The sequence below is a fragment of the Oryzias latipes genome, chromosome 22 (assembly GCF_002234675.1).
Source record: "Oryzias latipes chromosome 22, ASM223467v1".
In the NCBI taxonomy this organism is placed as follows: Eukaryota; Metazoa; Chordata; class Actinopteri; order Beloniformes; family Adrianichthyidae; genus Oryzias; species Oryzias latipes.
In genome coordinates, this window is record NC_019880.2 from 8,875,915 (window position 1) to 9,017,349 (window position 141,435).

The 141,435-nt window shown below is 39.2% G+C and overlaps 4 protein-coding genes across 8 annotated transcripts; 3 read left to right on the forward strand and 1 right to left on the reverse strand.

The window, feature by feature from the left end:
* The first annotated feature begins 48,696 nt into the window (after window positions 1-48,696).
* On the forward strand, window positions 48,697-121,233 carry LOC101167664. 4 transcript variants are annotated; one of them, XM_023951840.1, is made up of 5 exons: window positions 112,123-112,356; window positions 116,200-116,814; window positions 116,897-117,227; window positions 117,304-117,479; window positions 120,782-121,233. In XM_023951840.1, exons 2-5 carry the CDS (start codon window positions 116,207-116,209, stop codon window positions 121,011-121,013), a joined length of 1,347 nt encoding a protein of 448 aa, XP_023807608.1. In that variant the 5' UTR covers window positions 112,123-112,356; window positions 116,200-116,206; the 3' UTR covers window positions 121,014-121,233. The 4 variants fall into 4 exon arrangements, with proteins under 4 accessions (XP_020569522.1, XP_023807609.1, XP_023807607.1 ...); XM_020713863.2 differs by lacking the exons at window positions 112,123-112,356; window positions 116,200-116,814; window positions 116,897-117,227; window positions 117,304-117,479; window positions 120,782-121,233 and adding exons at window positions 48,697-49,397; window positions 53,469-53,799; window positions 53,876-54,048; window positions 65,979-67,769; XM_023951841.1 differs by lacking the exons at window positions 112,123-112,356; window positions 116,200-116,814; window positions 116,897-117,227; window positions 117,304-117,479; window positions 120,782-121,233 and adding exons at window positions 48,697-49,397; window positions 53,469-53,799; window positions 53,876-54,048; window positions 59,136-60,776.
* On the forward strand, window positions 88,328-90,799 carry LOC111946857. The gene is made up of 4 exons (XM_023951843.1): window positions 88,328-88,884; window positions 88,970-89,300; window positions 89,385-89,560; window positions 90,515-90,799. The coding sequence occupies exons 1-4, from the start codon at window positions 88,343-88,345 to the stop codon at window positions 90,735-90,737; spliced, it is 1,272 nt and encodes a 423-aa protein (XP_023807611.1). The 5' UTR covers window positions 88,328-88,342; the 3' UTR covers window positions 90,738-90,799.
* On the forward strand, window positions 94,152-106,782 carry LOC111946856. The gene is made up of 5 exons (XM_023951842.1): window positions 94,152-94,401; window positions 104,261-104,875; window positions 104,961-105,291; window positions 105,376-105,551; window positions 106,122-106,782. Exons 2-5 carry the CDS (start codon window positions 104,283-104,285, stop codon window positions 106,342-106,344), a joined length of 1,323 nt encoding a protein of 440 aa, XP_023807610.1. The 5' UTR covers window positions 94,152-94,401; window positions 104,261-104,282; the 3' UTR covers window positions 106,345-106,782.
* A 4,556-nt stretch (window positions 121,234-125,789) lies between the features above and the next one.
* pdcd10 (programmed cell death 10) lies at window positions 125,790-138,087 on the reverse strand. Of its 2 annotated transcripts, none has more exons than XM_023951780.1 (8): window positions 137,958-138,087; window positions 135,913-136,179; window positions 135,551-135,604; window positions 134,535-134,652; window positions 130,649-130,775; window positions 129,620-129,698; window positions 129,464-129,546; window positions 125,790-126,608 (listed from the first exon to the last, which is right to left on the reverse strand). In XM_023951780.1, the coding sequence occupies exons 2-8, from the start codon at window positions 136,000-136,002 to the stop codon at window positions 126,527-126,529; spliced, it is 633 nt and encodes a 210-aa protein (XP_023807548.1). In that variant the 5' UTR covers window positions 136,003-136,179; window positions 137,958-138,087; the 3' UTR covers window positions 125,790-126,526. The 2 variants fall into 2 exon arrangements, with proteins under 2 accessions (XP_023807548.1, XP_023807549.1); XM_023951781.1 differs by having other exon boundaries at window positions 137,734-138,071.
* Between the last annotated feature and the right edge of the window lie 3,348 nt (window positions 138,088-141,435).

A 141,435-nucleotide genomic window follows, 5' to 3' on the forward strand; every position in this document is an offset into this window, starting at 1 on the left:
AAAAGAGCCAACAAAGTTTTTCTGTAGTTTCCACAAAGCTATACTTTTGTAGGTGAAATAAAGCTGTCAGTCACGAACAAACCAAATGACTTCAAAATAGATGAAAGCAACAAATGTGGTTATTCCCACAATCCCTCTACAATCAAAGAAACAATTCAACAAGAAACAGACACTTTCCCTTTTTTGTGCAACTGATGGACTGTTTGCATAGTTTATTAGAGGTTACTATTCACCTGAAGTTTTACTCAGACAAAGTCAAACTGCTTACTTTGGCAGCAGAGGATCAGATGTAAAAAGGTTTGATAGCTCAATGGGCACAGAACCCTATGCCTCCAGTGGCTTACACAAAGCCTCATTCTCACACTGATGGGGGAATGGGTAGAAGAAAAGCAGTGTTCGTGGAGCACCAAGCTAAATAATCGCAGATCATTTACTATTTAAAAGACAGCCACCATAAGGTGATCCAACCAAGCAATGACATTGAACTACCTAAAATAGTTTAAAACATATTTTTTAATTGATTCACAGGTAATTGTCAAGTGGCTAAGAAAATTTACAAACTGAACACATTCTCTTGAAATTGGTCAGGGAATTTTTTTCTACTGATATAGGTGAAAAAAGAAAAGAAAAGCAACCAGACCTTCAGAAACAACCTTGACAACCAGTAGTTAAGACCACTCCATAGGATTACAAAAGACTCTTTCATCTTGGAGTCAAAGCATCAAGAAACGAGCATCCGTTCGAAACCTCCTCACAATTTTTCAAATAAAATCAAGCAAAGTTGAGAAGAAAGTGTTTGCTTTAGGGCTTTTATTTCTGTAGGTTGAAAGAAAAGCCAAAGTCTATGCAGACGTCAGAAATATTATTATTATTATTATTATGTTTTTCCACCAGCCATGCTTTGCATATTTTTGCAACCAATCTAGACACAAAAATTACACTGTTGTTTTTACTGTATTTTTTTTTACTAGTTTTCCCTTAATGAAAAGCATCTGGGAATTTAAGGACAAAAAGAAAAAAAATTGCTTGTGGGCAAATAATTTCCGTTAGTTAAACCAATAAAAATCAGGTTTTAGGTGTTTTTAACTTGTGATTCTTGGCATTTTGGGCATGCTGGAGGACACATAAAAATTAAGCTCACAACAGAGCTTCTTTATTCACATCGTTGTGAATCAGGAGCAAATGAAAAAATAATGTCTCAAAAAGCTTGTAGTTGTTGCACAAAATCTACAATCTGCAGAAAACTGCAGTTTTGCGCAGCTGTTTTGGCTAAAAACAACACAATCAGAATCAACAGACCACTGGGAACGCTTTTAAAATAGATCAAAAGATGATTGGAGTTGGACTTTATTTTGGCTCGTTTGATTAATGTCTGCAGTTCAATTTCCTCATTTGCCTCTGTGGCTCCATCTTTGTTTAATGTATGTATTTTTCTGGACAGAAGATAAAGAATTGTGTTGTAAACTTATACAAATTTAAATGTAATCAAGTTATCTTAAGAAACAACTATCTAAATGTGCCTGCACTAAACACATGTTTGCAAAAGCAGGCTGTCTCTCTGCAGACAATCCTTTGTTTTTTCTGGGCTGATAGGATTAGTCACACCTCTTTTCTCATAAATTACGAATCAGTTTTATTCCCCGAGGTGCTCTCTCGTGTTCACAGGCCGGGTGACAATGCATCGAAATGTTTGCAACAGTTCACTGATTGCCAAAGAGCCTGCCAGGTCAGTGGCAGCAGCACAGCCAGAAAGATCCATTTTGCTCCTCTGTTAGTGGTCAGTGCGCTGCAGGACTGATTGTCAGAAAACGGCAAGACATTTCTCAGCCTCAATAGCTGCCAACTTACAAATTGCTCCCTGTAGTCCAAAACGGATGCAAGGTCAATTTGGAGGATCAAAAAGGCTTTGTGGCACCGTGCCCCTGTAATTTTGCGGTTGTGGATCTGTTTCCAGATCTGTGCAGAGTGTTATCCTACACACCTCAGCTGCATGTCCTCACATCTGCACTGGCTCCATCTGTGACACGTCCACATGCAAGCAATGGTTTTTATCCAAAAGTTTAAAACAAAGGAAAGAAAAAATCTGCTCATTTACTTCACTCAGGATGGAATTATGGGAAAACATGATTTGACATGGCTTCGTTTTCTCTTTGGCTTTTCCTTTGCTGCTCCTCAAATAGGATTTAGCCTATTTGTCGATTATAAATGATGCAGCTAGAAGGGAGCATTATTTTGAAGAGTGTGGGAAGGCAGGTGTCAAAACTAACAGAAGCTGAAATGCCTTTAGAAGTCCCATTTTTGGCTCAGATGTAAAGTCTGTAATTCTTCTTGTAGCTCACTGCTGTACAATCAAACATGGGGGAGGAGCTGTATATTGATATTATATTCTGAAAGCAGATTTTGTGTCTCACTTTGCTGATAATGATACAGTAGGGTTCAGCTTATTTTGGATATAAAGTGTATATGTTATAAAATGAACCAGGTCTAGCCTATAAGTGCCTGGTGTGCACTGAGACAGGTTGATGGAAACCAGATTTTATGTAAAAAGCTGGAAAAAAATACTACACTAGACTCCGCCATTACTAAGTTAAACAAGCTCAAAGTCAAACGCCTTAGTGGGCATAAGAAAAATGTCTGGATCTGGCAAAGACAAACTAAAACAAGATTAAATCTACTGATATTTAAATCTGTGAATCAGGAAAAGCTAATAAAAAGTTTAAAAAAACAGAGGAAGGAAACAAAGAAACATAATCAGATGTGCTCAAAGCCAGTTTAACAACAGTTGCTGCTAATGTTTTTGTAGTCTTTTTGTAAGATTTCAACCAGTCAGGTTCGACGATCACATATGAGGCGTGAGGGGTATGTTTTCTTTTTTAAAGTCCCACAGGTAAAAATTGTTTTTTTGTTGTTTTCAACATGTTCTTGTGGCATTTTTTCTGATGGTGGAGGGCATGTCTTAAGAAAATTCAGCTCAAAATTGCATTTTTGAGTTGCAATTGTTCTGAATCAGGAACAGACTAAAAACTGCGCGTTTGTGACATAAAAGATACGCCGGGCAGGCCACAAGGCCACATTCTGATGTATCTACTTGCAGACAAATAGACCCATGTCCATCTTTGTTCTCCTTGTTCGAGCTGCTATTTGGATCAAAACTGCATGTCTGGACTGCTCCAATGTTGCTCCTCAGTTTTGTCGCACCGCGACGGTAGAGCGTGTAAACATAGAGCTCTCAGCAATTGGGAGGATTGGGGGGTGTTGCTCTGAACCAATGGCCTCACCCACAACTCAGAGGTGAATTACTAATAAACTCTTGCCGCTCTGCAAAAAGGTATGTCCAAGAAAATGACAGGTTTTTAGATTCTGGCTAAAAACAGCAGAAATATAATTAAAAGATTGTTGGGAACGCTTTCAAAATGGATCACAGGATGATCAAAGTGGGTCTTTAAATAGCATTTTTGTGGTTTACACTGAAAATTTTTCAATATAATTTGCTGTTAATGTAACAGATTGAATTGAAGTTCTGATAATGTGGCCTTTTCGTACTTATTTTCTGGGCTCGTGACATTCTTTTTCGGGGTCACAGGGTTGCCGGAGCCTACCCCAGTTGCTGTTGAACAAAGGTTGGGTCCACTCTGGACAGATCACCACTCTGTCGCAGGGCACACAATCACTCTAGGGACACTTGAGAGTAACTAAATAACCTTCAAAACATGTTTTTGTTTTGGTAGGAAGCATGAGTCCCCAGAGAAAACCAATGTATGCATAGGGAAAACATGCAAACTCCACACAGAAATTTCCTAGCTGGGATTCGAACCCCTTCTCGCTTTGAGGCGAGAACGCTAAATACGGCGCCACCATGCAACCCTGCATTTTTACTTGAAGCAGATAATTATTTTATTAGTATGAAAATAAACTGATTTTCAAGTAAACATTCATAAAAAATATTCCACGCACATTTCAGAATTATGTTTGTGTACATTTATTTTGCATTCTGGACTGCATCCCCCCAGAGTCCCTCAAGAGGAATCCGAGCAGCCCCTCTGATAGTCTAAGTCAGGTCGTAAGGTCAAATCTACAGCTGAGGCAAACAAAACACTAAACATTGGACTCGCTTTTGATGATAACCAATGGCCATATTAACAAAATGTTGGTCTTATGGTTTGAATTAAAACATGACTTCTGACATACTCCCCATTTCTTGAGGAGGTGGGTCAAACACCAAAATAGAAAATTTTGTCTCAGGTGTGACGACTAATTTTAATGTGTGATGCCTCCTTTGAGTCTATAAGATTTCCCATCTGAAAAATATTGTCTGTTAAAAAAGCTGCTTTTCGTTTTTCTTGTATCAACAAAAAAATTTTATGCCCAAATCCGCTCAGTTCACACCTACTAAATGTAACCAAGCATCTCTTTGAAGTGGATTTAAATTCAGGAGGCGAGCCGATCTCCCGCTTGACAGTCAAAAAACTTCTGTGACCTTCTAATGCAGATTTTTCTTTCATGTTTAATACGATAATAATTGCTTTCATTGTGGTTTCATTAAATTTATGGTGATTATTCCTTTATGTGTTTATTTTGTGTGTCCTGGAGCATAAAACAAACAAATTACAAAAATCCCCAAAATGCAAAAATCTCTTCTAAACATTTGATAAAATATGGGGCTGCACTGATTCCCCTCGCTTGATTTAAAATCCAATTAACTATGCACAAAAACCTTACACTCACCCTTTAGACAAAGCTGTGTGTCTCCGTGACAGACACACAAAGGCCCTTTCCTGTTCCATCATGACAAGGCACCCACTGACAAAGTAAAAGTCCATTAGAAAGAGAAGGGCCCTCCCAGTTTGCAGGGAGAAAAAAAGCAGACATCCCTGCAGAGCTCTGACCTCAACCCCATCAAACACCTTTAAGATAAATTGGAGGAAAAACGGGCTGCAATGGCTGATCGTGCAACATCAGTGACCAGCCTCACTAATGAGGAAAAGCAGAAAGCAAATCCTCGCAGCCGGCATTCAAGATCTTAGACAGCCACTCAGAAAAGGAAAAATATTGTTAAATCCTCCAAGTGCTCAGAATTTATTATTATTATTTTTTTTTAGAAAACAGTAATTATTTTGCTCAATTAAATTTTCTCAAGCCCACAAGCTTGATGTTCCATAATGATATAAATCTGGATTTTAGATTTGATGTTCTTGAATGTTGCAGTGGAAATCAAGCAGCAATTATTCTATTCTAAAGGGGTCAGCAGTCCTGCCAGTCACCTACAATTACAGCGACTAATTATAACCACCGAGCTGGAGCAGAACAATTTATGCAAGTGTGCAGACCTGAAAGAGCTTTTTCTGTTGCAGGTCTGGGAAAATAAAACTATACAATCTGAATATATCGAACAAAGAAAAACAGCCTCAGAACCACGAAGGTACAACAACTTGTTTTGTTTTATGCAGACATTTGTATAATGACGCAAAATCAATTTCCCGTCACAACTGTGATGAATTTTGCAAAAGTGAACCAACAAACCAAGAAAGAAATCACCTATTAATTTGTAGCATGTGGAAGTGCAGACAAATGAATATCCACAACCCAATGTAAACACATGCAGTTTGCTGTTTTCCTTCCTCCCTGCGATCAATAGTATAAATGATGATCACATCTGAACCAGCAATGATTAAGACTGTATTTAAAAACAACAGGGCAGCATTGGCATGAACAGATTTGAAGCAATTCTGCTTTAACACACAGAGCTATACAATTTTCCCTCAGCTTAAATAATACAACAACTCTTTATTTGAGTCACTCGGGGTCAGAGGAAACAGGTTGTTATATGGCTTTCCATTAACTTTGTTTTCTGCCACAACAAACTCCAGAGGGAAATATTTGGCTCTTTAGCCTCTAAATGCACCACAGTTTGGACCAGCCAGCTGCTAACTGTGTCTTGCTGCCGTTTGGTGCTGAGCAAGTAATGAGCGGAGGTTTCTGAAGTTTTAGCAAGGAAAACAGCAGACTTTTCTGTTTGATCTGTAAATTTAGCAGCGTACGCAGCGAGTGATGTCAATCAGCTCATTTGTTCACCGGCTGCCAAGCCACCACCACAAATGTCATGTCTTTCTGCTCCACTTACTGTTCAGCCCCCTGACCGAATCTAACCCGCTCTGATCAGAGCTAAATGAAGTTAATAAACTTATTTTATGCCAATACTGAAAATAAGTGCAGCTCCTCGGTTCTTCCTCGTGTGCGGGAAAGCAGGATGTACCTCTCACCCCTGGGTCTTCTCTTGTTAGACTCAAGAAAATTACATCAGTGCCATGGGTGAGCTTCCTCTGGAACTCCATCCCCACCAAAGTAACCTGGTTTTTTTCTCCAACAGCAAGGTGTGAGGAGTCACATCTTCACCTGTGCGAAAAAAAAAATATATATATATAAAAAAACAACAACAAGGAAACACAGAGGATAGAATTTGTAAACGTTTAAGAAGTTTAAATAGGGCTTCAGGTGAAGCTGGAGCACTTTAACTCCTGCGATCTTACTCTCAAAAGAACCGATTTTCATTTCTATGATTCAGAACAGGTTCAGCATCCACTCCTTTTCAAACTGAACTGTGTTCAGTTAAAGGATCACTTGGCATCAGGTTTTTGCCCTACAAGTAATTTACATCAAAGCAACAAAGCTTCTCTTTGGGGATCAGTAAAAGGAGTTCACTTCAGTTGATCCCATGAATAAAAGAGCACTTGAAAGCAAACAAGTCCTCAATACTGAAAGCAATAACGCAGCTCCATAGGTCTACTAACAATTCCTATAAAAAAGACTGTAAAGGAATGATGGCAGATGTGGCCATGTAGTTTGTGACTGGCCAACCTAAAGCCAGTACTTCTCTTTCACGGCCATCTCTTTATACTCTGGATATGACCTTAAAAAACAGAAACGGTTCTAGAAATGAGAACGGGGCAGAACAGACAAGCCTGGCAGATGTTGGAGGATGCCCGTTGAGGCTGTGGAGGCTAAAATTGTTATGTTTACATGTTATTTAAAGACCCACTCTAACAAAAAATTGTGTTTTTAGTGCTTTTAACATGTGTAAAATAGCATTTCTGAATATTTCTTTATACAAATCGTTGTGAATCGGGAACAGATGTAAAAATGCTGTTTGAAAAAGCTTGCAGCAATGATGGGTCGCACAGTAGGTGGGTCACAAGCTCCTTGCTTCGCTCCATTCTGATGCACGCTGAAATGGCAATGCAACAAGTCCTCAAGTGGTTACTTGGCTCCGAAAAACTTTCCCTCATAAAGTGGCTTTAATCAGGAAGTGTCGCCTTCTGTTTGTTAATAGTAGAATTCTCTTTTACAGCTTTTTTTTTGTACATACTAAAAAGTAAACTACAAAAAAAACTGAAAACTGGATAGCACTTAAGGACCCACTCCAATCATCTTTTGATCAAGTTTAAAAGCATTCCCTGTGATCTGTTACTATAATTATGCAGTTTTTGGGGAATATTCAGAAAACCTGTTTGGTTTTTTAGGACAGCTTCTACAGAGCGGCAGTAGTTTATTAGAAATGATCCTCAGAGTTGTGAGCGAAACAGCTGACATGAGTAACGCCGCTTCCCTTCACCTCCCCTTAGTTGTACACTCAGAGCAGGGACCACTCTTTGTATTTTCTATGTCACAAATGAGCTCTTTTTCCGACTGCTTTTTTGAAAAAAAATGCAATTTTAAACTTAATCCATTATCAGAAAAATGCCACAAAAACATATTATAAAACACCAAAAACACAAGTTTCATCAGAGTGGCTCTTTAAGTATAACTAAAGATGTTTTAAATCTTATAACACCAGCATAAATGTATTCCTATGAAATGTTTGTGGATATATAAAAGCTCCCAGCGTTGTTCCTTTACCAGCTATTTCCGTTTTTATCTGGAGTATTTTGTCTCCAGTATTTTGTGTCAGGCTAAATATAGTGTTGCAATACTTCTCCCTTTGTTTCAGCTGAAGGGGACAAACTGCTGCGTCTCAATAAACCCACAAAAAACTGTCACTGTGTCGAGTGGACTGCAAAGTGGAGCTCTGCCGTACTTTCTCCCACCTTCTGTTTATTCCTGTTTGACTGTGCACACACTAAAGAAAAAGTGGTGGGCACAGTGTTGTCACACGAACCTTAACCTACAACTGAGAGAGTGTTTAAGGATAAGGATCTGCTTCTCTCTATAGTCACCTTTTCTGGTCAAAGTCATACAAGAAAAATGAAATTCGCTAAAATATCTGCCGACTGAGGGGGCGATGCTGTTATCTGAGGCTGCAGATTTGGCCTGAAGGTTTGAAGGTGGATGCCTGAGATGCTGTGGTCTCCCGTGGGTCAGCTCATGGTCTGTGTGGGCTGGTTATCTGATGACACCATATAATCCCTCACAAGTGCCCCAATACGGTGTCTTGTTCAATGTTCAACTCTGAGGCTTCATGGTGGATTACACTAAGAAATAGGGTCAGTAACCTTTTAGCCGTTAAGCTCTGCAGTATGAGCTTTCAAGAAACATCTATTTTTTTTTTTTGCTTTTAGAGGACTTGCTTTTCAAAACATTGCACATCCATTGAGAAACGCTGCTCTTCTTTGTGTCCACAAATGATAGACTATTAGTTAATAATTCCAAAACCCTCTTAAACACTTTCCCTTATTTATTTCATTTTGAGTGTGACTTAAATTTGAATATAATGGCTCTGTTCTCTTGCAGGAAATGATTTTTCTTCAAGTAAGTGCCAGTTGCATCCATTTGCATATTTTAGCTCTGCTCAAGGGGTCATGAAAGAAAAACTTAGACTTACAGCACTTTATAGCTTTTCCTGCACAGTCTGACAATTGCATGTTGACTATATATAGCTCATACCGCTGCTCAGGTACAGAATTTATCACTTTCTGCAACTGAAAAAAGTGACTGTTGTCAAAGATAAATTGAAAGATTTTGAAAAAAAAAAATCAAATCTGTCTGTGGAGACTAAAAAAGGTCAATTTGACAAGAGATAGTTAATAAAGTCCACTAGTGATTCAGTGCTTATGTCTTCCTCTGTGCAAAAGTCATGAAAGAAAACTCTAGAAGATTGGAAAAAGAGTTTTCTTAAAAGCAGTAAAAGCAACCCGAGCCCAGGAAATAGCAGGCTCAAAGATAGTTCATTATGACATTTTTCTTTTAGAAAAAAAGCCAGTTGTAATGGCGGTAAATGGACCTGGTCTTTAAATGCCCTCTCAGAAACCAAATGCAACTTACAACAAACCAGAAGGACAACAAAGTGTAATTCTTTTTACTCTAGGGTTGAAGTACATTTGCAAATGATATAAACTGGAGCCATATGAGTTCATCAAGTTCCCACTGGGGCTTTCTTCCATAACCAATGCAATCGCTAGTCACTTCTTTAATACTGTCATTTTTTTTATAACAATTGCATTGTGGGTAGATCTGATTCATTTTTATAAACACTTTTTAAAACTAAATTTAAGATCAAATTTGCAAAAAGATGTGTTTTTAATCCATAAGAACCCCTGGTGAAATGAGTGCAACAGAAAAACATCAGAAATGTGTTCCGTGGTCCACTCGATATGCTCCATGTAATTTTATTTCTAAGGAAAAATTGGTCTGGGCTCTTATAGGGTAAAAAACATTTGAACTTTGAACCCTTAGCTTCAGAAGAACACAACAGAGCAACTGTCAGACTATAACTACGTCCAGGTTTACTGACTGTAATGCTATGTACACACTGAGCATGTAACGCGCGTTCAAGAACAATCTGAACGCAAGGTCTTTATACGCAATTAGCATATGGTGTCAACGCTGGATTGTCACTACCCAATACTAGCACTTGAATACACAGTCACATTCACCCATTCACACACTGGTGGTGGCTCTGCTGCCAAACACTGACGCCAACCTTCCACCAGAGGCAAGGTGGGGTTCAGTGTCTTGCCCAAGGACACTTCGACACACGGGCGTGCAAGCCGGGAATCGAACCTGCAATTTTTACAATCAGGGGTCGACTGCACCACAGGCACCGTAACTAGACGTGTGAACGTAGCCTCACCCAACAGACCATCTAGTGCAGTACTATGTTTTGCTATGTTTTGTTTTTGTTGTTTTGCCAAATATGACATCACACATTGGCCAAAATATGAACACTTTGCAAGACTTTTTATGAATCCAATGTTTTCTGACAAATAAGAGCTTAGATGATTCATAAAAAATGTTTTTGAATTTTTTTTAAATGACAAATCATTCAAATTAAATGCATTGTGGTCTATATTTGCTAATCTAGCAAGCATTACCCTGTGCAGCAGACAGTGGTTAGTGAATTTAGACATAGCCCAAGATTTGACTCCATGACAGCCACCAACAAGCGCCACTACAACTGTGTAAAACACTGGCTTGAAATTATCCCTAAAGACACTGATATTTATGGGATCTCATACAATGTTTTCCCATGCCAAAAATATTAGGATGAACCTGAAGCATTTGCTGCAGTTCCAGATGAACACCTCACCCTGAGGATACCACCCGCCAAGAGTTTTTCTGCCCACCACCAGCATACCAGCTTTACTTCAAAAGCAACCTGAAACACATGGTGCAGCTACTGCTTAAATTCAAAAAGCTGAACTTGCAGAGGCCTCCTACTCCGCTGCCTCTACATCCAGCATGAATAGCATTAAATTCTGATGAAGTGGAAAAAAATGACCAACTCTCCTGCAGAAGCCGACCCCCAGCACCTTTACAGACCACGCTGGACTCAACTTGACATGACAATGAGAACTTAAATTTCGCCTACAGACAAAACCATCAAAAACGTCCTCAACAATCTGCATTTCAAAGAGATCTGACAATTTCTCATCTTTGGAAAATACACAAGTCACAGCCAGATATGAAATTTTTTGGTTCTGGCCTTTCCAACATGGTGTATCGAAGGGAAACTTGAAAGACATCTTGCAGTTTAGAGCTTAGAGTCCACTGCTGATCAAATGCGCATCAATTGTTTTTGCTGTTTAAAGACCCGCTCCAGTGGAAACACTCTGTGTTTTTGTTTTTTTTAACATGTTTAACAAAGCAAATCAGTCTTAAATTTGCATTACTGAGTGTTTCTTTATTCAAGTTGGTGTGAAAACGCATGTAGATGTGACTCGGAAGCTTCTACAGTAAGCCGCCAGGTTCCTGCTCTGCTCCATTCTGATGCATCCACTTGTAGCCAAATAGATTCACGCACGTCGTTTTCCCTCGCCTGAGCTGGTTTCTGGCTCAAAACTGTACGACTCTATAGCTCCAATATCAGTTTTATGGCCCCGATAATGGTGGGAGAGCATGTAAACAGATGGATTTTGAGAATCAGGGGCAGGCTCACTTCGCCCCAACATCCCTGCCCACAACTAGGTGACAAATTTCTAATAAACTCCTGCCACTCTGCAAAAACTATGTCCTTGAAAACGACACAGGTTTTTTATCCTTACATTTTGTCCAAAAATGCATAATCATAAAAGACCACTGGTTTTGCTTTTACAATAGATCGAAAGATGATTGGAGTGAGACTTGAAAAAAAAAAAAGAAAGAATAGGGTTCATAAACTAAATTTACCTCAACTATCTAACATATTTCATTATCTAACATTGATGTCAAATTAAAATTGTGTTTGTTTTTCTATTTTAAATATGGATCCTTTACTATAACAGGGAGAGAGTACTAATTTATTAAACATGCCCTCTCGTCGTCATGGCTGTCATTAGTATCTGAAATTAAATTAGTCGAAATCCTGCCACTTTTGTTTTAAAATAAGCTTCAGTCTGGAACTCAAAGGTTTCCCCTTGGCCTGTTTTTTTTCATCAAAATTTTTCCTTACTCCTAAAAGACTTACAGTATATTTTATTGATTTCAACAACACATTTTTTGTTAATTTGCTTTGTTTTTTTTTTACAAACTTACTTATGGTAGACAATTCAGTATCAGTCCAATTAGTCCCTATAACTATTTAGCTAAATGGATCCTCCTAATACAACATTTGACATTCAACATCCTTTTGAAACACATCTGTATGCTGTTAACAGGCATCTGGACAAACTTTGCACTTCTGCTAATCATTAATTCATCAATTACTGATCATTAGAACCGCCTGGATAAAATTGACCTTTTAAAACCACCCCAAATCCATAGAACTTCTTTTCATTCATAGTTTTTTGGTCAAATAGACGAAACCACATTTTCTCTGAGGTAAAATTTGCATAATTTTCACACCCTTGTAATTGGATGATGTTTAACATGTTTTAAATTACACGGAAAGAGGATTAAAAAGGAGAAATAACTTTTAAACATGCCTGACTAATTACTCACTGTGCTGCATTTTGTAACAGAGATGTGGTTTTCCCTTTATGTTATGTCTATATTGAGTTCAAGGCAAGAAGAAACTCAGCTAAAGCGGTGGAGGTTAGAGACGCTTCCTTCGACTGGCAGTATTTTAGGCTGCCTGCTCTGTGTTCCTCTGGAGGTGTGTGTTTTTTTAAAGGAAGGCACAAGAAGCACTGCGAGCGTGAACAATCCTTTCAAAGGTGGCATTTTAGCTGTGTTGACTGCAGTGGGATACTTCTAAAAGAAACCACTTTCGGTCTGTGATAGGACTTCACACAGATGCATCCTGAGATGATGAAAGAGGCAATATGTATGAAAATGAGCAGAACAAAGTAGAGCTCAGATAGAGAGCTGCATTGCTACAGTATTTTACAGTATGGGTTGCTTCTCACTGAGTCTTATGGCGTCTTTTCTGCAGCAGGAGGAACAATTCAGATAGAAACATGGACAAGACACACATGTATGGATCTGTGTTCAGTCGAGAAAAACAAAACCCAACATTAATGGAATCACCAAATATCCCTTTTTTTTCATGCATTAGTGTTTCCCACCATCTGTCATCCCTATGTGGATGTTCTGTTTTACCATGTGAACCTTTTTGTTCTTGTTAGAATGTAATTTTCAGTTTTTTGCTTTGCTCCACGTTCATAAGCATTCTCCGGCAGTCATTCCTTGCATTTGCTGCTCATTTAGTGCCACTTCACGGTCTGCTTGTCTTGACATTGTTTCTCTTCAGTCAGTATCTTGTTCTCATTTGTCGTGTCTTTCAGGATTTCTGAGGTCAGTTTGCATCTGTCTATGCAAGCTTTGAGGCTATTTCTCATCATTTTTCAGGAATTGTTTAGCGTCCCACTGTGATCTCTTGCAGCAAACATAGGACATCCTTATGTTTGACTGTGATCTTTGAGGAAAAATCTTTTCTTTCTTAGAGCATTTTCTGGCATTGTTGTTGCTGCTGCAGTTCTTCGTCTCTTACTGGTTTCTTTGAACTAGTTTATTTCTCTTTTGATTATTTCGTTGTCCTTTCCTTGTGACCTTTTCTTGAGTCAGTGAAGTATCACATTCATTAAGTTTCTCCAAATCCAAACCAGCTCTTCTGTCAGCACAGAAGTGATCTGCTCTCAGCCTTTTTAAGATTCCTTTCTGTGCTTTGTTGATATCTCATTGGTTTGGGAATTATTGATTTTCTTCAGTTTTTTTTTAATTAATCCCAGGCTTTCTTCAGTTTGTGTTAGCTTGCATTTAAAGTTCTTTGCTTTTTATGTGACTGGTGTTTCCTGAAACCTCCAAAATGTTGCTTTACTCAATAAGTCATTCTCTTTCTCTCTTATTGTTATTTTTAAAAGTACTTTTTTTTTCTATGTGCATCCCAAAAAGACAGAGGCACATTTTTATTTTTCTCTTTTGCCATTTAGAAAATTCAAAAACATTTTTTTTATTATTTAAAATGTTTCCATGCTGTACTTTTCTGTTATAAGAAAAAAGCTGTGCTCAAAAGCGTTGTGTGACTTCACAGGTTATGTTAAAATAGTCAACAACAAAAGAAGAAAAGAAAGAAAAACGCTTTCCCAGCAGCTTTTTCTCTTTTTTTTGTATTCTTTTCTTTTCAATGCAAGACAAAAACACAGCAAAGGTAAAACAAGGTCATTGTAAAATAACACTCTTCAGGAAAGAGTTACAGGATCAAAAAAAGGGTAAAAGTAAAAAAACTTAAAGTATGCATTAAATAATTACTTTTTTATACAATTAAAGTTGCTTCAAAGACCCACTCCTATAATTTTTGATCCATTTTAAAAGCATTCCTTTTGTTCTTTGATTTATAATTATGCTGTATTTAGCCAAAACCAAAAAATCTGTTGTTTTCTAAATCAGTGTTTTTCAACCTATTTTGAGCCAAGGTACTATTTTTCCTTGACAAAAATCCTGCAGCACATCAGCAACCAAAAGTAAAAAAAAGGCACACTCTAGTCTGTATTGATACAGTTCATCTACGATCTTGCTTGGATTGTTTTTGTTGCAATAATTGAGACAAAGACAATTTGAAGTTGCACCTGTTTTTCCTAAAAGTTGAGATCGTTTTCAATAATCATTTTCAAATAATTTAGCCTAAAATTTGCCCAGTTTTTTCCCCTCCAGGTTATTTAAATGCAATTTCATGTAAACCTCACAAAAACCAAATAAAATGACATCCTTTCTAAAAGGTAATTTGTTTTAAAATCCTTTTTTTTTGTTTTTTGCAAGAGCAACTCTAATTTTTGAGCAAATATTTAATCACAGCATGTTTGACATATGTTACACCAACTGCCAATTTAGCGGTCATCGCCCAACCCTACTCCAAATGCTCTTTAGCAAACTTCAGACTGGCCTGCACATGTACTGGCTTTAGCAGGGAGACACGTCTAGCACTGCAAGATTTGAGTCCCTGGCGGTGTAGTGTGTTCCTGATGGTAGCCTTGGTCACTTTGGCCGCAGCTCTCTGCAGGTCATTCACTAGGTCCAGGTCATTCACTAGGTCCCCCGTGTGGCTCTGGGATTTTACCCTCACCGTTCTGTTGATCATTTTGACCCCACAGGGTTAGATCAGCGGTCTTTTATGTCTTCCATTTCCCAGTAATTGCTAGCACCGTTGATTTCTTCACACCAAGATGCTCACCTATTGCAGATTAAGTTTTCTCAGCCTGGTGCAGGTCAACAATTTGGTTTCTGGTGTCCTTAGACAGCTCTTTGGTCTTGGCCATTGTGGAGTTTGGAGTGTGACTGTTTGAGGTTGTGGACAGGTGTCTTTTATATAGATAACAAATTCAAACAGGTGCAATTAATACAGGTAACGAGTGAAGGCCAGAGGATCCTCTTACAGAAGAAATTACATGCCTGTGAGAGCCAGAATTCTTGCTTGTTTGTAGGTGACCAAATACTTCTTTCCACCATAATTTGCAAATTCATTCTTTAAAAATCAGACAATGTGATGTTCTGTTTTTTTTATTTCTCATTTTGTCTTTCACAGTTGATGTCTATAATGAAAATTGCAGACGTCTCTTGTATTTTTAAGTGGGAAACCTTGCACAATTGGTGGTTGACTATTAAAATAATATGAATGTAAATTATATGGTTTAAAAAGGGGGAAAATATGTGGATATCACCAACAAACTTGTAAAACACTTTACAAACTCTAAAATGAAACTTTAATGGATAAAATGACAGAGAGCTCATTCTTTCTCATTTTGAGACAGCTGGACTTCTAAAGAAAATGGTTGGTGATGAAGTTAAAAATGGCAGAGAGCAAGAACAAAAAGCAGGTGTGGGAACAATGGTGGAGGCGGAGCTCGGTCCAGTCAGATGGTGGAACGCTTGAAAAACAAGAACCAGCCGTTTGTCCCTCTCCCACCCGTCTGCATTGCTTCCCATCTTTCTCTACCGTCTTTCTGCCAGGATGCCGACAATAGCTTCAATAAAGACACATTAAAATTGGCTTTGGTTGCATTTGGATTTCCAAGATGCACAATAAAGGAGCAGCTCTGTAATTATTGCTCAGCATTCCATCACTTCACTGTAAACGTGTTTTCCTTGTGTTCTTTCCCAATTTTATCCCTCTGTGATTCTGTCTGTCTGTTTCACCTGAGTCCCCCCCTTCCCTGTTTGTACCTGTCTCCCTGCACGTCTCTCCATCTTCCCTCACTCCCTTTCACTCCCTCCATCTGACTCTGCTCAACTGAGTGCAGTCGATTATTGTTGTTTGCTAAAGTAGAACTATAATTTCACAGCTGAGGAGCCAGATCAGCTCTTGAGTAGTGATTAATAATCTGAAGGTGAATAATGATTCCATCCTCCGTATTCAGCTGTGAGTAATTATTCGCTGTGTAATTGTGGAATAGATTTGCTCATGAAAAACAGACTTATTCAAATGGGAGATGGAAACTGGAACGTCTTGGGTGTGTCGAGGCATGCGTGAAGCTAAATTTACATCCTCCAAATATAGGGCCGGGGAATAAGATTAGAACACTTGTGTGGGCGTCACTTCAAGCTTCTGTGGGCTCGGGGTCTTTACCTGCCTTGATGTGTGTTGTTCGCTGGAGTGAGGCGCACCGCCTCCCTGTTCCTCATCATCAAAACTTCGACGAAGGTTTAAAAAGAGGCGATGCGAGGCATATTGTTTCTTTGTCCTTGTGCTCGGGTTTCTCTGTGATGGCAAAGCGTTGCATTGGTTTTCTCATTGTGTTAGTTTGTCACCAATTTACCTGCATGTTTTTTTCTTCTTCAATTTGGTAACCTATAATTTCCATTTCTTTATTTTTGTGTATTTGCTCAGCTTTGGTTGCTCTGGATTATGTGGATGATGCTGGAGGAGAACAAAGCAGAGTTTGATTTAGTTTTTCTTCACAGCGCTGCTTCGTTGCGGGAGGCTGGAGGAGTAACCGTGCAGGTGGGTGGGTTTGCTCAGGTTTGCTTATTTTAGGTGTCGTCAGCAAGATGCAGAAATCATTTCAGGAGTAAGGGTAAGTTTCCCTCTGGTTGCTAAGCAACCGGAGGCCTTCACTTGGACAAAAGGCACATGAAGACACACTCCCAGGTGTCACTCCGGTATACACTGTGCTCTGTTGGCTGATAAACAAGAGCTAGCAGCTGACAGGTTAGAGTGCATGTGTGTGTGCATGTGTGCACATGCGCAGTAGGGGATTTAGAAAGTCCCATTGCTTCAAGGGTTTAGATAGTTCAGCCAAGCAAGGTATGAACAACCCTCTTGTGATGGCGACAAACATGTGTGAATGATCCACATGTGTTCAAGTGCACATAGATGCTCATCCTCATTCGGATGCAGAAGACTGACACCTTTTTTTTCCCCTTTACGATAGGTGTGGTAATGGGCCGTCGCATTAACACGAAACAGGAGGAGGGTTCAAACGAAACGTGGAGCTTTGAGATGGAAACCAGTCGCTCCTCTCCCACTGATTTAGGATTTTCTGCAGTGTGCCTCACACGCTTTGCTCAAAACAGGGTCAATGATGATAGAATGAGGCAATCTCTGCTCTTTACGGCGTGTGTGTGTGTGTGTCAGAGCAGAAAGAAAGGCACAAACATGAGAAAAGGAATTGAGACAGAGGGGATGCGCATGTGGGGGTGTGTGAAAGTCAGCATGTGCTCATTAAAAGAGAAAAAGAGGAGAGAAGGAGCTTGGAAGGGAGAATCCTGCACACCCGTCAGCAAGGATTTACTGACGAAGTAGTAATGGGTCTCTCATCTCTACTTAAGACATTTCCACCTCAGCTTCCTGCTCTTCCTTGATGTCACTTATTCATTGCCAAAGTCCTTCAGTTTGCACATGCTGAGTAAGAATAGAGGGCATTGCACGCCGCTTTGACAGTCTTGTTGTCCAGCCGCTGGGAAAACTTTCTGCACCAACTCTTTTCAAAGTAACGCAAAAGCAACAGGTCCTTCTGCTCCGGAGGAAACCAGCATGAAGTCAAAACGACTCGTCAGAGCATCTTTCAAAAGATAAACAACACCTTGGTGGGGAATTATGAAAAGAAAAAGACAGTAAGAACATCAAGAATACATTCTGATAATGGCAGACCATAAAATGAGAAGATTTTATCATTTTTCAAAATAGCCAAAAAGAACAGCCTCAAGGAATACAATACAACTCCATCATGTGCAGTGGAAGGCTTAGTGATTTTTTTATGAGCACCAAAAAAGCAAAAAAAAATATATAAATATTTTTTTTTATATATAAAATATTTTTTTTCATGAAGGCTATAACAGGCTCCAGTCACGACCAGGACTAATGCAAACAGACAAGAATAGCCGTCATGTGAACACCACAGAGAAACCAGAGTTAAAAATAAATGAATAAAACCAATAAAAAAAGAAGATAATACTCAATACTCCAAATACAAACCTGTTCCATTATCTTCAAACTTTGTGGAATGAGTTTAAAGATTTGATTGAAAGCATTCTCAGAAGATGACACACATTCATTTGTAGTTTCTTTCTTTGAGCCAACAAAGAGTTTTTTGCTCAAATGCTTGAACAAAACAAACACTTGATCATTTAAACGGAACCAGCAAGGAGTCAAACTATCAACTGTCTGATTGGTAAATGAATGCACCAGCTCTTGTTTTACATTTAAAATGAACAGCAGGCGTGAGGTGAACCAAAAAAAAAACATTTCATTTATTCATTTTATCAACAAGGAATTTAGCAGCCATCTATCAGAAAAAGTGTTTGTTTTTTTGTCATTTCAGTTTGACACTGAAATTTACAGTAAAAAAAAAAAAAAAAAGGAGGCAAAAATGGCAAAAATTAACTACTGCCAGACATGGTATATCAAGAAACCCCTCAACACAAACTGTATGGATTATCTTTTTTTTTCATTTTGTTATTTTTTAAATTTAAACAAATCCACTTTTTAGAGTGCAGAATAAAGCAAACTTTTGGATCTTAAATTATTCAAGTAAAACATTACTGTCACGGTGCCTGTCAGTTCACCTCCCCCTCACACAGCTCTCCTGCTCTACTGATTGGAACCAGCTGACCTTCATCTCCTCATCACCCTGCCAGCCTTCATAAGGGAGATCCTCACAAGTATCCAGCGCCAGTCCGTTATACTCTCTCCGGTGCTTACGTCTGGCCTCTAGTCAAGTAACCTTGTTCTAGTAAATCCAAGCCTTGTACTTACTCTTTGTCTCATGCCTTCAGGTCAGCTCTCCACTGGTCACGCTGGTTCCTCGCCTCGTTCCTGTCACGCCGTCCTCGGCTCCACCACTCCCCCAAGCTGTGCCCGCCGTCCTCGGCGCTCCTCTTCATCCACGACTCTCATCTCCCCTCTCAGATTAAAACTTCTGACTCTGCCTCGTCTCCTGAGTTTCTTCCGGGTTCCAGCATCTGGGTCTCCATAGAGTTCGACCATGACAGAACGGACTGGCCATTATCCAGACCCAGCTGGCCCGGAAGGACTCCGCTTGGCCGTCACTCACCAAGGCATCGCTCTAGGACGGCAAGCTGAATCCCTCAACCAGATGGCCGCCGCCCAGCAGGACCTTTTCCGTCGTTTGGACGGTATTTCTCAGACTCTGATGGATTTGTCCTGCCGAGGACCTACTAACGCCACAGCCACCAACACGGTTTCCACCACCGGAAGCCCGGGCCCCGCTACAGACAACACAGCTAACGAAAACATCCGGCTCCTTCCTGTGCCTTTCCTGGGTGACGTAGGAGCCTGCGGGGGTTTCCTCCTGCAATGTCGTTTGATCTTCCAGCAGGCACCTCGGCACTATCATGCAGACCACAGCAAAATCACCCTTATAGTGAACTCTCTCCGGGGTAAAGCGCTTCAATGGGCACAGGCTTACTTAACTGCTAATCCCATCTCTCAAATCCCCTTTGAACGCTTTTTAGGAGAGTTCCGGCTGGTTTTCGATCAACCCCGCAAGGAAGAGGAGGCCACCCGCCGACTGCTAGCCCTCAAACATCGCCACAGATCCGTGAGTGACCATCTAATAGATTTTCGGATTCTAGCCGTGGAGGCGGGTTGGCCGGATATAGCCCTTAAAGGGGTGTTCTACCAATCCCTTAATGATTCGATCAAAGATCATTTATGTTCCCAGCCTGAAGCCAGATCCTTTGAGGAGTTGGTCACAGCGGCCCTTCGTTCTGACGTTCGCCTCCGTGAACGTCAGGCCGAGCGCCCCCGCCAAGACAAGAGACCCTTTACCAGTGTTTCTCCTCCTTCCCCTGTTGCTAATTATGTTCATGTTATGTCTCATGATTCTGTTGGACGCTCCACAGAGGAACCGATGCAGATCGGACATTCTAAGCTCACTCCGGAGGAACGCCGAAAACGCAAGGAAGAAGGTACTTGCTTCTATTGTGGACAATCAGGTCATCATGTGCAACAATGCAACCTGCGTTTAAACCCCAGAAGCCCCCTGCTAGAGGACAGGCCGCGGGAGGGTCTTCCTCCTACTATCCAGGAAAAGAGTTTCCTTTATGTTCCTGTCAAACTATGTCACCAGTCTGTAACTCATTCATGTCAAGCCCTTATTGACTCCGGAGCCGAACAGAGCTTTATTGACAGTTTTTTGGTTGCAAAACTCAGTCTCCCCACAGAACCGCTGGACCATCCTGTTAAAGCTGCTGGCCTGGGTGGTCAATTACTCACCCGCATCACCCATTGTACCAAGCCTCTACAACTGATCACTTCCGGTAACCACCACGAAATCATTCAATTTTACATTACACAGACTCTTCAGTCCCCTGTCATCCTAGGTTTCCCTTGGCTCCACAATCACAATCCCCAGTTCGATTGGGCTAATCACCACATAATCAACTGGAGCACTCACTGCCTAGCTAACTGTCTTCGCTCCGCCATTCCATCGCTTCCACCTGATCTCGATCCTGTTCCTGAAGAAATTGACCTTTCCAAGGTACCCCCCTGTTATCATGATCTCAAGACCGTTTTCAGCAAAAATAGGGCTGGTGCCTTGCCTCCCCACAGGCCTTATGATTGCTCAATTGAGTTACTTAAGGGCGCTGCTCTCCCCAAGGGACGTTTATTTAATTTGTCCGGTCCTGAAAGGACCTCTGGAAAAATACATTCATGAGTCCCTCGCGTCAGGTCACATTCGCCCCTCCTCCTCTCCCGTTGCTGCGGGTTTTTTCTTCGTTCAGAAGAAAGATAAGACCCTACGTCCTTGTATCGACTATAGAGAACTTAACCAGATCACGGTTAAAAACAAATACGCTCTGCCACTCATCAATTCTGCTTTAGACTCCGTTCAAGAGGCGCGTGTATTTTCTAAATTAGATCTCCGGAACGCGTACCATCTCGTTCGTATGCGAGAGGGGGACGAATGGAAGACTGCCTTCAACACCCCCTTAGGACATTTTGAATATCTGGTGATGCCTTTTGGGCTCACCAATGCCCCTGCAGTTTTTCAGAATTTGGTTAATGACGTCCTCCGAGATTTCCTCAATAGGTTTGTTTTTGTTTACTTAGACGACATCCTCATTTACTCTCCTAATCAAGAGATCCACACTCTCCACGTTCGTCAGGTCCTCGAACGCCTTCTCGAGAACCAACTTTTTGTTAAAGCCGAGAAGTGCGAGTTTCATCTATCCTCTGTCTCCTTCCTTGGTTTTATTATAGAGGCTGGCAACATCCGCCCCGACCCAGCCAAGGTTTCCGCTGTGTCCAACTGGGAACCTCCCAACTCACGCAAACAGCTTCAACGTTTTTTAGGGTTCGCAAATTTTTACCGGCGATTCATTCGCAATTACAGTACTCTCGCTGCCCCTCTCACTCAGCTTACGTCCATCAACAAACCCTTTCATTGGGGTCCTGAGGCTCAAGCCGCGTTCGACCAACTGAAACGTATGTTCATCTCCGCTCCCATCCTCATACAACCGGACCCGCAACGCCAATTCATTGTTGAGGTCGACGCTTCCGACACTGGGGTCGGAGCCGTTTTGTCCCAGCGCGAGGAGTTTTCGGGGAAACTCAAGCCGTGCGCCTACTTTTCCCGCAAACTGTCCACTGCGGAACAGAATTATGACGTGGGCAACCGTGAGCTTCTTGCAATCAAACTCGCTTTAGAGGAGTGGCGCCACTGGCTTGAGGGAGCTGATCAACCTTTTGTAGTGTTGACGGACCATAAAAATCTCGCGTATCTCCGTTCCGCCAAGCGTCTTAACTCTCGTCAGGCACGTTGGTGTCTCTTTTTTGATCGGTTTACTTTTACTATCACGTACAGACCCGGTAGCAGGAACGTTAAGCCCGACGCTCTTTCCCGCCTTTATAGTCCCCATGACCAGCAGGAGGTCTCTCACATAATTCCTCCCTCCTATATAATTGGTAACCTCACTTGGGATGTCGAGACGCGGGTCTTACAAGCCCAAAATGAGGAGCCAGATCATCCTCCTCCTCCGGCAGGCACACTCTACGTGCCCACCTCCCTCCGCTCTGAAGTCCTAGTGTGGGGGCACACTTCCCGAATATCATGCCATGGGGGCGCCCATAGAACTTTTAATCTCATCAAACGCAGGTTTTTCTGGCCCAATATGGAACAGGACGTCCGGGATTTTGTTGCCGCCTGTGCTATCTGTGCTAGGTCCAAGTCCTCCAATTCACCTCCAGCCGGGCTCCTCCATCCTCTGCCCATCGCTGAACGCCCCTGGTCCCACGTATCCATGGACTTTGTTACTGGGTTACCCCCATCCGAAGGTAACACAGTTATATTGACTATTGTTGACCGTTTTTCCAAGGCAGCGCAATTCATCCCCCTGGCCAAGCTCCCCACGGCCACTGAAATGGCCGACGTCCTGGTCCACCAAGTCTTCCGACATCATGGGATACCTAAAGACATCGTCTCCGACAGGGGCCCGCAGTTTGTATCCCAGGTCTGGAGGTCCTTTTGCTCCGCCCTGGGTGCGACCGTCAGTCTCACCTCAGGTTATCACCCCCAGTCGAACGGCCAAGCCGAACGTGCCAACCAGGAGCTGGAAGCCGCCCTCCGTTGTCTGGCCGCTCAGAATCCCTCCAGCTGGTCTAAATTTCTTGTTTGGATCGAGTACGCTCATAATAACCATCCCTCCTCTGCAACCGGTATGTCACCTTTTGAGGCTTCGCTCGGCTATTCACCTCCTCTGTTCCCCTCTGATGACATAGATCTGGCTGTCCCCTCGGTGCAACATCACCTCCGACGCATCCAACGCGTTTGGCGCCAGACCACAGCCGCTCTCCTTCGCACCCGGGAGGGTAACTGCCGGGTGGCCAACCGACGCAGGAGAGCGGGGCCGGACTACCAGCCTGGGCAAAAGGTTTGGTTGTCTTCCAAGAATGTTCCCCTCCAGGTCACCTCTCGTAAGCTAGCACCCCGTTTCATAGGCCCTTACATCATTGAGAGGGTCATCAACCCGACCTGTGTTAGGCTACGGCTCCCGGCTGCGTTGAAAATACATCCCTCCTTCCACGTTTCCCAAATCAAGCCCTTCCGGGAAAGCCCCTTATGCCCGCCGTCCGCTTCCCCACCGCCCGCCCGGCTCATCGACGGCGCCCCTGCGTTTACTGTCAGTCGGGTTCTGGACATTCGCCGCCGGGGCCGCGGTCACCAGTACCTGGTGGACTGGGAGGGTTACGGCCCGGAGGAGCGCTCTTGGATCTCCCGCTCCATGATTCTGGACCGTTCCCTCCTGGACGATTTCTTCAGGGCTCACCCAGATCGCCGTCCTGGACCGCCTGGAGGCGGTCGTTGAGGGGGGGGGTACTGTCACGGTGCCTGTCAGTTCACCTCCCCCTCACACAGCTCTCCTGCTCTACTGATTGGAACCAGCTGACCTTCATCTCCTCATCACCCTGCCAGCCTTCATAAGGGAGATCCTCACAAGTATCCAGCGCCAGTCCGTTATACTCTCTCCGGTGCTTACGTCTGGCCTCTAGTCAAGTAACCTTGTTCTAGTAAATCCAAGCCTTGTACTTACTCTTTGTCTCATGCCTTCAGGTCAGCTCTCCACTGGTCACGCTGGTTCCTCGCCTCGTTCCTGTCACGCCGTCCTCGGCTCCACCACTCCCCCAAGCTGTGCTCGCCGTCCTCGGCGCTCCTCTTCATCCATGACTCTCATCTCCCCTCTCAGATTAAAACTTCTGACTCTGCCTCGTCTCCTGAGTTTCTTCCGGGTTCCAGCATCTGGGTCTCCATAGAGTTCGACCATGACAATTACCTTCTTAGTAGGATGAGTCATAGGTTTACTTTGAAGATGCAAAAGTTGCACGTTTTATCCTGGACATGTTTGCAGGTATTGCGGCTAGAAGAATGTTAATGTTTAGTGTTTATGAGCACATTTTAAAAAATGCACCATCATTGGCTGATGACATCTTGCCGCAATTTTTTTATTTATACCAGCAACGACTCTCATCATGGTCACGGCTATTTGAAAAAGTTTGAAGACAGTAAAAAAAATAAAAAAATAATATATAAATATATATATATATATATATATATATATATATATTTATATATATATATATATATATATATATATCTATCCTGGAGAAACAATTAAATAACACACACTCCTTTACATACTATAACACCACAATAATTCACATTTCCACCAGCCTTCACTATTGTAAAGTGTTGCATATCAATGTATTGCTGATTTTCTCCACTTCAGAATCCGCTGGAATTACATGAATTGCATAAACGGTTAAAGAGTAGTCAAAAGAATATAAACATTGGAGCTAAATCTTTGGTTGTTAAAGGGTTAAAGGAAGCCTGAAATAATGTCGCAGGGTTACTGGAGCATAAAGCCTCTGTTGGGGAAAGATAGGTAGCAATTCACCAATCTGTATGCTTGGCCACAAAGAGACAATCACACACAGTCCATCTCATCTCAGTCCATCTTATGATGACCAGGCATTTGACAAACGTGTAAAATTGTCGTCAATTAAACTAATTCTTGTGCAGTCATTCATAGGTTGATGCTTAAAAGTCAAATATTTGTGTACAATAAAGGCACAATACGAATATTTGTTAAAATCATTTTTGTTGCATAGAACATTTACAAGAAAATTCGTTACATCTTTGTTTTTTTTTCATTCAATTAATGACTAATTACTCCCTGTTGAAAATTACTGTGATTTGTGGGACAAAACTATTCATAAATTACATGAATGGGCAAAAATATTTGACACCACAAAAAGTGCTTAAAAAGATCCTGTTGACATACGACAAAAGGCAAAATGTTGACCTGAGTTAGATTAGAAAGTCTTATCTATAAGATTTTTTTAAAAAAAAGCTTAAAATCAAAAATTCTTTCTGCTGCAACCTAGAAGATCCCCTCCAATCATCGTTTGATCGCTTGTAAAAGTGTTCCCAGATTTCTTTTGATCACGATTATGCCTTTTTTAGCCACAATCTATAAACCTGTGTCATTTTTTAGGACATAGTTTCTGCAGAGCAGCAAAAGTTCATTAGAAATTTTCCTCTGAGTTGTGGAAATGACTGATGGCACAGAACAACCCCACCATTGTTTCCTGTCACCCAAAACTGAGCTATGAATTTAAACTAGCTTACAGTGTACGAACCCTGACCTAACAGTGGTGCAACAAAACTTGCGAGAAATTCAGGAGCTATCCAGCTATACAATTTGGAGCCCGATGCCAGCTCAGATGAGGAAAACAGAGACGTACATGGATCTATTAGTCTACAAGTGGATGCATCGGGAGCAGGGAGCTTATAGCCCGCCCAGCGTATTTTCTACAAAACAATTTTTCCCTGTCACGGTGCCCCAGGCTGACTCCTCCCCCTCATCAGCTACACCTGATGCCTCCAGCTGCACCTCCTCATTCTCGTCTGGCCGCAGATTCTTAAGGAGACCACGGACCTGTTATCAACGCTAGTTCGTTGTACTTCCACGGTGCATCTCCTGGCCTCGTATTATTCTCGTTCATGTTTACCACGTTCTCGACTAACCTAGCCTGTCTTTACCTCGTCTCAGGATTACATCTCCGTTTGGACCCTTCTGGTGGCTGCTCACCTCTCGCTGGTCACATTCCCGACGCTTCTCTGGATATCCTCCTTGGATTCAACGGTTGTCGCCGCCAAGACCCTCCAACCACCTCCGTGCCTACCACAGGAAACCTGGGACTCAGTTTCATCCCCGCTGCCACATTAAAACCTGTTACACTTTCCTCTCTGCTTGCCTTGTGTCCTTCCGGGTTCCAGCACTTGAGTCTGCCTTAGCCTGCTAGCCATGACATTCCCCATGCCACTTTTTTGGTCTGCTCCTGAATCACAACGATTTAAATAAAGAAATACTCAGAAATGCAATTTTAAGCTTACATTTTCTGAAACATGTGCGCTATCAAAAAAAAATGCTACAAAAACATGTTAAGAACATCAAAAACACTGTTGGAGTGCTTCTTTAAAAAAACCTACTGATTCAATACTAAAACTGTGATTTTTATTTGTCACCCTTTAAACTTAGATTGAAATGGAAGTTGCCCAAATAATTCTGATCCATCAGCTGCAGGCCTGGAAATAAACTGAACATGCTCTACAACAAAATGGCTACCTGACAGGACAGCTAATGTGGTTAATGTGCCGTGGTGAATCACATAATTGCCTTAAGATTGAGTAGGGCGGGCAGTGCTAATGACTCCACTCTCATCTTAAATGAAAAAATAGTTTAGCAGAAAAACAATTTATAAATTCCACATCAAAAGATCTTCAAGAACAAAAGATTAAAAACCATTTGACACCTAAATAAATGTTTTACTTTACTTTTTAACTTTTTGGTTGAATTACAGATTGCATGTCCTTCAAATAAAAATCATGTCACAGTGTAACAGGCACCCCTTAAAATTACAGCCCCTCCTCACAACAACAATGACCGTGATACAATATATATAATCCTTAGCATTTTCTGCAGCCCATCTCTTGCTCAGGGTGAAAACCTTTTATCTTTACTACGTCAAATTTAACACACTGAAAAAAGCTGGTTTATGTTTTATTCTGTGACAATTTATCTCTGGAAAAAGCAGTGAAATGTTTGACAGGCCATCAAAACTGAGCTTTTTCACCCAAAAAAAGCCTTTTAGTGCACAGGTAATGGAGGCAGGCACTCCAATAACACACAAATAAGATAACAACTCATTCGAGTTAGTGCTCGAAGGTAAAACAGAGAGTCTTTACAAACCAGATGGAGGGAGAAATAATCTCAGGGCTGGATTTGTGTGCTCGCTGCTCAACATCAGCAGCAGATCGACATGAATGAGTTTTAGCTGGCTAGTCAAGGCCGTGCTAAAGAATCCATATCAGGAGGGAATGAGAGCAGTGAAAGGCAGATCAATGTGCATACAACCAGGCTTTGCAAGAGCAAAGAAAACCCAAGAAAATTGCTCTGGCTATACACATTTTTTTTCTATTTTACCATCCTCCATTAAGTCAGAGTGAAAAAATGCAGCTTTTGCCAGTGAAAAATGTGTTTTCTATTGGTGAGGGTCTTGAAAAATAAAAGTGGCAGTCCCTGAAAAGTAGAATCCGTGTCTGTGCTGCCTCATTTCTCTGGTGTCATGCACTTTAGTCTGGTGTGAACACTCGTCTTTGATTACAGAGATAAGTCTCCTTGGATTTTACGTAGAGCCTCTGGAACTTGCCTGTTTGCATGCCGTGGAGGATGAGAGCGGAGCGGCAGCTACTGAAGTTCCTGTTGGATTTTCTGAATCCAACAGGAAATGAAGTTTTTATTCAAAAGGATCAGATTTAATCATCTAACAAGTAAGTAAAGCAGAGAAAGTTAAGAATAAAGGTAACTTCTACAGACAATTGTTAAGTGCAAAGGGAGCACAAGTCAATATTTGTGTAATTACACCGTTTCTTTCTATTGGTCTTCTTTCCAATCTGTTTCTTCACATCTTTTGTCAGCTTCAGAAGCCATTTTAGCCTCCATCTCTCCACTCTTGGTCACAATAGCGAATGATGTGCTTTATGGCAGGCAGGGAGACAGCAACAGAAATACTTGGAGCCTGCTCAGACAGACGGATCAGGAGTGTTTGAATTATCAATGCAGCGAATCACAGCAGCACAACTTGTGATCACAGGGGGGATGAGAGACAGGGAAACGAGGAGAAAATGACAGACGTGAGGGGCGAGGAAGAGTTGGAGGAAAAACAGGTGAGGTGAGGGAAGGAGGAGGAAGAGGAGGAGGAGGTGTAGTTGAAAGTAGGAGTAAAACATAGCGGTAGAGGGAATCAATGTTCCCCATGCGATCTATAGAGCTCTCAATTATCCTACTGCAGTTTGAGGACAGCAGCTCTTGAGGAGATGAAGAGGGAAAGAGGAGGCGGTGCAGGAAATGTCAGTGACAGAGGGTTGGGGTGGGTGGGGGGGGGGCAGTCTGTTTGAGCGCTGTCTACTTGCAGTGCAAGATGTGATGGCGAAGAGTGTGTTGCAATGCAAATTTACTGTCCTGTTTGTGTTTGCCGTCCTCCAGAGGACGAAAACACAAGAGTCAAGACGTGGAAAAACGGAGAGACGAGAGGGACGAAGGGGGAATGGAAATGAGAAGGAAAGACAAAAGGAAGTGAGACCAATAGAGGAGGAAAGATGAGAAGCAAAGAAGGATAAGGGGAAAAAAATAGCACGGACGCTCTAAATGAGATAGGAGAGAAAAGACAAGAAAATAAGAGAGATATGGATAAACAGGAAACAAAAAAAGGCAGAGAAAAAAAATCCAATGGAAACCTTCCACTTACAGTAGCTGACTTCCTCTAAGAAAATCAATGTAGACTGAAGCCAGAATCCCCACTGGTCTAAGAGAAAAATCTACAATGCATGAGTATTTTCAGCTTACACTAGCGCACATGTTGGTTGTTCCACCTGCGAGTATTTCGTGATGGCTCACAATTTATTTGCTCCAGGCTTACCAAACTCTGAAAGCCTCATTGTCTTAAACCTCGCTTGATCAAAGTCCAGCGCTTTTTCAGATCTTTCTGCCAAATTTTTTGTGCTGTTTTTTTTGACAGGGGGCTTCATGAAAGTTAAATGGGAAAAAAGCCGTCTTCTTTTTTCCCCTTAAACTTTTAACTCTGTAATGATGAAAGAAGATGCAAAAGAGACTTCAACTGCTTAATAGGAACAAGTGATTGTGACGTCGTATTAACAACTGTTGGAAAAGCAAAATGACTTGCAGCCCTTTGAACTCAATCGACCACACACTGCAGGCGAGACATTAAAAATTTAAAACACACAGAGGATAAAAAGAGCAAAATATTCAGTGCAGCAGCTGTTAATTTCATACTTATGGTATATAGTTAGCTACCATTTCGTTTTGTTGCAAACTTGCAACTGAAAATAGCTTAATTTAGGACAGTTTCAATGTACTTTTCATTGAAAATGAAGCATGTGGAGTCTGCTGTCAGGCAGCAGAAGACATCATATCAGTCATTTATGAAGGAGTCACATGAATTCTTAGAGTACACATTGAAAAAGCGGCAACATTGCCAGCCTCTTGCATAATAAATCCAATTTGCATTGACGTTTTAAGAAGCTTCTGCATTGCGCTGCATTGATCTTTACTGAGCATTAGCCTTCCTGGAAAGTTATTATTTTCACACACATTCTAAAAAAACTGTCAGTAGCTAAACAATTAGACAAGCACCAACAGACATAGTTTCAATGATAAAAGTACACAACCAGATTGTGTGAGGAGAAACAAATGTTGCTGGTGATTAGACATTTTTATTCCCCAGCAGAAATTTTTCATCAATCGATGTAAAAATACTTTAAGATGGAGAGGAAGATGTCAAAAAGTGTTGGAATATTAAAGTAATTTTCCATTAGTTCTGACATTGTCTCATGAGTACCACATTTGCTTAATCTTTCAAAATAAGGGCCTAGTTTCTGTCTGCTGTTCTGATAGACAAATGAATTATACGTCTTGGTGTTCAACACGAGGAAACACGTTTCATTATGGAGGAACTGAAACACAGCAAAAGCTAATGTTGGCTGTCTCTCAACCTCCTGTTTTGAAAATGTGCACCGAGCACTATAGTTACAGCAAAATTAATTAAAGATGCATACAGCGTTGAAAGGCCATCATTCCCCTGCTGCCCGTCTGCAGTGAAAGTCTCTTCAGACGTCTGTTGGTGTTCAATAGAGTTTCTATTGCACACAATAAAAGAATTGTTGAAAGTCATGTTTTGATCCAATTCTTGTTAGTTAATAGGCCCAAAAAAAACCTCTGATTAACGGAGTCAAAGTCTTTTACCGACTAAAATTAAAGCCAGTAACTTGAAAGTCCATAAATCCTCTTTCTGATAAAGCAGGTTGACAATTCTTAGGATGCGCCCTTTAAAGCCTGGTTTCCACTGAGCAGTACGGTATTTTGAGCGATTACATTAAATTGACCCATTAAACCATACCATTGTTGGGCCCTCGTTAGTTTTAGGTCTATAGAAAACTGGAATGGAGCAATTAGGGTGGAGCTACTATCGTCACACAAAACACGTTGATTGGTGGAAGGTCATCACAACAAAAGAAGGCTCCAAACCAGCGCCAACCTTTCCAAATATTCAATTATTTTGTCTTCAGTTGATGTGTATCTGGAAAAGTTGCTTGTAACAAACGGCAAGGTCTGGTTGGCACTGGAACTACAAACATTTTTTGCCATCCTTGGTGATAGCTTGATAGAGAGTGAGGTGCTGGAGGACCTCTATTGTTGTCATTGATAGCTTCACCTCACATGCGCCGGGACCAACTTTGAGTGGAAACGCTCACCTGAATTGCCTGGACAATTCTAAACCGTACCATATTGTACCGTGCCGCTCAGTGGAAATGAGGCTCAAGTTTCCCATAAAACTGATGATGGAAGGTGTCATTCTAAACCTTTGATTTAAGCAAAGAAATAATAATAATAAAATGATACTCATAAAGCTGCATTCACACCAGAGGTCCTGTGGCATGATTTGAGCTTCATGCATGGTGGTCTGGCAGTAGTGTGTATATTTTTGACAAGCAGCAAATTTGATGCGAATTTGATGCTCGAATCGCATTTGGTGGGAACACAGCTTAAGAATACCCTGGGGGGAAACTTTGAAAAAATACTTAATATGTCCATTGCTGATGTTATCAGTTTGTAAAATGTTAATATATAAGGGACTTTCTGGTGTTACCCCTTCAAGTGGTTACTTGGTGAACTGCACTGCAATTTATTTAGTTTTAAACGCGCGTCACTCCAAAAGTTCCTAAGGAGCAACTTGTGTTATTCACAGCCATCTTTTCTAAAATGTGAGAAACACTGAAAGCTTAGCTTGTCTCTGTGTTTGGGATTGTCGAGTCCACATTACTTACAACATTAAGAGAGATATGCAGCTCGAAGCAATTACTGACCATTTATGATGCTGATTGAACATTTATGGACATGTTAAAATGACAGCTTTTCTAACTCTACAAATGTCATCTTTGTGAGGTAAGTGCTCTGAATAATTACAAAGGTTTTGATATCTATTTGACAGAAAAATATTAGATTGTTATTTTGGAATCAAGCTAGGATCCTCATGAAGGTCTAGGTCATGTCATGATGTGTTATTTTTCCTTGATAAGGATGTGTTGTTGCTTTTAAAGCCCTAATTAAAACAAAACGTTTGTCTTTAACTATCTAAATAAAAAATAAGATTTTTTAACTTCCTGTTTAAAAGTATTTTTTAAAGTTTAAATTCCATATCATAGAAATTAAAAGAAAATTTTATTTTAACCTTTTGCAAACACTGTATTGACTTATGGGACAGTAAGACTGACAATACTCTGTCTTGAATTATTTTACATTATGACTGCCCAAAACCGCAAAGATAGAATTTAAGTATCTAAAAATATTCCAACTGCATCTAAGAGAAACCATTTCTCTTCAAAGGAGTGCGATCATTATGTAGTTATGCTCAGTGTGTGTGAACATTTGCAGGATTTGTGTGTGTGTGTGTGTGTGTAGGTGTGATAATCAGGTGTAGACAACAGCGAGACGGTAATTAGGGATATGCCATTTCCCATCTCTTTGAAGCTGCATTGTCTTTAAAGGTGCTTATGATTATGATTGATGAGCCTTTTTTTACGTGCGTGTGTTTGAGGGAGAGTGTGTGTTAGATTAAGATAAAGGCCTATTGTGTTCGGACTCAAGCTGCTCTGCATTGAAAGGAGGCTGTACCAAGTCATTATGGTCAGTGAGATGTCCATTGATCAAACTGTCAAGCATCTATGCGTGTGCATTTCGTCTCAAGAGTGTTTGTGTGCTCGCCTGATAAGCTAATTGCCCCTTGGCCAATGGATACACACAGCCTAATGGCTCAGAAACATTAAGTCAATTAGCTCACATAACAACAGGCAACCATACAGTCATTCACTTACATGTATTCTCTCTTAAAACACTATATTCAGCTTCCTCTGTCTGTCGTTTCTCTTATTTTTTTTTTTGCTTTGGGTAGGAACGCGCACATACACATGCCTGAGCTGTTACACATGTACAACTTCCACTCATGCCGAGTCATACTAATATGCACTTGTCTTTGCAGAGTAGCTAGACTAAGCCACCCATGAAGGGAGGATAGATCACAATATTTCCAGTTCTTACAAAAGCACAAATAGACAAATGTAAAGCGTGTCTCATATAACCAATAAGGTGTGCAGCAAACACAATCAATTTTAATCACAACTTATTCCTTCATCATCCACTGGATTTAAAATTAAAGCTCAGTTCTGTCAATTCCCACCTTCTCAGGCAAAACGGATGAAAACTTCACTCCATGGAGAGAATCTAGAAAGGTGTTGTATTAGTATCATTGTCTTATCTCGACATCCATCAGGCCGCAGATTGAGCTCTGCAACTCGTCAGAGGGACTGACAGATTCTGGTTCAGCAGCCAAGGTCAGCCCAGAAAAAAAGAGATAGCAGTTAGCACTCACATGCTTCAGTGGAGCTCCAACAAAGCTGACAGAGGCTGACAGGAGCTCTATTTGCAGATGGGAATGTTTATGAAACTAGTAACCAAAAAGAGGATTGAATTTGTGCAAAACTCATGTTTATCACACTTGGCTAGCACCAGCTTCTAGCAGACTTGGCTGCACTTAACACATATCTGTTTCAGATCATGTGTGCTGTATACAGAGCTTTCTGTGTACACGTTTATTTTGTGAAGGAGGATTTGCACCAGTGCTGTTTGGTTTGGACAACAGTGTGTTTCATCATATAGTTTGGTTCATCTGGCAAGTGTAAAAGCTGAGCTAAACCATGGCGTGAACGAAACAAGTACTCCAGTCTACCTTAAGAGGGGCTTTTATTCACCAGCAAAAGAATCCTGGTGAGAATCTTCACAGTCTGAATGTAATTTTTTTTTTAATAAGGTATGTAGTAATTGTACATAATTAATGCAGTAGTAATGTAGTAGGAATGTGTGAGTTTTAATTGAGGAAGCCTGAAACGCACAGTTACTTAGAAGTGGAATCGACCACTCGAAAGTTCACTGCAGAGGGTTATGTGTACGTAGCTATAGAGTTGCCACATGTCAAATAGCGAGTGATATTTAAGTGTCGCTGGCAACATTTCCGGTGTTAAAGGGTTAATCTCGCAAGCAGTTTAAATTTCAAAAATGCAAAAAGCAGATCCTAACAAAAGGTGGATATTTTTGCAGCATCCCAGCACATTTAGACTTGGTAAACCAAAGTTTTCTGGTAGCACCCCAAGTAGCTCATGCACCATGCATTTGAATGAAAAACAAATAAATTCAACAGGGTTGATCCATTTATTTGTGTCATTTGTGATTTGTGTCATTACTGCCTCTAAATAAACTGCTGTTGAAACTGCATAAAGTCGTGTAGATGGATGGTCTGCTCTAAAAATTGCGATCTGACAGCAACAAAATCAAATGAAGATGTGACATTTTTGGAATTTACCGCCCAATGAGACCAAGTCAGTTTAATGCTTCGCAAGTCCATGTTTGGTACCTATTGTACTACAGGACAAAGTGGTGCTGTATCAATATAGAAAAGACATTACAAATTGAAGGGGGATGTCTGCAACCACTAGAACACAAAAAGAATACACACGAAAAAAGCAGATAATTGACTAAAAGACATTTCAACCTTGTATTTTACAGATCCCACTGCTCTGTTTAGTCCTAGCCGTTTGTAAATTCTTATAAATAGGTGAAAGCCAAATTTTGCGTATGGCATTTTCTTTACTTCTCTCCCCCCTTGTTCCATATGACCTGATTTATCCATCTAACTTCTGGCTTGCTGAGCCTTACAGCTTTCTCTCTGATCTTGTCTAAATTTACATCTCTCTCTACATGCCTCAGTAATAGCCACTAAGAAGTTCTTATTGCTGATGATGAAAGAGTAAGAGGTCGATCACATGCAAAGCAAACTCTCCCTGTCTGAATGCTGTTTTGCATCATAGAGTGTTCTCTTTTTGTGACCTGCCGCTCAAAACACCAGCAGAATTGTGAGGCAGCAGTGTTCCATGAAAAGCCATTGATAAGAAGTTGGCATTCCCCCATAAATAAATTCTCAAAATACACATAAGTGATCAGTGAGTCTTTTCTTCAGCTGCAGCAAAGATAGCGAGAAAAATATGTTTGCATTTATGATTGAAGGGAATGCAGGGAAAGAAATTTGCTGGACGGTATCTGATGGAGCGGAGTGACAGGGGAGACTCTCGTCTATAAACCCAAATACATTAAAGAGGTTTAAAATAAGGCTGTTGGAGTGAATCTGAGTCATTTCACAACACAATAGCAAAACGACACAAGGAGCTACATCTGCAGAAATCGTCATAACAGTTATCAAACCAAACACCATATAGGAACCAAACCCACTGGTTTCAGATTTGCTTTGTTAAGACAGTTTTGTGGAGAATGTCCTAAATAGCACATAAAGTATATATGGTAAATAATTATTTCAAAAAAACGAATTTCCTAATAAGGGGTTGAGGGTGTAATGTTGATTTTAATATTTCAATTCATATCATAATTTGTGGTTGATGACACGATTCGTAGTTAATTTGGTTCATTATGAATGATCTGATTCACTGACCCATGATCGATCCAGGACATTTTTAGCCAGTAATTCAACCAGTGTGACTTAGATGAGTACCTGGGTACTGAACAGTGCAGGTTAGGTTTTCCATTTTCCTTCTAAATATAACATTCCAAATCATCCAAACTGAACATTACTAGAACATTCTATTGCACTGTATGGTCACATGTCTTTGCTAAATTGGACTGTAATGATGGTTTGGTCATTTTATTGCTGACATCACACGTGCGTCCTCTGCTGTTAGGTACTTGGTTCCTCCTACATTATAGTGAAATAAACCCACTTCAATTTATCTGGTATTTTTCCATCTTGATACAATCAATGAATTTTGAAATTATTTTATTATGGTCAAATAATTGTTACACCCGTAACAAGGATAGAAAACTACATGCATTGCTAGGTTTTTGATGTAGCTGAAGCTTTTGAAACATTTTCAAATAATCAAACACTGGTAAAGTTGCATTTTATCGAGGTGATATAAAGTATAATTTAACAGGTAAAAACCAGAGAAAAAGTTTTTTGATTAATGTCAGGACATTGTTGGGTTCTCTCCATTGACTGTATAAAGAACTGGATGGAGCGCATGTGACGTTACCCAAATAGAAACCACCACTTCCGGCTCCAGCAAAATGAAGCCGATTCAGTTGACAATTTTCCCCAATGCGGATGTCATCATGTTGGAGCCAGACGACAGTGATTGGTCCGAGTGGCTTGAGTCATTGTTTGTATGGCAACTACTGTCACCAATCAGGAGTGAGCTTGTTTTGAAGTCCACACTGCTTCCACTGAAGGTGGGCTAGGGAGAATCTGTCAATCAAAGGTGGGGGCCAGCGGGCACCACATGCTTTTACTGAGGGATCTCATTGGTCAGTTTATAACTTGAAAAACTTGCGATACAGAAAAAATAGAATGAAAAAAAATTATGATTAGTAAGAACATGTTAAAAAGAGTCAAGTAGAATGACAGAGTAAAAGCTGTTTATTTCTCAATAGAAGTCTATGAGAATTTGGCTTCTTGGAACCGGCAGGAACTTCCTGTTTGGAACGCAAGGGAGGAGGGGTCACTTTGTCCAGTTCTCTTATACAGTTAATGGTTTTCTCATTGGCTTTTTTTGTAGACAGGTATGGGCGTAATTTGTTTATTTGGTTCAGACGTGTAAAGTTTTTATCAAATATGTAGTTTGGTTTGTACAGTTTCTCAGTTTAAGACACATATTCAATAGTAAGGTGTGATTTTTTTTTTTTTTCATTTATTGACAGAAGTCAACCAAATACTGGTCTTGTTTAGATTTTTGCTGTGATCAGTTCCGCATTTCTTTATTAAACAATCATTTCATTAGCTTTAAAGGTCAAGATAGTCTGAGTTGCTGCTTTTCTCATTTAAATATTTTTCCCATCAAAATGACACAGGGCGAATTCCTATTAATCATGGAGCATACTAATAACTTTTCCTTTTTTATTATTGAAAAATATATACAAAATAACCTTTAATTTGTAACCAGTGAGTCATTCCTCTATTTTTCCAACTTTTAGTCCAAGTCCAGTACGCTTTTAAGGCCACTCTTGCTGGTATTTTCATGTTTATTAAGCATTTATCTGTGACTGTTTGGCGCATTATTATGAGCTGCTGCTCCACTGAAGTAGTGTCTGAAATGCATTAGCATCTGGTGTTCCCTATCCATCGCTGAGTGTTCTGCATAATTAATTTTATGCTGGGTTTTACTTTGGGAGTAAACAATTAGGCGGTCTGAACACAGCATTGGATGAATGAAACAGAGCTGAAATGCTTAGCAGGGTTTGCTATAAAAGCAAGCTGACCATGTTTGCTGCATCAAAACCAATGCAGACTGTCAGTTGCTCAATGAAACACCACGCCAGGGTTTCTTTGAGTAACACTTCATCCTGGGGACATTTATTCAGTGAGTCAGAAGAGGTGAAGGCAAGAGTCACACTGCAGGGTAAGTGTTGTGTGTCTGGGAAAAAAAATGTTCTTGGCTGTCTTTGGTTCTTGGATCTTTAAAATGGCACCTTGTGCCTCCTCTCATTGCACAATTAACCACACATGCAGTTCCTAGAAACTTCTGCATTTCAGAATTACATTCACAACTTGTAAAACAAGAAAGAATATGTAGTCGAAGTTTCCAAATTGCTTGTCAGGCAAGGAACAAAAAGCCTGAGATCCAGCTCAAATCTAAAGTATACTAATATTTCATTGTTATAACTGTTTTTTGTCAATAAATATGACACTTTTGGGAAGCTTGTATTATTTCTGTCAGGTTGGTAGGGCTGGTGAGCATGAAGGACTGTAGGCATAGCATGAACACATGGCAGAAGGGAGTCAGGGAAGAGACATTGATGGACCAGCACAAGAGGAAGGCAGAGACAAGACTCAAATACAGACAGGACTGACAAGACACAGGTGACACGATTTTTGATTTTTGATTTTTGATTGGAAATGGTTTATTTCAAGCAATCAAATAGGAATAATACACAAAAACAATACAATCATCAGTTATACATTCATACAATAACTAATCAAACTTGAATGAAAACTTTATTAATCCCAACGAGGAGAAACTCAGTTAGAATAATTAGACATAAAATTAAATATTGCTTGAAAGGGAGTGGAAGGAAGCGAATTTATATAATCCCACCCCTGTTCTACTGTAACCATTTTATTACATGATTTATCAATATCCGGTTCCTAGCTTTTATCAGACAGAATTAAGAATCTTGAAGTATCAATAAAGCACATGATGAAGATGAATTACTTAAATTATTTTGTAAAAAATAACTTTTAGAAATCAACATGGCAATGAAGTATCCAAAATATAAGAAGATTATGTTACTTATAAAAGTCATGATTAAAAAATAAAAATAATACTATATCAGTAAAATAGACATAACCCTGTTTCAGGAATTTTCATAGCAAAATTTGATCAAGTATCAGAAGTTAAAATGTGCAAAATTATGTAACATTAGGAAAAATTCATGAATCAACTTATCAAATTTTTTGGAGCAAGTGAAGATATATCATTAAGTCAATCAATTTGACAACTTTCAACAATTGATTAATCATTTGTTTTATTATTTTTTTGTATTTTTATCATTTTGTTTGCTTTTTTTATGATAAAGTAATGCTGTGAAGTAAAATAAAAAGGGTCCATATTTGTCGAAAGACCAAGGCTGGTATTTCTTCTTCTGCTGATTAACAGCCGTTCTTCTCGGTTTAAAACAAAGCTTATAGTTCTCTTTGCTCTTATGTCTGCAGACATTAGATAGAGGTCCATATCCTTCTTCAGCTGATATCAGCGGCGCCTAAGAGTTGAGGTCAAGTTGTCTGCATGTCAGAACTTTGCTGATAATCAGGTCACTTCAGACTTATGGAGAAAGTGTTGAATCCAGGCGTCATATTTCTTGAAATTATTTGGCTCTTTGATTTATTACTGCATGTTGTTTCAGACGACCGTGATCAAACACTTCTCAAAGTCCTTCATGGTGATCAAGAGATCAGGAGAGATTGGAACCAGGGAAGTAAAACTCAAAAACATGACATGCAGGGAACCTTTCAAAATAAAACAGGAAACAGAACTCAAACATGACAAAAAACAAAACGAAAAGCAAAAACCAATGCAAGGAAACCCAAACCATGACAGTTTCCTTTTAATAGTGTCACATTTGTTAGAAACATGCATTTGTAAGATAGGTTGCATCCATAAATTTTTGGCAAGTACCATCCAATTTCTACTGACATTAGCTCTGGTTTGGTATTGGAAGCTTGGAGAAACAAGACATTTTGGAAATGTACAACAATTTAACAAACGGCAGTCTCAATAGTGTGTAAAGGGAGCACACAAAGTCAGTTCAGTAGGGTTGAGCGTAAAGCAATGGCATCTTCTCTGGTCCCATGGATTTATCCCACCCATGGTTGTTCGTTTCCAGACAGCAAAGACCCAATTGTAGGACTGAATTTGAAACCATATCAGAAGTTAATGTTTGGCTCCTCTGGCATCTCCACCAATTTCCTCATGTATTGGACCATGCACCTATTATCTTGATTGTCATTATGATTGTCATTATATGAGCTTCTATGTTGTTATTCCAGGTTATTGGTCAGTTGTTTAGTTTTCAGCCTTGGTAGTCATGCTCCACCACTCTGTTCCGGCTGTCTCATGGTGTCTTCCATTTGTGTTGTACATCTTCAGTCTTAAGTTGTGATAGCAGTTGTTGTTTGTGCATGTTGAAAAATTGAACTACTAGTTGCTTTGTAGATATGCTTGACTGATGTTGGTTGCTCAATGCACCCCCTGGGAATTGAATGCTGGTTTCCCGTGTGCCAGTCCTATATCTTATTGAGTTATTTTCCTTATTGTCCATAGAATTCACGAAAAATTAAAAAGGTTTGATTTATCCATGAATACATTTTTGGGGGGGGCTGTTTTCATTTTTCTTTTGTTTAAATCAAACAAACTCCTTGACTTATCGCCTTTGCCTTCCATCACAGAGCATTTAGGAATTCTTGAAATGTTTTTGCATCTGAAAGAGATTTTATTTGACTGTAAAAAACACATTTGCACACGGTTGTCTGGTTCGCAGCTGCCAGAATGGATAGGCATTTTGAAAATGGTGGGGATTAACGACGAGGCACTCATCGTGTTCATCTTCCATCTCCTTTAATGATAGCAACGCTGTCAGCATGTTTCTAAGTGGATCTGAGTGACACATTGGCTCTTCATGCGTTTCCATTGTGTAGACCTTTGTCTCCGTCCAGGTTGAGAAAACCATTACTCAGCCTGTTAAAACAGGAACTGGCTTATTTACAATGGGGTTCCATTGACTTTAATGATTAGTTACTTTTTATGCCACCCCACCACAGGAAGCAGCATAATTTGACAGGCTCTTTGTGTAATACAGTATGTGCTTTGACTATGGGACATAAGCTGGGTCTGTTGCATCCAAACTATGATGTCACACAATAAGAGTGTGGCAGTCAATATGTTTGACAGCTGCTTTTATTGTGAAATTACTTCACGTTTAATGATGCATCATTTGCAGACACTTCTTTAAAAGCTTAAATGTCTTAATACGGTTCTTTTATATTGTGCTAAAAACCAACAGATTTAAGCTCTGCTTCCACAAATTAGCAGAGATTCTACCGTAATTGAGCTTGCCATTAATAGTGCGCTTTGTGCTCTCTGCTGTGTGCCAACATGGAGATGACTGGGCATATTGTCAAAAGGGTTATAACGGGAGCAGCAGGAAGCTTCATCTGACCCACTACAACGTGTATATTCCAGCTTTTCACCTGTGTACTTGGGCTGGTCAGCGCCAGCGCTCATTTGCATGTCTAACAATCTGATCCGACTTTAAATGACATGAACTTTTTGAGTCTCTGATATCAAAGATGGCTGTTTGTAAGTGCCATCTGTCTCACACACACAAAAAAAGAGCACAACAACAACCCAGCCAGGCCTTGACAGGTGGCAGCAGATTAAAGTTTGCTCTCTGGTGCCACCTGCTGCTTGATAACTACACAACAGTATTTAATTAATAAAAAGCTGGCTTTCGTAGTGAGAATTATTCACATCTCCTAATTGCAGCAGATTAAATTTAAATTAAATGTATTAATAGCTAATGATTTTTGTGCAGTCTCATGGGGTTTGGACTTGAAATACCAGTTTATTTTCACTGTGATGCAGAGCTGCAGTGCAGACAGTGCCTCTGTTTTGGCATGTTTTTGTTCAGCGGGGTCAGACTTAATTTTTTTTGCTGGGAAAGAAACAAACCACTCCCAAAACCTAAAAAGTGCCAAGGTAAACAGACAAGTTCTTATAAGATTAGTCAACTGTGCACAGCTTAAACATATCATACAACTTGATACAAACCATGTAGGATTTTTGCTCCTCAGTCATAAAAACTAGGTTTTGTAAAAATCTGTCCAAAAAGTCAGATTTGAAACAATTTTGCCTCCAGTATGAACACATTTAGCCTTAGGCTGAATCTTAATCCCATTTTGGAGCTGTTTTTTTGGGGATTGAATGGTAGATCTGTAAGTATAAGAACTGAAACAACCCCCACAAGTTTATTTCTTCAACCAAAGGATCCACCTCTTTACTTTTAGCCCTGCAGCATTTCAACCTTTTGACTATTCTGGTGTCCCTGACTGATAGAACAGCTCTACAGCATAGTAAGAGGAGAAAACTAAGAAAAAAAAGTCAAACATCCTTAGATTTTGCACATTTGGACTTTAATATTGAATAATACAAACTGCAATTTTAAAATAAATCCTTTTACATTAATTTTTTGTCCCAAAAAATGAAATGAGATTCCTATACATAGAAACGCACAGAAGGGTGAAAACAAATGAAAGAACCTCTTTTTTTATTTTTAAGGAACAGATGAGTTATTCCTTTTTATTCTGAACTTCCCAAAAATAAACAAATTAAATTATGGTTACTCATTTTATTATAGTAATTCATTTTTATTTTAGTAACTGTTTTAAAATATATCAATTTCCCCAGACAAACCAGAAACTCCTGACCTACAGAAACAAGACGTTTAATTGCTGTGTGACACATCATTGGCTACAGTACTTTAACTACTGAGTCCAGCTAAAGCTTTACCCGGCTGACAGTTGAGGGCACAGCCTGTTTGTGAGCAGACGTGTGCTTGAATGAATATTAATGAACGGGAGTAAGAGGCGCTCTTAAAATGCACGTTTGCCATCAGATAAAAATCAATTGATCACTTGGCTCTGTATGATGGTCTCTGAAATGCCTTTAATCTCATCCCAAAGACTCAAATTGCTGAATCTATTTGCTTAAAACATTTGCTCAATTTAAGGAGCGCCAAGTTTAACCTTGTAATGGGTCAACTGGTGGATGACGAGTCCGATCTGCATACCACCGAGTGATTAACTGAAGAGAATTGGGTAATGTTGCCTAATTGGTTTAGTTGAAGTTAAACTGTTCAGTCATCTTTAGATGCAGCAGCTTTGTTTTACTTTAAAGTCAATGACCCGTTTCTCCTTCATGCTCTGGGCATAAGTGATGTCATGGCAACTGAAACCCTCGTAATGAGGGCGTTTACACATTCATGGACCATTCCCTCGCTTATGTGCTGTTGGACGACAATGTTAACATTATAATGCAGACGTTCCCTCGCATCTTGTTGATATGCTTAACCCAACCCAGCAGAAGGAAGAGCAACAGAGTATCAAGAATTATAAAGCGCAGCATGCTGGGAACGGGCCGCCTGGCTGCGTGCATCAGTCTGTGAATTACAGTCCGTGTGAACGTCCTCAGTACACGACGCGCTTGAGAAATTTGGAGAGCAGTTCGAGACTCAGCTCAAGTCGTGTCATAATTAACTCGGCACTGAGCGACCCTTCTGTTCAGCCACTGGAGAAAATCCATGTGGACACCCAACTGTGGCACTTCAGTGTGAGCATGCTGCTGGGGAGCAGGGCCCATCACCTTTGGAGGAGCAGTGCTGATCGATGTGAAAACAGCAAAGCATATGGAAAAGTTTGGAATTTCTGCAAAAGCGTTTTTTTTTTTGCCATTGTACTTAATTTAAGGCAGGTTAGACATTTGGATTATGATTAGACACTTCATTAGACTCCTAATAATAAGCCTTGCTAACCTCTGCTAACTCGAGTACAAATCTTTACCCAGAGCTTTCTTTAAATCCAAAAGGAGATATGACTTTTACTTCTGGCTCACATTATTAACCCTCCTTAAATTGGAATGTGATTCTGCAAGATAATCACGTCCCTTAAGATGAATTATGACCACTTTTTTCCCCTTTTATTCTGCTGAACAGGAGCAAAACAGAGACAATAGAAGAAAGAACTTTAAAAAAAAAACACAGGAAGAAAAAAAAAGAAACAGGCAGCATATAATACAAAGAAGAAAAAAACAAAACAAAGGCTGCCCAAATACTTGAGAATTGATGTAAAAATAAAAAACCCGTCTACCCGTCTCCATGTGAATAAGACTCAACAGCTCTTGATAGCCTTGCTAACATTGCTTGTGTCACCGGGGCTCTTGAAGAACACCTCCTGCTGTTTGATGGCTTGTGATTTGTTGGGCAGTCTCTGTGCTTTCAGCACACATGCAGGCTTATGTACAGATGCATGAACCTGCATGGTCTGAGCAGCCTTTGAAGTGGTAAGACTCCAGCATCATGATAGCATCTACCAGACATCAGCTGCAGGATTAAGAGCTGGGGTGTCAGATTCATCGCAGAGGCAGACAGAATGACTGACATTTCTTAAACACACGCCATAAAAAAGCGCTGAGTAAAGTTGTCATTTAGAATTATAGGGCTTTAATAAGAATTTCGGATACCGCACAGTTTTATAGAATTTTTCGCAGTGGGTTAGCTTTAACAGAAGCAATTGAGATAAATTTGCAAACGTGTTAAGCAATGATTCAGGAAAAAGCTGCTTTTAAAAAAGGAAACCTTTTTGGAGAAATCCATTATAATAATCAGAGTTGTCATTTTTGGGGTGCCGGCAAAGCAGTAAAGCAAGCTGATGAACTCTCCCTGTGTTTATCAATGCATTTTAACTCAATTTAAAAGTGTAAAGAAAAAAAAGAACATGATTTTATGTATTTTAGGAAATGGTGTCTTTGAATGTTTTTTACAAAAATACACAAAATGATACAATTAGCTTTTATGGGCAGGAGTATTTTTGTGTATCCATGTGATGCTAAAATCATAGTTGTCGAAGAAATGGGCAGATACCTGGACTCTGATATCGCTAAGGCTGTATAGTTTCATATGACTCTTGCCTGCAGCTGCATGTTTTGTTTGCCAAGACCTTAAAATGTCTAAACCTTTCAGTATCAATGAAATTATTTTCCTTCCCCTTTTTACATCATTACCACTGTTTTTAATGGATCAAAACTGAATTTAGCATTAAATCTCTTAAGCTTTTTCTCTACATTCCATCTCTTCTTTCACAGCTATGCAAACCGCTTGAACTCGTTTCCTTGAAATTCCTCCCCTTCATAAGTACCAGGTATCAGAGGGTTGGGCTGAGCAAAAATAACATATGTAACTTGAGTGTAAGGACGAATTTTCATCCATTTTATTTATCATGTGGGGGGAAAAAATCCAAAATGAGATGCTTTCAACTGGAAAAGTGAGTGATCTTTTCGGGAAAAAAAACTGTTAAGCTGAATTTTACCATTTCATTCAGAGGCCTGGTTGTTTCCAAACTGTTAAGAAATTAACAGCAACTGAGGCGGTCTGACAAAATAAAGCACACACAAACAACACGGGTTTTTCAGAATCAAAATAAAAATTAAATAATAGCAATAAAGGACAGTTGTTATATCAGAGTAAAGGCTAGATACAAACTGCTCTTTTGCTTGGTTGATTTTAACTCTCTAACTTTAATTGTTATGTTTGTCTTTAGGTTTAATCATATACGGTGGCCCTGACGTGCAAATCACACCAACAAGTTATTCATTTTAAAAACATTGTAATGAGCATGACAATTTAAAAAATAATATTTTAGAAATTAGAACAAAATTCAAGAAACAAAAAAACAATTCTAAAAAAAATAAAATAAACAAGTTTCAGAAAACAAAAGTAATTTTCAGAAATCAGAATAAAATATTAAAAAGTAAACCATTAAGAAATCATAAATTTTGTGTTTTGGTATCAAGAATTTTGTTTTGATTTCCAACTGTTTTTGTCATTTGTTTTGCCTTTTTAATGACTTTTTGCGAGTGATTTGTTGGTGCGTTTTACTCTTCATATAGGGCAGCAGCAGGATTTGAACGTACACAGTAGTATATGAGTAATTGTCCTTTGCTCTTTTACCTTTATCATTGCCTTTGTTAGCTGTCGGAATATTATTAGTTAAATATAAATAACAGGAAAAAAAAAAAAAGATTCCATGTCATGATGTTACGTGGATACTGAGTGACCCAAATGCTGAAACCCGGAAGGAGATCCAGACAAAGTGGTAGGTTCTAGGAGGTTAAATTTGCCTGAAGGTGAGTAATGGCGTTTTTCTCAGGGAGAGGAGCGTCGGCTGGCTGGAGGAGTCTTGCAGAGGGAATCCGGGAGCGTAGTTCGTGAGACCAGAGGACCGCGACCAGGTGAGTACCAGAACTGGATTTTCCTGATGCAGAGCAAGAGGAGCAACGAGTGACATGAAGCATGACAGCACACAGGACCGAGACTTAGGCCAGACTAAGCACCATAGGAGGAACAACAAACTGGCGTCGACTGATGATCCACAGGCTCCTTAAGAAGGCAGAGGCAGTGATGAGGAGAGTGAGAACAGCTGGTCGCATTCAAGGCAGAGAGGGCGGGGGAGGGGGAGAGTAACTGACAGGCCACCATGACAGTCCACTTTTGTAGATAGCGGAAAGTAAAATGTAAAGGCAAATCTTTTTGACAAAGACAAAATAAATACCAGTTTGATAATAAAGAAAGAAGTTGCTTACTATCATATACATATAATTGAAAATTTATAAAAAAATAAGTGTGACCTACCAAACCATATAAGGCAGTCTACTTGACCTGTATCATCACAAAAGTGAGTGCCCTCCAGAGATCTGATGTTGCGTCTACTTAAAACCCTTTTGTTTTCCTCTGAGAACCTTCAAAAAGCAATACAAAGGGTTCCTACAGCTGAAAAGGGGGTCTTATTTGTCCTCTTTCTGGAGCGTTAGCTACTGGTGCATAAAAGACAGCATAAAAATTGATTTGTGTTTTGTAGATACACAAAAGAAACCGAACTGAATGTCCCATAGTCAAAGCACACACTGTATTAATCCGCAAGGCATAATGTCACTGTCACAAGAACAGGCTCCAATTGTAGCAGGTTTATTTGCTCAGCCAATAGTCCACAAAGCTAAATTATGGTCAGGCTTGCAAGAGTCAATAACGTGCATGAGAACATTAGAGGAGACTGGGATAGTCAGGATCCAGGTGAAATTCTGGGCTGGCAACAGGATCAGAAGCAAAACAGGGTCAGGAAATCATAAGATCAGGTCTAGATATAACCCTTGGTAATGCAAGTAGCGTGGCACAAACAATACTTCGCACTGAGTGAGGCTCAGTGCAGTGTTTTAGTATACTGTGAGTGCTTGTACATGAGAGTCAGGTGTGTGGCATCCAGGAAGTGTGCACTAGGGTTGCTGGGAGATTTAGTGTCTCCAGAACTCTGGACGGCTCCTGCCAATGACCGGAGGGGGAGACAGAATTCTGACAGTCACATGAACTAGAATGTGGTCAACTTAAATGATTAAATGATACTTTATTTACAGGTGGGAGTGAGTTGCAGTTCAAAGTGAGCAACTGTGTGGTGCTATATTCGTTTATCTGTAAACCATTTCCTGGAAAGAAAGAGAAAAAAAAAAAAAGACTATGCAGAGCTAAAAGAAACGGTCCTTAAACCTGTAGATCAGGACTGCCCGGTTCTGGTCCTCAACATCAAATCTTGTTTTCTCTGAACTGCTTTCTGCCATTTAAATGACACAGACGTTTCCGCCTTCTGCTTGGCTCATCACACATATAATGGGCATCTGTAAAAGTAGTAGGCGGTTTCTCAAAACATGCAGTAGAATTTCCGAGGACCTGCACACAGCTCTCCTTTAGCAAAAAAAAAAGAGGCTTCGCTTCAGCAGACATCTGTAAGTTTAATGTCTTTATTTCTACATTATGGCCAAAATCCATTCAAATTGCCCCTTAAGGGTAGAGTTGGAATATTCCTGCTGGATGAGGTTTGATACTTTTTCCAGTTTCTTCCTTGTTTTAAGTGATCCTTTATTGTGTTGTTCCAACAAACTACATTAAAGTGATTCAGACATGAAAATGTGTTAAAATTGTTGGTGAGGTTAACAAAACAGCAAAAAATATGTAAACTTTAAAAAAAATGTAAAAACTTTTCTCCATTAAAATTGCTTTGATTCTTCCATTTGATATCTTAACTTGCTGTTTAACTCTACAAGATGAAACAACTTCTGTTATTACCACGTGTGCCAACACGTTTAAAAAAAAAAAAAAAAAAAAAGGGCAAGGATTTAAATGATTGAATAGACCAAAATGTGGTGGTGCAATAACACAGAGGGATTTCTGGAAAGAAAAACGGCTGTAATGGGTTATTTGTCTATTATTACACTTAAAAAGTGGGTTGAATTAGAATTCACCTGTGATATTTCTAAATACATTAAAGAGGTGCTTTCTTTAAAAAATGTTAACTTTCAGCAGATCACAAGGGTGTCACTTTCATCTTTTTTATAAGAAACCAACTGATGGTCCTTTCCTCCTGCTGTTTTAGTGATTTTTATTTTTCATTACAGCTCATACTTGTCATATAAAATGCATTTAAACAAGAAAGCATTGCAAAAAATAATTTTATAAAGGAATTATAAAGGAGTTCAGCTATCCCTCCTTGGAAGACAAAAATTCAGGCTTATCGCATAAATCAGGCATGTCCAAAGTTCGGCCTGTGGGCCAAATGTAACCCGTATTCAGATTTCCACCGGCCCCCAGACTCTAGTCATAAAATAAATAATATGTAGCCCCCAGCACTTTGTAAGAGTTGTGTACAATTTCTTGATTTTAATTGGCCGTATTACATTACAAGCATTGTAAACTGCTGGTAACAATCTGTGGCTGCTTGACCTTCAGAGCCAAACAAGAGGAACAGATGTGTTCCTTTCTGTGATTAAAATAAGATAACCAATAAGATAACTCAAGATTAACATTTAAAAGTTTACAGTGAGCAAAAATATGTAACATTTAATATACTTTTTTTTCCTTCACGTTATTTTTGATCTTCATACCTGAAATTCAGTTATTTTGATAAAAATGTATTCAAAGATATTTCTGTTCAATGGGATAAAAATGAAAATGATGCCACAGAAAAAAAATATTTATTCGTTAGGTTTGCATACTTCATCAAATTTAGCTCTCTTTGCAAAAAAAAAAAAAAGGTTTGGACACCTGTGGCATAAACGGTTGTTACGGTATGCCAAAGAGGGTGTTATTTGGGTGTTAAGACATCAAAGACAAAAAACACCGTGGAGAGAAAGACCATGAGAACTAAGAAATTCTGAAAAAAAACGTCTCCTCAGAAGCAGAATAGTGACCAAGTATTGCTGATGTGGAGGTTTAGTGTCAGCATGTCAAAAAATAATAACTTATTTTAAATCAACACAGAGTTTTTGCAAAATCTCTGAAGAAACAAGATGTCCTCCAAGAAGTGCCTTTCTATACAGTGGCAGACTTAGAAGTTTGGGGGCCCAAGGCAAAAATCACATGGGGCCCTCTGCAGTGGCTGTAGTAATAATTTATTAAAGCATGTCCATCGAATAACTTCTTCACTGGCCCACTTTTAGACATTGCCAATGTCAAAAATCCAAATGTTTGGATAAGAATTCTAAAAGCTGAAAACATACAAGTGTTAAAGAAATGTATTTTATATGCATCCAACTTCCTGTTGATGGAATAGTCCATTGCTACACGGAGGCGGAGGAGGACGAGACACTTTCACATGACATCTTCAGCTCTCCCAAAATTAGTGTTCGATGTCCAGAGGCTTCAGTCTACAGAAAAGGGGAAATCAAGTGGCTGAGGCCAAGGCACACAGGAGAGCAGCAAACATTAACAAAATGGCACTGATGCACACTGGTATTCTGATCTAATCCTAACAGTTTCCTGAATAAAATACAGAGATATCTTTGTCTGATTATTATATTTGGATTAAAGTCATATTGTAGCTGAGAATGTGACGTTAGCCTGAGGTTTCACCAGACTGTGTCCTGGAGACAGGTGATGAACCAGAATTTTTAATCTGGCTCTGTTCTTCTCAGGATGGGAATATTAATCTCAGCAGCCAGGATGAAAAAATATATATACCTGAAGATCACGGCCCTGCTTTCCATCGTTACTCCCATCATCATCTACATTTGGACAAAAACCACAGTAGGCGAGCTGATTCGAAAACAACACGAACCTTCAGTTTTCTGTCCATGGATGATCTCTGAGCAAACCATCACTCCACTCAAAAATACCAAGCACCTGCTGGTGTCAGCCTACATGGACCAAAGATTAGGAGGGTTTGACTTGCGCATCATTGGTATTTTTAAAAGAGACTTAGTCGATGCCCTTTACTGCTCCTTCTGCTGTGCAGGGTTTCTAAGTGAAACTACACCTTCCATCATTTTACCACACCCTGACCACTTTGGATTTCCCTACGGCACCATGGATGTCCTGTGTCAGATCCCTGATAACTGCGATGCCACGTATGTCACCCTTCTCACAGCACCAAGCACAGTTACAACATCGGAACAACTTTGGATACCTATAAGAAACAAGAAAACCTCAAAAAAGGAGGAGAATGAATTGGACTTCACTGTCTGCATTTCTACCCTCTTTGGGAATTACAACAATGTGCTTCAGTTCGCACAAACTCTGGAGATCTACAGGTAAGAAAAGCTGCAGCATGAACTCATTTAAATCAGTTTATCCAAGAGTGTTTTTTAATGAAACCCGTTGAGATGACCATTGTTGTGAAATTGAGCTAGATAAATAAAATGGAATTGAATTGAATTAATGAGTGTTTTGGGTTCTCAATTGGCATGCATGTTGTATTTTTTCAGGTTTCCAATCAAATTATAGGAAAGTTTCTATTTATTTAAGGAAAGCTCATTAAATGTGTCAGTTCTTGATTTTTTTCCCCATTAACCCTGCAGGAATAATGTAAAAAAATACCCACATTTTTTTCAAATTAAGTCTATGTGGCGTTATTGCATTGTTTAAAAAAAAAGTTGTTGTACAACTACGCGGCGGCTTTTGAATGACATAACACCTGTGTCAGGGTGGCGTGAAGTGTGGCTAGACTCAGAGAGACGTATGTAGGAACCATGTTAAGTGTTCAAGAAAATTTCTCTGGCAAGTAAGCTGTTGGACCCTCTTTTTTTCTCTCTGTTTAAAACACGACATGATGTCAGAGGTCCTGATAAGTTGTTAGACAAAAGATAAAGCCGATTTTGAACATGGCAGACGAGAATGTGCAGCGAATGTCGCTGTGGCCGAGCACCCCCTTCAGTCTTCAACCTCCAGAACCTTTTGACTTTTCCAAGTCGCAAGAATGGGAAAGTGGATACGGTTTGAAAGATCTCACATAGCAAGTAACCTGAATGCAAGCTCAGAGGAAATTTAAATAAATACGTTGATTTACTGCATGGGGGATGAAGCAGATGACGTCATGCGTTGACTAAGCATACCTGCAGACCGACAACGGACGTATCAAAGGGTGGGAGATGGCTTCCAAGCATTTCTCATAGTGAAGAAAAACGTAATCTACAAACATGAAAAATTTAACATGAGAAAGCAGGACAAAAATCAGACTGTGGATGCATTTATTACTGCACTATAAGCATTAAAAGAACACTGTGGCCACGGTACACTTAATGACGAGGGGATACGTGATCGACTAGTGGTCGGGTCTGTCAGATAAACGCCTGTCTGAACGCATGCAGGTTGACCTGGATCTTACTCTGGATAAAACTATTAACATGGCAAGACAGTGAGGGAGTGAAAATGCAGCAATCTTCACTGTAAGGTGACACCATAACACAGCAAAGAGATGCTAAACGTATTGACAAGGTGCACTAAAGCACCAGAAAGATTAAAACCAAATCATATTCAGATATCTGACAGAGCAAATTGTGAAGGCCTCAACGCAATAAACCAAATGCACATTGTAAAAATTCATCCTAGGATCAGTGGAAGAGACTTTTGACGAATTGGCTGGAGCCAGAATTTTCAAAAGCTAGAAGCTAATATGGGATTTTGGCAAATTCCCCTTGCAGAAGAGTCAGCCAAATACAGCACCCTGATTGCTCCTGAACCTTTCCAGAACAGAATGTCAGAAGTCATAAACAGTCTAGAAGGTGTGGTTTGCCACATGGACGACGTGCTGGTGTGGGGCACAACACAGGAAGAACATGACACTCGCCTACATGTTGTGTTCAAGACGTTGCAGGAGCCAGGCATTTCACCGAACGTTGAAAAATGTGACTTGTCAAAGTGATCTTCATAGGACATGTCATCTCAGCCAATGAAATCAGTCCATTTCCAAGCAAGACAGAAGCAGTGAGAAAAATGATAGAACCAACTAATGTTTCTGAACTGAGGAGTTTTCTCAGAACAGTTAATCAGATTGGAAAGTTCATCCCTCAACTGGCAGAAAGAGACACACCTCACACTGGGTGTGGGGTATTGACCAGGCCCAAGCATTTCAAGATCAAAAAGACTATTTGGCTTCACCTCCAGTTTGGGCCATGTATGATCCAAATCATGACAACGAAGTCTCAGCAGATGCATCATATGGACTGGGGAGTGTCTTACTCCAAATATGGGGCAACGATTGGCACCTGATCCATCCACTTCTGCTTATCCGGGACCGGGTCGTGGGGGCAGCACTCCAAGCATAGATGCCCAAACTTCCCTCGCCCTGGCCACTTCCTCCAGTTCCTCTGGGGGGACCCCGAGGCACTCCAGCCGAGAGACGTAGTCTCTTCAGCTTGTCGTGGGTCTCCCTAGGGGCCTCAGCACAATGGGGCATACCCAGAACACCTTCCCAGGGAGGCATCCAGGAGGCATCCCGAGTGTCCAAGACACAAGGCAGAAGGTCGCCTGAAACAACTTCAAAGTCGATCATTTACCTCATGCCTTGGGTGTCCTGATGCCACGTGTATTGATGGACACCCTTTGCACTGGAACATGGTGTTCGTTATGGACAAACTATGACGACGACAGAAGTCCAACAACAAAACACCACTCAGGTTCAGATCAGGGAGGCCATTCCTACCCATCAAGCCCCTCCAGGGGCCACTGTCATTGCCCACGTGGGCATTGAAGTCCCACAGGAGGAAAAAGGGAGTCCCCCGTTGGGGTGCTTTCCAGTACCCCTTCGAGAGACACTAAGAAGTAACTGGGTCCTTGATTGTGCTTCTCATGAAAGGATTCTGAACTTCTCTTTGTCTGACTCCTCCCATATTAAATAATGAAACACCAGACGACAAGGAGTTGTTGGAGGACACAAATATATTGCATGTGTGGAGAGAATAATTGACAGCTTACCAGTAAGCACTTCCTACTTGGAGCACCTGAAAGTACACTAGTCACAACCAATGGACCCTACTGGGCGGAACTACTGTCACCAGTACTTGTCGGACTGCTGCTTAAGGTTGACAGGCTTGTTATCACTTCTTCAATGAGAAATGGTGTGCTCACAACTCCTCATGAAGGTCACCAAGGAATCATGAAATGCAGAGAACGTGCACAGCAGTCGATGTGGTGGCGTGGATTAAGCCACTGCCGGATCTCCAGTAAAGAGATGTCGTCCTGTAGAGCCGTTGTTGCCAACCCAGTAACCAGCAGTGTTAGTTGTGGATTATGCATCAAAACTTGTGGAATTCACTTTGCTTACGACCACAAAGACTTCAAACATTCAAACACTTAAAATCTTTGCACGCCAAGGCATTCCAGAGCAGCTGGTGACAAATATTGGACCTCAATTCTCTGGAGCTATTTTTGCATTGTTTGCACAACCTTATAAATATCATTACATCACCAGCAGCCCCTAACATCCATAGAGTAATGGTGAGGCTGAAAGAGCAGTCAAGACCATAAAAGATCTCCTGAAGAAAGCTGCTGATCCCCATCTTGCACTGCTTGCATACAGAGCTACAGTATTCCACTGCAGAATAGATACAACCCTGCTCAGCTTCTCATGGGAAGGAAGCTTCGCACCAGCTGCTAACATTTCCAGCTCTACTATAAATTGCTCTTCCAAACATAGAAGCCGTTTCTCAGCAGGAAAAAACAAGGAGGATGAAAGATGCATAGCAGTACAATCAGCGGCATCGACCATGGGACCTTGACCAACAATGAGTTGTATCGCTAGTGGAGACATGCCCGCTTGGGAAGTCTGGTTTTTTTGAATGCACCATTACTTACGTCCACATACTAATGCAATTTTTCTGATTAGAGAGCAAATCCAGTATCGCTTCACACCAAGTAACCTTCTGTTGAAATGGACAAATATTGTCATCCAGTTAGTGATGTCCCATAGTACCTACCTTTTCAGGTTTCTTCTTTAGTTTAATTTTTAACATTGTGTTTTAAATTCTGAAAATTACTTTTGTTTTCCAAAATGTTTAATTTTTTTTATTTTTGTAATTGCGTTTTGGTTTCTTGTTTTTAATGGTCGTTATCTTTAATATGTTTTTGCTTTGAGCGATTTGTTTGTGGAATTTGGGCTTCGGGGTTACCATAGTTTCTAGACTAAAATCATTTTCCCGATTAAACAGGATAATGAGCTGATGTTGAATCAGAGAAAAATTGTCTGTGGTTTTAAATACTTGTAAACTACACACCTGTAAAAGTAGAAAAAGGAAAAGAAGAAGGACCCCCTCACTGCTTGTCCAGCAAATGCATGTTGACAACATTTATGCTTTTCAACTAAAACTCTTTGTTTTTCTCTTCAGGTTGCTTGGTGTGAACAGAGTGGTGATCTATAACAGCAGCTGTGGACCTGAACTTGGCCGTCTCCTAAATGGTTACAGTCAGGAAGGTTTTGTTGAAATGGTTCCATGGCCCATCGACCAGTACCTGAATCCATCCAGAGGCTGGAACTTCAAAGAACATGGAGGAGACCTCCAGTATTTTGGTCAGATCGTCACCCTCAATGAGTGCATCTATAGATCCATGGAGCGTTCGCGCTACGTCCTGCTGAATGATATAGATGAGATCATCATGCCCTACCTACACGACAACCTGAACTCTATGATGGATATGCTGCAATCACACTATCCAAATGTAAGTCTTTCCACATATGCATGCAAAAGACAACATTACCTCTTTCAATTCATGGCAAACTCTTGCTGTTCTGTAGGTAGCAGAGTTCCTCATTGAAAGCCACGTCTTTCCCAACAAATATTTTGAGCCAAGTAGAAAATTCCATCTTCATCGATGGAGCAATGTGCCAGGAATTAACATTCTGGAGCACATCTACAGAGAAGACCCAGACTCAAACTATCATCCATACAAGATGATAGTTCAGCCAAGGTAAGGGAAAATTTCAGTTACTTATGCAACAACTGGATTTATTTATTTAATAAAGTAACTGCAGTCAAGGCAGTTTCTAACAAGCTGCCTTCGTTTATTTTAATTGAGACTTTTTGACTGAAAAGGGACCTAAGCTTTTGGCTTTGGAACAGTCTTACTGGACAGGTTCCAAGAACTGTTAGGTTCCTTTATGTCAATTTTTGCAAAACAAAACAAAGTCATAAATGCCTATTCTCAAGAGTTCAGGGGATTTGTTGATTTTACAGTCAGACAAGTAGGCAACACAATGAAAAGCGAAAATGTGACTTTAAATAAAGGGTAATACAAACCACGGATAACCAGTTGCAGTAGTCGCTGAAACCAATCATGAGCTAGCTCTGATGGAAATGTTAAAATCCAAAGTAAAACAATGAACGAGACATATTCCTACCAACATGGTCACATACATTGAAATTGATGATTCATAAGGCCAATCAGACTAAGCAATGGTCACAGACCCCACCTCCAGTCTCCTGACAGATCAACATTTGTATACAGGGATCCCTCGTATACTGTGGCTCAACTTTTGCGTTCTCAGATTTTTCAGTGCAATTTTTTGCATGATTTTTTTCAATTCAATTTCAATTAAAATTTATTTATATAGCCCAAAATCACAACAACAGTCGTCTCAATGGGCTTTGTACCAGTAATTGTAAACAAAATCATAAGGATAATGAATACATAGAATTCAATAGGTAAATTCTAAACTGAACTAACTAAACAGACTAAACTGGTCATCCCTGCCCTCAGACCCTCCTTAGTGGTAAGGAAAAAACTCCTTAACAAAAAAACGGATTCAGGAAAAAACGAAGAAACCTCAGGGGTGTCCACATGAAGGAGGGATCCTCCCCCAGGACAGACAGGCAATGTACCAGAACTCTTAGAGAAGAATTAACTTATCTAACTCTACAACCACATGTTTATATAGTACACTGTATACCGTGTCTTGATTGGGTGGTGACCTTGTCAGTCAATCTCCTCCGTGCCAAGTCTCCTGTGCAGAATGCGTTCAGTTTGCTACATTTAATATAAATATTTAATATAAATAATAGAGTGAGGCATTGTAGGTGTTACATTTATCTACTCTCTAAAATCCTTCTTTGCCTTTTGGCTGCTCTTTTCAAGGGTCACCACAGAAAATCAGTAATTTGCTTATTTGATTTCGCTTTGGTTTTTAGATCTTCTTCCTCACAAGACCCTCTGCTCTTAGCTGAACAAAAGACAGGGGCATCAAAGAACTTGACTCAATGATTAATTTTTTTTTTTTTTTTTTTTTTTTTTTTTTTAACTTGTCCTGTCCAACAGCTGGGCAGACAGATGAGAGCTGAGGGCCTCTTGTGTTGGACATATTTTATTTTAACAAGAGGGGTTATTAATCTTCAGACAAACCAAAGGTATGTCTGAATAAACCCCTTTTGTAATTGAGGCCAAACTTTATTAATTTCAATCATGTCTGAAAATCTTTGGTGTTGGACCGGACGGAAAAGGAAAGAGGGGAAGAAGAGAGAGGGACGTTAGAGAGAGGGGGGGTAGGGGGTGATAATAGGAGGAAGGGGGATAAGACCATGAAGCAGCATAAAGCAACAAGTTTACTGGTTGTTAATCATTATGGTAAGGTTCAAATGTAGAAAAAAAAAAAAAAAAAAAAAGGGGCGGAGCCTGTCCACACACACACTCAAATGTTATAAACACACCTGCTAGCTGCAAAAATGTCCACCTGTCGACATGTACACAAAACAGATAGTGTTCACACGCATACTTATGCCTTAAAACCAACTAGTGTGAAATATTTCAGTCATTCAGTCATGCAAACTGTTAGTGCAAAGGTGAGCTAACACCAGTGCTCAGGTGAGTGTTTATGTTCTTCTAAAATGGATGGTGGAACGTGAAAAGAAGGAGGGAGAGTGCCCAGCCATCCCCACCCCAAGACCCCCACCGCAGCAGCAGCGGCAGCCGGAATCCCCCCAACGCCACACGGGAACCGGCAGGGAACAACCGCCGCCCGGGCGACCAAGCCCGCCACCCAGGCCAGGGCCAGCAGGGCCGCCGCAAGGCCCCCAGAGCCAGAGGCCAGGGACGCACGGAGGGAAAGAGAGCGCCGCCCCAGCCCAACCAGGAGAGCAGCCCCCCCGCCGCGCCGGGAGAACCCAACGCAGGGCCCCACCGGAGAAGGACGCCCACAGCCCCAAACGAGCACCCCACCGCCACCCAGGAGTTCCGGGCATCCCCCGCCCCAACCCCAGGTACGAGCCAGGACCCCCCAAGGGAGACCCGCTCCGCACTCCAGGCAGCCACCCGCCCGGCCCACGGTTGGTCCAGGGAGGAGCGAGGCAGGGGCCCGCCGCCCCCGCCCAGGAGGGGGGAACCCCGGGGAAAAAAGAGCCCCCCCACCGCGCGGAGAGAGCACCGCCGGGCCCAGGAAGCCGGCACCCCGGGGACACAGCCGCCGCCGCAAAGGGGCCCGTACCCCCCACCAGGGAAGAGGCAGGGGACAGACGGACCCAGGTCCCACCTTCCTTGCAAAATGTGTGTGCGTGTATGTGTGTTTGAAAGGGTGTGTGTGTGCATGTGTGTGTGTTTATGTTGGGATGTATATATTGAGGGGGGAGGGGTGTGTGTATTAAGGGGGGTGCGGTTAAAATTGGCGGGTAGGGTGCTAGGAGGACATCCGCTGCTTGCTGGCAGTGATGTCCAAGCACCCCCCCTACCAAGGGCCCTACATGTCTAAGGTGCAAATAAAACCGAAAGAGGGGGGGCCCACTCCATACGGCAACCACAGGAGGGGGGCCACTGCCTAGTAAACCCCCCCCCCCTAGGCTCATCGCAGGCTAAGCCCCCCACCCCCTCACCCTATTATGAGGTTATATGAGGAAGGGGGTAAGTTGGGGACAGATGATAGACTGCCCCCGGTGGTCAAACAGCTGTCCCCCGCCCCCCCCAGCAAGGGGGCCAGGCCCACCCAGCCCCGGGGCACCACCCCCGGAGGCGCAGACACCCCAGGCCCAGCACCACCAGCCCCACACAGAGAGAGAGGAGCCAGAAAGCGCCGGCCCCCCCCGGAGCAAGCCCAGGCCCCCACCCCCAAACGCCGGCCCTAGAAGAGCTCTGGTCAGGCCTCGACGGGACCGAGGCAGCCAACCGGCCGGGGAACCCGCCGATGGCCTCAGCGGAGACCCCGACCCGTCAACCCCCCCTGCCCCGTACCAATAGTGGCCCCCCCCTCCTCCAGAATGCCCCCCCCACAGGACAGGGCCGACAAGACCCCCATCCCACCCCACCCCCAGACCCCGCAGCCGAAGCGGATGACACCCAGAGCGACCGGGGGCCCCATGAGGGTTGCCCCGTCCCGCCCCAGAGCCAGGGAAGGGCCGATCCCAGCCCCAGGTGTAGATGGGAAGCCCAAGCCAAGCCAGACCACCCCCCCACCCCCCCACCACGCACCCCCACACCCAAGCACAGAGGACCACGCAGCGCCCCAGGCCGCCCCACCCAGGCGCCGGACCCGACCCCCCGACCAACGGAGCCCCCACCACCCCCGGCCAGGCACCGGAGGCCCCGACCCCCACCCCGGCCCACGGCAGAAGGGCAAGGAGCAGCGACGACCATGCCCCCCCCACCCCCTAAGTCATGGAGTCAACCACAGGAGACCAGAGAGACCGAATTCTTTCAAAGTTACTTGAACTTTGGGCTGACATTTTTTCCAAGCTGATATGATCAAGCAGCAGATTTCTGTGTTGACTTATATTTATATTTTTTTTGCTTTTCCAATTTATTAAAATAGTTTTTTTAGCAATGCAAAGAGTTATGAAAATGATAGAGCCTAATCCTCCTTCTACATCGATGGCACTCATGTCACCAAGCACACAAAGTGACGGTGAAGCTGTGATTGAAACCTTAAGCCAGACTGATAGATCGGCACATACCTGCTGCCAGAGAGCCTGGACAGGCGTGCAGAACCATAGTGCATGCATGTAATTGTCGGGTAGATTACTGTCACAGTGCTGACAAATGTCTGAGTTACTGAGACCCATCTTGAACATCCTCTGTCCAGTGTAGTAAATTCTGTGAAGAGTTTTGAAATGGATTAGCTGCAGATTTGGACTTTTTGTCATTTTAAAGGTGTTTAGACAAATTTCTGACCAAAAACTTTCATCTGTGCTGATGCTCAAATCCGCATCCCATTTTGTTGTCGGAAGTGAAATATTGTTATCTAAATTACATAAAAGTGTGTATATTTTGGAGAGAGTTTTATTCATTGAGAAATTGATCAGAGTGGTAACTACATCTGGTAGCTTTAAATCGTTGTCTCTGTATTTAAACTTTTTAGTAATAATTGATTAAAGTTGCTGATATTCCAAGAAGTTATATATTCCATGTTTGTCTTGAAGTTCCTGGGGAGTTATGAATCTTCTATCAATAATTATGTGCTCTAGTTGTTTTATGCCCCCTGCTTGCCAAGCTGGGAAGTGGATAGTTTTTTGTTTATGAGGATGTCTGGGTTGTTCCAGATGGGTGTCATTTTGCACGGTTGAATTGATGATTTTTATATCAAAATCAATGATTAATTTTTTCATTATTAATTCTTCACCAAGTTCTGACCAGAAAGATTTTTATTTTCTTTTGTGTCCATCAATATGTTACCAAACCAATTTTATTATAAATCTGCTCACATGTCGCACAAACAGCAGCCAAAAATAAATAAATAAATAAATAAATAAAAAAAGAGCTGGCATGGTACTCACCATGCCAAAGTTTAGATGTAGTGAAAAAAGTGTAAATACAAAAAGATGACCAATAAATGAATTGAATAAAAAAAAAAAAAAAGAATCTTTACAAGGCTAACAAGACAACCAAAATAAATTGAATAAAGCAAGGTCTAAACCAAAAGAAATTTCAAAAAAGGTTTGTGAAACTGTGGTTACCTTTGCTTCACAAAAAATGTTGGGTAATTGGAAGCTAGCACCTTCAGATAGCAAAAGCCAAAAATCAAAATTATTTATTTAAATTCAGTCCTGACGTCTCAATAACACTTTTTCCAACTCTTCCAGGTTGGTGGAGCAGACATCTGTGCATGAATTGCTTAGGAGTCTTGGAGAACAGTTCTACGTTCCAATGCAGATCTGTCGTATGATTCACGTTCGTGTGTCCCAGTTAAAGTCATTACAATGGGAAGAGCTAAATGAGGACAAGCGACTGTGGGACTTTCAAGAAAAACTGATTCCTAATGTGGACAAGGTGCTGAGGAGAGCAGGGCTGCTGACAGAAGATTAGAGTCGTTTTGGATTTACATGGTTACTGACAATTGAACATTAGTGGCAGCTGATATTTTGAATTATGTTTGTTTACTTTTAGCCACAAAACACCAGTTTTAAAAAAGAAAAAGAACAAACAACTAGCTGAAACCTGTTTAAAGACTTGTTTGTCACTTGGCCTGTACTTCACCAATATGTTGGTAAAAATCCGGCATGACTGAATTGCAATGACTGGCCATGGGACCGAAGTAATTTAAAAGTTGTGCATCCTGTGGCAGCTACTTGTTGCAGAATTCAGCAGCAAGTAGCTGTTTAAACTCTCCCACTCCAGCCATCTTTGATACATTTTAAAAGTGTTCCCAGTTGTCTTTTAATTATGATTATGCTGTTTTAAGTCAAAATAATAAAAAAAAGAAATATAGTGTTGTTTTCTAGGACATAGTTTCTGCAGAGCAGCAGACCACCCCCCCTCCTGTTACCCATAACTGAGCTCTCTGTTAACACCCTCTTCAGCTAGCTTACAACCCCCCCAGACCCCCAACCTAACATTACCAGTGCAACAAAAATGATGAGCAATATCAGACCTATCCAGCCATACAGTTCTGAGGCAGATGCCAACTCGGACGAGGAAAATTGATCTATTTGTCTGCGAGTAGATGCATCAGTACGGAGCAGAGTAGGGAGCTTGTGGCCCCCCCATTGCATTTGCTCCGCCAACAAATATGATCTTTTTCAAACCGAACTTTTTCATCTGCTCCTGATTCACAACATTTTGAATAAAGAAATACTCAAAAATCTTAAACCTAATCATCTTTGTACATGTCCTCTGTCACAAGTAAAATACCTCAAGAACATATTAAAAACACACAAAAAGAAAAAAACCCATTATATCTGTGTTTCTCTTTAAGCTGCTATCATTTTATTTTGCTGGCTTGTTTGTTTTCTATATGATCCACTTTGAAAGAGGAGCATGGTAAAGTTTTATATTTGAGCTTTTTGCTCTTAAAGTTTTTTGTTTTGATATTAAAGTCAAATATTCCTTTTCAGGTCAAATCCATTCTTGAAGTAAATCGATCAAATGATGAGATACATAAATTTTCTTCGAGAAGTGTGTCTGGTGGGGTCACACTGAAGCCTTCCTGCCCAACACTCAACATTCAGGCATTATATTGTGTTTGCTTGTTTGTTTGTTTGTGTGTTTGGCGGTGGGTGGGAATTTACAGCCCCTGCTACAGAGTTAGGATTCAGAGCTTGATTGATCAGCAAAAACCACGACAGAGGAGTTGACCTGTCCTCCTTATGTGCAGGGGTCAAACAAGTACCAGAGCTGCTTTAACAGCAACAAAACAGCTCTGACTATAGGAAAATCATAACACTGTGACTGAGGGCTGTTTCTATTTTTGCAAAAAGCTCTTAAACAGCAAAGTAAAAAAAAAAGAAATTTCTGGTTTTTCACATGTTTAAAAAACGTGTCTAAAACATTGGAAAACATTTTGAAGGTAAATAGAGGCTGAACCCATCTAGTGGCTGTTTTATGTTTCTGCATCTAATCACATGCAGAACTTTAGCATCACAAAACACAACCAATATTTAAATCCACAAACATGATGCCTTAGCAATGATAAATGAGCGAGAGTATCTTAGATAGATCTTTTGCTGGAACTAAACAGCCAATCTTTAAAATCATAATGTTTAGCATAAATGGTTAACCTTCATAAAGTAAACATACTTTCATTAACTAAACCTGTGGGCCTGTGAGACTGGAAACTCTTTGGTTGGATTCCTTGGTATGTTTGATTATTTAGTTTTAGAAAACTGTTGCATAGGAAAGTGCAAAAGGTAAGAATAAATGTCACTTTCGTTTTGTTTGTATGCATAAAACAGGTGATCACAGGAACACTCACTCCATGGAAACAAAAATTAGACAGGACAGAAACAGACTGATGCCATCTGGTGGCTGTAACCTTTCTCTGCATCTCATCAACACAGAAACTTCAGCAACATACAAAACGCAGTCAGTGAAACGCACAAACATGATGCATTTCCAGCTAATCTGATTAAACTCTGATACTGCAGAGACCAAATCCTGCATTTTACCTGCACCAAAATCTCTAAACAGATTCAAGGTGGATAACACAGAAACTGGAAACCACAACAAATCATAGTACGGTAAATCTAAGAGGAAACCACAAAAATCATACTAATGTTTTCGAAAAAGAACAGAAAAGACAAAAGTTCCCTCTGTGACACCTCAGTTATTCAAAAGAATTTTATCCTTTGCCATCAAACATATGGAAGAAATTTTATAAAATGTTTTGTTTAGACCACATCGTGGTCTTATTTAAAAATGTGAACTACTTAAATAAAATTAAAAAAATAGTAAACCTATCATTCTGGAAAAATGTGGTGGTGGTTACTATGGTTACACACCATCTTAAAACTTATCTGAAGCTGGTTTATTATAGCAGGTTCATGTTTAATTTTCAGAATGCAGAGTTTAGCCTGACATACACAGTACTACTGTGAAAAAACATTTAAAACATTTCCAAATTATTTAAAATAATTCAAAAAAGTAATCCGAGTAATCCTTTAAATGCACATGCAATTCAGTGATAAAAATACATAAGTTTAATATCAAAACACTAATTTCAAAAAAAAACTTTTTGAAGTTGTAAACAGGCATCTTAAACGTCGGTTTGCATAGATGTTTGGGTTTCATTTTTAGGTAGGCTGCTGCAGGTAAAAAAATAATAATAATGAAATACATCATTGCTGCTTCTGCTGCAGTTTTAGGGGACAGATTTTAAAAGTTTTACAAAATACTTCTCAAATTAAGATTATGTAATTTGTTGTTTTTTTTTTCTTTTTGTAAACATGTTTACTCTTTGATGCATGTTATTGCTGCAGAAATACAAATTATAGTACTGTAAAGTTTGTGATTAATTCTTGTGAATTTTTAGATTTATTCTTGTGTGTGATTTTCTTTTTTACGCTGTTTTTCAAAATACAACGAGAATTTCTTTGGTAATGAAACTGAACGGTCTTTACTTTTTTAAGTTACAGAAAGGCCTTTTGAAAAAGTTTTATTTATACCTTCAGAAACATTCAACAACCATTGTTAACCAAGGCAAACGACTCATCCAGCTTCCACAGAAATTTACTTTCCACATCTATAAGAACACAAAATAATCAGATAAGATACTCTACCTCCGGGTCACTGTCCGGGATCTTTCACCGTCTGCCCCCCCAGAGGCAAACAATGGAAAAAACCCAGATACAATCATCATGGCAAACACATCCATCAGGTGTCCCTCATAACCACGCCCATTTAATTATCCCAAATGTGGACACTTGCATGTGTGCATACGAATTATGTCTGGATTTGGATTTTTTTAATGTATTTATTTCTTGTTCCTAATTTTGTTTGGTAACTTCATCATCTTATTGAAGAATGAAAATAGTCGTGTTTTTTTTGTGTGGCATTCTCGCATCATTTTTCTCACATTGGAGGATTTATATAATGATAAAATACAATTGGCAGTACACAAGCTCACTGCTCCACTCCATTTCAATGCATCCACTTGTAGACAAATATAGATCAATGTACGTCTTCATTTTCCTCATCTCAGCCGGCGGCTAGATAGCTCCAATCTGGTTGTGAGAGGTTGTAAGCTAGAGGGAGACAGTGTGAACAAAGGTATCATGGGAACACTCCCGACAACAATTCAGAGGTGAATTTCTAATAAACTACTGCTGCTCTTCAGAAACAATGTTCTAGAAAACATCAGTTTTTTTGTTTGTTTTTTGCCAAAAACAGTATAATCATAATTGAAAGACCACTAATAAAACATTAAAAATAAATGAAAAGATGATCAAAGTTGGACTTTCAGACAAATATGAGGGATTCTCTTGAGAACTTTAAAAGAAAATGTATTATTAATCCAGATTTTCACTATTAGATTTTATTGTATTTTTCCTTTAATATTGATGAAATTGTTTGAAGTACATCAATAAATCAATCAAATAAGTGATAATGTGAAATGTTATTTGTAATGTAAAAAAGTGTAATTGTAATGTAAATTGTATTGTATAACTGAAATGTAAAAAACACAATATTAATAGTAAGTCCTACTTCAGTCCCCCTCCCTCTGTTATTCCTGCCCTGGGAGTCTAAGCCAGACCACCCAGGCCAACATTCATTTTTATGCTTTATTTGAATTTAATTTAAATCTGCTCCTAAATTTAAAGGTGGTGTAAACCTCCAACAGGAAGTTAGTTTCATAAAAGAGGATCCTTTAGCCTGAGGGCTCTGTACCCCCTAGATTAGAAAGTTCTAACAGACAGAACATTTCTGTTCGGTAAACATGGAGCTGTGGATCTGTACAAGACAAGATCCATCTTGAACATTTACAGCTTTCATGCTGGTGAAATGCTTTTAAAACTAATTCCCCATGGCAGAAAAAAAAAACAGAACTGAAACTGGAGAAATGTATGTAATCCTGAACTCTGGCTGCAACATTTAAGGTCAGCCTGTGAGCAAAGGATGTGAAAAATACTTTTTAGAACATCCTCTTTATAAAAACTTACAGTTGTCTAATACTGAAGAAACAAATGCCAACACATCACTGTCACTCTGAGACACAATGTTTTAGAAGTTCTGCAGAGGTGAAAAGATGATGTTCCAGGAAATGAATTTAATTCTTAAAACTGCTCCTGGATCAGTGAGAGCTTGATTGTTTCGTTCAAGATGATAAAACAGAAGAATTTTCCAGTAATTGATTTGACTCAGTGATGAAGGAGAAAAAAAGGAAAAAGGTGTTTAACGTAATCATAAGGTTCATAGATTGATGAAAGATTTCACACTAGTTGGTTTAAAGGCATAGGTATGCGTTCGTTAAACACTATCGGTTTTGTGTACATGTTGACATGTGAACATTTTTTGCTAGCAGGTGTGTTGATAACATTTGAGTGTGTGCGAACAGGCCCCGCCCTTTTTGTACTACATTTGAACCGTACCGTAATGATAAACAACCAGTAAACCTGTCTGCTTTATGCTGCTTCATGGTCTTACCCCCCCTCTCACTATCCCCCCCCCCCCCCCCCTCTCTAACATCCCTCTCTCTTCTTCCCTTCTTTCCTTTTCCGTCCGGTCCAACACCAAAGATTTTCAAACGTGGTTGAAATTAATAAAGTTTGGCCTCAATTACAAAAGGGGTTTATTCAGTCATACCTTTGGTATTGTCTGAAGATTAATAACCCCTCTTGTTAAAGTAAAATATGTCCAACACAAGAGGCCCTCAGCTCTCATCTGCCTGCCTAGCTGTTGGACAGGACAAGTTAAAAACAAGAAAAGATGAACGAACATCATCCAATCAGTGATGTCCCATAATGCCTAAAAAAAAAAAAAAAAAATCCACAAAAGGTGCTGCAAGTGGAAACTGACAAAGCAATAAAGGTAAAAAAAACAACTGAAAATAAATGAATAAAATTCAGACCTTGCTTTTATGAAAAAGGGCTTTGACAAAATTTTGTACATTAGGAACGCACTAAATTATTGTGTGGTATTTATTTAGCATTACAAGTGCCTTTAGTCATTCTGCCAAATGAATAAGCATAGACTGTATATGAGGATTGGACAGAGTGTGATGTCACCATAAAAAATGGCTTACTTCCAGTTCCAACAAAATGAAGTCAATTCAGTCGCCAATTTTTCGAGATATGACCGCCGCCATGCTGGAGCCAGATGATGTTACTAATCAGCAATTGGGCAGAAATCTGTCAATCAAGCGTTTTGAACCTTGGATATCGGGACCACATACTTTTATTGAGGCATCTGATTGGTCAGTTGGACTACAATGATTGGAGTAGGGCTTTAAGGTTGAAGAAGAAATATTTTAAAATGTACTTTCTTTTGTGTTTGAGCCAAAATGGACTTAATTAGAAACAACCAAGAATGACATCACAGCTGAAATTAAGTCATAGAGAAAGAAAGACTGGAATCAGTCATGATTATTAATGATAAATCACAAAGCTCATGGAAAATGTCTTTTGGACATTCGATTTTTGACAAGACACATCCGCTCTAAGTTCATAAATTCAAAAAAATAAGCTAACTAATAAAACATGACTATTCCTACTGTGAAACATGGCGGCTTGTTCCAAACTGCATCCCACACATAGTACCTTTAATCTGTTCAGAGTTCAATTAAACCTGAAGACAAAACATTATTGAGGGCAAAGTGCTGCCCAGTGTCCAAGTTTGGTATTAGTCGCAGGTCATGGGTCTTTCAACAGGATATTGTGTTTCTACAAAGACTGTATGTTTCAAATTAGATTATTTTAATAATTAATAGACTACATTAGGAGAATATGACAACTGCATCAAGCAGTTTATTACAAAGTTTAGGGTGAGGGAATGAATTAAATTTGGCTTCAAAGAAGTTTTACATTTCACTTTTTATTTAGCAAATATAGATGTTAAGTTGTGATAGTACTCTTTTTTTTACATGTGTAACTGCTATAAGAGTTTCTCATTTTTTATGTTTTTAATTTACAAACTTCCTTTCTTCAGATTTTCCATTTCAGATTTCTCTGTTGCTCACGTGTGTGAAGCTACTGTTATTTTGACTTCTGTTAAAGGCTGAAAACCCTCTCAGGATCAAAAGGTCAACCCAAAGCTAAGGCTTGCCTGGCAGCCAGCTGTTCCTGTAGTTTTGACCTTCTAACAACACCAAGCACTTCCTGGTGTCAGCTTTCAAGAACCAGAGACTGAAGGGTTTTGACATCCGCATCATTGGAGCAATCAGCAGAAGCTCCATGCATCCTGTGGACATGATGGTAATCACCAGCTGTGGTCCTGTACTTGACCGGTTCCCGAAGGGCTGAAGACTTTGTTGAAATGTTTTGCTGCTCCTCATTGCATGCCTTGATGTGAACAGAGAGCATAGAGTAAATTTCTCTCAAAAATGTTCATGGAATGACTTACATTTGGATGCTGTGGTTGCGACGTAGCCATTATAGAGGTCAGGTTGTCATGTTGCTGCAGGGTTCCTCCATGTACTGGAAATCTCCATCCTCTGGATAAATTTGGATACTTGCTGACAGGCAATGGAACCATCTCCCCCAAGAAATATTTGGAAGCCAAGTGGAAGATTTAATCTTCTGAAGAACATCTATAGAGAAGACCCAGATAGGAGGATACATATTTATTGCAAGATGTTAGTTCAGCCAAGGTTACCTGACTTTTTCCTTGTTCAGAACGGGGCGGCCTAATGAAACTGCGAAAGTAACTGCATAAACACTAGATAAAAGGTTATTGTAGTAATGAAAAGGTGCAGTTGAAACTTAAAAATAATTATCTTTTCAAATATCAATGCATCTATCCACTTTCTAAACCCACTGGATCCTTTCTAGTCACAGGAGATGCCACCATTGGGCAAAGGTATGGTTCACCCTGACCAAGGTCAAACAATCACACAGGGACAATTTTTAGAGTAATCAATATACAAATACAGAAAGGTCCTGGCTGGGATTTGAACCATAACTGCCTTGCTGTGAGACATAAGCACTAACCACTATCCCACCACAAGTAGCTCTGTTTCCTGGATGTCAGAAGTGAGGTTTAAACACGTGCCTCATCATGAGGCTGCAACCTTATGCACTCCATGTCTTATGGTGCATTTTCTTTTCTTTAAGATGCAAAAACAAAACATATTCAAATGTTTTCCATACATTAAAATAATATCATATATAGCAGTCAACACGTCTTGAATAATAAAATTGCCAAAATTGAGCTGCTTTGTTCTGGGCCTCCTGCAGGTGGAACACATTCATATATCAAGTATAGGCTCTAAGACACCACAGGAAAACGTCACAAATACCAGGGGCACAGAAAAGCTACAATTGGAGGGGCAAGCAAAGGAGGAAGTGTGAGATCTTTCAAAAAAGATTAATATTGTCAAAGAATCCGAATAATGCGCTGAAATTGCTAAATTCTTGATAAACAAGGAAAACTTGTCCTTGATCATTAAATAAGTTACTGAAAAATGCAGAGCATTGTTGCAAATACTAACATTTACTCTAAAACACATTCAAACAAGTTACTTTTAGTCCATAAATCTAAGGAAGCTGTCTCTATCACTGTTTAAAACTTTTTCATTTATTGTGTCATTTAAAACTAAAACTAAAAGTCTACAAATTAGCTACACAATGCTCTATCTATATGGGTTTTACCTGATCTGAGGCTGAAACCTCCTGATATTTATGCGCTGACCTGCAGCTCTCCGCTGATTAAACTGAGTCATTGCTGTTCAACTGTGTACCTATACCCATGTGCAGACCTTTTAGCAATCCACTCAGAATAGCAGTTGGTAAAAATGTGAAGGTGAGGTTTGTCTGACATTTGGCAGAATAAAAGAAAACAACACACAGTACAGTGTAAAGTTTTTTTGGTCTTTTGTGGCTATGGCATGCGAAAGTGAAGTGTGAGAAGGCAGGTTAGACATTGCTGACTTTCTGGATTGTGACAGGTTAGCAGCAACAGATATTGACCTCTGCAGGTTAAATATATTTCATGTTAGTCAAAGCAGGACAGTGTAAAGCTGTAATCAGTGCTTCACCTGCATGAGAATACAGACATGCAAAAAAAGCGGTTTTACAACAAAGAAATTGCAGTAGGTGAGTCAAACGAACAGGTTAACCTGTCAGTGAAACTGATCATTTATGCCATCGGGGTAACATGAGCAACTGCTTCTGCATTCAATACAGCTCAGAAAGTCCACAGCAAGTCACAAAAATCCCTCTAAGTGTCAGATAGTTGCACAGAATGTTCATAAGAAGGTCCCTCTGGCAAAACTTGAGGGAAGGGGTGCAGGTGAGGGTTCGTACACAACATTTTCAGAAACAATGTGGGGCAAAAAAGTACTTAGTAAAGCCACCAATTGTGCAAGTTCTCCCAGTTAAAAAGATGAGAGAGGCCTGTCATTTTCATCATAGGTATACTGTATTTCAACTATGAGAAAAAGTTTGAAAAAATCCAAAAAATCACATTGTCTGATTTTTAATGAATATATTGGCAATTTATGGCTCTCACTCAACTGTAACTTCTTCTGTAAGAGGATCCTCTGTCCTCCATTCGTTACCTGTATTAATGGTACCTGTTTGAATTTGTTATCTATATAAAAGACACCTGTCCACAACCTCAAACAGTCACACTCCGTCACTATGGCCAAGACCAAAGAGCTGTCTAAGGACACCAGAAACAAAATTGTTGACCTGCAGCGGGCTGGGAAGACTGAATCTGCAATCTGGCTGCATAGAAATCAACTGTGGGAGCAAATATTAGGAAATGGAAGACATACAAGACCACTGAAAATCTCCCTCCATCTGGGGCTCCCCCGCATGAGGGTCAAAATGATCAAAAGAATGGCGAGCAAAAATCCCAGAACCACACGGGGGGCCCGAGTGACTGACCTGCAGAGAGCTGGGACCAAAGTCACAATGGGTACCATCAGTAACACACTAAGCCGCCAGGGATTCAAATCCAGCAGTGCTAGACTGTCAAGAATGAAAACGTTTGACTGCTGTCATTGCCAACAAAGAGTATATAACAAAGTATTGCGGTGAACTTTTTCTATTGACCAAATACTTATTTTCCACCACAATTTGAAAATAAATTATTTTAAAAATCAGACAATGTGATTTTCTGGATTTTTTCCTCATTTTGTCACTGATACTGATACTTGAGGTAAAATTACAGGCCACTCTCATCTTTATAAGTGGGAGAACTTGCACAATTGGTGGTTGACTATATACATTTTTGCTCCACTGTATGCACAATGCTGTTGTCAGTTTTACTGCAGGAGATCCTGCTGTTACTGGTAATTATGGTGTACTCCAGTATTCTCTTGTCTCCTGCGGTTGTGCTGAAGGCCTAATGACTCAACAAAAGGCCTTCATGTTTTGTTTAACTGATGTGTGCTGAACAGGATCAAGCATTTTCAGAAAAGTGCGCATTATAAGAAATTAACACACGCTGTGAAAACCTGAACCGTCTGTCGCAAAGTGCGTTAATTTCTGATAATGCACACTTCGAAGGTCATTATCCTGTTTTTATCATGGTCTCTTCCAAAAGAAATAATTATTCCATTAGTTTTTAGTTCTTTATTCTTGTTTTTTTATAGAACATTTAAGCCATATAACCGGAAATTATTTTTTAGGCGTGCATTATCACTTTTTAATCCACACCCAGCAGTCAATCAGAATCGAGTATTTACCCACAAAGGACCTTTTTATCATGAACAAAAAGTGAATTGCTTTGAGTGAAGTGACTTTGATGCACCTACTTAGTATGTTCACAGAGTTCACAAAAAAAGTTAGCAACTGTTGGTTCAACAGTTGCAAAACCAGAACCAAAATGTTTCAAATTTCACAAAGTTGCAAAAACTAAAACTACATTTTAACCCCAAGACCTCCTAAATCTGTCTCAACCTGCTAGACCAGGGCTTTGCAACCTGAGGCGCTGGAGCCACATGTGGCTGTTTTACCAGTCCATTGTGGCTACAAAGTTGTTAATTTAATTTAAAGTAACTGTAAAATAAAAAGTGAGTAGTAAAGTAAAAAGGAAAAGTAAATTAAACTAAAACTTTATTCATTTCATTCACAAACAGCTGAAACAGCTTTTGTTTGTTCCTTTGGTAACATGTAGAAAAAACTTTACAAATGGCTGGATGCTAAACTGGTAACGAAAGTTATAAAGGAAACTGTGAAATGTGTTTTAAGTTCCACTGGAAATAGTTAAAACAGGTTGATACAGTTTATTTCATGTTAAATTCTTGACGATATAAGTTTTTTTCCTTCCCATCAGTTTCAAACAAACAAAAAAAAACCTCTGGGAACTAAAACTCAGTGCAGCGGCGTCAGTTTTCAGTATAGTAGTTCCATCATGACAGAGTACAAAGTATATCCAGAAAGACACGGATGAACCAGTTTGACTGATCTGCACAATTCTGACTTCAGCCACAAAGAACAAATTTGCATGATTTAGGGTAAAGGCTTTGAGCCAAGCCTTCTTCTCCTGCATAAGTGTCCAACATCACAAATGATCTTCTGGAAAAACAGTCAAACAGTCTCATTACTCCTTAACCTGAGAAAATTCTTTACAGAAGATCTGAAACTTTTTTATCTGCAAGGGAGGTGCAAATCCTATGAAACCCCATTGATTATGCATAGAATTAAACTTAATTTATCTCAAATGCCAAAAAAAATGCTTTTGAGATATTTTCATTCATGACATTGTGTCACAGTAAAAGATCAAAATACAACCCAAAAAGTGGCTTTATGGAGTATTTCTATTATAACAGACTTCCAACCTTTACTTTTATACTAAAAATGGGGATTCTGGAACATTTAAGAGCAAACAAAACGAAACACAAGAACAAAACATGAGGTCCAGAGTGCTCAAATGTAAAGAAGGTTGCTTCCGCGGTAATTTCTGATAATGCATACTTCGTCGACCACTATCCCTTACATAATAAACACCTCCTACCACCTGTATCTCTAATAATACATAATAGCTGTGGCGTTGTGGGCTTGTATGTGTTATTTCATTAAGTTATGTTCATGAAATCCCTTTAAAATATAAAACTGTCAAACGATCTGTGTTTAAATACCATTGCAGTTTAGAGAAATGCCGCAATTATCAAAAATCCAGTTGCACAAAAATTATGAAAATGTACTGTTTTATTTCTGTCACGTTTAGGCAAGAGAGAAAACCCAGATGCAGGGAAGGACCACAAGCACATTCAATTTTCAATTTTTTTTCAATTTTATTTGTATAGCCCAAAATCACAACAACAGTCGTCTCAATGGGCTTCGAAGTAAAACATGAAATCAAAAGGATCACAAATACAAAGAGTTCAATAGAAAACATTAAAATGAACTAACAAACTGACTAAGCTATACTGGCATCCTTGCCCTTAGACCCCCCTTCGCGGTAAGGAAAAACTCCCAAAAAAAACGGATTCCGGAAAAAACGAAGAAACCTCAGGGGTGCCCACATGAAGGAGGGATCCTCCCCCAGGACAGACAGGCGATTTACCAGAACTCTTAGAGAAGAATTAACTTATCTAAATCTACAACTACATATATAAAAGTCCAGCAGACGAGCTTCATCCAGCCGTGGTTGTGGGGACAGTCAAAGGCGCGAGTCGAGCCGGAGACAGGAACCACAGCCAGGTGTAGGAGCAGGAGCAGAGACGAGGTACTCGGTCAGGTACAGAGCAGAGACGAGCCAGAGATGAGCCAGAGGCAGGATCCACAGCCAGGTGTAGGAGCGGGAGCAAAGGCGAGGTAAACGGTCAGGAACTGGAGCACGGATGAAACAACTGGAGTCTGGAAGCACTCCCACTCCCCAGGAGGGGAAAGGAAAAGAGAGACAATACATGAATCGCACTGTACCAGACAGAGGCATGGAGAACTAAATGATAAATTATGATCAAGAATAGAGGAGAGGAAGGGTAGAAGTAGAAAAGAAAAGAGGACAGAACCCCAGTGCACCATAGTTACCCCAGCTTCAACTTCTAGCAGCTAGTCTGACAATAAGTCTGTCCAAAGAGGAATGTTTTCAGTCTAACTTTGAATGTAGAAACTGAGTCGGCCTCTCTTACATGAGCTGGGAGTTTATTCCATAAGACAGGGGCGTGGTGGCTAAACGCTCTACCTCCAACCGTACTTTTACTAATTCTAGGAACCACAAACAGTCCTGCATTTTGCGAGCGAAGTGTTCTCAATGGATGGTAAGGGACTATGAGGTCCTTAATATAGGACGGGGCCATTCCATGTAAGGCCTTATAGGTTAACAGGAGGATCTTGAACTTGATTCTGGATTGAAGTGCCCTAACCCCAAAGATAAACTTAGGTAACATAAACTCAGGGGACCGGAAACCACACAAGACAAGCCGACACTAAGGGCTCAGAGAGAGTTCCTTGGATGCAGTCAGTGCTGAATAACATAGTGCAGGCAGCTGTGACTGCTCCAAGAATCACCAGGAGAATGGGTGGAGTCACAGTCAGCCTGTGCAAAAACCAGAGAAAGCAAAAATGAGCAATAACAAAACCAAACCAGAAAATCATCACTATTTCCAACACTAGATATATCCAAAACATTTTTTTTCCAATATATACTGTACTTAAAAAATTGAATGTTTTTTTACATGACAGCTTCATTTGAACATCAACAACATATAAGTCACTCTAATGGTCACTTATAGCGTTCTGCTTTGTTCTGACAGATAGCAGAAACGATCTTTGGACCACATCCTAAGGCTCCTACAGAAAAACTGATCATCAGTTTAACATGATGCAACACAAAGAGGCATTAAAAGTGTTATTTTTCCTTTAAAAAAAAACACAAAATCAATATTTTAAAGACAAATTCAAATGGGTGTTACTTTTTTTCATTTTTTATTTGTTCATTTCAACCATTTTCCTTTGACATTTTACCTTTAAGACAAAAAAAAATAGTTAAATTGGTGGCCCTATTCAGAATAAAAACCAACCACTGAAAAATTTGATGACTCATGAAAACTGTAAATTCAACCAGGGAGACGCTTGTTTTCTTCGCCTCTTGTTCTCAGAAAAAAGAAGCTGCAAGTTACACGTCAGCCTCCAGCAAACCTTTGTAAGTTTATCATTTTCATTCTAATTTTTACAGATAAATAACCAAAATTGACTTTATTCCAAAAATGAAATAAAATGTTTAGATTGTTTAAATATATTTTATTTGTGCTCATTGAATTTTTATGAATTGTTTTAAACAAGGCAGACAAAAACAAATAACTTAAAACTATTTAAAAACATTTTTTTACTTGATTTCTGTTAAAGTCTTGTTGATTGTCTTACTTCAAACTTTCATCTAATATTCCTTCCTACCATTTTGTTATGACTTGTAACTTTTTAAAGTATTTGGATCATAACAGATTTGTGTCGAGTAAAGACTTGTCAATGAAATGCAACAAAAGTTTGTTTTAGTTGTATTTTAAAAGAAAATATAACACCCAAAGGTCTTTCAAAGACTGGATGCCATTATTTTTAACAAAAATGATGAACCTATTTCAGACATGTAGGAAAGAATATCTCCTTTTTTTGTGAGGTTTTGTCTCAGCGATTAGATGAAATGTCAGTGCACAAAAAAATGTCTATGATTTCACAAGTGAAACAAATCTTGGTGTTTAAAGGGGATTGTTGGTTCCTTCACAATTTATAAGTTCGGTTTCTGTAAAGGAACACACAAATCCAAGCAAAACAATAAAGAAAACTCACACTTTTTATTTCTGTATTATTGTACATTTATGAAAAATTGATTGTGTTCTTTAAGCTGGCATGACAGCTAAAGATGTTGAAAATGTAACTTTTCAACATAGTTATGAAATTAATGTTCAGGAGGAATCTACCTCTCTGGAAACAGTGAGGAATGAAGATGTTTGAAGAGCCGATAGGCCCTCAAGCATGATTTGTTGCATAACAAGAACACGCTGAAATCCATTTTTGTACATTTAATTCGTTTGAAGGAGAACAGACACAACCTCCATTGTTGGGACCATAGTGCTGTGTAAGAAGAGGAAACATAAGAGACCTATTCCCTTTTTAATTTGAAATGCCACAATTGATGGAAAAGCGTGTGCACTGAAAAAAGAAAATAGTGAATTCAATTTAAATGAGTTGCTTAAATGAATCTCTGTGCCACCATTCTAAAAAACATACCTTCTGTCTTTCACAGTTGAAGTGTTCAGATGAACATTACAGACTGTTCTCATTCTTTTAATGGAGCAGCTAACAGCCAAATACTTGTATGCCCTACTGTGGCAGAACCCTGTATGTATAAAAAAAATCTGTCTGACTTGGAGGCACTCAGTTTGTTTTTCTCTGCTGATCTACACTACAATGTCTGCTAAACTCAAATTTATCATTCAGTTATAATGAGCTGAGACATTAAAGATCCACTCCAATGAAAATTGCGTATTTGTGGAGGACAGATATTACAAAAATTTAGCCCAAATACATCAAGTTTCAGCACGTTCCTTTATTCAAATTCTGCTGAATTTGGAGCAGACAAACTTAAAAAGAACTCATTTGTCACATAGAAAATACCATAAGCTTTTTGCTCCAAGCTCTCAGCAACGGGGAGTGGGGGTGGGGTTGCTCCATGCCAACGCTCCCACAACTCAGAGGCAAATTTCTACAGAACTACTGCCGCTCTGCAGAAACTGTGTCCTAGAAAATGACACGTTTTTTGATTTTGGCTAAAAGTAGCATAATCATGATAAAAGGTCCCTGCAAACTCTTACTATATATCAAAAAAAGGATTGAAGCGGATTTTTAACCACATCCATTTATTTTTCAAGGGTCACACAAATGGGCATGGCATTTCCTTGGACTTCCTTGTTTAGCAGGTTTCAATTGGGAAACCAATTCTGGTTAGGGAATTCTGGAGGCCCCATAAAAGCAAGGATACTTAATTGCTTGCAAGTAAACTGAAAATATCGTTGACTGAATGAATGTTGGCTAGTTTTTGAAATGATAAAACAAACGAATGATTCAATGAAAGCCTTGTTTTTTATCAGACAGGAAGCACCAACGTTAAAATCAAAACTAGATATTTAACTGCATGTTCATTCCTGATTTTGTTACAGGTTGGAAACATTCTCAGTATGAAAAAGACAAAAAGCACAATTGTGATTCTTCTCTTCATTGTTGCATACTTCTTAATTTTCATAAACATATTGCCACCTAAATCTAGATGGGTATTCCCAGAAGTAAAGCTTGTCCTGCAGCCAGTTCCTGCAGTTTTGACGTCCCAGCAGAGCATCACTCCCCTCACCAACACCAAACACTTTTTGGTATCAGCTTTCATGGATCAGAGAAGGACGGGTTTTGACGCCCGCATCATTGGAATATTCAGGAGAGACTCCATCCATCCTCTTCACTGTATTTTCTTCTGTGCTGGATTCTTTAGTAAAACCACATCCGCCTCTGTTCTAGTGCACTCAGATCACTTTGGTTTTCCCTTTGGAGCTACAGATGTTCTGTGTCGCATACCTGAAAGCTGTAATGCAACTCACGTGACACTTCTGACCAAACAAAATCCTGTTAATATATCTGACCAACTTTGGCTGCCAATAAGAAACAGAAAGACCCACAACAAGGAGACCAGACTGAACTTCACTGTCTGCATTTCTACCCTCTTTGGAGATTACAATAATGTGCTTCAGTTTACACAAAGTCTGGAGATGTACAAGTAAGTAATTTTTAAACTAATCCACAATCTTTAGCTCAAGTAGGACTTGATCTTTTGGTCCAGCTGTGATTGTCTCTTTGTTTGAGTCTTAACTGCCTCTTCACAAAGCTCCTACAGCCTGCTTTTTGCTGTCTGCTGTTTCGAAACTAGCGGTTTCATAAATCCTCTGGTTCCAAGAGGCAGAATTCTGATTATCAAACATCCAAATAGGTATACGTCTTTAATTTTTTATGCTACGTTCAAATCAGGCATTTGAGAGACTACTTCCAATAGAAAACTCAATGTAAGGGTGCATTTTGGCCTTCTGCATTCAAAATTCTCAAGTTCACGTGGCACTACAAAAGTTTTGAAGTCAGTTTTCAGGCTCCATGTACAAAACACGTGACCAATCATGGACTCGATTTCGGTAGTGACCTATGCAGAGTTTTTTTTTAACCACAGAAGTGCCAACCATTTGAAAATCGATCAAGAGGGAGTTTGTGCCCAGACGGAATCATATGACAACAAGTCTTTTATATATTGGAATAAAGCTGTGAGAGAAAAATCCAAGAGGAAAATTTGTGAGATTTGTCCCGCTTTGACTTTTGCACCAAGCCTCTTTCAACTGTGAGTACATGTACTAGTATCAAGTAGCAATAGACCTGTGTGAACACCATTTGTTAAAATGCACGTTTAGCAGCCTATTGAGCGCGCCACACATGCCTGGTAGCTTTACAAGGACTAGTGAGATAAAAACCACCAGCCTCCTCTTGCGTCATGGATAGTTGATGTGTCCAGCTGCAAAAGGTCTGGCCGGGCAAAACACCTTCCTGTTCCTTAGAATGAAAAAAATATCAACCAAATTCAAAGACCAGTTAATCAATTTCCTTTTCAGACTATATAGTACACAGGAATGGGAGAAAGACAGGACAAACATCCTGGGAGTGACATAGATGGAGAGAGATGAAGTGTGTCTGACTCTAACAAGACCAAAAGGAGGGTCTTGTCAAATTAAAGCATTTTAAATGATCACGCAAAAATGTAATTCCTCTCAAAATGATGACAAAGCTTGAATCATTTATCCCAGGTTGCTCGGGGTGAACAGAGTGGTGATCTACAACACCAACTGTGGTCCTGATCTGGACCGTCTTCTGAAGAGCTATAGCCAGGAAGGTTTTGTTGAAATTGTTCCATGGCCCATCAATCAGTACCTGAATCCATCCAGAGGCTGGAACTTCAAAGAACATGGAGGAGACCTGCACTATTTTGGTCAGATCATCACCCTCAATGACTGCATCTATAGATCCATGGAGCGTTCACGCTACGTCCTGCTGAATGACATAGATGAGATCATAATGCCATACCAACATGACAACCTGAACTCTATGATGGATATGCTGCAATCACAGCATTCAAATGTAAGTCATTCAATATATGTATGTAAATGTAAAAGACAACATTACTACTATCAATTCATGGCAAACTCTTGCTGTTCTGTAGGTAGCAGAGTTTCTCATTGAAAACCACATCTTTTCCAAGAAACACTTTGAACCAAGTGGAAGATTTCATCTTCCTAGGTGGAACAAGGTGCCAGGAGTTAACATTTTGGAGCACATCTACAGAGAAGACCCAGACAGGAATTTTTATCACCCACTTAAGATAATAGTTCAGCCAAGGTAAGCTTTGTTTATTTATAGATATGAAGTCTATTTTCTTTGGTGATAAGTAAGTGATAACCATATATTATAAGCAGACGCAAAAAAAATGTCTAGAATGTGTAAAATATGTTAATGTATAAATACATTGGTTGCGTACACCAAGTACTGCAAAAAACTGTATCCAGAATTGTGGGGCTGTCTGGTCAATCTTTAACCTTGTCCTTTGGGGAATCTGGAGATATTATTCTTTAGCTCAACCAATACAGCCAGACTTTTTTCAGATTTACTATGAAAGATACTATCTCCCGGATTGGCATCCGTGCTTCAGTCTATAGAAGAAGCCAGAATGGGGCACATACAAATGGACAGCAAAAAGAATGAGATACAGTTTATTGTGTGAAAATTGTGTCCTGCAAACCTGATCAACTCTACGCGAAGGAAATGTGCATGAGGCACATGGTGGTCACACTTAATAAAACAAAATGGCACGTTTCAGAGTGGCCTTTTATTGTGGCCATTCTAAGACAGACCTGTGCAATAATCATGCTGTCTAATCAGCATCTGGACATGGCACACCTGTGAGGTGGAAGAAATTATCTCAGCAAGGGAGAAGTGCTCACTATCACAGATTTAGAGACATTTGTGAACAATATTTGAGAAGAATTGTGATTTTATGTTTATAGAAAATGTTTCAGATCTTTGCGTTACTCTCATTGCAAATGGGAGCATAAACAAAAGTTTGTTCAGTTTGTTCACCACTTAAAAAACAAGACAGACAAACTGAGCAGATTGAAACCTTGGCCAAGTATAAAATAAGACAGGGAAGCAACTGTCCTGGAATCAGACGCCCCTTGCCAAAAGCGGTCTCACCAAATCCAAACTGAAGAACAAATGAAGCTCACAAATCAAGACTGCTGAAGCCCAACCCCAAGCTATCATATGCATAATAAAGAAAATGCTCTCTTCAGGAGCCACATGCAAAAAAGTCTAATTAAGATTGAATGAGTTTCTTTTTTTCCCGATTTTTTTCACATTGAACAAAAGAAACAAAATTTGTATCTAGATCTTCATCTTTTGATTGTTATTACTTCAGTCTAGAGTTGTCTGAATAATATTTGAGGGTATTCTTTGCTTCAAAAGATAACGATGGTGTCCCTGTGTGGGGCTAGTTTATCAATACAACATGTAAAGAATTAATAACATTTTAAGCAGGTTCGATTGAAGTCAGTTCTTTAGATGCACTCATACAATTTCATTTTTATGTGACTGTTTCTTGTCTAACAGGTTGGTGGAACAGACATCAGTGCATGAAGTCTTAAAAAAGTTTGGACAGCGGTTCAAAGTTCCAATGGGGGTTTGTCGCATCATTTACATCCGTGTGGCCCTGCGAGGATCCCTGAAGCTGGAGCAACTTCATGAGGACAAACGACTGTGGGACTTCCAGGAAAAACTGATTCCTAACGTGGATAAGGCTCTGCGGAGAGCAGGACTGCTGAGGGAGGAGGAGGAGCAGAGTTGAGGGAACAGACAAAAAACGTTGTGCTTTTCCGATTCGTACTCATGGATAGCTCTTCTGTTTCATTTTAAATATGGTTGTGGGGAAAAAGTGTGTTAAACTGCAAGGCAGGGGTTATGGCTTAATAAATATAACAAATAAAGGAAACATAAACTGAAGAACTTCTCTGCATCTGAATGTGTGCAAAACATTTTTACAACTGCAAACATGATAGTCATCTGAAAGGTCAAGAGTAGTAAAGTTTCCTAAATAATCATTACAAACTTTTGAGCTACAAAACAAAAGGGATTTGTAATGACACTCTTGATTAAACAATAACTGTTTACTCCTGTTGTGAGTTCATTCTGTAAATATCTATTTAGAGTAACTAAGTAACTAAATACACCAACTGGTGCAGCTCGGACACATCCTCAGTGATGAACCCAGGGTCTTGGGGTGTTTCGGGTCTTAGATCATCATACACCCTCACCTGGGCGACCCAGCTGGGGGTGATCAGTCCCCAGCTTGTGTCCGAGCAGCACTACACCACGAATCTGCCCTCTTGATCCACAGCCACCTAGAGGCTCTTTCTGCTGCCTCACTGATGGTTTTGGTGGCTTTTCTCTCCTGCAACCCTCGGGTGCCCAGGAGCTTGAGTACTCGGTGCAGGGATTGCCCTGGGAAACCCCTGCAGCCCACTTCAAATGGCTCACAACGTGCCCTCCAGGCACTCATCTTACAAGCCTCCACCAGTTCCAAGTATTTGGCCCTCTTCCTCTCGTTAGCCTCGCACATCCGATCTTCTGTGAGTTCCAGCAGCACCACTTGCTTTGTGGCGTCCGATGTTAAAACCAAGTCTGGCCTGAGGGAAGTCTCTGCAATGTGCTCTGGAAACTTAAGCTTTCTCCCCAGGTCCACCTGTAAACTCCAGTCATAAGCTGAGGCTAGCAGCCCAGTTGAGGTCTTACGCTCTGCTTGTGGTTTCTCTCCTGCCCTGACAAAAGTAATGTTGTGCTTCTCTGGGAGCTGGTGTTTGCTTTGCTGAATTCCTGTACAGATGGTGGCAGCCACTGCCCTCAAAACCTGGTCATGTGCATTGCTACTGCTTTGTTGTAACGTTCTTCTTCCACCTCTGTACGGATCTCTTCCTGCACCAGCTGCCGTCTGTCCCTCCCTTTGGCTCTGTCGAATTTTGGTCTTGTGTGGCTTCCAAGACCTGCTCTACCCACTGCCACGTTGCCAAGCAATACACTGTGTCTCAGCCTGGCTTCTGCGCAAGCAACTGCATCTTGAGCCTGCCACTTCCTTCCTGTTCGCACCATGATGCCTGCAGAGGAGACTCTGGTGTCCTTCGAGTCTCTATACAGTAGCACCTCTCTGGCTCTGGTGACTTTGAATTCTTCTATCAGGCTGGTGAAGGGGAGTTGCCGCTTGTTGGAACGGCCATAAAGAGTTATACTGCTTAAACTCCTTGGCAGACCCAGCCATCTGCGCAGAAACTGTGTGATGCTACGTTCAAAGCTCTCCACGCTGGAAATTGGAACTCCATATATCAGTAATGGCCACAAGAGTCTCGGTAGAATTCCATACTGATATATCCATGCTTTGAACTTTCCTGGAAGAACTGACTTATCCACTACTAATAGCCAGTTTTTCAGCTCCTTGTGGGTTGACTCTACTGCTGCCTTATCCTTCAGTGTAGCGTCAAAGACTCTCCCCAGGCTCTTCACCGGTTGTTCTGACACTGAGGGAATTAGGACTCCATCCAAGCGGAAACGGAACTTCTCCACCACTTTTCCTTTCCTCAGAACAAGGGACCTTGATTTAGCTGGCTTAAACATCATTCTTGCCCAAGCCATAAGCCTCTCGAGCCCTTGGAGGAGCCAACGACATCCTGCCACTGATGTGGATGTGACAGTCAAATCATCCATGAAGGCACGAATTGGTGGTTGGCGTGTGCCTGATCTGGATAGTGGACCCCGACATTCTGTTTCAGCTGCTTTGACCGGCATGTTAATCGCAAGGGCAAACAGCACCCCGGATATGGTACAACCCGTGATGATGCCTTTCTGCAGACAGTGCCATGCGGATGTTACTGAGCCTGAGGTGAATCGCAGACAAAAACTGCTATAGTAATCCTGTACCAGATCTCTGATCTTCTCTGGAACATGATATGTCAACAGGGCCATTGCCACCACCTTGTGCGGAATGGATCCATAGGCATTAGCAAGATCAAGCTAAATGACTGACAGATCTCCTTGATTTTCTCTTGCCTCTCGGACCAACTGGGTAACAACTCCTGTATGCTCTAAGCAGCCTGGCATGCCTGGAACCCCACCCTTCTGCACTGTGGTGTCAATGTACTGATTTCTCAGGAGGAACTCAGTCAGCCTGCTTGCAAAAACCTTAAAGAAAACCTTGCCTTCCACACTGAGCAAAGAAATGGTGCGGAACTGTGTGATGTCACTATCATTCTCTTCCTTCGGAATCCAGACACCTTCTGCATGTCTCCAACGCCTGGGTATCTTTCCTCTCCGCCACACTGATCTGATGATTCTCCACAGCCTTGCCAATAGTTTTGGGCGGCTTTTATACACTCTGTATGGCACTCCGCTGGGCCCAGGGGCCGCACCAGCCCGCGCCGCTTTAATTGATTCTCTCACTTCGGCCATGGTGGGTTCTTTGGTGTTAAAATGGATAGAAGGCTCTTGAGGTCTGATAAGCTCCCTACAGGGTGGGAGATTTTCCTCCCTTCTCTCGTCCCTGTAGGTATCAATAAGGTGCTGGTTAATTTCCTCCTCTGAGCACACAAGACTCCCGCTGTCCTTCTGTCCTAGCAGCTTTTTGGTAAATCCAAATGGATTTGCTATAAAAGCAGTCCGCTTGCGAGCTTTCTCTCTGGCTCTTCTCCTATGACATTCAGCACGTCTTAGGGAGATGAGCTTCTCAAGATGACCCGGAGCTCAGTCAGGGCGGGTTTCTCCTCCTCTCTTGCATTCATAAACTGTTGCTTTAGGGCCTTCAGCTCTTTCCTTAGCTTGCCAATCTCAGCCTCACGCCGGTTTGGGCGAGTCGGGTGCCTCACCTTCGGTTGTTTGATGCCAAACCTCTCTGCACCAATGTTGATAATCAGCGTACACATCCACTGTAGACGCTGATCAACTCCTCCTCTCGTCGTTGCTTCTAGGGCTGCATCCACGTCGTCATCAAACTGCCGCCACTCAGTCTCCTTGTTTGCGGCAGGCCATAAGACTCGACGGTGTTCAGATGGTCTGCTAGATGCAGGATGCAGGGCTTGGAGGTTCTGGTCGCTGTGGGGTGATTCCGGGACCTGCTCCTCCTCCGCCTTACCAGAAGTAGTGCTATGCACTGTCTCTGTGCGTTGCCTTGCTTTCTTACCCCTTGTGCAGCCCATCTTGGCCTGGTGAATCTTCAGACCCCTCAAGTTCTTACAGGACTTGCCGCAAAAGCAGGTTGCTCTCATTGTCGATAATCCAATGCTAGTATCTTGTACCGGGAAATCCGTCCGTGTGAGGAGCTCATCCTCCCCCCCTCTCGGGCACCTCTGGGGGTTTCTTTCTTTAGGGTTATTCGTAGCTTAGTGTGGGTGCTCCCTCACGGGAGCTGCAGCTCGGGATGCTACCCCTAACTGCCCCTGTTGCCGTCTCTCCGTGCTGTCCACTGTCTCTCCAGTTGTCTCCACCCTATTTGTGGTCGTCATCCAGCCTTTCCTGGACGTCACTGGTCAGGCCAGATAAAAGTAACTAAATACACCAACTGGTGCAGCTCGGACACATCCTCAGTGATGAACCCATGGTCTTGGGGTGTTTCGGGTCTTAGATCATCATACACCCTCACCTGGGCGACCCAGCTGGGGGTGATCAGTCCCCAGCTTGTGTCCGAGCAGCGCTACGCCACGAATCCTCCCTCTTGATCCATAGCCACCTAGAGGCTCTTTCTGCTGCCTCACTGATGGTTTTGGTGGCTTTTCTCTCCTGCAACCCTCGGATGCCCAGGAGCTTGAGTACTCGGTGCAGGGATTGCCCTGGGAAACCCCTGCAGCCCACTTCAAATGGCTCACAACGTGCCCTCCGGAATCAGAGAATGTAACACCTCAAATGCTGAGTTGGACCAGAATGTCTCTAGGTTCAGAGGAGCAGTAGAATAGACTAAAGAAAATAAATAACCACAGACCACAATAATGATTTTTAACTTTTAACTTATTTATAAATGGATGATAATTAACAAAAATACATTTTGCTTGTTGTTAACAATCTACAGCAACCACAAAATAAAGGGATTTTAAAACAGAAACGTCTCGGCGTTGGTAGAACCGACGTGCGTCTCTGCGTGGTGCGTTCACTGAGCTTCGGACATTAGCGAAACCCAAACAGCGCAACTCAGTGCGATTCTATATGGTTGTGTCAGTTTTCTACAGACCGCAGCAAAAACAAAGCAGTTTGTCAGAGAAATGTTGTAAATGTCGAATTAAATTAAATTAAATTAAATGAATTATAAATTGATAGGTTTTTCTAGTGTTCTGCAGGCAGAGACGCTCGTCGGCCCTGGGTCTGTTGTGCGCGGCTTTAAGGAAATAAAGGGAGGGAGGGCTGGAGCACGAGACGGAATTAAGGCGTTTGAGAAGCTTAGATCCACTAACAAAAAGTTAACTAAAAAAAACACCTTTGGGGAATGTTTTCTTCTGCTGTTTTTAACCACCAAATAAAGTGGTAGAAACAGTCCCTTTCTCGTCTCAGTGCAGGAAAGGGAGAGAGCGACGCTCCAGTATTTTCTTCATTACTATCTTGTAATCACGAGAAAACATTAAAATAAAGTAGTGCAGGCCGTTTTCGGCTCCCGTAATTAAAACATAACATCGTGCGTTTAACCAGATAGCCACAAAGGAGGGGTCAAAGAGCCGCATGTGGCTGCGGAACCTCAGATCCTTGCAGATCCTTGTTAGACCTTCTCAGCGCTGAATATTTTAATTTTAAAAATGTTTGTGAAAAATGCAGAATCAGCGAGCTTCTGCAGCAAGGATTCCCCATGTATGTTGATGGATGCAAAAATCCTGGAAATCCTGGAACATATTGAAAAGTTCAAGGAGCTGATGGACCAAAAGTCATAGGTGGAAAAAGCTGAAAACGCGGAACATTTTAATAGTTGAATGGTTAAAATAGATGAAAATTTGTTTTTGTTAAGCAGCAAAAAATGGCGAAAGATTCTATAACAAACAAATAAATAAATAAATAAATAAATAAATAAATAAATAAATAAATAAATAAATAAATAAATAAATAAATAAATAGAAACAGGAAAACAACTGGTGGAATGCTTTATAGTATTAAATTAATGCTTTGTAGCATTCATCCAACAAATCTACAACCTGTTTTAATCTCAACAATGAGATGGAATTCGTTAAAACTATCAAGTAAAATTTTTTTTGAATAGGTTAATATAAATTTTATTTGGCCAGATTTACGTTTTAGTTCATTTTTATAAAGAGGATATATTTTTTTTGTCTCTATCAGTTTTGTTCACACAAAAAAACCTCTAGGAATGTAAACTAACTGCAGGAGAGTCAGGTTTCAGTATTGCCCCTCCCTGTCCCATCATGACAGAGTACAAGTTACTCCAAAAAGACAGATGAACTGGTTTGGGTGAACTTCACAGCTGTGACCTCTACCAGAAAGAACATATTTGCATGATTTAAGGCTGTGAGCCAAGCCTTCCCCACCAGCATCAGTGTCCAACATCACAAATGATCTCCTACAAGAGGCCTGGCAGAACTATGGTCCAGGTTTCACATGGGGGCCAAACTGGAATAAAAGTTATTCATCATCCTTGATATTGTCTTTTTTTTTATTATTATTTTTTGTCTCCCTAGTGCTAAAAAGAACTTGATCTTTGTTTGCACTCATGTGGTGTTGGAAAATTTGTTGCTTTTCTGTTGTTCCTCGTCGTTTTCCGAGTCGGATAGGCATTTTTCCAATTATTCCAACACCACATGAAGGAAGCATTTCTTTAAGTTTGCATATTTCACTGAGGAACATCCATTGGTGCAATTGGCAGAATTTATTGAATTTTCATATGAATTATGTCATTATAACCTAAACCTGCTGAGTTGAGGGATGACCTTTTGGCCCAATTCCCTCATGGTCATTCTGTAAACCAACGCATACTAAATAACTATGGCCTGAATCTCATCAGAAATTATTGCCGTCTATCTGAGTCCAGGTCTTGATGCAGGTTTGGGTCTTATTTGCAAAGGGAGGTGCAATATCAATGTGTACCCCATTATATATTGATGGAATTTTATCCATTAGGTCAATGACAAAAATACTTTTTGTGAACATATGTTCAGTTGGTGTTCAATTTACTTTCAAGTACTATGTTGCATGAATTACATATTCAATTGATCCTACCTAAAACCGTGTCAAACTATATATGTTTTTAAAAAAATATTGCAATTTAGAAAAATTTCCGCCTCATTGAAATTCAGGTCGAAAAGATGTTAAATATTTCTGCCAATAGGTGTCGCTAAAACAACACTTTATTTATTTATAACTAACACATTTTATGTTTTTGCATTAAAAGTTCCCTTTGAGAAACAAAGAAATAAATACAAGTGAAAGTACAAGTGTGTATTTTCAAAAAAAATTCCTATTGTGTATTCCAAAACAAAAAGTTTCATTGGAGATAAAGCAGTGCGCTCAGAAATAAAGCCAACAGTTGAAAGTGGAGTCACTCAAAACCGAGTAGACGCTCGTCCTCTTCCTGCACCTCCTCAGAATAAAAAAGGTGTTGCAAGCCACACGTCAGCCTCCAGCCAACCTTTGTAAGTTTTGCACTTTTTCTTTAATATATTTTAAAAATATATAACCGAAATTGAAATTGTCATTATTAGTAATGTTTGCCGTTTTTCTCCTCCAAGTTGCAAATGTAATACTTCAAAATAATTTAAACATATTTTAGAGTATTTCTTGGTATTTTTTTTAACAATTTTTTAACTTTGACGTTTTAAAAAACGAAGGTATAAAACGAAATAACCTAAAAACTAAAAAATGTTCATTTATTCATTCATTCATTCATCTTCTTCCGTTTGTTACCTTTGGTCACGGGGCTCTAAAAAATATAACAAACGAAATAATTTTGTGGATTAAATGTTAAATGTTATCACTGAAGTACAGTAAAGTTGTATTTTAAAAGAAAATGTAACACACAAAGGTCCTTTGACGAGTGGATGTTAACATTTAAACACAAACTTGAACTTAATCCAGACATTTATAGGGGGGGGGTCTCCTGTTTTTGTGTTTTTTTTTTTGAAAAGTTTATTTAAAGATTTTAATTTTTTTTATAGAAACACACATACATACAGTATTAAAAGCAACTTTAGAACTGTACAGTTGTAGAAGGAAAAAAAAAACAAGTATACACATATTTATGTACATATTAATGCCTATACAAATAAAAGTAAAATAAAACCGGCCAACCAGTGGCATGTGAAACAAAACTTGCATATAGATTTCACTTGGCAAATTTTTATAAAACAGACAACAACCACAGCTGTTTTATGTGACACTAAAGCAAACAAACATAATGCATTCAGTAGCCTTAAACAGGATACACAGCAAAAATAAGTGGCTCTGTGTTTCTCTATCACGCCAAGAGGATATGGATGCAAATACTGTTCCCTCCATCCCCCTACACTTTTTTTCTTTTTTATTCCCTTTTTTCTTTGTAACTATCGCTACAGTCGGCTACCAGTTGGCCTACTCTATCTGTGAGTTAGCGTTCTTGATTTTGTTATTTTCCATCCATTTTCTCAACCGACTGTATCCCTTTTGGAGTCTCTGTGCTGCTGGAGCCTTTCTTTCATCATTCTCTTATTATCATCTCTTTTTTTGACGAACGTGGACTTTTTTTTTTACACCTAATTCACCTGCTGCTCTCTTTTCCCACCACTTCAGGGTCCGCTACATTGTTTATTCGATCAGCTTGTTGTTGCCTGACAACAGAAATATGGTATCAAGATAATTTCTCTTTTTTTAGTTTAAAACACATTTAATAAAAAAAAAAAATAAACAGAAACATGACAAGACCATAGGAGCAACATAAAAGGCGACAAAGTAGAACAGATGACCTGACAAGGTAAAACGGAAATCTAGACACTTAATTGCACTGGGAAATGAAAACAACTGTGGATGATCAACATGATCCTGGAGTGACTGATAGGGCAGCAACTCCAAACATGACCAAAACTAAGAACACAAGCACAGAATCTTTACATGGCACCAGACCGAAACACTACGTTTAACGATTGCAATCCACCCGATAAGCATGAAAATAATATACAACACCTTCATCTCTGTTGCCAAAAAGATGTACAATTAAAGACAATTCAATTAGAACTAGTTCAATGAAATTTATTGATGGGTCCTTGAATATCTACATACATGGATATATTCTCATCTCTTTCTGAAAAAAAAAGGATCAGAATTTTTTTTTTATTTGTTCATTCCTTGTGTTTCTTGCCTGCATCAGTTTGTTAGTCCCTCACTTTTTGTCAGTAAAAATAAAAGTTTGTTAAAAATGTAGGTGCAGCACTAATGTTTGAGCTTACACTCACAAGTTTAGCTGGGTACTTGGAAAGAAAAGACATCATAATAATGCTACTTTACTGAGCACAAGAATTGTGCACAATATTGTTTTATAAGCAGAAACTGGAGATTTGACTTGAGAATTAAGAATTGGGACTATGTGAATATTAGCAATTTATTTTTGTTCTGTTTTTCTTTTCTCTGCAGGACATCACTGCAGGGCTAAAGGTTTTCTTTGCACTGATTTTGTAGAGACACGAAAATCCTGTTTTGTGTTCATGTAAGCTGTTAAAAAATAGTTAAATGACAGTTTGATTTGAATCTTAATTATCACCAAATATTTGTAGCTTCACAAACACATTAAATGCAGAGGCTTCAGGCTTGACTTAGACTTGCAAAAAGACACTTGTGAGCATATCAGGTATTTGACTCTCTGGGATTTCTGTTGTAGACCCTGACAGCTTAGCTCCTGGAAACTAAAGGGTCAGGGTCTTTTGCGCCTGGGAGAGTTGGGGCTCGCAGGCAAGCACCTGTTGCCAACGCCCATGGGCCAAAGTTGGGTCCAGCCTGGAGAGACGTCGTGGGATCACTCTCCCATGGGCCCAAACGTACAGGAGAGCATGATAGGGGCCGGTGCAATGTGTTTTGGGTGGTAGTCGAAAGCAGGTTCCTCTGTATAGCCTGAACCCCGGTCACCTGACAAGAACAAGGATCCCTAATTGCTTGAAAGTCAACAGAAAGTGTTCCTGACTGAAAGGGTGTTGACTTGTTTTTGCAAAGATAAAACAAAAGAAGAACTCCTCAGCTTTTGTGGAGTCTCTAGAAAGCTCTAGAAAGGTGTCTCATGTTGTGGTAGGATTATTTTTAACACTAGGCTTGTTCTTCAACTGCATGTTTGTTCTTGATTCTGTTCCAGGTCGGAAACCTTTTCAGCATCAATGGAAATAAGAAAATCCCGAGCAGTGATTTTTCTCCTTATGCTGGCATACTTACTCATTACGGTCTTTGTCACATCACCATCTAATACAAGCTGGATTGTCCCAAAGCCAAAGCCATTTAAGCTTCCATTTCTGACGTCCCAGCAGAGCATCACTCCCCTCACCAACACCAAACACTTTTTGGTATCAGCTTTCATGGATCAGAGAAGGAAGGGTTTTGACGTCCGCATCATTGGAATATTCAGGAGAGATTCCATCCATCCTCTTCACTGCATTTTCTTCTGTGGTGGATTGTTCAGTGAAACCACGCCCGCTTCTTTTCTATCACACTTTGCTCACTTTGGTTATCCCTTTGGACCTGTAGATGTTCTGTGTAGCATACCTGAAAGCTGTAAAGCAACTCATGTGACTCTTCTGACCAAACAAAATCCTGTTAATATATCTGACCAACTTTGGCTGCCAATAAGAAACAGAAAGACCCACAACAAGGAGACCAGAATGAACTTCACTGTCTGCATTTCTACCCTCTTTGGAGATTACAACAATGTGCTTCAGTTTACACAAAGTCTGGAGATGTACAAGTAAGAAAAGCTGTTTGTAAGGGCTAAAAGGACATAAATGAAACGGATTCCAGTATATTTAATAAGGAATTGTTGTTTTTTGCAGGTTGCTTGGTGTGAACAGAGTGGTGATCTACAACAACAGCTGTGGTCCTGAACTTACGCGTCTCCTAAATGGTTACAGTCAGGAAGGTTTTGTTGAAATTATACAATGGCCCATCAACAAGTACCTCAATCCATCCAGAGGCTGGAGAGTTCGAGTACATAAAGGAGACCTGCAGTATTTTGGTCAGATCGTCACCCTCAATGAGTGCATCTATAGATCCATGGAGCGTTCACGCTACGTCCTGCTGAATGATATAGATGAGATCATAATGCCATACCAACACGACAACCTGAACTCTATGATGGAAGCACTGCAACCAAAATATTCAAAAGTAAGTTAATCCACAAATAAATTATAGAGCAAGTCAATATTTACTCCAAACTTTCTATTTACATTAACTCTTCATCTTCTGTAGGTAGCAGAGTTCCGCCTTGAAAGCCACGTCTTTCCCAATAAATATTTTGAGCCAAGTGGAAGATTTCATCTTCCTCAATGGAGCAATGTGTCAGGAACTAACATTCTGGAGCACATCTACAGAGAAGACCCAGACAGGAAGAAGTTCCTTCATTACAAGATGATAGTTCAGCCAAAGTAAGCTGATGTTTTTCTCATTCAAACCTGAAAGCCAATGAAACTGTGGCAGAAACATGAAAATAAAAGGTTATTGCAGTAATTAACTCTTGCCGTGAAAGCGTCAAAATACTCAAATTGTTCCGCCTTCAACACAGATAAAACTCATTCTACTGAGGGTAATATTAGCCCTTGGCCTATAATGTTTTTTAGTCTTTCTGTGACCCCTGCAGGTGGAATCCATTTGAATTAAAAAATACTCAGAAATTAAAGACCCAAAGAGTATTTTTAACGTGTTCTTGTAGCATTTTTTGGATGAAATATAGAAGGAAAACAAAGCTTAAAATTTATTTTCTGAGTATTTCTTTAGTTAAATCAATGTGAATCAGGAGCAGATGAAATAATGTAGTTTAAGAATTATGTTAATTAAGTTGTAATGTAGAAGCTACAATCACCGGGCTGCAAACTTCCTGCTCCACCCCATTTTGATCCTTCCACTTGTAGAGAAACAGATCTATGTACGTCTTCATTTACCTCGTCTGAGCTGGCATCTGGCTCAAAAGTGTACAGCTGGATAGCTCCAATATTTCTCAGGATTTTTGTTGCACTGCTAAAGTTAGGTTGGGGTTGTGAGCAGCTATAAGCAAGAGTTAGACTCTAACTCAAGCTTATAGCTGCTCTAACTTTAGAGTGTGTAAACAGATGGATGGTGAAAAATTGGGGTGGGCTTACTCTACGCCAACAGTTCCATCCACAAATCAAATGTCAATTTATGATGAACTGCTGCTGCCCCGCAGAAACTATGATCTAGAAATGAATGTGTATGTATGTGGATTAATTAGAAGTTGGGGCTGTAAAGGGCCTTCATCAAACAAAATGAATATATGCCATCTACCATTACATTGTTGCAAAAGCACAATTAGCATTCATTTAACAAACAAACTTCTGCTAACCTTCATTGTATCTGTGTAACAGGTTGGTGCAGCAGACCTCTGTGCATGAAGTGCTCAGGAAATTTGGAGGAAGGTATAAAGTTCCATGGAAGCTTTGTCGCTTTATTCATATTCATGTAGCCCGACGTACATCGTTAAAGCTGGAGCAGCTGAATGAGGACAAACGACTGTGGGACTTCCAGGAAAAACTGATTCCCAATGTGGACAAGGCGCTGAAGAGAGCAGGACTGCTGACAGAGAATTAGACACTCTGGAGCATGGCTTTAGCTGTTGGATTACCCCTCTCTGAACAGCAAAAGGGGAAGCTTTATAAAAGTTTGCAGTTGTTTCAGTTAAAATACATGTTTTTTAACATTTCTAAGACTTATCAACTACTGAAATCTAAATCAGGAACAGTATGAGTTGAGTTAAAATAGTCATTCATTGGAAATGGCACAATTTGAGTCCCTCTCTTTTCCTATTTCAAATTTGGTCATCAAAATTTATTATTTTAACAGCTTTATGAATACATTGAAATGGACTCTTTAATAGGTTTTTGAAATAAATAGGAAATCATATGCTTTAATGTTGTTAGGACCCTTAGTCCGGCCTGCATGTTTTTGTTGTGTTGGATGTGTGTGTAGGTGCATTTGTTTGAGTTTTAGCTCCTGCAGAGGTCTAGCTCCTCCATTGCTGTTGACCCCGCCCCCCTGCAGAGCTGAACGAGGCTGCCACTCTCCACTTTTTAACTTGCAATGTTTATTTTCTGTCAAAATTAATACTTACCCATTGATTAAAATAATTTTTTGTTGTTCCTGAGTTACACCCCAACCCCATAGCACAAAGGATTCCCCCCTACCAAATACATGATCCGTAATAGCATTTACATCAGGAGGGGCCAACACTGAAGTCTTATGGACCACTTGACGTCAGAGGGAGGCGGGTCAGTTCTTGCCTTTTTGTGTTTTTTGTCATCTATTTTGTCAAACTGATTTGGTCAAACTCAGTGGCTCAATACTGCAACATAAGAAATAAAATAGACAGCTACTACTTGCAAAAAAGGTTTTTAGTTATTTAAATAAATATTCTTAACTTCATGCATACCATACGATTGCTTTATAGTGTTCAGTAAATGAAGCAGCGATTATCTGAACCCCATCACACTCAACTCCTTGATGTTTTAGTGTAACTGGGTGAACAAACTGTGATGAAGATGAGATTTTAATACTTTGGTTTTTAGACTGTCCAATTATTTTAAAAATGATCTTTTATTACAATCAAAATTATCATACTGCATGCATGCTGAATACGATTTTTGTTCCATATTAAAGATTTGAATGGCCGGGAGGGAATGCTAATGCGACAAAATCCTCTGGTAAAGTCCAGAGTTGAGTGCTTTCTAAAATATGATGACGCTTCCTGAGTGGTGGTGGGTTGCTTGTCTCGGTCTGGGAGTGCTCTCCTGGGGCGGGCCCCCGCGTTGGAATGAGACTATGCACCAAGTGGACATCCCGTAAGAGGTGTGGAATCAACTCACAAGATGCATTTTATTATTTTGTTAATAAAGTTTGTTAAATAGGTGACTTTTACCACACCTCTCATCAGACTTTATATCTCTACACAGACATATAGACATCCCACTCAAACATAGACAGACACATACAATCACTACAGATAGTTGCACTTGAGCAATTCATGTTGTGGTTTACCTGCTGTTGTGGTTGTTTTAGCTCTGGTTTTCTTATGGTTATAAAATTAAATACATAATGCTAAAGGAAAGACCTCACACTTATTTTAAGATTAAGAAACTATTAGTAAATCAGTATCCTTACTTACAAGCCCATCACTGTTTCAACACCGTAATACCAACATTTTCCGACATTATTTACTAAAAATGTAAACAAAAACATAATAATGTTTGTTGACTTCCATAATATTGAGAACTAATGTATATTCAGTGTTTTGATTTGCAATTCTTCAATTAATCTATTTTTTCCCATAAGAATGTGTTTTACCAATTAGTTACATTTTATGTACATGGTTTGGCCCCTTACCAGCTCTCACTTGCAAATGATCCTACTTCAAGCTGAAATTAACAAAGCCTGGAAAATTAGTTATAAATAAACCTTAATGTTGAGGCGACTATTGTAGCCTCCTAAGAAGCCAATGGGTTCAGTTTAGTGTCTGATGAGCTTTTGTCTAGTAGACATGCAGCACGCCATTGTCTATTTGTATTTACAAAAATAAATTGGAGGGACAAAATAATAAATTGACTTTATAGGAGTTGAGGAATATGATTGACCAAGGGCAGAAAAGGGCACTGCAAAGATACCAGTGGCCTGAAAAAATAGCAGTCAACAGAAACAAAAGCCCAAGCTCTCCTCTCCTCCTCCGTCCATTGTGCAGGTAAGCTTATACAACCTTTCACCCAAGTGTCACTATTAACAAATTAAAAAAGGTGAAATGTGCCAAGTCACACAAATGTAGTGTGGAGTTTGTGTGTAAAACGGTTGCAAAAAATTTTATGTGAAAAATTAGAGGGAAAGGTTGCAGGAGTTCATCATAAAACACATCAACAGCATTAGGGCTTTTGCAAAGCAACTCAACATTTGAGGAAAACAGCATGACGTTGTCTTTAATTTTGCTACAAGAGTTCTTTGTTAATAGTTAAAGTTTAATCCAGTATTTTAGGGCAACATCTGGCAGAATTATTTTGAGAACTCAAACATTGTATGTTCAAAAATGCTAAAATTAAATACTAAAACCTTTCTTTGGTAATCTGCAAGGCAGCAGTGACAAAAAGGAGTAAAAGTATTTTGATCTTAGTTAAAACTATCATAAATATTTTTGAAATTGGTTAATATGGCTTGTTAATTAGGTTTTTTTTCTCCATCAGATTTGTTCACAAAAATCCTCCAAAAACTAAAACTCACTGCAGGAGTGTCAGTTTTCAGGACGACCACTCCCTGATCCATCATGAATACACACCAGAGTACAAAGTATGTGCACAAAGACACGGATAACCCAATTTGACTAATCTGCACTGCTCTGACTTCAACCAGAAAGAACATATTTGTATTATTTAAAGCTGTGAGTCAGGCCTTCTCCTCATTAGCATTTTAGAACCCTTTGCAGCCCACGAGTCAAAATAATTTGCCCACCCCTGATCAACAAACAAGTAAAATATCTCTTAAAATCCTGAACCTGAGTAAACCCTTCCCAGAATATCTAAAGCTGTTTTATTTGTTTGGGAGGAGGAATTTCCTCTCTGGTGGAAAATTTGAAACATTGTGTATTGAAAAAAAAAACACGTTTGAGAGTTGGTGTTCAATTGACTCTCACAAACTTATAATATTATAAATAAATCAATACATTTAAAAAAAAACTGTAAAACTATTTGTATTTAAAAAATATTGCAATGAAGAGAAATTTCGACTCACTGAAATTCAAGTTGCAGAATCATCAAGAAGATGTTATTCCACAATCCCCCACTAGATGTCGGACAAAACGATTTTATTTTATTTCCTCTTCTTTTTAGGCTTTTTTAAGGATAAATTCCTTATTATTTAATCTGTCACTAATTGCAACAGAAAAAGTACCGAACTTTCACCGACCCCCACCTCCTAAAGGCTTCTGTGTGAAGCAAATCCTTATCAGTTGAGGAAGATGCTGGACAAAAACGCATTACAACTTTCTTTTGAAAAAACAAACAAACGAAGGAACAAACAAAACCGAAATTACCATCGTGCAGTTTTTTCAGTCATTTTCCCATACTATTTTCGAAAACACAGAGTTTCAATGTTATCAGTGATAAACTGGTAAAATGGAACCAATCGCCGAAAAAAGGTCATACGCAATTAGACGTTGGTCTCCTTCACCTGTTGAGAAAAAAAGGTGTACAAGCCGAACATCAGCCACGGGCGACTTTTTGTAAGTTTTACATTTTTTATTTGACATTTTAACGAAATAGAAAGTCAAATTTGTCGCTTTGGTTTTTTTCCCTCCAAATTGCAGTCTCAAATTTAATCCGGAAATTAAACAGCAGGTGTTGTAGTTTAAACAAATTTTATTGTGTTTGTTGTTGGCATTTTTTTATGTGCTATAAACTTTCTTTTAAATCTAATTGTTTTCCTTAATATTTGTATCTTTTTTTAAACTTGATTGCTGCTAAAATTATTGTTTAACTTAACATTTTCATATTCCTACTTAACGTTTTTTAATGACTTGGAACTGCTGAAAATGCGGAAAGTTTTGTGGATCAAATATTACGTTTTATAACTGAAGTGCAAACAAAGTTGTATTTTAAAAGAATAAGTAACACACAAAGGTCTTTCAATGACTGAATGTTTAACTTAATTCAGACGTTTATTTAAGGAAATCTTTTTATTTGTATGGCTTTGTTTTGCCGATTAGGTGAACTACAAGGGCACAAAAAGCACAGTTTATGTTTAGTTTCTTTAGAAAATTAGGTGAAGCATGTTGGTGTTAATTGCTAGCTCCTTGTAGTTGTAACTTTCAGGTTCTCAAGATTTAAAGATTTTGTTTGTCATTCCACACATAGTATTTTCAGAGAAACACGCAGGTGAGACGAGATGTTGTTTCCCACTAGCATGACAGTGCAAAAAAGCAGCAATAATAAAAAGAACATGATGCTGTCGACCTTCTCCACAGCAGCACCGTTTATGGTTAGATGTGAGTGGTGGTGATTGCCAGATGTCCTGAAGTCGATCACCATTTCTTTAGTTTGTCCACGTTGATCTGGAGGTTATGGGATGTACACCACACTGCTAGCTGCTCCACCTCCATTCTGTGAGCAGACTCGTCATTGTCGCTTATGAGACTGATCACTGTTGTGTCGTCTGCAAACTTAACAATGTGGTTGGTGCTGTATCGAGCTGCGCAGTCATGCATGAGCAGACTGAACAGCAGTGGGCTCAGGACACACCCCTGTGGTGTGCCTGTGCTCACTGAGATGGGCCTGGATGTGTGGCTGCCGATCTTGTCTGACTGCAGCCGGTCTGCAAAGAAACGCACAAACTCTACAAACAATACAATCAAATATTTGTTTGACCCAATAGAAAACTCACATTTTTATGTTTTGCATTTTTGTTCATAATGAAAAATGAACGTTTTCTTCATGTTCTTTAGGTAAAGATGTTGAAAAGTGTAACTTTGCAACATGGCTATGGAATTATAGTTAAGGAGGAATCTAGCTGTCTTAAAACAGTGACTAATGAACATGCTTTGAGGAGCTGATGCGCCCTTAACCCTTGTGCTATCCCAGGCACTTTAACATTGGGAGTGAGGTCATCTAGACCCACTAGACAGTGTGCTGAATCTTTTTCTTCAAAATGTGTGATATTTACTGTTTCCATGGATTAGATGAAATCCTCTCCACCTTTATCCACCTTTGTCATGGTAGGAATAACACGTCAATGGTCATCTTGACCCCCATAAGATAGCACAAGGGTTAAGCATGATGTGCTGCAAAAAAATAACAGGTGGAAATCCGTCTGGAATTCTGTATGTATGATACTTTTGAACGGGAAACAAATACAGGGGTTTTCTTTGCCTTCTGGGGGTCCAAGGATCTATGATTTCTCAATGGAACAACGCAGCTTCACCCACTGTATCACACTAGATCCAAGATGTGCCATTTCATCTGAAACTTCAGAAAATAAGGCACATACTTAGTATTTCAGAATATAAATTTGACCGTTTGGAGGGACTTTTTAAACTTTCTTTAATCGCCCACAAAAGTGACAGTAGGACCTTCTTTCCTTTTTATTGTTTTCTCAAGCTGTTATTTATTTATATTCTATTTTCTTGTTATTTATTTAAGGACAATACCCAAAGAGGAGGTTTAGGGATGCAGTGAATAAAGACACAAAGGTAGTTGGTGTTAGAGTTAGAGGATGCAGAAGACAGGGTTAGATGGAGGAAGCTGATTCGCTGTGGCGATCCCTGAAGGGAAAAGCCGAAAGGAAAGAAGATCCTGAATAAACATTAATCCTTGCGGCAATTATATTTTGTGTAAATATTGACAGTAGAGGGAGGTGATCGTCATTGTTTTTTCTTTTTTCATATTTGAAAATGTAACATAAAAGAAACCTTTTGATGTATTATTTTCTTCTTGAAACTTCAGCCATTTTTTTCCATTAATTTCAGCAACCTGTGGCTTCTCCTACGGGCGTTCTTCCATTTCTTCCATTGCAAAGTCATTTCTTGAGCAACGTTTCCCTTCCTGCTTGCAACCCGCTCTGCTTCAAATTTCCAATTTGCAGTAGTTAAAGTGTAATTTGGAGGATTTTTGGCTTTGAATAATTAAAACGCTGTCCGGACAGGTGACCTCTATCATATGTGGGATCTTTCATTTTCTAAGTGTGGTGTTGCTACATTCTTTACCTTTATAGCGTGTTGTTCTTGAAAACTGCAGGTATGTTCAATTTTAATTATTCAATGTTAGATCTCATTTTGAAATATTTGGCTGTATTTCATTGGTGTTATTTTATAAACTCATTGTCAAGAAACGTTGGCAGCATTTTTTTGTGCTGTTTACCTTTTCACTCTGTAAATTTAAAAAAAATCACCCAACAATGGTTTGATTTAAAAATCAACTATCCCTTTTTTTTCCCATGAGACATGTCCTTCTTGGATTAAGACATTGATTGTACGAGAGAGCTGGACTAAGTGACTCATCCCCCATCGCATTCCAAACAGGACGTGTCTGCTGGCTCCAAGAAGCCAAAATCTTAGACTTCTTTTGAGAAATTAACTGTTGCTACTCCTTCATTATTTGTTAAAAGAATGTTCTTGCTAATAATATTTTTTTCCATTCCATTTCCATTTCCATTCCATTTCCAGATATTTTTTATTTAAGTTATAAACTGACCAATCAGATGGTCTTACGTCAAATGTTCCAAACATTTGATTGACAGATTCGCCCGCTTCGAGTGAAGTAGGGGTGTAGTCTGGGGAGGAGGCTCTGTTTTAATTTTCGTGCTTATTTTTATTTATTTATTTTGTTTTGTCTTAATGTAAAGCACTTTGTGTTATGTTTTTATAGGAAAACTGCTATAAAAATTTGGGTCAGTACAAACTATCATGCATTAAAGTTTTATTGCAGCTTTTAGTAAATACACCTTTTCCATTAGTTTCCATCAGTAGCGGTTTTAGGCAAGGGCAATACGGGCAATTGCCCGGGGCGCAAAATGAAGGCCTGCAACCTGGCGGCGCCCCCGCCCCGCGCTCTCCTGTCTTTGAGAAGACGACGCAAATGTGTGTGAAGAAGGAAAAGGGTAGAGGGCGCGGGGTGAAGGGCGCAGGCTGCAGCCAGAGGTAGTTGGGCTGCGAGGTGGAGGAGGAGCTAAAATGGCGCTCCGTCCGGACAAATTTTTGTGAGCTGCAGCGGTCTGATCCCAAAATATCCATTTTGACCTCGTTTTCAAACTGTTTAACTAGTTTTTACTTTATTTTTCATTACGCTCAAGTCTTACCACTGGAAAGAGGGAAGAAGGAAATAAAAACAACAATATTAAGAGCTCCTAGAAAATAAGAATGCCACGGGAAAAGCCTGTGGAGAAGCCAACTGCCGCATCCAAAAACCCAGAGATGACGACACATGACCACGAAGACGCCATGTATCCTTGCTGGCTACTAAAAGAAAAACCCTGGTTACACCCACCAAACCCTCCGTTCCACCTAACAATGTAGTCGTCTCCAACAAAAGTGATGCCGAGTTGTCAGCTCTAACTACCACCATCGAAAAACTGATGGCGAGGTTTGACGGAAGACTTGGTGAAATCTCTGATTCTGGCTAATCTGAAAAAGATCCCTGAGGTAAACGCTGCTGATATAAAGGACTGCAAATCCAAAGTGCATAATCTGGAAAAAGAAGTTTCTGTGTTGAAAAAAGAAAACAATGACTTAAAAGAGAGGGTGGTGGAAATGAAGCGCTATAAACGGCGCTGGAACTTGAAATTACATGGCTTTGAAAGAAAAAAGCGAGGAAAACACCCGCAAAGAAATTCTGGATATCCTAGCAAAGATCATGCGGATACAGTACATCGCCTTGGGAGGAGAGAAACCGGGAGACACCGCCAAATCATCATCCAGTTCTCCATGAGGCACTACCGGGATATCTTCTGGAAGGTTTCTAAAGATGCAAAGGCTTGTAAAGAGCTGGGAATCTTCTTCAAGCAAGATTTCTGCAAATCAGACCGATGTCTGGCCCAAAATGGAGAAAGTGAGAGCTGCTGGACAGAACGTCGACTATCGGGGCCACATCGGGTACACTAACTGAGTCAGTTTTTCTCCAGAGTAGCTGTGTTTTTTTTTTGTTAAACTGTTAAACTGATAAGTGGGAAATCTTTAAATTCAAAGTACGTCAAATTGCCAAAAAAACATAGCAAATTAATAGCAAAACATTGTGAGCAAAAAGAAACTGAAATTATGACTGAGTCAAATCAGATTTGTTCCGAGCTTGTTTTCAATGATGAGGATAAACAACGCAGAAGCATTTTGCAGTGTTCTTTTGATGATCTTTATATTAAAAAAGCAAATCAGATCCCGAGCAAAGTGGGTGGAGCTTGGTGAAAAGAGTACATATTATTTCTGCAATCTAGAGAAGAAGAGACAAGAGAAGAATGCTACAAAAAAAACGTCATGTTAATAATCAATTATGCTCTGATCCTCGAAAGATCTCTAAAGAAATAAACTCATTTTATAGTAAATTGTACTCGTCATCCTATTCCGAATCCCACACTGACACATTTTTCCAGACAAATAAAGATTTGATTCCTAAGAGTGATGACAATTTTAGAAACTCTTGTGATTCAGAAATAACTTTGCAAGAATTAGAGAAGGCTTTAAGCTGTCTGTCCAATGACAAAGCTCCAGGATGTGACGGACTAACCAGTCATTTTTATAAATTCTTCTGGGAGCATATCAAAGATTTAATTTTTTAAATGTTTAAAGAAATAATTTAAAATGGGTCTCTAAAACACACAATGAAACAGGGTGTAATCACCCTTATTCCAAAGTCGGGTAAAGACCCAACGTTTCTAGATAATTTAAGGCCCATAACTATTTTAAATACTGACTATAAACTTCTAACCCATATATTTGCAAACAGACTCAAATCAGACATGATCCAAATAATCTCTGAAACGCAGTCCGGTTTTATTAAAGGTCGCTCAATTCATAATAACTTAAGACTCCTTCTGGATCTGATTGACTATGAATATCTCATAGATACAGATGGTTTTATTCTATTTTTTGATTTTTACAAGGCTTTTGATATGATTGAACATAATTTCATGTTTCACACTCTGCAATTTTTTGATTTTGGTAAAAAATGTATTAATGCAGTTAAAACTTTTTACTAAGACACTAGTAGCGTTCTGTTTGTGTACCTCAGGGGACGTCTGAAAGATTTAATATCAACAAAGGTATAAAACAAGGTTGTCCCATTTCGCCTCTTCTTTTTATTGCTGCTGCAGAAATGCTACCTTTGCTCATTAAAAATACTGCCTGTCAGTTGCAAATGTTGAATTTTCAATCAGCCAACTAGCCGACGATACAATTTTCCTGAATAATCTACATGACATCCCCAAAATTCTTAAAACTATTGACATATTTTCAAAAGCTTCAGGCCTCAAACTGAACCTAAACAAGTGTGAGATCTTACCCATTAAACCATGTACATTATCGAATGCTTATAATATTCCGATTAAATCCACAGTTAAATACCTCGGAATGCATATTACTAAAAACAAAACAGACTTAGAAAAACTCAACGTTTGGGACAAACTAGAGAAATGTTCCTCTCTGCTAAACAACTGGGGACAGAGAGATCTTTCTATTTTTGGTAGAATTCTCCTCACCAAAATTGAAAGCATATCAAGATTCATATATCCGACCTATTCTATAGGTGTCCCTAAACAAGCATTTCAATCTATTAATCAAATCAATTTTAACTTCATATGGAAAATAAAAACACACAATATTAAACTAGGTGCGCTACCTAAAAAATATGAAGATGGCTGAGCCAAGCCTTAGATTTAAGCTGCCTTAATGGCACCTTTAAAAATAAACTGGTTAAAATCATTTATTAAAAATCAAAATAGTATTTGGTTTATTGTTCCTAATAAAATATATTCAGCCTAGGAGGGATCACATTTTTACTCAGTTGAGAGTTTGACAGTAACAAACTTCCCATCCAACTGTCATCTTTTCATCAGCAAGTTCTCCTGTGTTGGAAACTCATTTATAAACATAATTACAGTCAACAATCCTCTATGGAACTGCCGATACATCACTATTAGAAACAAATCCCTATTTGTTCCAAAATAGTTTGAAAAAGGAATTTGGTTATTAATGCATCTTCTTCATGAAAATGCTAGTATCATGTCTTTTGATGATTTCACAGCCAATTATGGTTCACTAACAAATAGAAAAGATTTTGAAAAAATTAATAAGACCATTCCACAAAATGTTGTAAACTGAGTTTCTGATCTGTGTCAAAATGACATTTACAGACATGCTACTGTCCCCAAGCTTCTGATTAATGGACACAATATAGCAACTACCAAACTCCCCAACCATCAAATCAGAGAATATTTTAAAATCAAACCATATTTATTTACATTTCATAAAGAACTGTGCTTTTTTTTCTTTCATTCGTAAACGTCATGGAAAACAAACTTGCTATGGAACTTCAAAGTATCATATGTAACTTGCATCTTTTTGATAATCCCCTATATTAAGAATCATTAAAATGTCTATGTAACCCCCTTTTTATTTTATTTTTAATTTCTTTCATTTAAGTTTTTTTTTCTATATTATTGTTTAAAAATAATTTTGTCTTGCATTTGTTGTTTTTACATATCGTTTACATTGTTCTACTTTTCTATACTTGTCATAATTGTAGACAACTGTCACAAATTGTAAATTTAATTATATAAATATTTTTATATATAATTATATATAATTATATAAAAAAAAAGTTGGGCTGCGAGGTGAGCCGCCGCGATTGCGCATGCGCAAAACCTGGCTGGTTCATCTTTAAGTGCTTGATGAAAAAATAAAAATGAAAAACTGCGACTGCGCCGATATGTAGCGAATTGGCGCCACTGACTGCAGCTGCATGCGCTCCTTCTGGAAATGTGTGAAGAAAAGGGGGAGAGCTGCGGGGAATCCGTTCAACTGTGGGTCGCTTCCAAATGAAGTGGCCAGGTGGGGGACAGGGGCGGGGGGTGGAATTTACTTTATAAAACTTTTTTAAAAGTCAGTGATACGGTGACATTCTATTACTTAAATTTTAATAAAAAAAGTATTCAAAAAAATCGTCCTTTTTGGGGTTAATTTTTTGTGTGAAATGCCCAAATAAAAATGGGAACACAAAAAAATGTCACTAAGGTGACAGTTGGTTTAGTCGACGGACTTGATGCCTTCGTGAGGACGTTTATTACTAAACGCCAAAAACATTTGAAATATTGACACAAAAAAAGGTCAAAGCCATCTGGTGCCGAATTTAGAGAGAAAAGGGATAAAGAAAAGGGTATGTCCTCGTAGCTAGATGCACGTTTTCTATGCTACCTGGCCCTGCAACAACAATGTTGTCGATGACCAAAACTGAAGATGTAGGCCCAAAATGTAGCAAATATCATAAAAAATAAATAATGACGTTATTATAACGTCATTATTTATTTTTATGATTTTATTCTTAAACGTTTGCTCTGCCTTAGCCTGTAACATTAGTTATGATTCGTGTGTCTGTTTGCTCTGTAACACGAAGGTTTTGTTGTATAATAATTAATTCATAAATATATAATGAGCTGTGATGGTTATACAGCATGCTGCTGCTGCCATAACATGCTAGTGGGGAAATAACTTCAGATTGGCCATTACTTTAATAATCATTTCTGGCAGCCTAAACGTTTTCTCAAGTTAACTGGGGATTTAGGGGTTAATTTTGAGACTGCATGTATGAAGTTTCTTTTTTATTTATTTACAAATGTTGGGTTATATTATTAGTCAATAGAATTTTCATAAATCTGTTGTTAGTTTTAAAGATGAATATTTACCATTTACTACAACTTTATGGTGACAAAACATAATTTAACAGGTCATAACTAAAAATGTGGCACTCAAAGGATTGAGGATAGGAAACATGAGCTAATTTAGCTTCTCTGAAGTAGAGATCGGTATAGAGCATGACAATTTAAATTTCCAATTCATAAATGTTTTTTATAAGGCCTATATTGCAGATGAGGATTTGACGAATCAATGCAAGGCACTAGACGACATACTGCATTTTGAAGGGAACTGTGATTTGGACAATTGAGAGCTTCTTTGGGAAATCAAGAACTTGCCTAACTTGCCATCAACAACTCTAAGTCTCCTTGTATGGAAGTGATTCTGCAGCATAATTGAAAATGAGGCAATACCAGAAATGCTTTTTCATTTTCAAAATGAAGCTGCATGAAGCTGCATTTTGTGACTCAAAATTAAAAATCAATACTTCAAAATTCTTTTGTTATTTTCTACTTAAATGCAAAGAGAGGATTGAATTTTCATTTTCACATCCACCCCGCGAATAGTGTCGCATTATTCAATTCGACTTAGCATTCCCAGAGGGGAGGCTGGGCGATGAAGTCAGTGCTATCTCCGTGTGTCCGGCTGCTAAGAGACGCATGCCAAGAGCAGTGCGGCCAGGCTTGTAGCTTTGTGTTAGCAGCAGGAGAGAGGGCTTTGTGATGGCTGTGCACTCCTGATGATTGTACACAGCTTCTTAGGGTGACATAGCAGCATTTCAGCCTTCCGCGGTTCGTCGAAACTTTCCCCGGGAATAGCTTTGTCTTCAGACCAGCAGCCGCCTTCTAGATGAGTGCCTGGTGACCGGGGCTCCTCCCACAAGCTGTGGTTGGGTTCAGCCTAAAAAACGCTGTGGGATCTCATCCCTGTGGGCCCACAACCTACAGGAGATCTCAAAAGGGGCTGTGTAATTTAGTTTGGGTGGCAATAGAAAGCTGGTTCCTCTGCGGCCCAAACACCAAATTAGGTCCCGTATACAAGCAGCCGATATTAGCTTCCACTGTAGGGTGGCTGGGCACTCTCTAGATATAGGGTGAGGTGCTTGGTCACCCAGAGAGAGAGCTTGAAGTAGAGCTGCTCCTCTATCTGGTCCGTATCCCTCCTTGACGTCTCCATGGGGGTGTGTTTTGGGCATGTCTAACTGGGTGGAGGCCCAGCTGGTCTGGGAATGCCTCGAAGTCCCCCCAGAGGAGCTGGAGGAAGTGGCCAGGGAGAGGGAAGTCTGGGCATCTTTGCATAGACTGCTGCCTCTGCTACGCGATCCTGGATAATAGGAAGAAAATCCATGGATAGATGGATGGTGTTTCTGTTGGACTGCCTGTGGCACCTTCAGGGTGGCCCCTGGCAGACTTTGGTTCACTTAAAAACAAGGATCCCTAATTGCTTGAAAGGTCATCCTGAAGTGTTGATGACTGAAAGGGTGTGGACTTGTTTTTGAAAAGATAAAATAAAAAACTAACTCCTGAGCTTCTTCGGAGTCACTAGAAAGCTTTATATTTTATCAGACAGGAAGCATCAGAGTTACTAACTTTGGTTTTCAGTTTAGATTTGTTGGAGGTTCTTTGTTGTTACTGTGGTAAACAATAGTTGATGAAGTTCCTAGCTATAACAAAGATGTCTCATGTTGTAGTAAGATTATTTTTAACCCTAGGCTTGTTCTTTAACTGCATGTTTGTTCCTGATTCTGTTACAGGTAGGAAACCTTCTCAATATCAATGGAAATAAGAAACTACAGAGCAGTGGTTCTTCTGCTTATGGTGGCATATTTCTTCATTACCGTCTTTAACACGTTACCACCTAAAACAAACTGGGTCATCCCAAAGCCAAAGCGCGTCTCGCAGCCAGTTGAGCCTTCATTTCTGGCGTCCCAGCAGAGCATCACTCCCCTCACCAACACCAAACACTTTTTGGTATCAGCTTTCATGGATCAGAGAGTGAAGGGTTTTGACGCCCGCATCATTGGAATATTCAGGAGAGACTCCATCCATCCTCTTCACTGTATTTTCTTCTGTGCTGGATTTTTAAGTGAAACCACATCCGCCTCTGTTCTAGTGCACTCAGATCACTTTGGTTTTCCCTTCGGAGCTACAGATGTTCTGTGTAGCAAACCTGAGAACTGTAATGCAACTCATGTGACTCTTCTGACCAAACAAAATCCTGTTAATATATCTGACCAACTTTGGCTGCCAATAAGAAACAGAAAGACCCACAACAAGGAGACCAGAATGAACTTCACTGTCTGCATTTCTACCCTCTTTGGAGATTACAACAATGTGCTTCAGTTTACACAAAGTCTGGAGATGTACAAGTAAGAAAAGCTGTTTGTAAGGGTTAAAAGGACATAAATGAAACGGATTCCAGTTTATTTAATAAGGAATTGTTGTTTTTTGCAGGTTGCTTGGTGTGAACAGAGTGGTGATCTACAACAACAGCTGTGGTCCTGAACTTACGCGTCTCCTAAATGGTTACAGTCAGGAAGGTTTTGTTGAAATTATACAATGGCCCATCAACAAGTACCTGAATTCATCCAGAGGCTGGAAAGTCCAAGTAGATAAAGGAGACCTGCAGTATTTTGGTCAGATCGTCACCCTCAATGAGTGCATCTATAGATCCATGGAGCGTTCACGCTACGTCCTGCTGAATGATATAGATGAGATCATAATGCCATACCAACACGACAACCTGAACTCTATGATGGAAGCACTGCAACCAAAATATTCAAAGGTAAGTTGATCCACAAATAAATTATAGAGAAAGTCAATATTTACTCCAAACTTTCTATTTACATCATCTCTTCATCCTCTGTAGGTAGCAGAGTTCCTCCTTGAAAGCCACGTCTTTCCCAATAAATATTTTGAGCCAAGTGGAAGATTTCATCTTCCTCAATGGAGCAATGTGTCAGGAACTAACATTCTGGAGCACATCTACAGAGAAGACCCAGACAGGAAGATTTATCACCCACACAAGATGATAGTTCAGCCAAAGTAAGCTGATGTTTTTCTCATTCAAACCTGGGAAACCAATGAAACTGTGACAGAAACATGAAAATAAAAGGTTATTGCAGTAATTAACTGTTGCCGTAAAGGCTTAGGGTTAACTCATTCTACTCAGGGTAATATTAGCCCTTGGCTTATAGTGCATTTTAATCTTTCTGCAACTCCTGCTGAAGGAACAAGATCATATTTACACAATTGAAGACACAGACACAACATGAACAAAGCCAATCAAGCCAGGGGCATAAAACAAGTCCAAGATATGATGAAGAAGTGAGATCTCTCAGAAGTAGAGGAATATTGCTGAAAAAGTTTTAGAAAAATCTTAGTTACATGTTAAATAGGGTCGAGATACTGCACACACAGATAGATGCTCCTGGTGGTTACAGGTTGGTGTTTGCATAGCATTGGAGCCCCTATCAGTGTATAAATGTGTGTGTACGTGTACTTCATCAAGGTAGAACAGCACTAAATGAATATATGCCATCGACCAATTACATTGTTGCAAAAAGTACTCTATTAAACTGACTTCTGCTAACCTTCAGTGTATCTGTGGAACAGGTTGGTGGAGCAGACCTCTGTGCATGAAGTGCTCAGGAAATTTGGAGGAAGGTATATAGTTCCATGGGAGCTTTGTCGCTTTATTCATATTCATGTGGCCCGACGTACATCGTTAAAGCTGGAGCAACTGAATGAGGACAAACGACTGTGGGACTTCCAGGAAAAACTGATACCCAACGTGGACAAGGCGCTGAAGAGAGCAGGACTGCTGACAGAGAATTAGACACTCTGGAGCATGGCTTTAGCTGTTGGAATACCCCTCTCTATTATTTAGAAAAGGTGAACAGCAAAAGGGGAAAGCTGATAAACGTTTGCTGTTGTTTTGCACATGCTGTTTAACATTTCCGAGACTTATCAACTCATAAAATTTAACTTAAAAACAAATGAGGTTAGTTAGAAACTCTCACAAAGAATGAGTAACTCTTTTGAGGATTCAATTTGTAACATTTATTTGACATGTACAGAAACGGGTGAGGTGCCACGACATACGGTTCCTGACAGTGACATTTAGCCTCCACCTTCTGTTCCCAGATCTAAAGCAAAACCTAAATTAACAAAAGCTGCAATTCCCCAAAACATCACTGGAGGCTGGTTTCAAAAAGAAGCAACTTTCTATTGACTCCTATGTCCAAATGTCTATTAAAAAATAATGCACGGCCAATTTGACTTTGTTTTTATTTGAATTCAAATTTGCAGGGGTGATTGGCAGGTTGTGTGTGTGGCTGCATTAGATTTCCATCAGAGCAGGGACGACAAACATTGAGAGCACTCCACCATTATCCTGCAGACTGCTTTTGTCTGTTTGTCCCTCTGTTGTGGCTGTTTGGCTGTAAAGAAAAATGCTAAAGTTTTAAAAGAAAAACAAAAGGCATTTGACACAGGATGTATTCTTTTTTTAAATGAATTTATTTGTGCTGTTGTCTAAAGTAAAAAGAATTTAAAATTGTATTCATTAATTTTATGAATGAATGGCTTAACAGCCGCAGAAACATTAATAAGTTTGATTTTTACTAGAATCTCGTTGGGTTCTAGTCTAATGGGAGCAAATGGCCCCTGGTCTACAACAAGCAGTGCCACTTTTTGATGAGCACTGGCACCAGTTGATTTACCTAAAGATCCCTGCTATAAGTACACACTGATGTCATCTAGTGGCAATTTCCTAATTCTACATCTTACCAGCAATGACACTTCAGATGGGTTATCTGATGCTACATGAGGAAGACTGGAAATTGTGAGCTGAAACCAAACAGCCCACATAAAAAAAATACAATGTTGTGCATGAATGGCTTGTTCTTCACAGACATCTGTAAAAGAGTGGAAACTCTTTGATTGGATGTCTTTGTAAATTTGATGTGATGATTATACTTTAGAAAATTGTCATAAGGATAGTAAAGCTTCAAAAGGTAAGAAAAAAGTTCAGATTAATCTTGCTTGTACATAAAACATAACTTTCATTGAACCAGTTGCTCCATAGGAAACTATAAGATGGGACTGAAAAGACTAGCGCCATCTAGTGGCCATTTTGTTTTTGAGCTTTAGCAACATGCCTAACAGCAAGATCCATAACATGATGCATTATTTACTGATACAAGAGCAAAGAAAGAACAAAAGGAAAAAGTATTCAAACACCATCATCACCTAGGTTCATATCTGGTTAAACCCACAATGGACACAGATGAGACCAAATCTTGCATTTTATATTCTTCACCAAAATCTCTGACAGGTTAAAGCATAATGGCTCAAAAATTGTGCATCAATAGAGGGGGCACCCACCCTCTAAGCCACTTCTACTTGTATCTGGTAGAAGTGGTGCTGGGGGGTCGGCCGGCCAGCGGGGGTAACTGTGTGTTGTCGGGTGGCGGGGGCCAACCAGAAGAATTCGTGTCAGAGTGCATAGGTGGGGACAGGCCTGGAGGCTACCACGCCGTGGCCCGCTGGGGCTCACCCAGGCAGGGGTTGAGGAAGGTGTTGGGTGAGGGGGCTGTAGAGGATAGTGTAGTGTCTAGGGGGGTAGGGGTGGAGCTGTGGTTGCGTCGTGATCTTTTGGCTGCTTGGGTCATGCGCCGAGGCTGGCCTGCAGTGACGAGGCTCCAGCTGGGTGGTGGGTCCTCTGGGTCCTGGCTCCATCTTTGGCCCATGTCTTGGTGTCCATTGCCAAATGGCCCCAATAGCTGCCGTCCAGTGCAGCTGAGTGTGCCTGACCTGTGACCTTGGAGGCCCAACGCCGGGGTCACCCGTGGTCCCTGGTGCTCTGCGCCTGGCTGGTTGGGTGGCTGGTCCCCTTATCTCGGGCTGCATGGGTCCTTTTGCCAGTGGTGCTCCGGGTCCGGGGGTCTTCTGCCCCCTCTCTCCTGGTCTGACCGGTCGGGTGTAGGAGGATCTGCTCCCCCTAATAAACACATGGTACATTTCAGCAGTGTGCTTGCTTCTCCCCCCGTGCACACTTGCACGTGCACACTGTCACACTGCTCCCTGTCTATCAACAGACATCTTCTGCTTATCTTAGTGTCAGAATTTCACTCTTGGATGTAACATTTGTCTGTCTAGCAGATCTAGCATAAAAGTTATGAAGCCAGGTTATCATAACCTATTCAAATTAACAACTTGGCACTTGTACCCCCTCACTTTCTCCCCCTCTCTCTCTTTTTCTTTTTTTTCCACACTTTTCCCCTCTCTCTTCTCCCTGTAAAAAAAAGAAAGAGGTCCCCAGGTGCTGGTCATGGTTGCATTCTGTCACCAGCAGGGCTCCACTGCTGGGTCTGTCACAAAACCGCCAGCAGTTCTATGTCTTTATGCAAGTCTGCTGATGACACTAGAGACAAGTTCACCTGCAACATTTGACTGTCTGCAACCAACCTGGAGGTGCGCTATAACAAGGTGGCGCTGTTCATCCGGAGGCAAATTTCTGATAGACTTCTGTTGCTCTGCAGAAAATATATCCTAGAAAAAAAAAGTTATTTTTGTTCTGGCTATAAACGGCTTAATCATGACTAAAGTACCACTGGGAACATTTTTACAATAACTCACATTGAAAGATTGCAACTGCAGTTCCAATAAACTGCTTTTTTTGTCCATATTTTTGCATCTGAAAATTATAATGTTGTGAGCAAAAACTTACCATATCACCCCAAACATGATAATTAATACCATCTATATCTCATAAAAACATGATATAGCAAATTTTGCTTCAGTATATTTCAAAGGGTTTAAAATAAACATCTTCATATCCATTAATTTGAATTTTCTGTCAATTCTTTGCAGGGTTTATAAAAACCCAACATATAGTTGTTGTTTTTTTATCTGCTGCCTTCAAACCTGCATTTACCATGTAAATCTATGTCTCATATGGAAGAAAAATAAATGAATATCTTTACAGTAGTTTTCTTGTTGCTGTTAATCATGACATCACATTCTCAGTGGAGCTTTCAAAAGATTCATTTAACAACAACAACAAAAGGGCTGTTTAGAAAAAAGAACAAAATAATTTACACAGATTTAAAAAAGTAAGGAAAAAGATCGCAAGGACATGAAATCTGTGTTAATCAGAAAACATTTGATGTAATGCACAATAGTACAAACACTGTAAGTATGCTGACATCACAGCAGGACTGAAGGTCGGGGGGATTTGTGCAATATCCAGTCTTGATACGTTTTTTCCATGTTCTATAACATTTCTAAACGTTTGCTAATAAAAGAGCCCAAGGACTCCTTTAATACAGAAACGTGTAGCAAAGGTCACACACTTCTGTGAATGTTCATGGAAATCCTAACTGCTGCAATCCTGGTTAAACAATAAAGATTTACTGCTCCTGTAATGTGTTTAATGTTCATTTAGAAAACTCTTTTAGGCTTGTGTCTCACAGGGAAACTAAACGTTATTCCTGAATTTTGAAATATTAGTTTGCAAGAAGCATCTCACAGTTCCCTTTCTTTCAACATTAAGTTATTTCTAAATTTGGCAGTTATTCTCCCTAGTTTCTGTTTTTTCCCCCTATTGCTCATAAAACCACATCCGCACCCTTTTCACACGAACATCTGCCTCCTCCTCTGAGATTCTTGGTGTTACAATATGTTTGACTGTTCGAAAACTTAAATGTATTGAAATGTATCTTATATATTTAATAAAATCTTTTTGATTTTATTTAGATTTTTGATCTATTTGAACATTTTAGAATAAAAATATTTCATCAGAACCAAAAAATGTAATTGTAACTATAAAAATATACTAAGAACCTGTAAGCATAAACATCTAAAAAAAACTGTCTCCTTTGTGGACAGGCCCCGCCCCTTTTAGATGTGTTATACATGTACGTCTGACAGAAATGATCATAAACTTCCAGCAACCTGTTGTGTTATGCTTTATGATTTCCCCCCCCCCCCCCCTTCTATAATCATCCTCCGAACACACCCCCCCCCCCCCCACACACACACACACACACACACACCCAAACACACACTCTAACATCTCTCTCTCTTCTTTTCCGTCAGGTCCAACAAAGAACGATTACAAATATAATTAATATAAAAAAAAAATTTGTGTAGATTTACAAAAGGGGTTTATTCAAATCTACACGCTGTGTGTCAGAAGATTCATAACCCCAGGTTGTCAAATTAAAATATGTCCAATACAAGAGGCCTTCAGCCATCTGGTTGCTCAGCTGTTGGGCAGGACAAGTTTTATTATCTTTACTCTGTGTGGAATATGAGGAAGCAGTTGTGATCAGGTGTATAACAGAGGTGTAACTTGCATTTTCTGCTTCAAAAAAAGGAAAAAAATAAAAGAGATAAATAATTGCCATAAGAACAGTATGCGTGCACACACAATTACTCTTCCAACTGATCCCTTGTTGAACCCTGAGTTCATAAGTGTCCCTAAAACCTGATTCATAAATCCATTTCTCCACTTCCTTGGGGCAACGCTATGCAGTAGAGGGCTGAATACTAAATATTCATAATTGATCAGTAAAATAGAAAATTGAACTAGGGAAACCAGAAAACTCCCAACAAACCTTAAAAGAATAAAAATGCAAAAATACTTTTTTTTGTAGCTAAAAAGATGGATGAAATTCACTTAAAGACCCACTCCAGTCATCTTTTGATCTGTCCTAAAAGTGTTCCCAGCATTCTTTTAGTTATGATTTTATCGTCTTTTTGTTTTTGTTTTTTGGCTAAATCAAGGACTTCCCTCCCATTTGGTGACATACAGCCATACAGTTTGAGCCAGACTGGATGAGGAAAACGAAGACGTACCTGGATTTATTTGTCTGCAGGTGGATGCATCAGAATGGGGCACAACAGGGAGCTTGTAGCTTGCTGTGGTACCTTTACGTCACAAACATAACCTTTTTTTAAACTGCATTTTTACGTCTGCTCCTGATTCACAATGATTTGAATCAAGAAATACTCAGAATTGTAGTTTTAATCTTAAATTTTATTTATATATGTCCTCAATCATGAGAAAAATAAGACAAGAAAATATTAATAACTTCAACAACAACAAAAAAATGTCATCAGAGTGGATTTTTAAAGTAATTTCTATTGAGGGCCATTGAAAAAAATACTTTTTGAAAATATATGTGTTTCAAAGTGAGCTTTTATTTGACTTTCACAAAATTCTATCATTAGGTTCAACAAACCGCATAAACAATTGATCTTATATCAAACCCCTTTAGATGATCTGTTATCAAAATCTCTGCAATTCTTGAGATTCAGTTGCACAAGATGTGACACTAGGTTTCCGCCACTAGATGTCCCTAAAACGAATGTCAGAATTTCAATTTTGGCGAATAATTTATCTTCTTTATTTATTTAGTTTTATTTTATTTTATTTGGCTAATGACTACATCTTAGTCACCTTTACAGCGTTCTGTTCCGTTTTCACAGATAGAAGGGCTGAACTTTGGACTCCACATCCAGATTGCTCCAGTCCAACTGGGCGAAGTATAACTATTATGATCAGTTAAACAAGATGCAGGTGTGCGCGTGCGCCTAAAGCGCTTAAACCATCATTCTTTTTTTTTTTTTTTTTTAGAAATAAGAGAAACTAATTCAAAAGTATTTTTTAAGCTTTATTCCCATGACGTTTTCCCGAACATGAAGTACCAAACCAGTGCGCTTAGACGTGGAACCACCCGCCGAAAGTGGAGATGGGTCACGAGAACTACAACTCTAACTAAGGAAACGCTCAGACGTTCTGAGCTCTGACAAGCCACACATCAGCCTCTAGCGAGCCTCCGTAAGTTTTATTATTTTGTTTGTTTTTATATAAATAACCTTAATTCCACCTTTCTTTTACTGTATAGTTTTGTCTTATTTAGTAATTCTCAAATTAAATCTTAAAATTAAGGTTTTATTGGCATTACTTTAGGTGAATTCTTAAAAAATAAGACGGACTAAAACAAAAAACTCAAGTTTTGAAAAAACGTTTTCCTCAATCTCTTAACTTATTTTTCTGAATTTCTACTCTCTTGTAAGCAAATCTTAAAAAAGGAATTGCAGCATTTTTTAATTACTAACGTTTTTCAGATATTTAAAAAAAAAACGATTGGAGCAGTTTTTTGGATTAAATGTTACATCTTAATCACTGAATTGTAACAAAGGTTTTAGTTGGATATTAAAACAAATTGCAACAAATAGAGGTTGAAAGTTATCATTTTAACAAAAAGGAATGAAATGGAAATGTGTGTTGTCAGCAATGCTTTATTTTTTTGTTTGTTTGTTTGTTTCACTAACTAGGTGAGCTAGCCTACAAGTGTAGAAAAATGGACAAGTCTATGATTTTAAATACCGGTATTCATTTAGAAAATTAGGTGGAACAGATTTGGGTGTTTTTAGAAGTGATGCCTTTGGTTTTTATTTGGCAGTTTGTGGGAAGGAACACAGTTCTGTATCATTTTTGTTTTGTAACCCTATGCATTGTGTTCAGTAGGAAATATTTATCTTTTTATTGTAAGAAAATACATGCAAGCTGTGGCAAATTCCTGGTTTTTAGAAAATTGATAGACCATAAGGAAAAATGTATGCTATCAAAAATGGTGTAAAGATGGTTTTTATCTTTATCTGCTTCTCCTGTCACCCGTTAATCTTTCATTTTTTTCTATATGCAAATAACATTCCCTACAGTCCTACTCTGATGGGCCCTTTGAATAGTTTCATACTTGGATGAATAAACTCTCACCTCCTAAATAGGGGGTCATACTTCTTAATTCTTTTTTTTTTTTGGTTTCTCATTTTGTTTTTTTAAATGCATTATTTTTTTTTTGTTTAACAATAGACATGTTGCTGAGTGCAAGGCTAATGCTTTAGCTTGCAGTCACAGGTTTAGTTGCATACATAAAGTATGAAGAAAAGATTCCTGAATAAGGCTACTTTATACGTTAAAAATATCACCCATCCGGCTCTTCCCTTGGCACACAGATCAAGAGAGGATCCATAGAATCATAACAATTTTTAACAAAAAAAAAGGAAAAATGTGACTAGAGTATATTTTAATGCTTTTTGATTATGCATTTACTTGATTCCATGTATATGTACGAATATTGCATTGTGAAAAATGGTTGCTTGCTTCAAAATCTACGTGCATTACCAGAGAAGATGTACTGAGGTCAGTGCAAAGCTGTGATTCCTGGTCTCTGTTTTATTTCTGTGCTGTGTTGTTTATGGAACAGAGATACCTGTGAATTTCCAGACTAGACTTGGATCCTTGACAGGCGCAGAAATATTTTGCACGTACAGACACAGTCTAATTTTACATTTTCACATGTTGCCTTGCTTGACAATACAAAACAAGCTTTTCTGCTTTGGGGCAGGAAGAGAGAGCGGGAACCGATGGAGCCCTTTGTTGTGGTTTTTTTTTTCATCTCTCCACTTTTGCAAATGGATTGAAATTTCATGCAGACTCTTGTGTGATTGTTTTTTTGTTTTTTTTCAACCACACATTATATTTTCAGTGTCCTGAACCATCCAGACCTGTGAAGGCCATATGGGGTCAAAACAAGAGAAAGCTGCTATTAGTAAAACCTGGATAAAGAAAAGAACCGATAATCTTAACAGTTAACTAGAAGGAGCTGCATTTCCAGGAGAAAACGCAGGGTTGAATGCTATATTACTGAATGAAAATGAAACTTAAAGGCTAATAATTGACAAAAAAGAAAGAAAGAAATGATCAAAGTTGACCATAAATAAAGTGAAAACAGCATAACAAAAAATATATATTTTTTGCAAGAAAAAGCCAGCGAGCTTCTGCACCAAGGATTCCCCATGTATTTCAATGGAGGCAAAAATCCTGGAATATCTTGAAAAGTTCCCGGATTTGAAGGACCAAACGTCATAGCTGGAAAGAGCTTAACATTTTAATAGTTGAATGGTTAAACTAACTGAAAAATTGCAGAAAAAGAGAAACAGGAAAACAATGGGTTGGATGCTTTATAGCATTGCATTGAATACTTTGTAACTTTCAACCAATGTACAAATATAAAATGAGCTATAATGTGGTCAAATTAGGTGTTTGATGAAGGAACTAAAACACTGAAGTTGAGTAAAGAGTTTGCCAGAAACACACCGATTAAATAACTCATCAAAATAGGAAGTATATTAGCATTATTCACATAACTGAATATACGTTGAGCTATTGTCATTTGTGGTTGTGCAGCTGCTCAGCACAAAAATCAAGGTATGAACTTGCAGTGTTGTGCTTTGAGGTTTCTGTCACATGAGGCACAGACTCTTTAGAACAAACGTATGCACCCGAAATGTTTGCCAACTAGCGATTGTGTTTCATATCTCATATCAGCAGTCTTTCCAAACATAGCAGGTTCATATTAGTACGAGGAAGAATGTAAAACTGTATAGCGCTTCAGTATGACTCCAAATACAACAAGGTGGATGCTACAGACAGACCACAATAAAAGATACAGCACCATGGCTCATGCTCTCTCACGCACACACACAAAGGATTTGGACTCTTCATTTACCTTGTAAATATTGAATGTATATGAGAGCTGGACTTAGTGACCACTACCCCATGGCTTTCCAAACAGGAAGTGTGCTCGGCTCCAAGAAATCAAACTCCCATAGCTTTCTATTGAGAAAATAAACTTTTACCCTTTCATTCTTTTCATCAGAATCATCATTCTTGCTCTGAGGCCTATTTTTAACTCTTGCTTGCTAGCTTTTGGTATAATTATGTGGTCCAAATGTCATGTCTACTGTGTAAACAGTTTATTTTAAAGGGATTTGATATTTTTAGGGTTGTTGCATGGGTCTCTTGGCTCATAATTCTTGGTGAAATGAAGTAGGTAAAATTTTCAAACGGCTTCCCTGTGCTCTTGAGTAAAGTCTGGGTCCCTGTTCCTCTTCCTCCTTTCACTCTCAATATTCTGAGATATGTACGCCTCTCTCTTGACATACAGTCACTGTCAAAAGCTTTTTTCATTTGCGTATCTCTATTTTGACTTGAAGCACTTCCTGCTTGAAACTCAAAGTCAGAAGGATCTTTGAAGCCCTGCTTTCATGGTCTAAATTACTGAAAATCTATGAGATCACAAACTACATTAGTTTTTTTACTTATTGAAACTTTGGGAGCATGTTCTTATTTCAGTGTTGAATGCTTAAAAAGTTGCAAAAAAAGTAGTTGATTGTCGTTAAAAATTAAATTGTTAATGTATTTTAGATTTTGATCCTTTTTTTATATATATATATATATATATATATATATATATATATATATATATATATATATATAACTTCCATTATCAATTTAATGCAATTAGCTAATTGCATTAGGAGCTAATTGCATTAAATTGATAATGGAAGTAAATCTCAATAGACCAAACTGCAAAACAAAAGCCATACTGTTGTTGTTGTTGTTGTTGTTTTTTCTTGAAGTCAGTAGAAATACTCATATTTTTATGGGACAGGAAGTAGTAATCTGGTGTTAAGAGTTTAGATTTGCTGGAGGTTCTTTATAGTCATAAGTGGTAAACGGTGGTCATATCTAGGACATGTCTCATGGGTGGTGAGATTAATGTAAACCTAGGCTTGTACATTAACTGCATGTTTGTTCCTGGTTCTGTTACAGGTGGGAAATGATCTCAGCATCTATGGAAAAGGGAAACTACAGAGCAGTGGTTCTTCTCCTTATGGTGGCATATTTCTTCATTACTGTCTTTAACACCATACCACCCATAACAAACAGGTTCGTCCCAAAGCCAAAGCGCGTCTCGCAGCCAGTTGAGTCTTCAATTCTGGCGTCCCAGCAGACAATCACTCCCCTCACCAACACCAAACACTTTTTGGTATCAGCTTTCATGGATCAGAGAGTGAAGGGTTTTGACGTCCGCATCATTGGAATATTCAGGAGAGACTCCATCCATCCTCTTCACTGTATTTTCTTCTGTGCTGGATTTTTAAGTGAAACCACATCCGCCTCTGTTCTAGTGCACTCAGATCACTTTGGTTTTCCCTTTGGAGCTACAGATGTTCTGTGTAGCAAACCTGATAACTGTAATGCAACTCATGTGACTCTTCTGACCAAACAAAATCCTGTTAATATATCTGACCAACTTTGGCTGCCAATAAGAAACAGAAAGACCCACAACAAGGAGACCAGAATGAACTTCACTGTCTGCATTTCTACCCTCTTTGGAGATTACAACAATGTGCTTCAGTTTACACAAAGTCTGGAGATGTACAAGTAAGAAAAGCTGTTTGTAAGGGCTAAAAGAACACAAATGAAACGGATTCCAGTTTATTTAATAAGAAATTGTTTTTTGCAGGTTGCTTGGTGTGAACAGAGTGGTGATCTACAACACCAGCTGTGGTCCTGAACTGGACCGTCTTCTGAAGAGCTACAGCCAGGAAGGTTTTGTTGAAATGGTTCAATGGCCCATCAATCAGTACCTGAATCCATCCAAAGGCTGGAACTTCAAAGAACATGGAGGAGACCTGCAGTATTTTGGTCAGATCGTCACCCTCAATGACTGCATCTATAGATCCATGGAGCGTTCGCGCTACGTCCTGCTGAATGATATAGATGAGATCATAATGCCATACCAACACGACAACCTGAACTCTATGATGGATATGCTGCAATCACAGCATTCAAATGTAAGCCATTCAATATATGCACATAACGGATAAGTTTCCTCCTTTCTGTTTACATCAAACTCTTGCTGTTCTGTAGGTAGCAGAGTTCCTCGTTGAAAACCACATCTTTCCCAAGAAACACTTTGAACCAAGTGGAAGATTTCATCTTCCTAGGTGGAACAAGGTGCCAGGAGTTAACATTTTGGAGCACATCTACAGAGAAGACCCAGACAGGAATATTTATCACCCACACAAGATGATAGTTCAGCCAAGGTAGGCTGGGACCTACAGTACAGACCAAAAGTTTGGACAGACCTTCTCATTAATTTGAATGAGAAGGTGTGTCCAAACTTTTTAACTTATTTATTTTTAACTTAACACTGTAAAAAAAGTTTGTTTTCTCTGTATTGACCTTTTTTGGCAAAAGAGGTTTTTGTTTCATAAACTTGATTTAATACTTTTTGGACAAAAACCTTATCGCGCACACAGAAACTTGGAGACACTTAATCAGGATTAAAGCAAAGAGATTAGCATCCAGGAATTGAAAACTGCCTTTGATATGAAGGTCTTTCTACACTACATGATCATAGAATAGAAGTTCTTGCATGTTGGGTTTTACCACACAAGAGTCGATGCAATGGCCTGCCACCCGTGTGAAAAGAGCAACTGAAATGGTGAGTTTAGAGCAGCTCAATAAAAGTCCTTTTTCAGGTATAGAAAAAAAAATCTTTTAGACAACTGTCTCAGGTTGTCAGAGTTTCATGTATTTAACTACAGTTACTGCAAGACCACTTAATAATTTTTGACCGTTTACCTTTGAAGAAAGTAAGTACAGATGTGCACCAGACCAGTTGTGTGAAATTGTAAGTTGAATTTATTTATTTTATACATCAGAGTTAAACACACTTTATTTCAAGACCCGCTGTTACGTCCACAAACGTACAGGTCCAGGGCTGGAGTGTACGTAACATAAGCACACACAATGAATAAGTTTTTCTTGAAGAGGAGGAGGGGAGGTAGGGACCAAGGTTGGGCTAAAGGAATGAAAAAAAGAAAACAAAACATGGCCTAACTATCACTGCTCCAAAACAGAACCAGAAAACAAAAGTCTCACTGATTTTTCTTTTTTTTTTTTTTTTTTTTTTTTTTTTTATAAAGAGGTCATAATACACAAGGGGTGGTACCAACCAACTTGCCTAGTGTGTCTAACAGAAAGCAAGCTACATGAGGTGTACAGGGTACCCTGTCTTTCCTGTCCAAAAACCTCCCACAATCTCCAACATAAAGAGCTGTTCACATTCATCTGTGTTGTGATCCAGAAAGAGCTCTTTCCTTAAGTGATCCACTGGAGCTTATATGCAGGCCTGGTGGCTGGCTCTGGGGCCTGATTGCACAGCTCGTTGGGTCACCACCACGTGTCTTCCCTCACAGGAAGCACACGCAGAGGAAGGAGGGAAAAAACAGTGGAAAAACTCCTGCATGAAACCCCCACTCCAATGAAAATTGTGTTTTTGGTGTTGAAACATGTTCTTGTGGCGTTTTTCTGAGGATAGAGAACACATTTAAAGAAAAATTAAGATCAAGATTGAACTTCTTAGTATTTCTGCATTCAAATCGTGAAACAAGCGCAGTCAAAAATATGTAGTTGGAAAATACCTGTAGGTGTGACATTCGGTGGGCTACAAGCTGCCTGGTCTGCTCCATTCCAATGCATCTGCTTGTAGTAGATCCATGCAAGTCGTTTTTCTCGTCTGAGCAGCTGGCATCTGGCTCAAAACTGCGGGGCTGGACAGCTCCAATATTGTTCACCACTTCTGTTGCACCGGTGATGTTAGGTTGTCGTGTGAGGGGCTTTGCCTGATTTTCAAGTCAAAGCAGGGGTACTTAAATAAGTCAAACTTCTCAGTATTTAAATGTGGGAACTACACCCCCACACTTAGTTGACTCACAGACCCTTAAGAGGCTTTGATTCTATGAGAACCTCGGTGCAACAGACCAAGCATGTTTCATATAAAAGTATAAAATTCAGGTTGTGTTTAGTGATCCTTTCCTCCTGGAAAAACGAAAGGCAAAATTATTTAGACCATTATATAAATCTAAACACATGATAGTTGAAAATAAAGTCTGATTTTTCTTTACTGAAACTGTTTTAAACCCATAAGAACCCAGACCCATTTTCCCCCAAAGAAAAATGATGTGGGATATACCACAGACCATTGATAGGCGGGCCCTTTAATTTAAGTCCCATCGGCTGTTGAAAAAGAAGAAAGAAAACGGAAATACTGGGGGTTTTGCAAGAGCGACGTTCCTCTGGAACGCTTTGGGAGAACCAATTTTTTTCCCCCATGTTTTCTGGGTTTTACCCGCTTCATTATTTCAACTCTTCCTGTAAAGGATAGACTCCACTAGTAACATCTGGGACATTATCCAGCCAAATATCTGCCGGAAACCTGGCTCAAATTTGCAACGCAAATAATGGACCAAGAAAACAACAGCTTTCTAAAGAAAACACAGAAACAATTCTCTAAAAAAAGAGAGGACAGTTGGAAAACCTGAAGCGGATTCTCTGAACAAAGGACCAGACACAGGAAATGACCATTGACTGTGTAAAAGTACTGGATGGAGTCTCTGATTGGTCAGCTTATAACTTGAATAACTTGTGATAAAGAAAAAATATCATGAAAATTAGGATTAGCAAGAGCATGTCAAGAAAACTGCATCATAGCAACAATGGGTATTCTGAGAAATAAAATAACTGTTGCTGTTTATTTCTCTATAGAGGTGTATGGGATCTCGGCTTCTTTGGGCGAGCGGTTACTTCCTATTTGGAACCCGGAACAGATTTCTAAGGAGTACCGAACCAGTCCTTTAATCCCGGAAAAGAAAAAAACAAAGACACTAAAAAGGGGAAGACTGTGTGGCCTGGTTTCCCTGCTGTCTTTCAGCAACATCCCTCTCTAAAAACCACTAAAAAATAATAGTTTGAAAAAACTTTGGACCTTTTGTGTGAAGAGCCAACCGAGGGTGTGGAGAACTTCATCCGTGACACAGAAGGATTTTCTTATCTTACCTTTTCTTATCTCAGGACAAAGACCTGGACGGTACCTCATGAAAAGTCATCTACAAACTCTCTCACCGTGGGCCACAGAACACCTTTCGGATGTCTTTCTGTTTCACTGATATTACCATGGGTTCTTATGGGTTAAGAAAAACGACAAAAAGAATACAGAAGAATCTGTTCACTTCAGAAGCCACATGCAATAAGCATATAAGGGAAGATTGAATCAGCTTTAATATTATTTGTGGGGTTTCATCAAAATCTATAAGTTGGGCCTATTTACTCTATTTTACAATTTCCCTGGCCAAAAGAAATAAAATCTTTATTTTATTCTTCATCTTCAGTAAATCTTCGAATATTACTTCAGTTTACAGTTTTCCTTTTTATTAAAAAAAGGTTGTGTATGGGGCTAATTTATCCATACAAGAGGGCTCCAAAACTTAAAGAATTACATTTTAAGCAGTTTCAGACTAACATGTACACACAATTTAATTTTTATGTGACTCTTGTCTAACAGGTTGGTGGAGCAGACATCAGTGCATGAAGTCTTAACAAAGTTTGGACAGCGGTTCAAAGTTCCAATGGAGGTTTGTCGCATTATTCACATCCGTGTGGCCCTGCGAGGATCCCTGAAGCTGGAGCAACTTCATGTGGACAAACGACTGTGGGACTTCCAGGAAAAACTGATTCCTAACGTGGATAAGGCTCTGCGGAGGGCAGGACAGCTGAGGGAGGAGGAGCAGAGCTGAGGGAACAGCAGGTGAAAAGATGAGCGCGGTGTGAGCCAAGTTAGTTTTCAATAATACTGTGAGTCTTTTGTAGTCTGTTCACTTTTGGAAGTCAAAAAGATCCGTTATCTTGAAACGTTAATTGTTTGTATGATTTTTGTTGAAAAGCAGGGATTGTGAAATTGTAGCCGGACAAATGTTTAATTAAAGAACATTCCGGCTCTCATTGGGTCATTCTTTGCTTGTGTCGTCTAATTCACTGTTTCTTAAAAGACTTGTTTTAAGTGGTTTTGTAAGTTTATGGTTAAATCTGCAGCTGTGGGAGAATTTTGTTAATTTCTACTGGTTATCATTTTAAAAACTTCCTTTTGCTTTGTAAATGTCCTTTATGATGTGATATCAAAAGTAAAGTCACTAACTCTGATTAAATTTTAAATGATAGTTGTATCATCGACAGAAATACAGCAGCATACATGTGAATATGCCATTAATTAATGACTATACATCAGTCAAGTTCAATAAAATACACAATGAAATGTATGAAAGGGAGTGCTTTAAAGATATTAAATTCAACTTAGTACTACCTCAAAAACTAGAATGTACAGTAAATGTATTCTTCTTTAATTTTTTTATATTATGAACAAATATGTTTTAATAGTTGTACATGCACATGTATTTATACTCATATGTATATGTATGTGTAAAGGTTAAATATTACATATACTTGGTTTATGTTTTCATTGACACACCTACAACTTTTGACATCTCTAATATTTGACATGTCATACTGACTAATATGTATGTGTAATATAGTAAATACTTTATAATACATATATGTACTCATTTATACAAATACACCTAAGTGATCAATGACCCCTTGTTACTAAAGCTACGTTCTTGTGTTTTTGCCTATATATTTGTATACAAGTTGCAGCTGATCTTTATATTGCATTGTTTCACTCTACCTATTGGCATACAAAACCTATATTTAGTTGGTTGCCCTGAATAGTTAGTTGTTTTTTTTTCCATCATATAATCTTTTTGGGTTTTTTGGGACAAATGTTGGTAAATGGCGTATACTTATATAGCGCCTTTCTTCCTACAAGGACAAAGCGCTTTACAGTCACAGACCCATTCACCCAGTCACACACACATTCACACACACAGTCACACACTGGTGGTCGCTCCGCTGCCAAACACAGGCGCCCGCCTACCACCAGAGGCAAGGTGGGGTTCAGTGTCTTGCCCAAGGACACTTCGACTCATGGGCGTGCAAGGCGGGAATCGAACCTGCAACCTTACGATCATGGGACGACCGCCCTACCGCTGCACCACGGCCGCCCAGAATTTAAAATTAGAGAATTGTTAAAATTAGAGAACCATCGTTTTTTACCATAGCTTTATACTGCATAAATCTACTTTTACAAGTCACTCAATAACAAAGGGCTTTTGTATGACATCTTTCTGGTCGATCTAATATCTTTACTTAAATGATCCAGTTTCTGTGTCCAAAACAACAGTTATACTGCTGGTAGCCTTGCTGATGGAGTCACTTGGCTCCTCAGATGTAACAACAGTTTTTAGATTTGGGTGTTTTTACTCTAATCCTTGCATATTTTGTATGTGTGAACTGCCTAAAATATGTCTCAAGAGTAAAAAAAAAATTCCTCCTCCATCCATGTATTGTTTTACTCATTACCTAAAGTTGCCAGTTCTGCAGTGTCTTTGTTGAAAAATGGAAAATAATCCTCCTCTTTGTAAATAAAAATAACCCTTCCTTTTTCTAAAGTTTATTATTGAAAGTTTTTAAGCTGCATATGTCAAATGAACTTACATTTCTCTCCATCAGAGTACAGCGTAACCCTTGTGCTATCCCAGGCACTTTACCATTGGGACTTGGGTCCAATGAGTTATATCACTAGAGGAAACACGCCCGTTTTAGAAGCCTAGCCGATGGTGGCGGAGCACGACGCCATCTTGGTGAGGTCGACGACGCCCACATGACAATGATTTCTATTGCTTTTAGAGGTGTCTAAGTAGCTGTTATATACTATATATATTTTTACATTTATATATATTTATACATATATGCAAATATATTTTATATATAATATATATATATATATAGATACATCATTTGTTGTTAAAGAGCCGTAAAAGCTCAAACTTTAATGAAAATGCAGTTTTGCAGGACTTCTTACAAATAAAAAAATTATTACAAGGAATTTAAAAAAAATAATTTGTAAACATTTAGGAGTTTTAGACCTCTTTGACATGTAATTTAAATTATTTAGAAAAACCCAACAATAAGTCAATAATAATAAATCAATAGTAAGTCAATACAAACAATAAATAATAACAATACATAAATAATAAGTCAATAAATAAGTCTATTAATATTAATATAAATAGTAATAATAATAACAAAATTAATATTCAAAAGAAGTCCAAAAGTTAACAATAGATTTACCCTAAAAAAAACAACAACAAAGAAAAACTATAGATTTGTACTGATTCATGTTAGTGATCAATTTGTGTAACACAGATGTTATGGTGTCGGGTTTCAAGCAAACAGTCTGGCCTCTTATCTAAATGTGTTTCCACAAATGTTTTGAACAGATCCAGACTGTATTTGGTACCACAGTGATCCATCTGGGTTAGCTCTTTTTATTGCTAAGATCCACTTTTTCCTTAAGTCTGAATCCATTGGAAACCTGCAAGAAAAGTTCAGTCTCTGAGTCAGAAATGTATAAATCTATATTACTATTATAGCCTAGCATGCTGTAAACGAGTTTAGCAAAATAAAATGTACATTTATGTCCACAGCAAATTATACATACATCAGGCAGCATGTTGATAACAGTCCTGCAGCATCATGAATGTCAACATGTGTATGATTAATGAAGCCCCTGCAGAATTAAAAGAAAAAAATTATAGTACTTACCTGTGAAATGATATACCTTCCTCCTTCATGGATTCAATTCTCTGATTTTGGCAGGTGAAACCCGTACAATGAACTGGTATTATGCAAAAAATGTGTTCACATGCATGCACTGCAGCAGTAACTTGACCTCACCAAGATGGCGGTGCTCTCCTCCCATGAGGAACCACGTGATGTCTCCTCTAGTAATATAACTCATTGGTTGGGTCATCTAGACCAGGGGTGTCAAACATGCAGCCCGCGGGCCGTATCCGGCCCGCCAGATGGTTCAATCCGGCCCAGTCATGAAGAGTAAAAAATTATAAGAATGTTTAAAAAAACAAGCACGTTTCTAGTCCATTCCTGTGGCGAGTTATGATTTTTTTTAAAGAAATAACCGAAATGCGCAATTCTGCCACTAGGGGGAGCAAAGGCTAAGCAAAACAGGTGAAAATGCATGTCTTTGCACCTGCCAAAAGTGAAACCTAACGGCTCTGTGTCTGTATACAATGTAGTTTGGTTCCCCACACGCCCCACTGCTGTTACATTGTTAAAAGAATGATCAGTAGTGACACCCTAATGACCAAAATGTTGTCAAAAAGAAAAAAAGGGTTTAAGTGAAGTGCTGAGCTTTCCAGGAAAAATGTTCAAAGTTTTATTTGTTTACGGAGTTGAATGCAAAACCTGCGTGCTTGTTATGTCATCAACAGGTGGCAGTGCTCAAAGAATATAATATTCAGCACGACTATGAGACAATGAGGAAAGTTTTACCATTTGCAGTTAAGAAAAGAGAGGATTGACCAACTAAAAGCTGGACTGAAAAAACAACCGTCTGCATTGACTGCAGCGTGACGTCAGTGATGGAGCAGTGACAGACACCTGATTGCAGACAAGTTGGAGCAAACATCCAAACCATTTTCAGATGGTGAACCTATAGAAAAATGCTGAAGGCTGCAGAAGTCTTGTTCCCAAAAAGCAGTCTGTCAAGGATTGTGATTACAGATACATCTCTGAGGAGACTTGGGCGCCATATTAAGGAATCCAGTCATTTATTGTATTTTCGGACACTATTAATGAAAGCACAGATACAGATATTGGACAACTGTGCATATTTCTTAGCCCTTGTGCTATCCTAGGCACTTTACCATTGGGAGTTGGGTCATCTAGACCCACTAGACAGTGCTCTGAACCTTTTTTCTTCAATGATTTGTGATCTTCACTGGTGTCCATGGATTACATGAAATCTTTCCACCTTTATCCACCTTTGTCGTGGTAGGGAGAACACGTCAATGTAAGGGTGGGGTCATCTAAAACAGCACAAGGGTTAGAGGTGCTGAAGAGACCGTTATAGCGGAGTTTCTTGAGTTGATGGACACAACAGCTGATGACATAGTCAGCTCTCTAGTTACTCTGCTGGACAATGTTGGAGTGAACTGGTCACGTGACGTGAGTTTGGTCATTGATGACGCCCATCAAAGGTCAGGAAGAAGGCAGAAACCAGGAAAAGATTCTTAGACATTTCATTGTGTTTTGGACACTTGAATGACAGTAAATATGTTTCTGCACAGGATCTGAATCCTGATATTGATGGCTGGCTGAAGTTTGAGGAGAGAAAGGAGGTTAACTCCAAATTCTTGTTATGTTCACAAATGTTTGCAAGTTTGATTCAGTTTAATTATTCATTGATTTGCACATTTACATTTTAAGCATGTGTTTCATTTTTTTTTCCATAGCCCCTCTTGAGTTTATTTATTTTTAACATTTAATCAGCTTCTACAACAGTGGGATTTTATGGCTATTTTCCATTGGGAGCATTTTTTTAGGTTAGCAACATCTGGAAAGAAAACCCTTCATTCAAAAACAAGAAACCCCAGTGATTCTTTTGAAACTATTTATTGAACATTTGAAACCAGATCTCAGTTAAATACAGAACTTTCTCTACATCCGCAAACAAAGACTGGCTTCACTTCATTAAACTCTGACAGGAGGGAATGTTACAGGACTTTGTAAGGCGCACGCTGTGCTGGAAGTAATTTGGCTTTCTGTTTTCTGATAGCAGAGACAAAACTAAATCAGAGTCTGCCTCCTCAATGTCCGACATGCTTCCCCTCTCCTCGCGAGTCTCACCTGCTGCCAGGCGATTCTGTAAAATCCCACAAGTCGGAAGCGAGAAGAGAAAAGCGGCGTAAGCACCAGCTCTGACTGAATCCTATTGAAGGTGGTCTCAGATGTGAAAAGCTAAAATCAAAATGATCAACATGAATATATTAGAAAAATGGCAATTAGTCTTTAATAAACACCTCACCTCATCACCTCCCAAAAAAAAAAGAAAAAAAAAAGACCAGGGTTATAAATTAAAACTGTCCAAATAAAATCAAGCGTTTTTGTTTATTCAGTTCCATTTCAAGACTGGAAAATCCTCATTAAAGAAACAAATGGCACTTTTCAGTCTCTTAAAGTGGAATCTGGAATCTCGACTCCAATGAAACTGACCCCGACCCTAAAATCAACTAATTTACATATATGGGTGAGCCACTCTTCAAGGTTGTGCTGCTCTCTCAGTTGTTACCCTTCAGATGACAGGAAGTGACAGCAAAGGGGGGGTGGGAGCAGGCTAAGCCACAGTTTTGAAGGTCTGCAATATGAGATTGGTTTGGTGGATGAGCCGGTTTGCACTGATGAAGACATTTATTGCCCTGAAACGAAAATGAGCAGACCAAAAATGAGCAGGAAACAAAAAGGAGGGTCGGTGCAAATAAGGAAGAACAACAATCTCTGCAAAAAGTTAATATTTAACAATTGCTTTTGTGTCAAATGCCTGCAAATATTTGTCATCTACACTCGCTTTAGCGCAGCACAACTTCCAACCCTGAAATGGCAGAGCTGAAGTTAATACCTGTAATAGTTTTTACAAACGATTAAAAGTTTTAATGTGTCTGCATAAAGTTCAGGAAATGCAAAATGTACACAAATATACATCAGCTTGACAATCATAAAATACTAAATTTACTTCTTACAGCCTTCAAAGACCAATATTTAGGATGTTTTATGTTTTTAAAATGTTTATAAAATGTTGGTAGAAAGAACAGAAAATAATCCTCGCATGTAATTTGATGATGTTTGATAAAAAGTTACAGGAAGAGACTTCGGTTTAAAGACATCCAAAAGATGGATTTCCAAAAAAGAAAAGCAAAACCCCCCAAAAAATGAAGAATTGATCGACAATTTATACCATGGTCTGGGTGTGCGTTAAAAGTGATAACCGCACGCCCCAAAGAGTGTGTGCGCGCGTGTGTGTGTGCGAGATTTTTTTATATATATATATATATATATATATATATATATATATATATATATATATATATATATATATACATGTATATACATATATATATATATATGTATATATATACATGTATATACATATATACATATATATATATATATATATATATATATATATATATATACATATATATATATATATATATACATGTATATATATATATATATATACATACATGTATATATATATATATATATACATACATGTATATATATATATATATATACATACATGTATATATATATATATATATACATACATATATATATATATATATATATATATATATATACATACATACATACATACATACATACATACATATACATACATATACATACATACATACATACATACATACATACATACATACATACATACATACATACATACATACATACATACATACATACATACATACATACATACATACATACATACATACATACATACATACATACATACATACATACATACATACATACATACATACATACATACATACATACATACATACATATATATATATATATATATATATATATATATATATATATATATATATATATATATATATATATATATATATATATATATATATATATATATATATATATATATATATATATATATATATATCACAGAATCTCGACTCCAGCGGTGGTGTGGCACTATGTCACGGTTACGTGACAACGCGCCGCACCACGTAACAAATAGTCCGCTTTTTGTGAAAAAAGCAATCCAAATCGGGACAAAAACAAGAATTAAAGACTAAAAACTGGTTAAGATTTATTTCTTTTGTAAGTGACTATGGCCTTCAAAGTGTGCATTATCACTTTTTTATTAAATCTTGTAGAGATTTCTTTCACAGATTAAGATATTTCTAGTGTTTCCTAATGCTAACAAAAAACCTAAATGTTTGTATCTAAAAATTGTTATTTAAGAAAAAGTAAAGACTCGATTTGATGAATGAGGTGGAAAAGCAGATTTGCAGCGAGACAATCAGTCTGTGGATGTGCTAAAGTCCAGGTTGCTCTGATCCAGGCGTTTTCTCAGTGGTTGGGTGTGGCGTCTCTCATTTCCTCTTTTCAAAACTTCTCAGATTGTCTGTTAAATTTAGATCAGCTGAGTTTGCTAAACAATATCCAATCCAGGGTTTGGTTCAGCTGGGGAAAAAGAAAATCAGTAGAAGGGGGTATGAAGAACTCTACAACATCGTGTAGATGGCATGGCTCCTCAAACCACCTGCAAGTGAAGAACCTCTACAATCAACCTTAAACTACGAGGACTCTGTCTTCTTTCTCCAGACTCTGGGATCTTCATGTTTCAAACTGTCCTTTCCTCTGACCTAATCCAAAGAATGTGATGGTTGCAGTCCATGTCCTACATCCTGAGGTGGCTCTTCCATTCCACAATTAGCCAGCCTCTTGTTAAGCTTTCTAAAACGTCTCCACTTTGCATGAAGGAGACAGCACTCTGTGAGAAACCAGCTTCTTAAGCAACGAGCTGGCGTGTCTTACCTAGCTGGTGAGGGGAGTCACTGATCATCATCTGGTCAAGTCCAACAAACTCCTCCAGACTGTTATCAACCATTTAGAGGCTAAGAAATCCGAAGTGTGACAGTACAACACTTCAAAATCAAACTTCTGTTGCCGTAGTTTCTGAAGAAGTGAATTAGGGTTGTACCGATCGGGATGTCAGTCAGTCATCACGATGGACGATTTCATCAAATCGAGTCTTTCATCGTGGATGAGTCATTAGTTGGGAAATAAAATAAATTAAGTAATAAAGTAAAATCACAAATAATAATTGTATAATAACGAAAAATTAAAAATACGGGGGGTGAATCTGCTGCAAAAGGTCAGCATCAAAACTACAAACATGAAACAATCATAATTGTGATAAACAGAAAAAGAATAAATGAATTAGTCTGAGAGCTATCAGGGGATGGTATCATACAGTCTGTCCTTTTTTTCCCTCTTCTTTTTCAGGTTACAACTAGTAAATCAAAAATATGAAGACTTTGTTTAAAATATATATCCCTGATTTAAAAAAAATCTTCCATTTTTAAAACGTAATCCGACATTCGTGTGTATTCATAAATCTGAAGGCTTGACAATCAAACTCGTGGATGGACTCATTGTGAGATAAGAAATGGGTCATATATAACCCGAACTTGTCTGTCAGTGTTAAGTTCACACTTACTTTCCGTCTTTGAAGTATATTTTGAGGGTGTCGCTGAAACTCTTGGAGTATTTCACAAACTCCCTTTTCTGGTTCTCCAGAGCCTTGAAGAGAAGAAAAACCTTTAGAAACGAAGCTTTTGTGTTGACCGGCTGTCTTCTGGGGTTCCTGACTTACCCTGCGGTTCTGGTACTGATATTTCTTAATGACGTTGTTGACCGTATCCAGGAGCTCTTTGATGGCGCTGGCTATGTCTCTGTGAATTACAGTTAATACAGATTTAAATACAGGAAAAGTAAAAAGCGCATTTAAAGGAAGTATTTAAATGCATTTCATAAATTTCACAAAAACAAATCTTTTTTTACCTCCATGACGCATTTCCCTAAACGACTATATCTGTCCAACAAACAATTAAAAAATATAAAGCCATAAATTAGGTCAAATTCCCCTTTATTTTATTTTTTTATGAATTTGTTGAAAGACCTGGATTTGCCTTAAACGTTTGCTTCCACCTTTGATCATCCAAGAAAAGTATGATATCCTAACTGTTTCCTTGAAAGATGATTAGAGAGTGAATTATTATAAAATTCAGGTCCCCCTGCCAGGACTCGAACCGGGGGCCTTCTTGCTGTGAGGCAAGAGCGCTAACCACTGCGCCACCGTGCAGCCAAAAAAATATAAAAGGCATGAAAAAAAGAGTTTAATGTAAATTCAGAAAGTTATTACAAAAAAAGTATTAAAACTTGCAATACCCAAAAAAAAAATAATAAAAAAAAAAAAATACCCAAAATAAATAAGAGTCACTTCCGACTTTTCTTCTACAGAAGAAAAGTCTTATTTATATAGCGTATTAGTATACATTTTAAATATATAATATATATTTGAAATATATAAGTATTTCAAATATTTGTTATATATTTGAAATATATAACAAAAGCCTTTCAAAATAGAGCCAGAGGATTCAATGACCCAAAGCCTCACTAGAATCTCTACATTTCATTAAATTGTGTTTTTAGATGAAGTTTTTTTTTCTAAGGCTTGTGCCTGTAATTTAAAGATGGATTATTCAATACTGATACAAATTTGGAGTCCAAAGAGAAAACCATTTGGTTCTGCATGCACTCTGATTCTCCTGCAGATCACCACTGAGACTGGGAATTGTGGGGGGTTGATTGCTTTAGCTTTCATTCTGCTGCTCGCACTCACTTGATAGTTTGTAGGAAGCGTACTCTGTCGTTGATCTCATCTGGGATTTTGCTAAGGATGTGCTTCAGAGCTCGGGCCTTCTCGTTCAGGTCCTGGAACTCCTGTTCGGGCCGGTCAATCATGAACTCTGCAGCGAAGGGGAATTGAACACACATTTCCAGTAAGTTACTAAATAAATACCTGGAGGAACTTCAGAAAAGATTTACATAGAAGGAATGTATTCAGAACTCTTAAAGACAAAGAAAGGTGTTTTTTTTTCCCTTTTGGGTATCTGAAGCACAGAAATGATGTCTATTGTATTTCAAAGAACTGCTGTTGTGGGAAACTCCTGATTATAATTCAAGGTGTCCTTATCAAAGCATTTCAGGATTAAGGACATTCAGCTGAACGTGTGCAATACAGTTACCACTGTGTCACTAGTTTTATGAAATAAAGTCCAAGCAACTAACTAATTTTGAATGATAGATGTTAGAAACATGACTGTTGCTTTCTTGCAAATGGTTAAAAAAAACAGCTGAAAATGTAAAATTTCAAAGGGGTTTACCTTTAAAATCACTACAGAATGATGGTGCCATCAAGACTAATACAGCAATATTAATGCGTCATTCAAACCCGAATGCAGGTATTCAATTTGGTGAATTTTTGGCTCCCCAGAGCTTCCGTAGCGTTTGTTTCACACGGCAGTATGGCAAGCGACAAACAACAACATCATAGCACAGACGAAACAGCAAGCCACAGCATGGCTACCAGTGAGAGTGGGAAGTTTGATCCCAAGACAGGAATAAAATCATCTGTTGTTTGGAACTGGTATGGGTTTGCTGCCACAGACGTGGAGGGAGAGACCCCATGCTGCAACATTTGGCTAAAGCCCATCGCAGTCCCGCAGCGTGCTGACACACATACACATTCTACAACACCTATATAGTTAGTTCATTGGCTAAATAGTAGATAGTTGTCACTGTTATTTGTTAACAAAGAATACTGCGTTTTAATTATGAATCGTGTTCATTTGCGACGCAGCCGTCGAGGGATTTTGTGTTCGGCGGCGGCTGGTGGGGGGGCGGGGGCGGGGGGGGGGGGGGTGGTTGACCGCGGCACCTGCTGCTTGATCAGCGCAGTGCTCATAAATCCCACAGCGTCACAGCTCTAGTTTATATCTTGTGGGACACAAAAAAAAAAAAAAAACGACTTCTCAAGTACCGATAGCAGAACCGGTGAGGTCAGATCTTACAGAAGAATGTTGCCCCGGGGCTCGTTCAATACCAGGGCTCGGTACCCATCCCTAGGAAAGGGGCATGGTTGAGAACAATCACCGAAGCAGCCGCTTTGCATATAGCCAAAGACATGGTACCCATAGATGCCGTGGAGAAGACGGGGTTTATTCATTTAATTAAAACCTTAGACCCCGGATCTGAGCTGTATTGTTAATTCTTTAGAAAATGGTGCTACTCTCAAGGTGAATGTTTGTCTCCTTTCAGTCTAGACTACAAAGTGTGACTTTGATTCCAAGAGTGTGTTCATTTATTTATTATTCATCCCAGAAATGGGGGTTACATTTGTCTTGCTTTTGATTTAATAAAAGCAAAATTAGCTTCAAATGTCTGCCGTTTGTAATTATTTCTGTCCTTAAGTGGGGGTGGGGGGTGGGGGCAGGGCTCCAGACTAACTTTTTTCACTAGGAGCACAGTGGCCCCTAACTGAAAATTTTAGGGGCACAACCAGAAAATTTAGGGGCGCATACCGTAAATCAACATTCTAACAAAATCTATTAATTTCCACTGCATTACTAATAAATACTTTAATAATAGATGCAGAAATTACAATGTGCCGTTTCTAATTCAGTGTCACATTTTATTCTGCACTTTTGAAGATGCAACAACAAGGTAAACTGACAGCACCATCGCTGTCATGACAGTACAAATAGTAAAGAAAACGGATGGAAATTCATGTTGGTGACACCAAATAAGTGCAGCCAAGATGCACAACAAGCGTGTTTGAGATCACCCAGGTGGACTCAACGCTGCGCAGATCACCTGGTGTGTGACATATATTTTTGTTTTTGCTCCAACATTAACTGTCAATCATCACAAAAATATCGGGAGAAAGGGGTGGGAGCAAGGGGCAAACCTACCCGGACACAGCTGGAAATTTAGTACTGAACTGACTGAAAGCTGCCCTACAGACTACAAAACAATGCATTATGGGACATGTGTCCTGATGGTTTTTGTAGTGGAGTGATTAATTAAAATAATTTAAAATACCAATTCATTAAAAAAGGCTACATACATTACAAAATATTAAAATAATCATAAAATATATAATAACACAGATCATACTAAGGGGGAGAGGGATATTAAAACTAAATTGAATGTTAAGGACTCCAATTTCCTGTTCTCCTTCAGTCTTGCTGCAGATTCGCTTTCATCTCACAGCCCCCCCCCCCCCCCCCCCCCCCCTGCTCTCTCCAACGATCCAGGTGAGCCGCCGGTTCATCTCAAACACGTCTATCGTTGCATTTTCCCCAAGTGTTTTCAGTGTGTCTACAACTAATGTTTTTGCTCGAGCGTGTTTAAAGTTCAAGCCCCGTTAGCTGTCACGCATGTAGGTGTGGGACATTTATTCTCCTCAGCTGCCCCGACTCCCGCGGGACGGGAGCGGTGTGCTGCCGTAACCCGTATGATGCGCCGCCGTAACCGTAACCAAAACCTAAACCTTCCTCCGGGTCTGTGTGACCCAGAGAAAAGTTCAGCACGGACTGCATGTATTTAGAAAATTACGAGCGAATAGATATGTTCTAGAAAGGAAAGTAAGGAACTCCTTAATGTGGTCCGGGGAAGGGGGCTGTCAGGTTTCCTGCTTGCAAAACCCTGTCATTGTCACGCCCCCAAGAGTCATATACCCCACTGTGATTGGTTGGTCAGCTCTAGGCCCCTCCCCCTACACGCATTTTAGCCACTCACATTGACTTTCCCTATTCTTCTCACACGCAGTGGCCGCCTCACACACAGGCATCACGCGAGAGTGTACGTGCTCGCGTTTCATGAGTATGTGCGCGAGTGTGTGTGTCTGCCTGCGTGCGTGTGCGCTCGCGTCTCATTGATTATTTCATTGATCATTGACGTGCCCCTTCCACGTTTAATGTATAAAAAAATACGAAGGGTGGGGGAGGCAAATTTACTGCTCGCACATGTGCGACTGGATGTAAAATTCAGTCGCACACTCTCAAATTTTGGTCGCAAAATGCGACCAATTGCTCGCAGTCTGGAGCCCTGGGTGGGGGGTTATCGGAAATCGAAATAAAAAAAAAATTTAAATTGGAGATTTTATTTTTAGGCCATATCGCCCAGCCTTACCTAATCCATGATCCATTTCTAGAGAAAGAATCTGGATCTGGAGATCAGTAACCTTTGCAGAGTCTTTTTTCATTCAGAGAGAGAGTTTTCCTGGAATAAGGGAGACTATCCATGATGCAACTTTAACCCTTGTGCTATCCTAGGCACTTTAACATTAGGAGTTGGGTCATCTAGACCCACTAGACAGTGCGCTGAACCTTTTTTCTTCAATGATTTGTGATCTTCACTGGTGTCCATGGATTACATGAAATCTTTCCACCTTTATCCACCTTTGTCATGGTAGGGAGAACACGTCAATGTAAGGGTGGGGTCATCTAAGATAGCACAAGGGTCAGCACAAAAAAAGGTAAACACAAAACAAATCTCTCCCCCAAAAAAATAAAAGACTTAAACAATAAAGTTTACGGTGCAAATCCTAAAAAATACTTTTTACATTGATGCAGCGTTTCCCTCAGCAGTCCTACAAATTCACATACATCCCATTAAAACATGTAGTCGCTCTGCTCTCAACGATCCTTTCCTCATTCGCTCACCTTTCACATCATCTGCTGCCATGCGCAGCAGGGATTCGGTGAAGTTGATTTGGACGTTCTTTTTCTCCAAGATCTTCATGATGATGTCCTGGGTCAGACCAGGGTTCTCCCTCTCCGCCTGGCAGGTGTGGACAGACATAACAGGGTGAGGAGGAGGAAGGAAAATGAAATAACCATAGCCCCATCCACCTTGAATTAAGGAGGGGAAAGCGAGAAGAGGCTTTAATTAGGGGTTCAACGGACAAAGGCCACTTTGCTGCTCGTCGTCCATAAGTGTGAGCGGTTCAGATAAACGCACAAAAGCCCTGCCTCTGAATTATTTAGCCCACTTTACAGCCAGGAAGCAGCAGGGGGCAGAGAGAGTATTCAGAGGGAAAAATGTCAGAGCAAGGCAGCTGTAAAGTGATCATATCTGCCTTCGATTTGCATTCAAGCTGCCTCCACATCAAAGTTTCATCTGCACAAACTACAAACACAACTGCACATCTTCCCATTTACCCTTACTGTCCAATAGAAGCATTCCAGGAACATGAAAGTCCAACTTAACATTAATATTCTTTTTAGGCTGTGAGGAGATCATGGGAGAACCATCAGGAAGAAGAATGTTTAGTATTTTACTTTGTTTTTTTTTTTAAGCAAAGAAATTTGTTTTATCCTTTTTCATTATAAAAGATGTAAAATATTATTATTATTAATTTCTGTTGCTTTTAAGAAGGTGAATGGAAAAATGACTTTGGTGAAAAATCTCAGCAAGTTCTTTTTTTTTAAAGCTAAATTCAACATGAAGGAAGTTAAACACAGAAAAGCTTTTTTCTTTTTTAAAGCAGAAGTCATTCATTTAATTTCCAGATGCCCTCCCCAACCATGAAGACGCATAACTCAACAATAGGATTTATTTTTTTAAATTACTGTACCCAATTGCTATGACACACATTCATACTCTTTGCAACATACATATGACAGGAGTGGGATCACATGATTTTACATTTCCTCTTGGTTGATTCACGAGGTCTCACCTTTATGAAAGCTGCCCTGAGCGTCTGAGCTGCTGATGGATTGATTCTCTCCAGCTAAAAAGAAGAAACAAAGAAAAAAAGTACAGGCCATTAAAAAACAAAACACACCAGGACAGAGAGCGGTGCTTAGCGTTAACAAAAACGTTCACAGAAAAGAGAAAAGATTAGAAACAATTTTTGAGAAGCATTTACTATTACAAAATTTTGAAAAAAGTTCAGAAATATCAATTCTTCTACTTTAGGTACTAAATTTGGATTTTATGATAAGAGAAACATCTGTCAACTTCAATTAAAACTCTATAAAAAATATGTATTTTTTGGACTAATGTTTTTTCATTTTTTAATTGTGATGGCAATGTTACCTCATTAAAAACTGGGAACATCACAGCATACAGCGTCATGGATACCATGGAGTTAGTCTCCGCTTCATTCTTCATCTCCTCCATTGTCATCCTCCAGGGAGGAGCAGCACTTGTTAAATTAGTGACAAAGAAAGTGCAGCTCTCGCACACTCACACATACACCCACTCACATACACACACAATCACTCACACACACAGACACACACACACACAGACACACATACACACACACAGGACAAGCCGCACAAGTTCCAGAATGCAAGTGACCTGCAAAGAAAATAAAACAACAATAGACGGTTATTGATGAAGGTTAGAAATTTGATTATCTTTATAAAAACCAGCTTTTGGTTTCCATTAACTTGATGGTGAATCATTGGTTTTACTTTTACAAAGATATTAGTCCTTGTTCAATTACATCGGTTCCAATTCCGCAAGAAAATAATTTCTAGATATGAGCCGAAATAATTTACAGAACTTGGTACCGAGAGGAAAAACAGAATATTGCTTAGCCTTGCTCCTAATTGGGGAAGTAGCTCTTCTATCTACAAGCTCCATTCATTCAAATATAAATTTCAAAACATTGTTGGCACATTGTGCAAAGGCGCAAATATTAGAGTAAAATCCATAAACAGATTTTTTTTTAATGGAAATAGACTGACATTCCAGCTACCATTAGAAAGAGCAGCTGGAATGGACAGCCTTAGGTTTCAGTCACACTTGACCTGTTCAAGTTAAAGAAAAAGAAATGATCCAAGTTAGTTTACAGCTTGTAAATGTTTCACTAATGCCATAACAGGGGTCTACCATAAAAGGAAAAGGAAAATAAAAAAATACCTGACTATATATTAGTCATAAAGCACAAAGGGGTAGGTACCAAGTGCCACTTCAGGGGGGGTACTTGGGGTTTTTAATAAAATAAGAAGCTAATTATAATTGTAAAAGTATAATGAAATCTAAATCCAATTTTATTATTGTTAAAGATATTTCAATTAAGATTTAAAATAATTCTCTATAATTCGTTCATAAATACAATTTTGTACCTACATTTATAGACTACTCTTATGAATTTACATTAAACCCCCAAAAAACAACAACATAGGGGCTTACCTAACCTAAAATGTTTTATGTTTTTTTTTTATCTGCAGAGATAAAACTCAAATTAAAGTTTTTCAAATAAATCTACAGTGCCACATAGTAGTTTGTTCTGTGATGATTAATAGCAGTTACTAAAAAGTAAAATCTGAAAAATAAAGAATCATACGCTAACCCGCCCACACAGAGGCTATGTTTTGACGCCAAAGGTAAGAGAACCTGTTGACTTTTTTAATTTGGTTAAGGGGAGTGGCACGCTTTAATAATGTTCCTTTTTTTTTAACAAAACCTCACTGTGAACTTAACTGAAAATCTAATTTAAATCTAATTACTTGACAAACAATATTATTATCGCTAAGTTTCTAAAACGCAACATACGTAAAGAAGTAACTAGTCACATTAGAAAAAAAAAAACTACTTCACAGACTAGGTAAGAATGACAAGTGTTCGTAGATGAAATATTACTGAAAACGGTGAGTGTAAATGCTTAAACAAAAGGAGACAAAGTTGGTCTAGTTTTTATTCGTATAATGGTGTCTGAAGCGCTGCTCGTCTCAGTTGGAAGCTAAACTGACCAGTTAACACTAGCTACCGAAATACAGATAGCCCTAGTAGGTGGTAGTGCTAACGAGCTATCAGAAAGGCTAAGTCGCTGACGTATCATAAAATTAAGAAATGTATTTTAAATAAAACGAAGTAATGTCAATGTTTAAAAAACAGCACTATTACCTGTTGGTGTTAAGTCACACATGTAAATCGATCTAATTTTAAAGACATTCACTTGAGGCCTATAAGCGATCGAATCGATATTAGCAAACTGCTAGCTTTGAATAGCGTAGCTAGCTCAAATAAATTGAAGCTTTAATCCCAAACGGCCCTAAACACTTACACAAACTGACTGCGCTGCGCAAATTATCCTATACTTGTAAAAAAAAAACGATATTTGGTTCTACCTTTGATCTGACTTCTTTAAACTGCTGGCTATTCCGTCGATTGCCTTTTAGCTCCTGTGTTTTCTTTACAACTTGAGGCGGAAGTTTCTTCGGACTGGCCCGAACGACATTTTCCGGACCATTGCTACGTAAACGCCCATTTATCCAATCAGAGAGCGGAAACCGAAACTGTGCAACATACGTCATTTAAATGCTCGCGTTTCAATCGTTGCAATCATTTTTCGAGTAAACAGTACTTTTATGGTTTCACATAATTAAATAATAAGCGAATATAAAATAACATCAATAATAAAATACTTTAAACAATAATTAAAAAAATTCATGATAATAACAATTACACACCAAAAAAAACAGGATGTATTTTATACCATGAACATAATTGGTAGTAACTCACAATAAAAGTATTTAATTACACAAACACTCAACTTTGTAAAATAACAGTTATGTAAAGTATTACCAATAAATATATTTTACATTTCACTCAGTGAATGTTTAGTAACTCTTGTATTACAACAGACTTGCCACCTCAGCAGTAGCCTATAGGTGTTGTAGGTCACTGTACGCTTTTTCACATTTTTGTCTCAAATTAAATTATGGAGACAAATTTCCTGTTAGGATAACTAGACCTAAAAAAATTATTTCCTTTTCATGTCAGGTCCATTTCACCCCTTAAATCCATATCTGCCTGACCTGTTGTTGTAAGTTAAGGGTGGTCATATTAACCTACTTCAAGTAGCATTTTATTTGTGGATATTAGTCTTTTAGAGGTACATAAGGCTTTTTTTTAGAGTAGTAATACTTTTCAAAAAAGTATAGACTAAAATGCCACTTTAAATTGTTATGGTTTGCTTGTGCAGGTACAAGCTTAAAGGTAATGCTTCAGGAGACATGTGAAGCAGTGCGATTTTGAGCCAGAATTCTTTTAATACAAGGCATTACTTCAGAAATGTGTTACGTTTTGGAAGTAACTTGCAAAAAACTGATTATAACCAAAGTAAAAGAAAAATTAAACATGTTTACTTAAAAAGGAGTAAAAAAAAACAAAACACTCCATTTCCACCACCCAAATGATGGTGTTAATTTTTTATATTATTTACAATTTCTCTATTTTTTATTAGGTTCAAGAAGTTGTCATCAAACTCTTTCAACCCTTTAACTATCCAACCAAGACAAAATCAAATTTTTAAAAAACTGTTTTTTTCTGCTGCTAATTACCTTGGGGGAGTAATTCACACAATGTTTTTTAATCTCAATTTTTCTAAATGTGCTCTACTGTTTGGTGGAGCAGGCAGTTGAGTGTGAACGCTGATCTGATTCTGCCCTCTGGAGGAAGAGCAGAAGAACAGTTTTATCACAAAAAGAAACACACTGGTAACCAACAGGAAACTTTCATCAACCTGAGAAACGGTAGTGAAAGCAGTGAGTCCACAGACAAACCCTTTCATTGAAAAATGTAAAGCTCACTGCATAAAACTGGTTTAAGATGTGGTCAAACAAATTTATAAGTGAATCTATTATTAAAGACAAAATTGTGTTTTAGGTGTTTATAACATGTTCCAGTAACATTATTCTCAAGATGTAGGACATAGAGAGAATTGAGCTTAAAATTGTATTTCTGAGAATATGTCTTTATTAAAACTGTTGGGATTTAGGAACAGAAGAAAAAAAGCAGTTTAAAAAGAGCTAATTTGTTACAAATTTATGGTTTGTGACTGTAAGTATTTGTAACTGTTGTTACAAGGAGTTAAAACCAGAACAAAGATCAACCATGAAAAGTCTAACAAAAGTTTAAGGGTTTTCTGTTAAAAGTACCAAGGGTTACAATTTTGGAGTTAAATCAGTAAATAAAATAGTTCTTTCTTTTTCTTTAATCTTTGAAAAGAAAACAGAATGAGATCAAGTTTACCCCAAGCCAAAAGAAAGTTTTAAAACCTGTTTAAGGTAATTGACCTCCAGTTAACACAGTCAGTCTGATGTCATTCTGCAACCATGGACTCTTGACCATAAGAATAGGAATTATGATGAAAAAATGTTACATCATCAGAGTTCCTTACTTTTGAAATATTCCTATTTAAATTGAAACCATCACATTGTTAATGTGAAAGAATTTGCTTGTTTTCTTTGACTGATTGAAGGCAGGCTTTTGACTCCTCTCCCTGCTGACCTTGTGAAACCAATGACCTTTTCTTTACAATTCTCCATTGTGTTGGGACTTACCTCATGACTTTTCTGCCTCAACCCTCCTGGACACAGCCTTTTTTTAGGTCAGCAGTGGAAAAACCTTTCATTGCTATTGGATTGAAGATCTCGGAAATAGGCTACATTAGATCACAGTGACAGCAGAGAAACAAACCTAGTTTCAGTGAAATGTTCTATGTTATCATCTTGACTATCAAGAAAACATCGACATTCTGCAGAGTCAAAACAACCGTGGAAGGAAATACTATCTAACATCCTTTCTGACGCTCTCTTCACACATGATGCATGCTTCATATGTTGATATTAGTAAAAGGTTGTTGTGGTATGATGCATGCAAATTACGCAGCCGATATGGTCTTGTACCCTTTCTTGGTGTTTCAGCAGCAGAAGTGTGGTATTGTTTTGTGTAGATAGACAGTTCACAATGCAATGTAAACGTTGACTTTCTAGAAGACCTGCCATTCTTTATGAAAGCACAGGAGCCCCAGTCAGCAGGATCTTCAGCTTTTGGGTTTCCTAGATCCACACACAACCAACCTAGTGGGCGGCTCAGCTGGTGTGTTGGAGTAAATCTTGTTGGCGGAACTGATTGTGATATCTGTGCTCCCACGCTCTGCAATATTTTTCGCACGCATAAAGATGCAGACGTCAGTTTCCACATGAAAGTACTTGTCGAATCCTTGAAGACCAGTTTTATGTGCGATGAGGACAGCATTATTTCCCTTTGTAACTAACCAGGCGTTGATGTAGTCAGTTAGACAATCTTAAGTGCAAGGAGTTAGAACATCTTGTTGTCAGTAAGTAGATGAAGTTTTGACACTTTGAAAGAAAAGTGTTTATCCTCTTGCATTTTTCTCCCTGGTTGTGTTTGTGCCTGGTATTGGTTTGGTAACCATACGTTCCCACATTATAGATTTGGTTTGTCATCGTGTTCTGGTTGTTGTTGGCCTATGTCCAGCATTGGTCAAAGCATCTTTCAACTCTGCTGAGTAATGGACAACCCAGAAGAGAAGAGAAGAAGGACTTTTCCTTCTGATTCTTGGACCTTTGGAACAACAGGATGGATGTCAGTAAAGACCAAACTGTTAAGCCTCTCACCCTGGCTCACTGCTACTGCACTGCAAAAACAGGCCCTAGAAATTGGTAGATTTTCTTTAAATAAACAACAACAAAAATATACTAATGAGGTAAGTCTTACCAAGAATTCTCATTATAAGGAAAAAAATCAAGTCACTCAGACATGTTTTCTCAAACTAAAATGAATTTGCTAATGACAAAT

Coding starts and splice junctions, on each gene's coding strand:
- pdcd10 (XM_023951780.1), bottom strand. CDS start 136,002: ATGACAATGGAGGAGATGAAGAATGAAGCGGAGACTAACTCCATGGTA. Junction 130,776..134,534: donor GGCAGCAGATGATGTGAAAG/GTGAGCGAATGA, acceptor CCTTCGCTGCAG/AGTTCATGATTGACCGGCCC. Junction 129,699..130,648: donor CGCTTCCTACAAACTATCAA/GTGAGTGCGAGC, acceptor TGTAATTCACAG/AGACATAGCCAGCGCCATCA.
- LOC111946856 (XM_023951842.1), top strand. CDS start 104,283: ATGGAAATAAGAAACTACAGAGCAGTGGTTCTTCTGCTTATGGTGGCA. Junction 104,876..104,960: donor CAAAGTCTGGAGATGTACAA/GTAAGAAAAGCT, acceptor TGTTTTTTGCAG/GTTGCTTGGTGTGAACAGAG. Junction 105,292..105,375: donor TGCAACCAAAATATTCAAAG/GTAAGTTGATCC, acceptor CATCCTCTGTAG/GTAGCAGAGTTCCTCCTTGA.
- LOC101167664 (XM_023951839.1), top strand. CDS start 48,784: ATGGGAATATTAATCTCAGCAGCCAGGATGAAAAAATATATATACCTG. Junction 49,398..53,468: donor CAAACTCTGGAGATCTACAG/GTAAGAAAAGCT, acceptor TTTTCTCTTCAG/GTTGCTTGGTGTGAACAGAG. Junction 53,800..53,875: donor TGCAATCACACTATCCAAAT/GTAAGTCTTTCC, acceptor GCTGTTCTGTAG/GTAGCAGAGTTCCTCATTGA.
- LOC111946857 (XM_023951843.1), top strand. CDS start 88,343: ATGCTGGCATACTTACTCATTACGGTCTTTGTCACATCACCATCTAAT. Junction 89,301..89,384: donor TGCAACCAAAATATTCAAAA/GTAAGTTAATCC, acceptor CATCTTCTGTAG/GTAGCAGAGTTCCGCCTTGA. Junction 89,561..90,514: donor AAGATGATAGTTCAGCCAAA/GTAAGCTGATGT, acceptor TCTGTGTAACAG/GTTGGTGCAGCAGACCTCTG.